General features: G+C 41.3%; 6 protein-coding genes across 7 annotated transcripts in view; 1 reads left to right on the top strand and 5 right to left on the bottom strand.

Moving 5' to 3' along the window:
• The first annotated feature begins 52,158 nt into the window (after positions 1–52,158).
• On the top strand, positions 52,159–96,424 carry tpk1 (thiamin pyrophosphokinase 1). The gene is made up of 9 exons (XM_030767261.1): positions 52,159–52,200; positions 56,332–56,399; positions 59,403–59,477; positions 66,816–66,885; positions 72,618–72,690; positions 73,978–74,073; positions 75,795–75,941; positions 80,342–80,453; positions 96,148–96,424. Exons 2-9 carry the CDS (start codon positions 56,357–56,359, stop codon positions 96,282–96,284), a joined length of 753 nt encoding a protein of 250 aa, XP_030623121.1. The 5' UTR covers positions 52,159–52,200; positions 56,332–56,356; the 3' UTR covers positions 96,285–96,424.
• Positions 96,356–97,930, bottom strand: sec61g (SEC61 translocon subunit gamma). Its single transcript, XM_030767262.1, has 4 exons — positions 97,844–97,930; positions 97,168–97,282; positions 96,800–96,902; positions 96,356–96,531 (listed from the first exon to the last, which is right to left on the bottom strand). The coding sequence occupies exons 2-4, from the start codon at positions 97,259–97,261 to the stop codon at positions 96,522–96,524; spliced, it is 207 nt and encodes a 68-aa protein (XP_030623122.1). The 5' UTR covers positions 97,262–97,282; positions 97,844–97,930; the 3' UTR covers positions 96,356–96,521.
• An 8,646-nt stretch (positions 97,931–106,576) lies between these two features.
• LOC115806517 (retinol dehydrogenase 12) lies at positions 106,577–110,969 on the bottom strand. The gene is made up of 7 exons (XM_030767259.1): positions 110,956–110,969; positions 110,225–110,340; positions 108,811–108,966; positions 108,471–108,575; positions 107,708–107,917; positions 107,171–107,363; positions 106,577–106,679 (listed from the first exon to the last, which is right to left on the bottom strand). Exons 1-7 carry the CDS (start codon positions 110,967–110,969, stop codon positions 106,577–106,579), a joined length of 897 nt encoding a protein of 298 aa, XP_030623119.1.
• A 759-nt stretch (positions 110,970–111,728) lies between these two features.
• LOC115806673 (retinol dehydrogenase 12) lies at positions 111,729–114,538 on the bottom strand. The gene is made up of 6 exons (XM_030767535.1): positions 114,385–114,538; positions 113,707–113,862; positions 113,433–113,537; positions 113,125–113,334; positions 112,082–112,268; positions 111,729–111,831 (listed from the first exon to the last, which is right to left on the bottom strand). Exons 1-6 carry the CDS (start codon positions 114,536–114,538, stop codon positions 111,729–111,731), a joined length of 915 nt encoding a protein of 304 aa, XP_030623395.1.
• A 2,968-nt stretch (positions 114,539–117,506) lies between these two features.
• On the bottom strand, positions 117,507–127,099 carry tnfrsf11a (tumor necrosis factor receptor superfamily, member 11a, NFKB activator). Its single transcript, XM_030767536.1, has 10 exons — positions 127,028–127,099; positions 123,390–123,468; positions 122,753–122,878; positions 122,378–122,524; positions 121,745–121,829; positions 121,246–121,322; positions 120,880–120,987; positions 120,721–120,770; positions 119,865–120,618; positions 117,507–117,772 (listed from the first exon to the last, which is right to left on the bottom strand). Exons 1-10 carry the CDS (start codon positions 127,097–127,099, stop codon positions 117,507–117,509), a joined length of 1,764 nt encoding a protein of 587 aa, XP_030623396.1.
• Positions 127,100–130,217: 3,118 nt separating this feature from the next.
• relch (RAB11 binding and LisH domain, coiled-coil and HEAT repeat containing) overlaps positions 130,218–144,179 on the bottom strand; it is a 30,693-nt gene continuing 16,731 nt past the window's right edge. For both annotated transcript variants that reach the window (XM_030768421.1, XM_030768422.1), the window contains 17 exons: positions 143,786–143,857; positions 141,479–141,619; positions 140,951–141,115; positions 140,386–140,533; positions 139,596–139,752; positions 138,745–138,868; positions 138,505–138,553; positions 137,929–138,008; positions 137,735–137,841; positions 137,252–137,351; positions 136,369–136,451; positions 135,107–135,170; positions 134,836–134,974; positions 134,073–134,189; positions 132,532–132,620; positions 132,014–132,084; positions 130,218–130,482 (listed from right to left, as the gene is read on the bottom strand). In XM_030768421.1, the coding sequence (XP_030624281.1) occupies positions 130,362–130,482; positions 132,014–132,084; positions 132,532–132,620; positions 134,073–134,189; positions 134,836–134,974; positions 135,107–135,170; positions 136,369–136,451; positions 137,252–137,351; positions 137,735–137,841; positions 137,929–138,008; positions 138,505–138,553; positions 138,745–138,868; positions 139,596–139,752; positions 140,386–140,533; positions 140,951–141,115; positions 141,479–141,619; positions 143,786–143,857 (1,827 nt within the window). In that variant the 3' untranslated portion in view covers positions 130,218–130,361. The remainder of the gene's footprint in view (positions 130,483–132,013; positions 132,085–132,531; positions 132,621–134,072; positions 134,190–134,835; positions 134,975–135,106; positions 135,171–136,368; positions 136,452–137,251; positions 137,352–137,734; positions 137,842–137,928; positions 138,009–138,504; positions 138,554–138,744; positions 138,869–139,595; positions 139,753–140,385; positions 140,534–140,950; positions 141,116–141,478; positions 141,620–143,785; positions 143,858–144,179) is intronic.

The following is a 144,179-nucleotide window of genomic DNA, read 5'->3' on the forward strand; positions in this document are numbered from 1 at the left end:
CCGATATTAAAATACATTATGTATTCAAACGGCAAAGCTTTGTGTCTAATATGCTGGAATTTCTGCTTCTGAGAGTTTTCCAAAAAGCATGTACCCCCGTCATTATTACAAATATAATAAAGCAATGTTTGAATCATAATCAATATAACAACAACAACAACAACAACAAACATGTTTATCATCCTTTGTTGTTGACAGTTAGATCACTGCTGACATATTGTACATCACAAATCATTCTTTCTAACCCAAACCGCAGATCCAGGGTAATGAGGTAAATCAGTGGTCCCCGGTCCTGGTCCTAGGGACCCATGTTTTAGATCTGTCCCTCCTCTAATACGTCTCACTCAGCGAATCAAGGGTTTGATCATGAGCTGATGATCAGAATCAGGTGTGACAGAACAGAGAGAGAGAGAGAGAGAGAGAGAGAGAGAAATTTACAGCGCTGTGGGTTCCCCAGGAACTGGACCAGGAATAACTGAACTAAATGCATTGATTCGAAAGACAGTTAACAGTCTGTCGGTAACCGTGGATACGCTTCAACGTTTATCCACCATATTTTTCAGATCTATCTAAAGGAGCACACTAGTTTAGCCATTGTTTTTTTTTAACACAGGTGGCCCAAACTGACAGGATTGCTGGGGTACATGCCTGCAGGCTAGGCTAAGTGGATTAACTTCTCCACAATGCTTTGAGAGTGCATCGTCAAACTGCAGTAATTAACCCAATCAAACAGTGTGGCGTAATTCACTAAAGCAGAGTGCTCCTAGTCAGGCACTTTCAAATTATAAACGAAGACTAATTGGTGTAAACAAGAACATAATGCACCGTGTTTGAAGCTCTACATTCGACCTGAGTTTAAGAAAGAATGAAGTGAAAGGTTTCTGAATAAGACATATAAATGTCATTTGTAATAACCATGGAATAGCTCTATCTTAAACCCTGTGCAGTTGTGCGGATGAAAAATCTAAAAATCAGAAGAAATAACTTCAGTTGAATGACCACCTAAAAGCCAGCACCAGGATACTGTCAAGCATTCAATAGTCAGAACATGATGCAAATATCAACAAATATCCACTAAGAAAACACATACAGGCACACACACAATATATATATACACACACATATACATATATGTGTGTGTGTGTGTCACGCTGGTGGTGTGGTGTAGGACCCAAGTGCAAAGACACGATGGTAGAAGGTGACAAACGGAAGACTTTACTTAAAATGAAGATCAAATAGAAGTGCAAACTGATAACAAAGGCCGATAACAAAAAGGTGCAACATGACAGTGTGCACAAAACACAAACAACGATAGACCAAGACAAGGCAAACACTAGGACTTAAATACAAGGGAGAACTAAACAGGGCAAAACAGGATTGGATAAAATTAACAAGGTAATAATTAGACAAACAGGTACAGGTGAGGGGCGGAGACAGACAGAGAACAGGAGCACAAAGACATGTCAAACCAAAAGTCCAAAATGGCGGTGCAGGTTGTGACAGTGTGTGTATATGTACATGTATGTATGTGTGTATATATGTATGTGTATATATATATATATATATATATATATATATATATATATATATATATACATACATACATACACACACACACACACATACACATACTGTATGTATATATAATCTCACACATATACACACACACACACACACATATAAATACATGTAGTTTGTTTGTTTAAAAGCATTGTTAAGAAGACACCAAATGCTATCTTAAATGTCTGTCTGAGGGACCTCATTAGCAAAAGAAACAGTGTATGCATACTGTTAAAAAAACAATTGTTTTCTATTCTCAGTACTCAGTTCTCTCCCCCCCCGCCCCTTCTCTCTCTTTATCTCTCTCTCCCTATTTCTCTCTCTCTCTCAATCTCGTTTTTTTTTCTCTCAGCATCAAACATTTGCAAAACTAGATCAAAACCTCCGGGCATCTTGTGATTTAAGAGTTCAGTCAAGGGAGCTGACATCAGGGTGAAACACTAATACAGACACTAATTGCGCAGAGAATATCAAATCAGAGAATATTAGATGATCTAATTCCTTCCGTCAAAATATGGAGCACACCTACCGCTACTAAGTCACCTTGAGAATATTTGAATTGTTTTTCAACAAGTTTCCCCAGGTGATTACAACAGTGTATACTGTCATATAAAATGACAGGGTTTTTTTTTTTCTCCTTATTTGGACAGACATAGAGCTGTGTAGCACCCATACTGCGACAAAACACGAGTCTTATACAAAACTCATAAAAACACCGTCGTGTCCGCTCTGACGGTGGCCTACTCATTGAAGTGAGCGTCATGCCACCGACGCTAAGTCTCTGAATGTCAGCGGCCGATTCTCCGGCAGACCGGAGACCCGGTCGGGATTTATTATCTCTGCCACAGAACGCAGGGAGCCAAACACCGACAGACAAAGGGAAAAGGCGGGAACCCTGGGTGTCGTTACTCCTCTAACGCGTGGGAAAACGAAGGGGGGGGGCATGACAGTTCCACAGAACATCTGAGCTAAGAGAACGTTCTTTTCCCTCTTGGGTTTAGTCCGGACGAAGACACGCACTGGCGACAGTGGCTTTCAGGATATTTGTGGGGGTTTTTTTTTTTTGGTTGGTTGGTTTTTTTTTCCCCCCCAAGAGTCCTGCAGACAAGGAAGATTACATCAGTTTACACCAGACGGAGAGTTTGTGTGTTGACCATTTTTAACTGATGAAATTCCAAGCACATTCTCCCGTATTTCAACAGTTGAATAACAAAGCTCTACATGCCGATGACTTCTAATAATGGATATAATGAAGTGAGATTGCTTTCTTCAAGTATGTTATTGGAAACACTTTACTCCCATTGTGCAACATTATCGCTCATTAAAAAAGATGACGTGACGTCCCGCTGTGGAAACTGTTGTATCTCTGCGTGTTTCCATTACTGATGGCTAATTTCAAAAGCAAAAGTATAGCATATATGTCTGCAATATTGATATCTCATTTTAATATCAGGCAGCATATATGTATGCGTGTAATATTGATGATGACTTTTTTTTTTTTTTTTCAAAGACAACATCAGTATTTTAATGCAAGACGCGCACACGACCACTCCAATGCAAAATAAGGACAAAGGGTCATGCCGGGAGGCAAACTGTGGTTTTTCACTTGCTTTATTATGAACGTTAAACAGAGACTGTGTGCCAGGGCTCTGTTGATGATATTGAGCCTGGAGATGAAAGAGGGAGAGGATCAGTCTGGCCGTGTGTCTGCGACAGTCGCCCTGAACGCCATTAACCCCACCAAGGTTCAGGCCTGATGCTTTTATCTACCTCTCATACACACAGACACACACTTTTGACTTTCAAGTGTATTTCATCGACTGCAAAACGCACATATGCACACGCCCGCACACACGCGCACACACAAACTCTTTGGAAGTTTGGAATAGCGCTCTTGACGTCTTAGAAAAACTCCAGCTGAAGTTGTAAATAAAGGTTCTACTAGATTAATAAATAAACAAAACAAAACCAAAAAAAATTACAGTGTGATAGAAGAGAAAGTCAAAACCCAAGCTGATCAAAATGAAGAAAGCCTTAGCAACAAAAGAAGCAGAAAAGAAACAAAATAAAAAACAAAAACAAAACAAAACCCCAACCTCCTGAGAGAGAGAGAGAGAGAGAGAGAGAGAGAGAGAGCGAGACCTACACAGCCCTTTGCAAAAAAACCCCAAATATCTGGGTACAGGTTTCACGCTAAGCTGACACAAAAACACTGGCTAAACAGCTAAACATAGCAATAATTGAGTATTTCATCTATAACTTTGTGCTGAGAATATGGAAGTATGCTCATACATCTTGAAAAGTCAATAAAAATGCGGTACCAGTTACTGAACTGAAGCCACAGATGAAATAAACAGTCGGGAAAAAGGAATGTTGTGTCTGACTTAGATGCCAGTTTTCCTAATGGCACAATTTCTTCCCTGTGTAATGAATGTGTCATCAAGTCTTAATGAGTGTAGCTACAGTAGAGGGGAAATATGGTCTCTCCTAATGCCTGATTTGTCACATATTTTCCAATGATATTTAGTACAAAGAGATTTTGTTTCAAGTATCAATCAATGAAACTTTTCTGAATGTAAATATATCTATCGCCGTGACAAATAAAAGGGGAAAAGTGAACACGTGTCCTGAACTGGTGTGTGTCATTGTCCACTGGATTCTTTCTCTCTCTCTCTCTCTCTCTGTGGACTTGGCAAGAGAACTTATGTCTGTTGTTGAGAATCCTACAAGCAAGATTCAGGTTTCATTTCATTCTTTTATCACAGAAACATATCCAACTCTGACTTTTTCAGGCTGTATTTTTGTGTATGCTTGGCTGCACTCTTTCATCTCAAAGGCTGATGCAAATCTCTCTGTCCCAAAAGAAAGAGGAGTAAAACGCATCCCCAAGACTCTAGGATATTATTTGTTTGAAAGCAAATTTAAAGCAGAAGGATGTTCATGGGGCAATAACGAACATATCCTGCAACATCATCGACCGGGGCCTCCGATCGCGTCGCAAGACTTAACAATGTATGATTCTGTGCCACTATATCAAAGATAATGTTGTTCAACGGTACCAAGCTACTCACTATCTGAAACAAAGTCATATCCTGGTATTAAAAAACATTATGTCTATTATAACATGATTGGTTCCATTTGAATTTGGAAAGTTTCTAAGCTCCATCAGCATCTAATTATGTAGGACGTTACAAGTGCCTTTGTAACTAATGGAATTTAAACCCCTTTGACCTAAAGCTTAAAACCTGCACTCAGCTCTCTCTCTCTCTCTCTCTCTCTCTTCCTAAAGCGAGAGAAAACATAGTTGAACGTCAAAGCAAAAGAACATGTAAATGTGGCAAAATATTCGCAACCCAAAACGTTATTTTTTTGTTGTTGTTGCTGTTGTTTATTTCATCTGGCAGAGAAAGCATTTGAATGGCTCCTTTGCTCCCACGGAGAAGGTCCCGTGTTTAGGTTTTCAAAAAGCCTTGTCTTTGCTCTCAGTGGGGTCTCTGACCACTCTTGTCCAAAGGACATGGCAGCCTAAAAATAAAAAAAAAAAAGATGGTATTTGTGGCACAGAAAGGAAAATAATAACCTGAAAGCATTTTAGCGCTGCTAGCATAAAGGGGGGGGGGGGAGAAAACTGCTTCTTTTTTTTTCCAAATCATAACTGAGTTATTTTGTTGGGAACACTTCATGGTCAGATAGTGAATGTAGCAAATGGACATAAAATTGTTCATTTGTGACGGATAAATGTCTGGAAGTAAATGAAGGTTATTCGGTTTTATATCTATCTATTGGGCTTGAGATAAGTTTGGTTTGCTCTGAAGATCCAAATAACATATAAACACCAATATCGTCTGAGACCTTTCATAAATATCAAAGGAAATAAATACATTTGGGTAAACGTGTTTGAAGAATTTAATGAAAATACCTGTGGGGTAAACTAGAAAAAGGTCAAATATTTGATTAAATTAACATTTACCTCTTTCCTTGTGCTGAGAACATCCTGGCATTTAACAAGATACAAGATCAGAGGTCAAGCACTGAATATCCTCTGAGAGGGACCAATGGATTAGAACACAAATGGAGCTCACACATAAAATAAAACCTTATATAAAATAGTCTCTTCTGTTAACATGCACCATGTTCGATTTTGATGAATTATATCGTAAGGTAATTAAATGATTCCCTGCACTCTTTAAATGATTAATCTTGATACACTTTGATAATAAGGACTCAGCATTGATTCTGGTGGTACTGTATCGAATCTATGCCAAAAAAAAAATGTAAAGCACAACTAAATGAGTAAGAAACTGAGAATAACAATGAAAAAAAAAAACCTCATTGAAACAACGAAATGTTTCCACGCTTGGCCATAGCACATACATTTCTAGACAAAGCCAGCTAAGTGCACTGCGACATTCAGGCTTTGAACACACTCTATCATTTGGAGGTAGCGGTTAGCAGCGTCAGCAGACTGCCCTACCTGAGTGATTCCCTCGGCTTGCCTCAGCGGATGAATGAAGAAGAAGGAGAAGAAGAAGAAGAAGAAGAAGAAGAAGGATAAGACGAAGAGGAGGAGGGGTGTGACTGCTGGTCATTCCGACATCTTTCCGGGTTTTTCTAACGCATGATCAATGAGCTGTGCGAGGGAGCGGCGAATTAAGGAGCAGAGCGCTCCTGAACGCGCAGCCTTCGCAGGGAGGCGTGAGGGAGTCTCTACCGGAGCGAGCTGGAGGTAATTCTGATTCAGACAGCCCTGGTTTTCTGGCTAGTGGTAACACCACATGCACTTTGCAACAGGCCATAACCCACATCATTAGGATCAATTTGTAATTACAGTCTATTACCTTTAACCAGTATCTCTGTCACCTTCCATTAGCCGACTATCAGATCTGCTTCTCTCACAGTATTTAGATGTATTGTGTTTCTAGGACACTAACGACAAACACTGGCCGTCGCCGCTAGCGTTCTCTGCCAGCCCAAGGTTGCCTGGACATTTCTTTATTTTCTTTCTCTTTTTCTTCTTTTAGATTCTTACAGAACAGAGCAAAGTTTAAGAAACGCGGCAACTCTCCGAGCACGCTCAGGATCGGGCTTGCGTTGTTTCCTCGCCGAATCGCCGTCAAAATGAAGTTTCCCTGAGTATGAGCGTGTGAGTATGAGCACAAAACCGTCAAACGCGCGCCAAGATTTTCACATCCCGAAGAAAGTTGCGTTTCACACATCACCGCCATATCAATGAGACGCTCGCAGTCAGAGGTGGGGAAACCTGCCAGCGGAAGGCTCCGGAAGAGGAATAAAATGTCTTGCGGGACCTCCGAGAGAAAGGTCAGGGGGGCTACGACACCCACCACACTAAGAGCTGAGTGACCTTAGACAGGAGCAGAAGGCATACTCATTTCCATACTCATAAATCATTCATTATTTCCCCCTCCAGCTTACTCATCACTCTCACACTGAGCTGGAGAGGTCGAAAAAAAAAAAAAAAAAAAAACCCTTCATTTTGAGGGCTTTGGTTTCTTACCACCCTTACCCCGAAAGAGCGTGAACCAAATGAGTCATTCAGAAAATGTATTTTAAACGTTAATGCATGCAGGCACTTAGTTTGAGAAAATACGAGACACGGCGGTACTTTTAAGGAGACTAGAGTCTTTTGGATAATAAGCAACACAGCCAGGAATTATATGAATGTCAATTTGTGAGATTAAGAAAGAAAAATTCAATACCTCCTCTACAGTTCAGTGCTTCGAACTCAGGAAGGCATAAACTTATGCTTGACTGACACAGTATGGTGTAACACTCAGGAGGAAGAGTGTGCATTGTTTGGGACAGCTGTCTAAGCTTTGGAGGCACAAGCGTGTTGTTACTGACAGTCCTATCTTTTGCTTATCAATTAAACATTGCAGTTTGACATCCTATTATTAAAATGCAGCTCTCCTGCAGAAAAAAAAAAAAAAAAACCGTTTCATGCTTGGTTCCAGAGCATTCTATCAGCCTGTACTGCTTGTATAACAAATTCCACAGAGACTCAAGCTCTCGGAGACAATGTCTACAGCTCAGAGCCTGATCAAAGCTTCACCCTGACCAACCGATAAGGATGTTGCAACTCCCCTGCTCACCCTGCTCCTCTCCGCAGACACACACTCGCTAATTCTGTCAAGAGAGAGAGAGAAAAGAAGGAGAGACGCCTTTCACTTTCACCGCTCGCTTACTTTGCGGCGCGGAAACTCATTTCCCAGCATCAACCGCCGAGTTTTGAGATCTTATCACGCCAGGACGAAGGGAGCATCCACGAGAGAAACAAATCGTTATTATTATTTTTAATATATTTTGTCGAAATAAATTCAAGGGTGTATAAGGGTGTGTAAGGAATACAAAAGGAGACAAACTAAATATAAAGGAGGCTATTCAGGTTAGTTATCAAAGCAGTAAAATAATTACAGTTCTGGGACACGAGTGAATGAAGGTGGAGGGTTTTTTGTTTGTTTTTTTTTTGCCTTGAGTGTGTTTGCGGTCTGGCTAATGCTAGGTTGACGAGTGATTAGCTCGCTCCAATTGAAAAATTAGCTCCTCTCCACTCCCTGTTCTCCCTCCTCCTCCTCCCCGTTTATCTTGTGTTTAGTGGAGTGCGGCACCGAATTTTGACTGTTTCATATCACTTCTGCCAGATAAAAGCTTATATACAAGATGTTTTCTTTCTTTTCTTTTTTTTTTCTCTCTTTTTCTTTTTTTGCCTTTCATCAAATCACTCACGCCGACTGTCAAACCGACACTTTAGATGTCCCATCACCTGTCTGTTATTTGTGCATGCAGTGATCAGTCATCTATCTCGGTCACAATACACAAACAGACCGAGAAGGGAACGACAGGGGAGATAAAGAACATTTGGATAGGGGCAGACACAGCTGTAGTCAGGGAGACTGTTTACAGTCAGAGACAGCAGGCTCAATAATGTTTCGGTAGTTAACCTGACTCTTCTCTGGATGAGCAGAGAGAGAGAGAGAGAGGGAGAGACTGTCTGGAATCTAGGCCAACAGCAGCACTGATAGATTATCCGCCCCCAACACTTCCTAACGAGGAAGAGACCAGGATGTTGATTAACTGATAAAGGTGGAGAGTGCTTTTAAACGCGTGTCCATTTATAACCAAGCGTTTCACCCTATGGAACCACTGCCTTTATAGACACATAGAGCAGTAATGCTTCAAACTTCAACGGATATGCCACAAATACAACCTTACATGACAAAGGCATGCTAACTAAAATCTAATAGCATTTACACACACCCATGGACATTGCCAGTAGTGGAAATGGCCCCAAGCCATCCCCCCCCCCAACCCCTTCCAAAAAAATCCCCCAATGGTATATGACATTCAAATGTTTCCCTTCGTATAATGTAGATGATTATCAGCAGACTGTATTGGGAGAGCGATAGGAGGCTCTCTTTTGTCTAAAGCTTGCCTGGTTTAGTTTTCATCTCCAGGTTTGATCATTTCAATAGATCCCCCCACACATTTCGCTTGCAGCTATAACGGTGACATTTCACATAATATTGTATCCTGGGCGTGTATTCCTTCGTGCATACCAATCACACACACACACACACACACACACCTTTTGTAGTGTGTTTCTGTACATGCTGTTATTTTCCCTCTTAGAGTCCTTGTACACGCTTGTCTAGCCCTCAATGCATAATCGTGATGCAGTGTTTACCTCCCACCTTCACACTTGGCCGTCTCGGTAGCACGTTGATGCTTGTAAAACACAAGTACCAAGCTGAGCGTGTAGACACACGTACACACACAAACACATGCATATCTACACACAGCCACCCCCACAGTGTATCTGAGCTTGGCTTTGCCCTGCTGTTGACACTGTCACCCAAACCGCCCCGCTCTCTCAGCAATGCAGTCAGCCGCGCTTTATTTTTAAATCAGTTTAAAACAGGTGGGAGTCAGAGAAACAGTGAGGCGTTTGGCCGTGTCAGGTTAAAGAGCTCGAGGTATGTGTGTGAGGGTGTGTGTGTGTGTAAGTGTGTGTGTGTGTGTGTCTGCGTGTGTGTGAGAGAGAGAGAGAGAGCGAGAGAGACAGGAAGACTGGTCGGTTTACTGATTATCCGCCAAGTTCGGTTCAAGGCCAAAGGGGTGACCTAAGAACACCCAGCTATCCAATTAGAGCATCTGCATGGGCCACAGCACTGAACAGCAGACTGTTAAAAGGGAGTTGGGTGCACTGGAGTCTGGCTAGGTTGACAAGGTAGGATCCCTGACCATATGCTAATGACCAGGCTCCAGTATCTCAGAAATCAATAGGGGGGGGGATGTACTATCTTCAGCTAAAATATGGCTCTTCATGGTCTCTCCATACTCAACATTCAGAGAGCTAACACACATTTTGACCTTTTTTTACAGGAAGACATAGATAGATAGATAACTAGACAGATACATTGATAGACAGATACATAGATAGATAGATGCATGGATACATAGATACACAGATAGACAGATACACAGACAGACAGATACAAAGATAGGCAGGCCTGTGTTAATTCACATGAAGCATATTTTATTGCATAGATGTTTTCTGTATCAAAATTTTTGTTTTGTTTGGTTAGTGTAAGCAATCAGGTTTTTTCTACCCATCAATAAATTCTGTGCATGATTGTGAGAAAGAAAGAAACCGTATGGCTGTGAACTGTGGTGTGTTTTAACTAGCTGTCTGCCACATTGCCTGAATACAGAGGCATTGATCTCCTGTGTATTGACCCGCATTCTGACCACTTCATCCGGACTCCCAGGAAGTTAAAAACACAAGGGAGGGTGTGAAAGAGAGACAGAGACAGAGAGAGAGAGAGAGAGAGAGAGAGAGAGAGAGAGAGAGATGGGGCATCAGAGACAGAGACAGAGACAGACAAGAAGAGAAAGCATTGGCCTCAAACTGTAACAGACAGTTCCCTCGGGTTCAGTGGACAGTGGATTTCATCAGGTCCGGTGTCCTATAAGAGAAGCTGACAACATGCTCTCTACCTCTGCTCAACGAGGCCCATCAGGGCTTCCTTTGACTGGTCTGCTAATTCAGTACCTGGGCCATGTCAGGCTCAGAGCAGCTCCCTACTCAACATCCTGCTATTTTCGGAGCTCGGGTCTGAATGCAGTCATACCGTCTTCAGTCCTAGTCTCCTCTGCCTGTATCTATAGCTCTCACATTATTCATGGTTCTCCACTGTAAATGGGCTTTGTCACTGATTTAGAATGTTCCAGAAAGTTCCATAGAACCGTGTTCCAATCAGTGTTCTTTCTGTTCCGTCTGTGTTACGAGACGGAATCAGTGGCCCTTTTTCTGTGTTTATTTGGTTTAATCTGTTGACAATGGAGAACTGCAGTTCTCTGCAGGCGAGAATGCTAAACACGAACGCGCGTGTTTTTAAAAGGTTGTATTCGTTCACGGAAAAATCCAGTCGTCTTGTCATCACCTATAAACACGCGAGACATTTATTTCCTCCATTGAACGGGTGGAATGGAGGGATGGAAACGCTGACTCATGTCCCATGTCTCCATGGGAGAGGGGGAAATGTGCCCATGACTTGTTGAGGTCAATACTGGATCTATAAAAGCCTTGTTGTGCGTTTTACAGCTAAGGTGCAAAAACGCCGGACAAGAACCAGGCTCCTGATTGGTTGCTGTGTATTTTGATCAACTTAAAATGACCTTTTGTGCCATGCAATACGGTATGTTAAACCAGGGGTTTTCAACCTTATTTCGACATGCGCTGCCCCACTTTGTGTAGGTTTGGACAACCCCCCCTCAACGGCCTCTTTCAGTGTTTGCGCCTAACAATCTCCTGATCTTGTGCCCCCCACTGACAGGTGCTCTTGCCCCCCACAGGTTGAAAACTCCTGTGTTAAATGACAGTCCACCTATAGAAGACTACATGCCTGATGGCAAACGAGTAAGATTTTCTTGTTTAAGGCTTTTTACACTAATGTATTCCACAGTTTAGTGGTTTCTGATGAAACAGCGCACGATGCCCTCCGTGTTAAACGTCCTCACCTAAGCTACAGTAATTGTCAACCACGCTCTGGAGCTGGAGTTATCGTGTGATGATTGATTAGTTCCTATTGGCTTTCTTCTGTAAACGTCAGAGCTGGTTTCTGTCAGCTACTGTTCACAGGCAAAAGTCAAATACAGAATTTACTTGGCCTCCGGCCAACAAGCAGAGAAATAAATAGACCGAAACCCTTTAAACGAAAACATTAGCGACATATTAAATGTAAAACAAGACCGATAGAAATAGGTTTGTCACAAACAGATGAAACCTGTCAGGGATGTGTTGCCCCGAGATGATTTATGTTGAAGGTGCTTCCTGGACAAGCTCTTGGGATCGACCAATGAGAGTGAGGCGCGGTTGAAAGATTAGAGGGTCCAACCGACATGACCGTACTCCCAAAAATACGTCCCCACACAGCCCAGGGGCCAAGGTCAAAGCCCCCCTGGGGCCCCTCTGTTTCAGGAAACCACTGCCCTATCCGCCCTGACCTCTGCCCCCACTGTTATGCCCTGTGTTCCCTGCCCGTACCCCAAATACATATGATCAACGTGTCTTAACCACAGAGGAGGGAAGGACAGGATAGATTTGTCACCCAAAAAAAATTAAAAAAAAGATCCCCCTTTCTCTGTTTCTCTGATGGATTGTACTGCGCTGCCATGGCTTGACCTGTAAGAATCTGCTTCCCAGTGTTCTCCCCTGGAAAAAAAAAAAGCCACACAAAGAAACACAACACTTTCACTGGGTTTGTGTGTTTCTGTGTCAGGGACCTCTAAGCTGCATTAAAAAAAAAAAAAAGGATGGAGGATGTGTGTGTGTGTGTGTGTGTTTGTGGTGAGGGGTGGGCTTTTCAGTAAGTAGAGGGATTATGGCCATGTCCATTATACTGCACTTAAACGCACTTTGCATGTCCAGTGCCCTCCCTCCGTCATCAGTTTACCAGAGACCACAGTGTGTGTGGGTGTGTGTGTGTGTGTGGGTGGGTGTGTGTGTGAATGGGTGGTCGGGTGTGGGTGTGGGTGTGGGTGTGGGTGTGTGTGTGGGTGTGTGTGTCGGGGGCGGGCACAGACAGCTGGCCCTGCTTAAAAAAATCAAATAAAGTCTATAATCTCTCTCTCCCTCTCTCCTTCTGTGTGTGCGTGTGTGTGTGTGTGTATATGTGTGTGTGTGTGTATGTGTGTGTGTGTGCGAGTACCAGAGGGATGGGGGTGGGGGGGGTTGCTGTTTTATTTAAAGGAAAACGTAATTCGAAAGGAAAAGAAAATGAAATTGAGTGTTTCCTGCCGTCCTTGGATAAGATTTCACAGCCCTGCTTTGGGAGAGAAAAAAAAAAAAAACATATAAGACAAAAACAATGTCACGTTACATGGCTGCTGGCGGCGCTGAGAAGGAAGTGGATGACATGCAGAAATGCAGCGGTATGTTTTCTGTCTCTTCCTCTCTGTCAGGATGAGGTAAGTGACGCACAGACAGGATACGTGTGTGAGCAGGAGAGACTAAAGCAACGCTTTTAGAGCACCCTAAGGTCGACAGAGAGGAAAAGCTCACAGTCAGTTTGGGCAAGGGACATTTCAACTAAAAATTGTAGCTTTGGGGTGAGAGTAGGCAAGGTTAAGAGTTGCTATGCCATCTGCTTGGTTTTTTATTTTTTTTTTTTTTTTGCTGGTGGAGTGTAGGATTAGTGCTAGCTGATTGCTTCTGCACTCACAGCCGCATTCAGCTTACGCCGTGTGCTTGGCTGTGACACACATATCCTGAAAATATAACAATTGAAGAAGCGAAGACTCGTAGAATCCACGATAAGCGCCATGGTAACCTCTGTGATCACTCTCTGTTCATTCATTCTGTTCTACCAAACAGACACACAAACACACACACACAAGTCCCTCTCTCCTTCATCCACATTTTTCTTCCTGTGCTCTTCTGACAGAGCCAACATAAAAAGAAAGGTAGGGAAGAAGGAAAGCCATGTCCACCCGGAATAGTCTGTACTCAAACTGACCCTGTAGCAAAGAGTGAAAACCGGTAGAAAAATGTGTTAACAGCTGGAATCCATTTAGGCTTGTTGCGTTGGTCACAATACAACAATGGCTCCTTCTATAGGGACCCCCTTTACCGTGTGTCGCACCAGTCGATTCTGTCAGCTTTTTGCATCTTGAAGTTTTCACTGTTCCTTTGAAACCAGCAAAACTATCAGACCACAGATGGACCCTTGAGGAACTGAGTGCATTGTCAAAAGAGCTGTACTTTTGTTCTCACAGATGGGAACAGAATCTAACTATACATACAGATTGACTGTATGCTGTGAAGGCCAGTTTTTAAGTAACTTTTTTCTCAGCCTCTCAAAGACTTACAATAAAATACATATGTAGTGTATTATATAGTCTGTGGGACCCATATAAGAAAACTGCCTGTAAGTTTGAATAAAAAAAAAAGAACAGGGGGAAAAAAAAGATGATGTTTATGATATGCAAATGTGTGGCACTTAAATAGCCATCCATCAGCACAACCACTCTGGAAACCGTTCAGTCAAATTACGCCATGTCAGAAGAGCTGGTAAAACCACTGTAGTTTGCGAGGCTGCCTGTAATAGGTGTCTTTAGCACGAACGACCAGGAGACCAAAAGAAAGAAAAAAAACAGACTGCTCGATGAATTGGTTCATTGTTGTGGAAATATAAAAGAGAATTGAATTTGAATTGCAAGGTAAATATGGCAAACAACTGCTGAGCTAAAAAAAAAAAAAAAAAGAAGAAAGAAAGAGAGAAGGAAAATTGTGGGTTGTATGAGTCCTTACCATCCATCAAAGCAAAGTCAGTGAAATAACAGCTTTACCTGGCTCCTCCATTTCTCAGCAATTAAGTTTTAAGGTGTTCAGAGACATTTCATAAAAGCTTGTTGCTTTCATTTTGTCAAGAACAAATAAGTGTAATTAGCTCTCCTCAACTATTACACACCCTCCTCATACTTTGAAGTTATGCAGTAATTATCTTCTCAGATAATGTATTACTTTGATGCTGATTAATTACACTGGTGTACACAGTGCCTATGAGGTCTGCTCCTTGTCTGAGATAAGAGAGACAGTGTGTGGTTTTTGAGATGAAATCTCTACTGACTGTATGATCTGAGAGACGGAGAGAATGGCTGTGGATTCTAATAACATCCAGCTTTTCTAGTGACAAACCTGAGAAAAATATCTTCAAGCTGTACCTAAAGGACTACGACAGAAACATCTTTATGAGGTCTTTGAATGAAATGATTTGCAAACTGGGAAATGCGTGTAGAAAAGCCTTTGAGAGAGAGAGAAAGAGAGAAAGAGAGAGACTGATTTTGGAATTCTGAGTAGCCAAAATTTGACTCCATATCTATGAGTCAGTATAACTAGTGAAACAGAATGAAGTTGACTTCATGTTTCAAACGCACCACGATCTTCATAAACTCTCCTTAATTTTGCACCACAATGTCACAGAGCAGAGTCACAGACATGCTAAGAGTAGATTCAGGAAAATAAAATATTTCTGTAATCACTAAAGCATGAGATATGGATCAATCAAGGACTGCTGATTTTGTATCCAATGCTTTTAAAGAGCTATTCATGAAAAATATAGGCACAGTTTCTTTACCATCAAAGCAGTTCTGGCAGTCTTTAATCCTTCTGTCACAACCTGCACCGCCATTTTGGACTTTTGGTTTGACATGTCTTTGTGCTCCTGTTCTGTCTGTCTCCGCCCCTCACCTGTACCTGTTTGTCTCATTATTAACCTTGTTTAGTTTCTACCAATCCTGTGTTGCCCTGTTTAGTTCTCCCTCTATTTAAGTCCTAGTGTTTGCCTTGTACTTTGTCTATCGTTGTTTGTGTATTTTGCGCACTGTTACGCTGCACCTTTTTGTTATCGGCTTTTGTTATTAGTTTGCACTGTATTTTGGTCTTTGTTTTAAGTAAAACCTTCCGTTGGTCACTTTCATCACAGTGTCTTTGCACTTGGGTCCTGCACCACACCACCAGCGTGACACCTTCAGGTATGGGTTTCACCAAAAACAGTTCAGCTTTGTTTTAACATAACTAATCGAACCACCACAACACTGTTCAAGTTCTTCGAGCGATGGCTTAAATAACCACTACATACTCAAACACACGCACACACAGAGAGAGAGAGAGAAACAGAGGGAGAGATGGTTAGCAAAGTTAGTCTATATAAAGACTTTTTGAAAGAGTTTAATGTAAGAGGAGTAATGTATGATTGCTGCTGGCCCCAAGCGATACAAGGAAATACAATTTAAAAAGAATGAGGCTCTCTGTAAATATTTATAATCTGAGATTTCATAACCTGCTAACATGACTGTAACACAATACACAGAGGTGAAACTTACAAACCGAGAAAGAAAGAACAACAACAACAACAACAAAAAAAATACACAGAAGACGTTCATTGAATTTTAATCTTTTGGGAAATGTATGCAGACACAGTAATGATGCTGATGTTGCCGGGTAACGTAAATACACAGGGGAGCACGCGAAAAACAGGTTCACAGAGCTGTCTTCAGTAAAACTACACCTAGGCGACAATATTCCATGTAACCGCTTGCTTTAAGATCACACTCCATCTCGGATGCCAAATTACCATTGTAATAATTCCGTCTGATGTGTGAACGAAACACAGGTTCTACGCTGATAAAAAAAAAGAACTCCACTTTGATGGTTCCTGACTTCTCCTTTTGTGTCTGAGGAAGAAGAATGGCGCCACATGCTAATGGTAGTTGAGTTTTGAAGACATCAGCGCACCAGTTGGAGTTGATCAAACCAAAAGCGGCATCTGTTGGGGTTTTCTGATGAATAATGCACTCAGCTGAAGAGGGAGCTTAAGGTCTAATCTGCATAAGGGTCCCACATGGAGGGAATTGGGGGGGGGGGGGGGGGGGTGGTCCAGAGGAAGAAGAGAAAAAGAGAAGTCATTAGACTGACCCTCTGATCATCTGCCACCTAGAGACTCCCTGTATACATAAGGAAATATTTCATAAATGCTCCGCGCTAAAATATTAAAATGTTTTGCTTTCACATCTCTACAGGGACAGGGGCATGACTGTTTTTTTTTATGTTTATCAGAAAACAATGAGATAAATAAATAAATAAATAAATAAATAAAACCCTGACAACAGTGAGAAAGTGCATAAGCTTTCAGAGGCAGTGATGGAAAAAAAAAAAAAGAAAAGAAGAAAAAAAAAAAAAAAGACACATGGTCAAGTAATTAAAAAAGCCAAGTGCCAAACATCAACAGGCAAATTAACATATCAACAAAAAGAAGATGAGCTTCAATTTACTACCGAGGAATAATTGCATTCCCTGCTCTTATGCACAATGGACCACTTGCAATATAGAGAAATCACATTGGGGAAGATAACAGGAACGTGATGTCGACTGTTCCGTGAGAACGTTACCAGAGAAGAGAAGAAAGGAGAAACCTCTCAAACACTCGCGCCGAGACACAGAAAACGGTCATGTTAACGCATTATGCGCACGTCATTGAAAAATGTGTGTAGTTAAATTTGTTCCTCTATAGACCAAGTTCATTAATGGAGGATATTAACTTTGAATTTTGAAAATTGAATTTCCATGAACATCCCTGCACTCTTCCGGCCAAAAGGAGATAACCTTCGACTATACCCACCTCGCCGCTTGGATTCAATTTGATTAGTCCTACCTGTAGCTATTATTGCCAAACATAATTAAGAAAAGAGCCCCAGGGCATGAAATAGATTGAAATGCCATAGATTCAAATCTAATTAGAATAACTGACTTGTTCATTTGTTTCAAAATCCATGTTGCTCTGAACTGGTGGGAGGAGGGTTGGGTGGAGACTTGCTTACATTCCAAATGAAGGTGTGTGTGTGTGTGTGTGTTGATTAATTGCAACACAACTTGGTTCATCAGCCTGTTTCAACCATCTATGGATTTGGTGGGTTTTTTTTTTTTTTTTTTTTTTTTCCTGAGTGAACATGTGTTGATCTCCCCTGCCTAATCCATATGGAGCATTTGAGCATTACAACCCTATTGTACATGCAATACATGTATAGGCTCAGCATAGGCATCTTTAAATGAAACAACATAACCTAAAGCGTTTTATTACCTGAGAGAAAACCACATTTCATTCCTTACATGTTATATTGTTTAGAATACCGTTTTAATACAGATTGCCTGAAGTCATTTCTTATCCATTTGTTTCACTTCAGTCTGTTCAAAATGTTCTCCTTCAGGTCATCTTGTGTAGAGGCTGAGACAAGGGTTTGATTGACAGACAGCCCAAGAGAGCACAACACATTCACAACGTCAGAAATTTTTATCTGAATCCACATAATATTCAAAAAACAGCACCTTAACCTAACAGTGTCTGAAACAAACGTTTGTCATTATAGGCATACATCAAATGTAATTATGCATACATTGTTGGTTTGTTTGTTCACCGTCTAATTTACCACCAATACATAAACTCTAATGAGGCATATGTGGGTCAAATGCTCACAGGGTGCTTCATACAATATGTTGCCTAAGTTTATTGATTGGTGTTAGCCAGAGAGACATGTCATAAACTGTCTCCATGGGTCTAGCATTAAAAACACAAAGTTGACTCTGTTTAATAATGCAGACAAATCCAGACGTGTTTCCGGGAGGGGAGTATCCTTGGACACAGTAACAGAGGCGCAAGGCCTCGGTTCCACATAAAAGGCTGAAAAAAGCTCAGAGGGTTGGCACAGTACAAATAGCACACGGGTCTGCCTAAAGACAAAGCAAAGCCAAAGAGATCATAGCTGGCTCAGGGCTCACACACGCGCGCACAGCAAGTCTTCGCTCTAACGGGAAAATGTTAGCATTCTGCATAAATCAACAGCTCTCAGCCAAGAGGCCAACCTCTCATAATGACAGAATATATTATGCTAATAATTATCAAACCACTCAATGGGCACTAAACAGCTTGTTGAATGCAAATTGCAACCCTTGTCATGATCTCAGGTGTCGCTGTCTGTGATCAGAATCTAACACAGCTTTGGATGGCGTTGCACCTGTAAACACACCAGGCAGACCAGGTTGTTGTATGTCTTCTCGCATGGATTGCCAGTCAAAAGCTGGGTGTCGATATTAAAGCCCTGTAGATTTAGGAGGGTAAGCCAAAAAGCGAGGGGCGCTAGCAGATTCGAAGCGCGTATTAGCAGTAGCATTACTGTTAGCAACGCAAGCGGCTTCAGCTTTCTCTTCCTGCCCCATCTGACAGCGAGGTGGATTCAGGCTGCTAAGAGCCTCTCTACTTCCCATTAACCTTAATGCATTTGCAAGAGTATACTATCACCATCTCACACATGTCTAAAAATACCGGTCCTCGGCCGACACTATGAGGGATGCGAAAACAGGTCAAGGAGTTCTCTTTGGATAGCACTCTCCCCAGAGGTGTTAAAAGGAGCACTGTTTACTTAGCAAATTAGTCAGCAAGCTAATGGACAGCTAGCCTGCCAGCCACCTGGGAAAGTGATATAGCGCCCTCTCAGAGGGGTCTCCATGGGACTCTACCGACAGGTTAAAATCTCTCAAATGCAGCGTTTGCTTATTGGGGGGGGTCACAACTTTACGCCTTAGAACGAGGAGATTTCAGTAGTGTGGTTTGTGCTGTAGTTTAAATACCAATCTGAAATCTTCTGTCCTAGAGGATACTTTTGGCTGTTTTCTCTTACTTCAGCACTGTCTGGTGACAATAGACCATGTTATTGTATCCTCAGTAAGCTGTCTGTTTGAATGCATAACTACAGATGCAAAAAAAACAACAACAACAAAAAAAAGGCCCTGTAGAAATATTTGGCCCTGGAAAAAAAAAAAAAAGACAAATGAAACCTTTCAAAGAAAACAACTTTTCCTTCTGGCAGTCGCCACTTCTAAGTTATTGCCTCCACTCCAAAAGAAAGTTCTACAATGCTCAGATCCGCTTGATGAATTGCACAGTCTGTTCTTTTGTCCGATCTCCGTTCGGCACCAGGATGTTAGTGATGGCGACTTGTCGTTTAACCGTGCGAGAAAAGAAAGCGGTGGGGTGGGTAAAAGAAGCCAGCGTCTCAAATAAGCGACAAGAGGCGATTTCTCACCGTCACCAGATGCCACCGTGTTGCACACTTTATATGTTATTACACAAGCTGAGAGGGAAGGGGAAGGGTGGGGTGGGGGGAGGAGGGGGGGTCCTGTCACTGCCAATCATTCATAAGCAAGCGTAGCCTCCAAACAAACAGAGAGTACCGTGTTTTTATTACCCTTAGACCTCTCTGATTTGTGGATGCCTGCCACTACCAACTGCCACCCGCGCAGTACCAACACCGACACCACCGCGTGAGAACGCTAGCATGATATTCTGTCATGAGCGGATATGCCTTGCTTTGATAAACCAGACGTTAACACATGCATGGTGAGAACAGAACAGATTAGAGGATGAGCAGCATCTAGGAGGTCTTCAACATGACATGAAAAATCTGAAGTGAAAATCTTGTCCTAAGCAGTAGCGTTAACAGACGAAACTCCAAGGGATAAGCGCGGGGAAATGAAACCTGATGCGAAAATCGTTTTTTCAGTTTTAGACTCCACTTCAGCAGAAAAGCCCTAGCATCTAAGAATACTTTCAGTCACCCATGACACCATAATACTCGCTTTTCTGCCATAATTCGTCTTTTCAAAAAGACTCGTTTGAACTGCAAGATCAGTAGACTGCCGGGTCATGCTTTTAGTGTAAACTATGTATGGAATGACATTCAATTGATTAGATTTGCCACAGAGATGAAAAACACACCTTTGATGAAATGTCAAAAGTGCTAACTGCAGTGATAAAAGGGAATTTGATTATAACTATGATTCAGTCGCAGCTGGAGATCTCTTTCAAACAGATCAGTTTAAAAAAAAAAGTGCTCAGATCAGCACTCATTTAAATCCACTCTATAAAAGACAATATATCAAATAGCAATAACTGGACATAAAGCAGAGGAAGACCCTCTCATAATATAATCGTTGGAGAAACTTTTGCAGAGCCAAAAATTAAGCCTTATTTTTTTTTTTTCCTCTGTGAGGGCAGCATCTTATTCTCTATTTTATTCATGTACTTCATTCAAAGGCTTCAGAAGGATTAGTGGATTTTCTTTCTCCCTTTTTTTTTTTTCCCCAGAACGCCTTGCCAAAGTAAGGAGGGGAAACTCCAAGAGTAATTTTATACTCCCTAAAAAATGGAGAGCACTTAAAATTGTCTGAGAACCAATTCATAGCCAGATGCACACATGACTGAAACGCATTCGAGATTTGTTTTCCTGGGGATGTTTGTTTAGGCACGTTTTTAATTTCTCTTTAACGGCTATGAGTTTTAAAGGAAGGGGAAAAAAAGGAAACAGCTGAAAATTGAAAATCTTGACTGTAGTTTAGTCTACTGTGTCTGTATGAAGGGCATCCCTCTATAGGAAGTGCAAAATATGTGCAGTGGTTTCAATGCCGTTGTTTTGGCGCGATTGTTTGTGTGTGTGGTTGGTTTCATTGTTTTTTTGAAGACTTGGCAGGACCGTCTTCCACAATGATACAGACAATCTCCCTCAACAGTCAGATTATCAGAGTGAAAATGAGCCCACATATTTCCCAGAAGGAAAAATGTGCTGCTTCGCTGAACACAGCTAAGGCATGACAAATTCCTCATCGAGAAAGCTACTGTCGAAAACACTGCCTGTGATACACACTCTCTCTCTCTCTCTCTCTCTCTCTCTCTCTCTCTCTCTCTCTCTGTCTTTCACCCTCACACACAAACACATACACACCACCCCTTACACAGACACACACACACACACACACACAGATGCCCCATTCCTCATGCATGAGTATGCGCACACACACACACACACACACACACGTTTTTTGTGTGAGGATACTTGTTTCAATCCCCATCAATAATTCCAACCATGCTGATCCAAGGTCATCACTGGACAGCAGACTGTAAAAAGGCTGTTCAGTGGACGTTAACTTCAGCAGTGAATAACCGTAAAGCAGGCAGCATGTACATATGACTGTAGGATACATAAATCACTCTTACTGGAATAACGGCGAAAACCAGGAGAGCACAGACCTAACCAACCCTGTCTTGCTCGACCACACCACTCTTCACCAATTTACAACCTAAAACCGTTTGAGATGGAGTTCAATGAGCGAAAGCATCCTCTCACAGTGAAATGATTGTCCTGAACTGCCCAGACTGAAGCCAGAGTAAAATACAAGTTTAGCTTCGCACATGCTACGGGTCAAATATGACTGTTTTTTAATCTGTTTTTACCATTTTTTTTTTAAGTTTCGCATTTTCAGCTGGGATTATGTCAGTCCGACAGTTAGCACTGATTTGTTCGTGTCCTAAATATTTGGTCATGTTTATCCTTTCACTTACTCTAGGCGGCTTTCCCAAAATACATAACTGACATCTCAATTAGGTTTATAGTTAATAAGTTTTAAAAGACTCTATTTGTTTGGCTCAGTCCTCAGGCACACTAAATGTAGGTCTCTAAGCCCGTCTTCATTAATCTATTTTTCATTCTGCAACTCCCTCTTTTGATACCCCCCCCCATACACACACACACACTTTTCAAAATTGAGGGTGTGTGTGTTTTTTTTTTGGGGGGGGGGGGGGGTGCCACCCTGGTGGTATGTGGTATGTTTTTTTTTTTCTCCAGATAGATTTTTTTCTTTCTTTTTAAACGCACATGACCGTGCCATCAGATGAGGATAAATCTGTAATGTGTTCCTTAATGGACAGACATGGGCGTAATTGCTCTGATTTCTGAGGCGCGGGACATGCTTGGTACGTAATGTCTGAAACATGTTTTCTGTATAAGACATCATTTATAAATTAACTGCTCAATTTAACCCAATCACTCCGCATGCACTGCACGCACTTTCAGCACGAACAGTTTGGTATAATATGTGTCCTGCACCATATATATATATATACACACATACACACACACACACACACACACACACATATATATATACACACATACACTACACACAGACACACACATACTGAAGGTATGGAGTTATTATTTTCTCGTAAATATCATGGGATAGATCTGTGGCTGTCAGGTATGCATGTCTGTAGATTATATAACCATATACTATAAGGCTGTATCAATACATGCTCTCTGTCGCTCTCCCTCTCTCTCCCTCTACCCCCTGTCTTTTTTTCTCTGTCTCCTCTGCCAGCCTCCTCCATTAGAAGTGCCACTGAGGCAGTCCACTGTAAGCAGCACTCCAGACGCACTGACCAGAGTCATTACAGCATCTCCCCAGCTCCACAGTGCCAGTGTGTGTATGTGCATGTGTGCGCGCATGTGTGTGTGTGTGTGTGTGAGTGTGTCTGAGAAAGAGAAAGAGAGAGAGAGAGAGAGAGAAAGGATGGCTAGTATTCTAAGTCAACTGCAAGCCAACTGCTTTGCATTCACTTGCATATAAATGTCGTACGAGCTTGTGCCTGGCCATTAAGCTTCTACTGCTGACAAATAAAGAATTAAGTTAATAACTAATGCATTTTGATGTCCATTAATCAACTACTGTCAAATCCAGTCTAGGCCTGTTAGCTTTCATCACTTATGCATGCAAATAATTTTGCAGAGGTACAGAGGGGGAGGACCATAAAGCTTTTAAGTAAGCTGTGAGGTGTTCGCTTTGCAACCAACAGTGCACATCTCAACGTTCAATAACGAGAGATAGAGAAACCCAAGGCATTAGAGAGCCTGAATAAACATTGGCTCTAAATATTGAGACAGATATCAAAAAAGTATTCTCTCTCTCTCTCTTTTATTAAACTGGGCTCTACATATGGGGCTGGACTATCAGTGCCTATAAATAAAGTCATACATCAGAAATTTCCAGCTAGACAATGGCTGGTGTGACATATGGGAAGGCTGCTTGATACTGAATAGAATTGTTATTGACTATGTACAAAAGCACCCATTTATAAAGATCAGCCTTTGATGACAGATGACATCACTCTGTCGATTTATGACAGGTGAAAGACCAGGAGCTATAAATATGACAATATGTTTTTGCCTATCTGGTAATCTCTGGCAAGTACCCTGTAGTCTATCTATCTGATTAACTGGATGAGAGTATAGCTGTACCTCAAGCATTAATTGATCTTTGCAACTGGCCAGTTGCCTTGTGTCTTGATCAGCACAGACCTTTCTTGATGTCAGAGTAATACATTTAAGAGCAGATCAATTTTACAATGCAGACCAAAAAAAAAGGGGGGGAGGGGGTCAGTTTGTCTCCTTAGCAAGATTGTCATTATTAAAACAGAACATCCTGTTTCTAACCAAAATTTGAACTTCCACTGGATCCAAATACAGACTTCTGTCTACAGTAAACAAGATCACACTGCATCCAAACTCAGACAGGTCTCACTGAGGTGATTCTTCTCATCTAATCACATTATGAATGAATGAATGAATGAATGAATGAATGAATGAGACTAATGCAATGATGTTGGTGTAACAGTTAGAAACTAAAGGCCATGACATGATTCACCCAAGAACAAATGATTGTGTTAATGCAGAGTGGAGCGATAAAACAAATTACTTTGCATCTTTCATTACATTACCGAAGAAGTAGAAATAAACAAAAAATGGTGTGATTTCAGCTGATACAGAACCCATCGCTGTTAAAACCACCATTAATCATGTTTATGATGATGATGATGACAATGATGATGGTGATGATGATGATGGTTAGGGCGAATGTAGTTCCCTTAAGCATCCTTCGACATGTGGTAACTTGAGAAAGCAACGGCTGCAGTATGTGTCTAACAGAGGCGACAGAGCAGCATCTGTACCGGTCCTAACTGGTTCCCATTTATAGCAGAGGGATGTGTCCTTTCTCTTAGCATACCAACAAATAACCCTGAAGAAACCTGACCGTCCCAGGAGGACTTGGCTTCATGTCCCAACCTGACTTAGATACAGTCCACTTGTCTGCAGTGAGCTGCGGACTGGTATGACTGCGGGCTAATGTTTTACAGTGACAGTTACCGGTCTCCGTGTTAAGTAAAATTCAATTCAGCCTTGGTTAAAATTCAAAACTTGCTTTTCACTTAGAAAAGAAAGATCATAGACAACAGACAACACTGTCTTCAATGGAACACTTAAAGATGGAACAGTATATATGTGTTAAGATTGTATCATATGTAAAACTGACATCTAGATATGTTCAAATCAACTTGATATGTAGATATGTAAAATACACCACTACAGAGGAATTCCTGCAAAGTCTAACATCTTTACTAACAATGCAATAAAAGCTCATTTCAAGTCCAGTGTTAGACTGCCTACATGTCAGTTGTAGACAGTGTCTGACTAGCGCAATTTTCACTGCTGTCCATCCCAATACGAATTTACTTCATGACAAATGTTAATGCTGTGACAGGCCTGGGGAGATATCCGCAATGAGAGAAATTCACTTTGGCACATTCACATTCTACTAAAATAACTGTGTGTCTGACCAAGTCGTTGAATTGTCAGTTTGTCTCTCGCCGCTTACTGATGAAGCTGTGAACAGACCCGAGTGAGAGGAAGAACAGTCATGCTGGGATATGACTGAACTTAAAGAAATTACACCACTGCCCCGCCCCGCCCCCCCTTTCTCTCTATCACACACACACACACACACACACACGCATGCACACACTCATTCTCTCTCTGTACAGCAATTCACACTAGAGCTACAGCTGTAACATCTCGCCCCCCTTTATATGATACACTTTTTGTTTCCATGACTGGTGCACCTGGTTATACAAGCCAATAACTGGTGACTAGCAGATCATTTGAATCAGGAGTGTCAGAGGCAAAGTGGGGGGGGTGGTCAGGGGTTAGGGTGAGAAAATAAATGGGTTAATAATCTCCGCATAGAGATTTCAGAACAATGCGGCACAGGTCATGTGCTCAGTGAACAGAAAGGTGTGGTAAATAACTAAAAACGGATAATTAGAGAAATGTATCTACCTTGGAGCAAATTGTACTTTGCTGGAATAGCACAGCCTGTGGACAGGAAATATCTATTTTGCTCCTGTTAAGTTTTCTTTTCTTTTGGTTCCCTGAGGAGGCCCTGGCCATTAGGAGTTTGTTTCAAACTCACAGCTAATTCAACTTAGAATAAAAAAAAAGAAAAAAAAAAGAATTCTTCCTCAAGTAGCACATGAAATATTTCTCTACTCATCTATGCGGAATGAATGTGTGGAAAAAATGAATAAATAAATAAATACACTTCAGAATTAAGATTTTTCTCACTTTGTGGATAACACATTCCACAGTTGTTACAGAAACGGCACAGTAAAAACAGGATATGCAGATTTAATGAGCTCCAGCAATTAACAGAGTTCACATCTGAAGCCGAATGCCAGCTATCCTCTGTTTGCTCACGTGAAGTAGTCTGGGCTATGTCTAAGTTTGGTCCACAAAACTATTCCTGGCAATTAATCTCATTAACACTCTCATGGACATTTGGAGGATTTGAGTGTCTACTGTAGTCACCTTAACAGCTAAGCATAGAGATAAAGTAACCACTGTTAGTTGGTTATGGGGAAATGAGTCATCGTTATTGTGGGAGATTATGAAACCTTCTTCCACTAGACTGCCTCAATATGAAGTCTGCAAAACCATCAAAACAAAACTAATACTAATGCATTAGTTACAACTATATTAAAATTTCAAGGGATTTATCTACTGTACACTAAACCTAATTCATTCACTACTGGATGTGGCACAGTCGTAAGCATTAGCCAGCAGTAGATAATGGATATAGATACACTTCGGTCTCCTAAGTCGATTTCCATTGGACTCCATAGATTTTGTATCCTCTCTTTTCTTCTTTTCAAGCAATTAAGCAAAGTAATGAAAAAAACGTGACAAATAGCTGACGGATGCCTTGGCCGAAGCAGCAACCTCCCACAATGATATTTCTGCTCAAAGGAGTCTTTGGGAGAGCAACGTACGGACTGACAAACACAAGACAGACGAGCCAAAGGCTGAGGCAGTTTCTGGATCCTTGCTGGTTAATAGATTTATCATCACTGATACCGCTTTAGATGGACATGTCAACGCAACTTAGTTTTTAAAAGTAAAGTTTCTTTATTTAAGCGGAACAGCGCCCATTCAACAAATTATGCATTTACTCGTCATTTCCTAAATAATCAATAATAAAGACACAGGCATACATAAGGAATTTATTGTAAAAATTAAGGAATAAACTAGCTACCTGAATTCACTTTACTACCTGGCGTCAGCTAATATAAAAGCATGAATGGCAAAATAAATGTTTTAGCTCTGAATCTGTCTAACTCAAATTTTCAGTCGATGCATAAATAAGTAACTCTTCAGTTCTATTCAAATAATTCGTTGAATGACAGCAGTGACTCCAGCACCGTTACAAAGGGGGGGGGGGGGGAAGCCGCCCTCACCTACCTCATCGTTTAAGTAACTACGTACTCAACATTTTAACAGACTCGGACTGTTAAAACCTACAGAGATTGTTTCTGTGCTTTTCACATATAAAAATAACCACCTGTTCTGGAACAGCGCAGCAAACTCATATTTTGGAAACTTGCTCGTCGGCGAGGGCAAATAAAGCCACGAAGGGCAGTTTAGCAGGAGAGCCCCTAAACTGTCTTTGCCGTCTGTCTCGGTCTATGATTAATGAGCCCGCATCCACACCACATCCACTCCAGACAGGTTCACTGCCAGCATGGACCGGAGGCGATTTTGGATACCCTGAAAACATTATTTTAGTCTTTCGTGGGAATGGGGGAAAAACCACAAGCGACAGCGTCGTAGTTTGGTCTAAGAGATTTTGTGGAAAGCGCAAATTCTGAACCAAGGAAAATTCAGTGTTCTATTGCTTGTTGATTTGTGAACTACATCTGCCAACCTTGCACATGTATCATGCAATCAAAGGAAATGGGTGGACAACAGATACAGTCATACACATTACCAACTAACGTAACAAACACAGGTCCGTATTTAGAAATACCACACTATGGCAGGATATGACAGCAAACATGTTGGAACATTACCAAAAGAGAGTGACTTTGGGCTGTAGTGTTCCGCCGTGCAGGATATTGCACGGCGGAATTACCAGTGCAAACCAGCGTGGTGCCACAAAGTGTAGCGGAATTCAGTGTCCTGCAATGCCTTGCCACTGTGAAAAAGCACTTAGCCAAAAAGCATAGAATCCGCTGTAACTTACGGGATGGTGGTAGAGCTGCATGAAAGGTGCTGAGACGGCTGAAAATCCACAGCAGTAGCGTTAACACTGTCCGGGGGAATCGCAACATCTTTTGCCTTTACACTGCTCGAAAACAAGCGGAAGAGAGCGCTTTTCTGCCCGTTACTTCGTTCTGTGTCAGAGCTTAAGAGTAGCCTACCGCACTGTCTGACAAGAGGTAAAGAGCAACGCAGAGTTTCTCTACTGGGTCGGCGTAATGCGCAGTGGATGAAGAAGACGTCGCTACTCCCTCTTCTCCTTACGGTCTAGCCAACGGCTCTTGGTAGTAGTGTTAGGCACAGTGAATCTTCCAGTGTTTCAAATGAATAGTCAGCCTTTAAATACAACGTCAGTTGGAGATTTAACACAGTATTTCAAGCCATATCCTCCCACCGCGAATCAGGAGAGCTATGCTCAGTGCATTGCTGTAACAACTCTCTAAAAGCCGTTTGTTCCGCGGAGGTCGCTGTCCAGGTGCTGAAGTTACAGCGCTCTCTGTCCCAGACCTCCGTCCATATAAACACTACACCCCCTTTTCCATGTATTGGTATGGTCCACGAAACAGACGAGCAATCCTCATGGGACAAGGGCCACTGCTTTGAGCGCCTTCTCTTGGGCAACAAGAAATGGATTTCAGCTGGAATAAATTACCGTCTATACATATATTAATTCAATTAATTCAGTTTTTTAAGCTTTACCAAAATCTGTGCGACGGTTTCAAGTTTTATTGCAATCAAAGTAAAATGTGGTGCATTCATGATGATAGCTATTACTGTTACTACTACTACAATTACAACTACTACTACTACTACTACTACTACAAAAATAAGAAGAGGAAGAAGAAGAATGATAATAATAATAATAACAACAATAATGAATAAATAAATCAATTAAAAAAACGGCAAAGAGAGCATAACATATCGCTATGATTTTGATTAGTTTTCTATGTTTGATACAACTTTTTCCTTTTATTATTATTATTATTATTATTATTATTATTATTATTATTATTATTGCTATTAACAAACTGAATCACTCCCTATGTAACACTTCACAGACTACACCCCCTCTGCTGCAGTGAACAGTGTTTACCAAGACTTCACTGGGATGTGGATCAGCCCATTAATCCAAAGCACACATTTAGTCATCCTTTCTCATACTTTCTCATGGATTTCACAGGCTAACCCCTGCCTCTGACATCTCTGCAATATCAGCTAAGAACAATCATTTCTCATAGTTTCTCACTGCTTCAAACAACTCCTGCCAACAGCCAGCCTCTGAGCAACAATAACACGTCTCCTCCCATGATCATCTAACCAAGGCTGTGTAGAAGGGTGTCGTGCTCTGTAACAGAGAACCATACAGCGTCCACCAAAGGTCTCTATGGGATCAAACCTAAAGATCTAACAGAATCACATATGTAATTCCATGAAGCAATCCAATGTAAATCAGGGTGTACAAGCCTTTGTTTTGGTACATTCAGGTTTTTTTTTTTTTTCATTCGGGTTTTTTTTTTTTCTTTTCAGCGCTTCAAGGAGAAAAAAAGGGTTTTAAGTGACTGTCATCAATGGTTTTGGAGACATTTTTATGAGCACCACTGATTTTTATATTGAGAGCTTCAGTGCTGCAGTTTTGTCACAGAGTTCGAATGCCAGTCGAACACGACCGCTACCTACATACAAATGTTTGACCTCTATGTACTCTGTATGACATGCCCACCCCCCATGTTCCCCCCATGTTCCCTTATGACCCAAATTAATAAGCATCATTGTCTATTGTCCTTTAACAATGTCTGCATCATATAATTCCTTTCTTTCTTTTAATGGATATTATCACCTTAAAATAAGTCTGCGGTTCATTATGTGCAAATTTCCATTGCAAAATCCAAGAGGAGTTGACAACAGGATCCAAAGCTGTAAGGCAGAAATGCTGAATAGGTTCATTTGAAGCATCTTACGAGTTGTACAAATTTGGTTTAAAAAAAAAAAAAAAGAAAAAGAAAAAAAAAAAGCAGAATGAATCCTATAGACGTGAATGGAGCAAAGCGGTTTAACAGCTTGAGAGAATAATTGGTTTCTGAAATAGCTGAAAGCCTTAATTAACTAGATGGACAAGAGAAAGTGGGCTTCGGAGTGCGAAAAAAAAAGAAGTGATGTAACTGATGGATATCAAAAAACTTAATCTAAAAGTTCAATAGCTTCTTACCGCATCAAAGTATCAGAATTTTAAGGTCAGCATGAATTTGGAATACTGGCCTGACTTTATTCAAATTAATCAATTTCACATTCGGCGGTTTTTATGTTTGCATGTGTGACTGTAAAAGTGAAACCAATCTGACGGAATTGTATTAAACTCAAGGGAATATCATGCAATTAACGCTAGCATAGCTCTCCAGAAACAAGATCCAATTTGATAATGAGATTCTATTAGTTCAGTCAAATAAGATTCAATTAGATATATACTTTTTCCTTGTATGTGAGGAAGCAAAAATTAACCTGAAGATTTACGTACACTGAGTGTGTCCCATTATGTTTCGGACAGGCCGTGCTTTTCTGCTCTTCAAACGTGGATTAATGACATCAGGATTCTCTGATGTTTGAGACGTATACCCCTTTGATATCCAGTCAGTGTTCACACCTCCATTCTCCATCCTGTCTGAAAGACATGTGAAGACCAAAAGGGCAACACATGAAAGATATTTTCCTCTCTTTAAGTCAACTTCTTGACCACTCTTTCTTACCTTTGTATGGTTCACACACCTAAGCTTAAAATAAAACTTTTTCCAGCCCCACAAGTCACTAAGTTCTGAAACTTCATGACACTGCATCTGCTCATGTGAAGAAGAACTGGAAGTCTGTAGTAATATGTCGCTAAAATACTGAATTTGATTCACTTCGATTTTATTTGTATACAGCACTTTCCATAGCAGTGCTTTGTCGCAAAGTAGCTCTACGGCATACCAGGCCTGAAACCCTCAGCGAGTAATCTTAAGACAGTAGCGGTATGGAGAAACTCCCTTTGGCTGCAGTAAGAGGAAACCTTGAGAAAAACCAGAACTCAGAAAGGAGAGTCCGTCCTCCTCTGGCTGGCAGAATTGTTAGCGTATAGCGATGGAGCAGCTTTCATGGTATGCGCATCGTTTTTTTTCGGCAGACTTGCATAACGTTTTTACGATAATCTGATGTTCTCTAAAAGTCCCTCTGGCTTCTCTGATCAGCAACATGAACAGATTCAGTAAAAAAAAAAATGTCATCGTTGAGTCATTGTTGTTTTTTTGCCTTTTTTTGTTTTTTTATTGCTGCCGGATCCGTGTGGCTGATGATACTGGGCTCATACTCCGTCATGCAAAGATTACATCTCCGATCTGGATGCCCTTCATTTTTCATCTGTCAAAATACGTCGCATCGAACGTGGACCGACATCATTACTCGTACAGTCAACTACCGAAGTCAGGTAGCTGTTTCACTGACTAAACCTAATCAAAAGTGAACAAATTTAGTGAAATCATAAGATGTCATTCATTTATTGTTTATTAATGGGTCATCTACTGGGTAATAACAAAGTTAACAACAAAGTTAAGCTTTTTAAAAAAATCCCTCCTGCCGGACCATTCCTTGTTTTCCTCGTTAATATCTTATTACACTGAGTTCAGATAAGAGGCCAAACATATTTGTCTTTGAAATAAGAGGTTTCAAAAAGCATCTGAGTGGAACGACATTTCCTCAAAGGCAGCATACTGATTGGACGGAATAGGCAATGGGCTTCTTTCCTGCCCTTTAAATATCAGCCCTGTGAATGTCTTGCTTGTTATTTCCCCGCGTTCTCTGATGCTAGTGAGGCATTCAAGGTCATTCCACAGGTGCTCTCAGGCCCACAGGAAACAGAATTGGATGTCTCTGATTCATTAGGCTGCGTTTGGGAAACCAGTTTCAGACTGACACAGTCTCCTCACACATGCCTGCCAAAAAAAAAAAAAAGATAGCGGCACGGTTGACTCTATTTCTACATGTACACTTGACCACTGTGTGGAGAATTAATGATTGTGTGGGCTTGCTTATTTTCAAATAATAATAATAATTATGACCAGGAGGACAAGGAGCTCATTCTAATTACTGCACGGTTAATTATCTTGTGTATCAACGTTGCCCATACTGAGAAGAAAAAAAAAAAAAAAAAAGAACATTCACACACGTTCTGTCACAAACAGTTTGTTTGGTAGTAGAAGGGACTGCTGGGAAATGAACAGGGACAGGTAAGACAGTTCTGTTAAAAAGGTTCTCTCATACATGAGCTTTCATATCGGGTCCATTCGGGAGGAGTGGTTCCTCATACCAGCGTTATGGATGCATATGTAACCCACCCCCAGGTGTCCGCCATACATAATAATAACACATGTCCTCATGGTTAGTACTGCATTTTGAGCTCTAGACCACCTCTGCGTCCCAGAGCGTTAAAAGATTCAGGAGATGCAGAGTTTTCCTCTATCAGACCCATTTTTCTACCGTGAACAGGTCATATTTCACTGAGATGGAAGGTCCCCAAGTTTTGTTGGGGTCTTTTTCTTTTTTCTTTTTCTTTTTCCTCCGCCCCCCCCCCCCCCCCCCCCCCCCCATTATGCCTTGCATAGCCCAGAGCGGCAGGAAATGCTGTGTTGGAACAGCGAAGCGAAAGGCATGTGAGGGTTGCCAAATGTTTGCTTGTATGTTTCCTCCTCAGGCACAATATTGCTGTCTGTTTCTGAGGTCCTCCAAGCACTCTCTGATGCTGCCACCAAAGCACTTTTGACTGTTTGCACAAGGCTTTTTTTTTTTTTTAATCTGGATTTATAGAAGCAAATCTGCATTCAGTTACTCTTTTGTGTGTCTATCCTCTGCATTGTGTGCAGTGTGTCTGTGTGTCTGTGTGTGTGTGTGTGTGTGTGTGTGTCTGTGTGTATGTACTCACTGATGGGCGTGTGTGTTTTGTGTACGTGTTAAAACCCTGGATTTTCCATCTCAATGGAGACTTGAAGATACAATGCCTAGCGAGATCCAAAATGGCTTACTCATAACTATGCCCCAAATATTTGAATTTGTCTTTTGTCATCTGTTCTTTTTGAATCTACCGCTCCAAATCTGAAAACATTAACATACATTACGCATCTAAAATATATGCAAAACACTGCAGGCAACAGAAATAAAAGAACCTGACACATTATCTGTGTCACTAAAAAAGGCCACTGCATTTTATGGATCCATATTTAGTTTGCTGATGGTAAATTTAAGCAGTAGTAGAGGGCAAAGGACACTTCTTCCCCTGTCTCTTCCCCTCCTCCACCAAACACAAAAGATATATTGTCTCAAAGTTATGTCTTAGATTGTGTTAATACTACCAGCAAATCAAAAAAGAATGTATTGTCTTTGAGTAAATTTCTTTTAAGTCTGCCCTGGGAAATAGTACCATCAGAAAAGACAATTTCAGTAGTTTCAGTTGACTGAGAAAAGCATCACACTTTCACAAAACACTCTACTCCATAACTCAAATAGTGTTTGTTTCCGGGGCTATGATACTGTAGATTGAAGCTGGGTTTAGAAGCACATCATTAGAAACAGAGCCATATTATATGAATCACACCATGTAAAATAAATGGCTTTAGTTCTACACAGATGAGTATGGTAATGAAACAAAAGCCTGAAACTACTGCTATTTAAAAAAAAAATGCATTTCATGACTGGACAGGGAGAAGGATTATTTAAATGTATCATATCTTATTTTGAAACAAACTAGGTTGTTGTGTTTGCAAGGCTACTCTATGCTAAGCAAGAAATGGATTTTTTTTTTCCATAATTAAAGGATAAAGTTTTGATATATGAACGCAGCAAGTGGAAATCTCATAGCTGTCTAAGAATGCAATATAATTATGCTGACCCTATGAAACACACACACACACACACACACACACACACACACACAGATTCAAAGAGAAAGAGAGAGAGTGAGAGACAGGGACTCTCGAGTTTTCACACAACAGAGTATGAGCTGGTTGCTGATCTTTTCAATTCTAAGAACAGGCATTGACGTAAGCCCCCAGAGGACTAATAAATGAGATGCAATGGTCAGTCTAACAAAGGACAGTCTCAGTTGCTTTTCACTCTTAAACAACCATAACAAAACAACCAGTGTCCACAGGACCGTGTAAGTAAAGCTCTCTGTTCTGTGACAGAGTTTCTCCTCTCTCACGTTTGTATTTCTATCTCACAGGTCTAGCTGTGTTTTCAAGAGGGATCTTAGAGATGAACGTGGAGCACCTCCGCATCTGGGGCACTGACAAAATGATCAACATTTGTCTCAGTAATAAACTAAAAGATTAATGACTTGAGACCACCTTAGTCTACCTGAATGGTATAATACCTCTGGCGGCATTGTCAGACTCAATTTAAAGTAATTACTGAATTATTACAAACATTTCAGATGTACTCGAGCTCCTCGGCTAGCGGGAACTAAGAATTACACTTGATTTGAGTGACCAATGAAATCCGTGGATTTCTCATAACTGGGATTAAGGTACAGTTAAGAGAAAAAAAACATAGAGTAAGGAATCAATGTTATGTCAGTTTTACTGTTTTGTCTGATATGTTAAATCTTAATGAATTTTAATCTTCCTAATCGCCAAAAAAGAAGTCCAGAGGTATTGTTACAGGCTTTTTTTTTTTTTTAACGGTCGTTTTTGCAGCTGTCGTTATTAATTGTCTGTGACAGCCCAGTGTGTTTGAGTATTCACTCCAATTGGACACATCTGTTCTCCTCCGACACTCAACACAAGGAAATCCGTCCCAATCCCAGCAGTCCTGCTGAGATCCAATTTGAAAGTTGGCAAAGAGTTCGGACAGATGTGTCAAAGAGAGAATGTTTACCCTTTTTTTTTTTTTGTCATTTCATCTCACGCAACGGCTTCTGTATCAAATCAGAAATCTCTTTAAGCTCCCAGCACGTCCAATCAGATTCGCTCGATTTAATTTGACTGACCTTTTCAAAGAACATCTCGCAAAATCAAAATGAATCCGTTGCAGTTTACTTATTATCATTCAGTTCAATTATAGTATCGCATGCCAAATTTGTACTAATGGCAAAGCAGATCAATTATGCCAAAATTAGAAAATATTTTTAAAGAAAGCTGGTATATGTCAGAAGCACAAAGTATTTTTAATCAAAAAGTAAGTTAAGACGGAGCACTTGTTGTTGTTGTTGTTGTTGTCATTGTTTGACCTGTTGATGAGGATTTGAAACCTCCCTGTATTGAAATATTATTGTTGCGTAGGTGACCAACTGTCACCTAGTTCGTAGAAAAATTCATTTGATCTGAGTAAAAAAAAATCAAATTGTAATGACTTGGTTTCATCAAGTTGGATAAATTAACCAACACACACGCCAGGAGCAAAGAACAAAAAGAAAAAAAAAACCAAGTCGTAGAGGTGCCCATGAGCCAGTGGCAAGCAAGCTGTTTGGATTGACTCAAAAATCAGAGCCCAAAATCCAGCTCCTGAACTTTGGATTAAGTGTAGGAAAGACACATTAATATATATATATATATTTATATGCTTTTGGGGGACTTAACACTCTGAGGAAGCATTGAGAGGGACAGTTCATCTTTGGAAAAAAAAAACAACTTTTTTTTTATAACAAATCCACCAGTGCTTTGTGCATAAGGTTATTAGGAATACGGTTATGGACATGTGCTCATCCAACCAAATCCTTTTTTTGTGGATTTGTTTCTACAACACAATGAAGAACTTCAAATGTAAAACAAAATAAAAGAAAACAACAACTGGAAAAAAAAAACCTCAATCCCTAAAATTTACATGAACGTGAAAACATAACAAGCTAGCTGGCAATTAGGTGTCCTTTTTACAATCACCCGTACAATAAAATTTTCATTTTATTTAAAATTTTTCTCTCTTTATTGGTTTGTTTGTCTGTTTACGGTTTTCTCCGCTGCAATCACACCAAACAAAACACACCTGTATGAGGTTTGGGGAAAGAGATTATAAAACAGTTTGAATTCAATTTACTATAGTGTTTGCTGAGTAAGAGGTTGGGTCCTCCTTTTAGAAAGCCATAAGATTTCATATACGATAGAAGCTAGCACAATTTCCCAACGAATCTAAGACTGAGGTCAGGGTAGAACAGCCTTCTTACAAGAACAGGAGGTAAGGATGCTGCTTTGTTCAGCAGTTAGCTATAAACAGAGCAGGCGGGAGCAATTAAACCCTCTTAAAATACCTTTGTGGAGTCACGAGACCAACTGTCTTTAATCGTCTTTCAACTGCAGAGAAAATTCATTAAGGGCAACAGAAGGATGCGCTGTATTCTTCACATAGCAGCTCTGTGAATTTCTTACTTTGTTGCTGATGCATGGTTTGCTTGTTCAAGAAACTGCAGTCCATTCGTTTTTCGCTTTGTTCTGTTGGGAGTAGCCATTTTTGCTCACTGGATGGTCTAACATTTGTTTCGCCTGATCCCTGTTATATCTGTATGAAGAGTTTTCACAGGGTCATATCTGAAAGGACTGGGCAAAGGGGGGGGGGGGGGGGGGGGGGGGTGGTCATTGCATTGGAATTAGATATCTTTGGTATGTTTTCCAGACAAGGACAGGGAAGGGTGTTTTGTCACTTTAAATGATTTAATTGAGTTATTTCTTTTTAGGATCCTCATTAGCTGACATTGCAGAAAGAACTAGCCTTTCAGAAGTCCAAATATGAAAAAAAAACCCACAGCACTTGCAAAATACAATACAAGACTAATATTTATCAGCAGAATAAAAAAACGATAAAAATATTTAGACACATATGAGGTACGAGGGCCAAGAGAAGTTTCATGTTGACATAGTGACTACCCAAAAAGATCTCAACTCTCTAATCGACTCTTAAATGTAACCTTGTGAAAAGAGAGAAAGAAACACCCTTCCGCCAGAGATCAGAATACCCACATTCTTTAATCCCATCTCGAATGCAAAAAAGAAATAATTCGCTAATCTTGTCTGAGGAGGAGGAGGAGGATGAGGAGGATGAAGAGGAGGACAGCTAGGACGAAAACTAGAACAAAACACAGCAGGAGGTCTGAACCCATGGAGCACCATTCCCCATACTCATTCTGAAGTTCGACTCAGAACAACTCAGACAGAATGTTGTCTCCCATAAGGCAATGCAAATGAACAATGGCAGGTGTTTACAAACAAGCAGACAAACAAAACAAACAAACAAAAAAACCCAGACTCCTCTCAGACGGAAGACAACGAAAGAGAAGATCTTCTGGGCATTCAAAACCATAAGTGCTTATTTATTTATCTTTCATCGGGGGTGACATAATATGGCACACTAAGTAACTCTCTTCACCTCAGATGTCTTGGTTACTCATTTGAAGGAGGCTGAATAGCTGCGGAGCGTCTCCAGACGGACCTTGAGGAACAGAATGAGAGAAATATGTCTGGAGAGAAGTGTAGCAGGAAGCTCTGCTCGCTAATCGCCCGGCAGTAATGAGCCAAGCTGGCAATCACCCAGAGACCCTCATTAAATTGGTCAGTGAGGAAGGTGTTTTATAAACGGCTGATACTCCCAATTCACTTTCACTATCTATATCCAACCGACCCCAAAAAAAAAACCAGTATATATATATATATATATATATATATATATATATATATATATATATATATTTTTTTTTTTTTTTTTTTTAAAGTTGAGTTAAGATGAGGTCATTCACATTCTCTGAAAATATCCATGACAAACAAAAGCAATTTTTCAGACTGAATTAAATCGATGATCGCTTGATGTTTTTTTTTTTTTCTCTCTCTCTCCCATTTTTGCTTCTCGCGAAGAAGATTCATCAACGTAGCTAAGCGGTGTATCGAGAAGATCTTAATTAGGTCGGGTTGGAGTGAAATCATCTAGCGATGGAAAACCCAGCGTGTTTTGAGTTATTTGTCTATCAAAAGCTCCAAACGGCCAGATGAGATCGAGGATTGATAGGTTGGTCCCATTACTGAACACAATCACTGCCCTGACAAACACCACAGGGCCAATTTGGCCCAAAATTGTCTGTTTAAAGCATCTGGAGCGAGGCAGAGAAGTTGAATTGCGAAGAAACTGTGACACTGAAAAATTACAGTACGATGAACCTATGTTATAGAGAGCTAAAAGGTCAATGGCACCACAAATCTGATAACAGTTTCCATAAAGGAAGCTCTTTTTTACCATCAAGCTGGTGAAACATTACTCTGTAGGCTTTGCTGAATTGGCTGAACTAACAGGGTTCAAAGGTCACATCCAGTAATCTCCACAGTACAGGACCCAGTGTAAGTGTCCTCTGTGTGTGGAGTTGAGCAGCGGGTAGAAACCACCACAATTTGTTTTAACAGAGCGCAGGGTAAATGCTGGTTCAGAGAGAATGCAGCCAGGTTGAATAACTATAATACCTGGACAGTCACTGACGTTAGAGGTGTATGTTGTAGTTACATTAACATGTAATCACATTAGAGTACAATTACACTAGAGTATAGCTATATTAGAGTATAGTCACATTAGGGGTATAGTCACATTACAGTCACATTAGAGTATAGTTACATTAGAGTATAGTCACATTAGGGGTATAGTCACATTACAGTCACATTAGAGTATAATTACATTAGCGTATAGTTACCTTGGAGTATCTTGATGACATTCAGTATTTCATCGGCGCAAATCAACAGAGGTCGAGCGAAAGCCAGCTTTAAGACGGGCGTATTCACGTTTTGGTGCATCCCTCCTCTCTGCAGCATGAGGTTTTAAAGATGAAAGTTTGTTAAAAAGTGGTGAAAGCTTCACATAAAAACTCAAAGTTTCCCTTAAACGATATTCAGAATTAAGCCCTTAAGTTGGAGATAAGGTACTTTTGTTGTCCAAGAATAATAAAATGAGAGGACTGGCAGCATTTGTGTGAATCTGAGGGAGAGTGATGACTCTCTGCACGGCGAAGCTCCATGACTGGGCTGTGGATTTATACACTCTCCTTAAGCCTTCTTTATTCTTGCTATTTCATCGATTTCTCGGCTTCTTTTGGTTTTGTTCTATTTTGTTTGTTCTACTGGGGTCCCCCCCCCCCCTTTTCTGTCTTTGCTTCAACTCAAAGAAAACGGCTGCATTGGGAGCATTTAAACTCACCGTCTTTGATATTCCAAAAACATTCTTCAACATTACAAACAAGAAAATATAAACAGGCAATTTGTCAAAATAACCAAAATGCTCACCTTCGAGCTCACTGTTGTTTACCATCTGGGTGTGCAGGTTAATAACTAGTCAGGTAGGTAGAAGGAACCCAATCATTTTGCCTTGGATTGATTTCTCCTTTCTGACTTCTTTATCACCGGCAGACGTGCAGCAGCAGAATTTGTATGTACACCAGTAAAGAGCATTGTGCTGCAGGATGCTGCTTACACTAAATTGATGATGGGACCAGGATGAAAGAGACTGTTGTGTTTATGCAAAGAGAGAGAAGAGAGATGGTTGGGTCCTGAGGTACAGAAGCAACAACAATATGCAACTCCTCAGTGAGTGAACCGTGAAACTCCTGAGAGTGAGACTGAGAGAGAGAGAGAGAGAGAGAGAGAGAGAGAGAGAGAGAGAGAGAGAGTCAAGGTGCCGGCCAAGGAGTGGAGATGAGACTCTGAAGGTGTCAACAAAAAGAACTAATCAATCTCTCTCCCTACTTACTCCTCTCTCTCTGTCTCCCCTCTCTCTCCTCACTCTTCTCTTCTCTCTTTCATTCTCACTCCCTCTCTCTTTCTTCTCCCTCTCCCTCTCTCGTCCCCTCTCTTCTTCTCTGCCTAGACTGATCAAATGTCACACTCATATTAGCAACCCTTAAGGAGAGAACTCATTCTCAGAAAAGGAGGCTCTTCTTGCCCTTAAAGGCAGCCTGAATAAGAACAGAGATAGAGCAGGTTATTCCACACAGTACCTCGCTATCAAACAGGCCCGTCGGATCTGACATGACACCATGCCCAGAGCCTGAATATGTAAGAGAACAAGGCTGTAGCTTTTACAACAATATTCTCATCCCTTAACAGCTTCTAGATTCCTCAGCAGGGAGCAGGGGATGGTTCAGTATCGATATTTGCCGTGTTTCACATGTTTACCTTGGGATTGGACACCAGCGCTGTCAAGGCTATGGGCAGTAACCCTTAGAAAAACCAAACAATTTCTTATTTTTTTTTTTTTTATAACTGGAGGTGATTCTAAACAAACTCAAAATGACACCTTAGATAACAAACCCACAGGCATTTACAAAAGTAGCTTTTTCAGAGGCCGGGCCACGACCTGCTTTGACACTATGTACGCAAACGCTGATGCACCTCAGCATCTCTAACCTGGGCGTTCGTTCGTATCCAATAGGAGTAGCCATAAAAAAAAACAAAAAAAAAAACCCACTGAGGTTAAGCTTAAGCTTGTAATGGCTTTACAACGACACACAAAAAAAAAGGACTCTACCATGTTGCCCAATACCTAAAAATCCCTCACCCTTGAGAAAAATACCATCGCTAAAGTGGTGGTAATGAAAAGGTTATTGTGTGTGTCTACTCGTGGCGATATATAACGCTGATCAGTCTGGTCCTGCAGCACTGGGATACTGGAGCCAAGATATGCCTTTTCCCATCCTTGAGAATGGGCCAAGTGACTGGCGTAACTTGATAAACTCGGGCCTGTGAAGGAGAGTTGTTCCAATGAGTAATGTCTCTCTGCTTTACTTTTAAAGGCTCCAATAACCAGACTTTATAGCATTGCCTCCTAATGGCACAATGAGTAAATCAAATGTACGAATGTAAAAGTCTAAGCAGTTAAAAGCTGTGAACTATTTGGCTTGAAACTTTAAGTCTGGGCTGGGTTAGCCAGCCCAGACTTATTTGACCGTAATTGATGAGATAATTAGAGAAACATCTTAAATCCAGTGTTTTGCTGGATGCACTGCACCAAGGTTCTTTCTTTCTCATTTCTGCTTGGTGGGAAAGTACGGTAGTAAATTAAACCTCTTGATGATTATGAATGCAAACAATCTGACAACAGTGGTGCTTCAACCCTAGACTTACAGAAATTTGGAAAATCATAACATGTTGGTTTTGTTGTTGTTGTCTTGTTTTGTTTTGTTTTTAACAACGTGGTGATAGATCACATCTGATGTTGAGAATTGAAACATTCCAAAGAAAAAGGTGCTCTAATTAATCAACCAATGAAAACACAACTCATAAAACACCCCCTACTAAAAGACGTCCATTTCACTGCAGCGCATCGTTAAAATAAATGCACAAACAAACTGATGACAAAGACTTAAAGTTGAAGTTCTTCTGTGTAGAGTTTCTGTGAGTTGTTTGGTCGAACATTTGCTGTATTAATGTAATACAATGCTTTTGCACCGTTACGCCAGCATGGTGTAGCAGTCACAGGCCTAAAGATATATTACTACATTTTGGTTTCCTGAGGGAACAAATCTTCACTGAATTATTCTGTTTGTTTCCTGACAGGATATATAAATCAGAAGGTAATGAAAAATCACAGATGACATGAGGAATATCAGATTATTTCAGGGGTGCTAACGCTGAATCGTTTCCGAGTGCCTCCTGTGTTTTTAATACTCCTTGTGATGCTTTCACTGTCTCAGCAAAAGTGGTATGGAGAAACTCCAGAATGGAGAGTGAGGTTCTGGGGCTGTGATTAAATCAATGCTGGTGAATATTTCATGGTAATTGCCTAATTATTTGCAACAAGGCAAGTTCAGACTTGTGCTTTTTTTTTTTCTTTTTTTTTTTTTTATTTGTGATTGCCTACATTAAAATTAGACGCACGCTTAATATGCTCAAAACGATCTCACACCCCGGCACAATATCTCATACCTGTTAAATAGAACATTAACCTAAACGTTGTTGATCAACCATTAGAAAGGGGTCCTGTGCTGAAGAACTACGTCCTGAAAAATGGGACAATAGCATTTTATGGCCCACTTTTATCGTTTACATGTTGTGTTTACATTTGTTTTCTCATCTTGGTCATTGCAACGCCCCCCCCCCTCGCCCCCAACATTTTAGCAAACATTTTATATTCATTATGTCACTTCAGTGATGGCAGCACTGTTAAATAAGGTCTCTACGAGAACAGTCGTTGCTGTTTTTTCCTTATTTCAGTCATACAGTATCTCTACAAGGACAGTTTTTACTTCAATAACACTGACAATCGAACTGTGAAATAGAGGCACTTGTGTGTTTTTTTCCAAGCAATGTAAAATTGCAAAATTAAAACACTTTATTCAAGATATTTCACTTCTAAGCTCAGGAAGGAAAAGGGAAAAGAAAAAAATTGTTCAGAACTTTGAACTGATCAGTCTTTGGGGGCTTTTCACCATTTAACTTAATGCCGGCAATCTCCATAGGACAAATGAGAATGGCACAGTATCTAATAAATAAAGTATTTGACCGCTTTGAGCAGTGAAGGGTTCTGATAACCTCTTATAATCCCAGAGTTCCTCCGCTCTGCCCTAGTGCCGTTTGGACTAAAATGAAAAACATTATTCTCTAGTCAATATCTAATTTTCTTGTTCCGCCAGGTAGAACAGACGAGAGAGCTCTTTGACTTCCTCCGTGTAATTTGTTATTGAAATTGCACTGCACCACTCACTGGTTCTCTTATGCAAATATTTGGTGATTTATTTGTGAGGGTTTTTTTTTTTTTTTCTTACAGTGTACTGTTTTGACGGTGGAGTTCCCCTGTCTCTTGGATGATAACTGACGGAGCTTCATTAGTTTGGATATACCTCGGCTTGTGTGGGCGTCTCTTTTCCGTGGCCTTGGCACATTTGTCAAGAAGAATGGTGGATTCAAATCCTAAAGATAAACATATTACATTAGCAGGCAAGGGGAAAAAAAACACACCGTCTGAAATAGTCTACAAGTCAGCATGTTATCACCCGTTTTTCACTCACTCATATGCAGTTTTGATTTGTTTGCTACCCTGTAGAACCCACGGTAGGGTATCAAAGCAAAATAGATTTTTCCAAACATCAAAAAGAACTTTTTACCCGGGAAAAAAAAATAAAGGGAAAAAAAAACCTGAGACTGTCTCTTTTTTTTTTTTCCATGTCTTAGGTTTTGTTGTGAACAGTGACTAAGCCTTTTCTAAAAAAAAAAAAAGAACTTCTCTCCTGCTCCTTATGAACATTGATTCCATTGAAGGACATTAGCGGATACAGACGTGTGAGGGTTATTCATAGTTTTATACTGAAACCTCAATCTGATGAAATTGGCAAGGTTGCAAAAAAAAAAAAAGTTTCTTCCAACAAAACCAACAAAAACCCATCCCTAAGTCCGTGCGACGTTCGCTTTTTTTGATGACCTCTATTTTCCACCGAAGGTGAAAAACAGGATCGACAGACAGAAAAGATTAGGGAAACAAGAAATTCAATCGGAGGAATTTGTGTCTAGACTCTCTCAGCAGGGCATTGGAGATTTAAAAAAAAAAAAAAAAAGATGATTGAGACTTGGACACAAACTTTAATTCCTAACAAAGTAACAACGGCATAAGCTATACGGAGAACAGAAATACGACTAATGCCCCACCAATCTCTATATTCCCGCTCTATCTATTAGATTCCCTTAGGAGGAAGGAGCTATCACACAGAGGGAATGGATTATAAGAGCTGCACTTACTATTTTACCGTCTGGGAGAGGAACTACCTTATGAGGGAAGATACCACTGCACCACACTCTTTGTATGTTACATATCATAAATTATTGAAAGATTGCCAGAGAGAGAGAGAGAGAGAGAGAGAGAGAGAGAGTGTTAGGTAGAATAAATCGGAAAGGTGAAACATTAGTATATCTGGCCTACTTTTCCTGCAGCTTGTTAAAAGCAATTGTCGAGCCAATTTGTCACGTTGCCCATAACGCCTCTTCTAGCCAAACACTGACAGGTAATGGTGGGAAGCAAAGTGAAGATGAATGCCCTACAAAACAACTTGCCTGAGATCTAACATTTCACTTAACAAATGATAAACAAAATAAAGCTGGACCTCAGTGTTGTGTGTTGAAGCGAATGACAAATTTCTGCCACATTAATGAAGAATGCCCCAACACCTGGTGTAGTGCTCTATGGTACTAAAGCTATTCGACAAACACCAAGTCAGCGGTTCCCACCTGAGAGGAATTTCTGAACAGAGCGTTTGGACACAGAGGTATAGTTTACACCATAACTCACTGTTAGTGCCACATATATCCCAAACATATTAACCATCGCACCCAAAAAATGAACTGCTTACATTCTATATCCAATATTTCTAACTTTGTAATAAGATAATACTCCATTCGCTCTGCCAACATCTTTTAATAATGTGCTTATATATTCAGACATACCTTGTCTCTAGCTGCTGATAAACAATATTACAGTGAGATCTCCAGTGAGATCTTTAGAAAGCCTTGTAAATGCTGATGAGAGCATGGTGAAGGTGAACCATACAATATATTAGGCGTTGCTTAATGAGGTCTCAAACCTGCCAGCCCGTAATTCACTGTTTTGGTGGATAGTCGGCTACTGAATTGACCTCTGCGACCCACTCGAAAACAACATCATCTTTTCATTTGTTATTTTGCACAGAATAATCATATTTAAAAAAAAAAATTGTGAAAAAGCAATTCTCAATGAAACAGAAGGGCGCAGTACTGTACGACGCATTCATTTCAGCTCATTCCGTCTCCTCAGACGTGCTTTATAAAACGTCAGACACAAACAGCGCTTCTATTCCTATCGCAGTTTTCTTATTTCTCCGCCACAGACACACGGTTTTCCACGTTAGCGATAAATCCAGCGAAAGAAGAGCGTAATGAGATTATTTAGCTGGAGGCTGTGAATGATTGGCTGATCAGTAGAGATCACCAAAAGCTGATGCATTACCGTGATTTCCTTTGATTTTCAGGCAATTTGATCACACAAGCACTATAAATCCTTGCCAAGGAGTGGAGAAGCCGCCAGGATTCTAATAACGCCCTTTCTCTCAGACCCACCGATGACTTCCCAGCTTTTACACTAATAGAGATGAATGTCCTACAGTTTGTGTGTATATACATTACCTGGTTGCCCACCCCACCTCAACCTTGTGTGTGTATGGAGGTTATTTTCAACAAAGCACGCTGTTTAGGCAGAACCAAGAAAAAAAAAATAATAAAACAAAAATAAAACAACAGTAATAACTGCTTTTGTGTGGGAGAAGGAAATGAAATGGCATACATCATAGTGAAAATGACTGTGTGAAGTGTCATGAAACCTTGGTGCATCATGTATTTCTCTGACTTCTCTTATTTATGAGACAAAAATAAAATTTAAATAAAGATATACATTTTTTAATTGGACTTTGTGATGGATATATGATGTAGACTGCGAGATTATACATGTAATGCACGCTAGTCAATATCCATGAAAGAGTAAAGTGAAACATATATTTTATCTACAGCATCTGAAGGTCATTATTATTTAAGCACATGATGAAACTTGTTATATTGTTTCCATTTTATGACAAAATTACTTTCAAAGTGACTTTGATCTTTTCTATGAGGGCAAAGATTTGTTCCGATTTAATCAAAATTCTAGAATTCTCAATAAATCTTTCCAAGTCATACCAACATGAAATGAGCTTTCACTAGGTTCAAGTGAGGCTGCCCTCTGTTCTCTTCATCCTCATAATCTCAGGCATTCAGTCCAAAATTAATTTCTAAGATAAACAGCGGACCAGAGGCCTAATTACAGAAAAGAGGACACACAGAGAAGTTAGGACCTGTATTTAATTTAAGAACCCAGTTTAACATTTCTGAATTTGCAAACAAACAGATGATGATGATGATGATCATGATGATGATGATGATGATGATGATGATGATGATGATGATGATGATGATGATGATGATGATGATGGTGGTGGTGGTGATGATGATGATTATTCCTGTTATTATTATTGTTGTTGTTGTTGTTGTTGTTGTTGCTGCTGTGTTGTTATTATTATCATAAGGTATAGACCTTAAGCAATTTGTGTTGACTGACACAGAGAGAGAGAGAGAAAAAAAATCTGTTTAGTTCGCTGTAATTACAAGGACAAAAATAACCCAGTCGTTAAAAGCCAAACTTTACTGTTAAGTGAGGTTTTAATGCAACAGATATGCGTTTCCAGAAACGAGGCTCAGTCAGGTTCTCACTACGGGGGGGCTCTTTGAGTAGTTCACCGGCTCACACTTCTGTCAACAACTGCTTGTAATTATAAGGCAGTCCAATTCAGGTTGTGACAAGTGTTCAGTGATTGAATGAGCTAGGCCTCAGTAGGGTTGCATACCTGCTGATTGCTGGCAATCTTCTCCAAGAGAAACCACGTAAGAGAGAGACTGCCACATATCACATCTCACTTGTTTTTCAAATTGACCTAAGGGAGAAACCATTTTTTTCTTGGTTTTTTTTTTTGTTTTTCTTTTTTTTCCCCCCAAATGATTTACCTTTGATATTAAAAAAAAACATGGCATTCATTACGCCTTTAAATCCAGTTTAGAGTGAGTTGGTGTCAGCATCTGTGTTGTGAAATCTGATTGATGGAGTAGTGAATGTCTGGATGTAGGATTCATTATTAGCATTGGGCTGTGGCTTGAATATGGATCTACTGCCGGTCAAGATATCTTAAGTCGATTTAGAGGACGGTTGTATAAAATTGGAAGCGTATTTCACATTCAGTTGTGCCAAAATTGTCATATTGGACTGTGGAATATACTTATATTAAATCTAAAAATCAGTTCATTCAGCGTCTCCACAAAATACATTTATACAAGAATAGACCCGGGAGAGTGCTGGCTCTATTAAGTTACTTGCAAGGTTCACTTAAAACATTGCTTTATAGTGTCAGTCAGACTACACAGGTGTGGAAGACAATGGAAAGACAATGTGTCTTTGGCAATCCAGTATAAAGACATCAGTTACATGTATAGGGAAGAGCTAGAGTGGAGCTTTTGTGAATGAACTTGCCTTGTAAGATGCCTGGCTAACTGTATATTTTACAAATAATAACATCATATGTTATCAAAACATTTGAGAAAATTTTATAATGTCACTTATCCACATACTGTGTTATCCCTTGATGAGAAAGAATCGAGGAAAGTTGACAATTGAGTTAAATCACCTCAAATTCCTAAGCTACTAAAATTCCCTAACCTTTAAAAAAAATAAATAAATAAAATCATGTTTTTTTTCCCCTTTGTTTTGTTTGTTTGTTTCTGAACCGCTTTCTCAATGGTACTTTTTGACTGAAGAGCTGGTGACCTCTTCATCAGCTTAGTTAAGGTTGCTTGTGTGACCCCTCTTATTGTTCTCTTCAAATGGAAAAAAAAACAAACAAAAAAAACATAATCCCCTCAGAAATGCAGCTTCACGCGTAATGCATTTCAATGAATTTCTTAACTACCTTTCCTCCATTCCTCTTTCTCCTGTGCGCAGATACCTTTTCCTTTTCAGATGGCAAAGCTCATGAAATGAAAGACATAATAGCGCTACCTCTCATTTCCCGGCCAAGTACGGCTGCAGAGCAGCGGGCTCTGTTCATTTTCAAAAAAGTAATTGTCCGACACCCAAATGCTAATTTGATGTCTTGGCTGCATGAGCGAGCAGCAAATCGGTTCCCAGGTGCCCATCTGCTAACACACACACACACACACACACACACACACACACACACATATATATATATATATTCGATGCCACACATTTACAAATACTTTATGATAATATCCAGCATTGCTCCACATATCCTCCTCTTGCCAATGCAAGAACCAGTAATGTGCAATGATGACCAACAGGGTGGAATTGAGTTGTGATGCAGAAGGTAACCAGTTTATTCAAATTTTAGTTTTGGCTCCCATCCATAAATATTATGTCGTTTAGTGGATTGAAAATTACCACACATCTCCTGGCTTGAAATACATTTCTATGAATCCCATGGATGTCAGAATCAATTTATGCATAAACCGAGGCCAGGTTATACATAACTGTCCCATTTTCAGTGGGATTGTTTGATTTAATGTGCAAACATATACATTGTTCTTTTCTCATAGAAAATCTCTGTGATAAGCATGTTTACTTTATGACACCTTTTGTAAGTCAACTGTGTCACATAGCTTTGAAAACAACCTGTTCCCATTCAAATTTGGCCGTGATTTTGTCCAGTCAGGGGCCAGAGAGGTCTTTGAAAACAAGCTCTCTTTCAGTGTACGGATAGCTGGGGAAAGCTGAAAGACATTATGGTAGTAAGCCATGAGGTCTTGTCAGCTCATTGGCAGTTGAAAGAGATTGCTGTTTGAAGCTGCACCAGCTTTGATGGAATTTTGGAGGCTGGTTGATGTTTGGAATGCTATATGCTCTTATACCCTCATAAACCCTTGTCCATGTTGTGTAAATATTTGTAGTTTTTGATATTTACTATCTGACATTTACTCCTGTTCCAGCTGGACTGCATAGGCTTGCTCTTCAAATGAAATAATCAGTGTAGTCCTGCTAAACAGGACTCGGATTAGCCCCGTTCACAGATACATACAGGGCTGAATGCTGATTTTTAGCACGGAAGGGCTTTTCAAAACAATTTTACCTCTTGTGAGAAAACTTATAGTGTTCACATGATTCAAACTGGTTTTCAAACTGAGCACATAGGACGTTTTCGACATATTTTGAAATGTAACTAAAAGCCAATAATTACTACCTGCAGACATGCACAGCTCTAGTTTTGTGAATATTTGCAATCATATCTCATTACGCAGTACAAATGATCACATAGCTACTTTCAGTAGTGTTGACCACTTTGCTGTTCTGATGGTGAGATTTTTCTAATCCAGTGATGGTGGTAGAATATGACAGACAGGATCCATTAAAAACACTGTCTTGGACGTGGGTACACTGTTCCAGTTCAGGAACTTGCAGTAATCTGTACTGACTTGATGTAAAGTTGGCAGCAAACACACCAGGTTCCAACATATAGCCAACTTTCTTTTTAATTGTCTGTGATAAGCCAGCGTTAAACAGAGTTGTGCAACATTTTATTAGACCACCCATTTTAAAACAAATATTCACTCAAGTATTTCATTGCAATTTCTGATGCAGATACACTTTACCACATACATAATTAATATTTGTGGTTTTGATATATACAGTAAACAATACAACAGCATCTCAAGGCAGCTATCATACACCACTTGATAAAACTGAGTTTTAAATGGACTACGGATCACTTTACGCATTGTAAACATGGAAACATCCACGTTAAGTCATGTTGTGCAGTCGGTAAGGCTTAATAATATCATTTTCGTGACTTCAACGATCATAGATAACATTCATGAAAAACATTGTCTGCAGATGAAACAAGCGTATGTTCTTTTAAATAATTACACAATATGGCCAGGAGGATTTCTCCCATGATTGTTTCAGATGAGTAAAACATGATACTTCCAACGTTATCAGCGTATGTTCAGTGTTTTTACAATCTGAAATCAGATCAACGTGATATCTATGTGACTATCATGATCTTCAGCATTTTTGCAATTTAGACAGCTTATGTAACAGGAAATATATTTTTCAAACCCATAAATGTACTAACTTTATTCTGGCCACAGTATGGGACAACAACAGTAAGCAGTTTATGGGATTAGACTCTGAGACTGAGACAGATTCGTTTGCTATTGCAGTGCATGCAGTTTGTTTTAGCGGTCAGTTCTGAATGCAAAACCGTTCTGGATGGTGGGAAAGGCCAGTCATAGTAACAAAGCTGTGCTTGCAGCTTTCATTCTAGAAAAATCCAAGAGCTGGAGTCTTTACTAAATCTGGCCCACGCTGTTTTTAAACTCAGATTTTCAACAGAAACACACAGCTAGTCAGGCAATTCTGAAAAGTAATGCAAGAAAGGAAGAGACCATTAATGGGACAGTCCAATGTACACAGCCATTAAAATAGCAAATTAAACTCACCCAGAAGGTCATTTATTATGAATTCTAAAGCACTAAAAGACCACTCTCTGAGGGTGTTAAAGACTATTTTGATGTATGGGTCTCATCCTAAAACTCAAATTGTCTAACACTTGATAATCAAATGAATTTAAGAGAGCTCCACCAGTCTGAAGCCTCATCACAGGCCCTGTTCAATTTAAATGAATGTGAGTGTCATGAAACAGCCAGTTTACTTGTTCATTACCACCCAGAGCCATTCATTTCAATGTGTCCAACTTTGACCGATGCATGTAAATAGCATGAAGCACTTAAAGCTGTCCACCGGTCAGTAGCCTACAGAGAAAAGTAGGCTTAAGCCCTGCAAGTGAAGACATGAATAAATAGGTTTAAACAACATTACATGGATGATGATGATGATGATGATGATGATGAAGATGTGGTTTTTCAGTTTGAGAAAATGTATATATCCTCCTCATGTTAGGTTTTACCTAACACCATTCAGCTGAGGGCTTCAACTTTCTGTAAATAGTTTTATGGAATGGTTTCCATAATAGTTTTTCATGAAATAAAGACTGTCAGAGATATGAAATTTAAAGACAGAAAGCCTTGTCAGTATATCTAATTACGTAACATTTTCAGGACACTGTAGGCCAGTCTACAAAACATACAGCACATCTATAAAATAATTTGACTGTATTCTCTCTTATGAAAAGGTGAAGGAATGACAAAGAACAACACGTCAAAAGAATGACACGGAGGACGTGTTTACCGAGTTGCCTTGTGATATCTGCAATGTGTGCCTCAGTAATGGTCACTTATCAGAAAATCTAGAGGGAAAAGCTTGTGTTTAAGAAAATACACGCTGTCGACCTCTCTGTCATTAACTTTATCTGAAACGCATGGCCCAGAGTAATGCATGGAAATTGAGGTCATGCGTTTAAGATAAAGGACTCGATGTTATCAGCGCTAGCATCCAAGTTCGGGTGTGGTAACGCTTAAAATGTTCCATCATGCCTCTACCAGAATCACCATGCTGTCATAACCACGAGATGGTTCCCTCTGGCTTTCTCACCACAGGACCAATGTATTTGCTGAAAATCCAGAGAATTGGACACTTGTACCACGGGTAAGTGGTGCATATTATCAAATATCCAATATAGGAATCATCAAAATTTCAGCAAATGAATTGTGCGTTCAAGAGGAACTTATTTATGGCTCACATATAAGCCCTCCGTAGACCAATCTTCCATGAATTTACCGCATCGCTGACTGGTTATCTGTATTGGTCTTTGACAAACGGTAATTGATTGGTATGTCTCAACAAGCGCACATAGTCAATGCACCTCGGACACAGTCAGAATCTAACAATAACACTGGTGCTGTCATAACTCATAATACGAAATGACATATTAACCAGAACTTGCAAATCAAACTGATGGGACTTTATTCCCCACTTACCAATAAATAAGGGAGGCGATTGGCTGTCCTTCGAAACTAATCAAAGTGAAGAATCTGCGAACGTGAAAGTGCCGTGACATGCTTTTATTTCAATTACTCGTCTTAATTGGTCAGATGGTAGGTATTAGTATCTTGACTTCTCTGGCTTGAGATAGTTAAATTAGCGTGGCCATGTACCTCTGTGTGTTATTGTGCAAAAAAAAAGAAAAAGAACAATTCAGATAGTCAGCTTTGCTGAAAGTGCAGTATTGCAGCATCAGTTAACAGCAAACTGAGCAATGTTCTGTACCCCTGAATCAAGATTCAACCTTGGTGTCCCGCACGACATTAAAACTCCCTTCTGTTTATTACTTCCCCGAATAAGAGCCATGTCAGTAAAGGACCTTGTTCTCATGAGGCATAGATTATCTCAGAGATTCTGATAAATAATATGAGACGTGTGGTCTATGTATTTGTGGCATGAGAAACACAGCTGGTGGCAGAGAAGAGATGAACAGGTTGAGGCGGGTCAAAAAAAAAAACCAGAAAGTGGAACGAGCAGGCGCCGTGTGGTTAATAAGATTATTAAAGGATTTGCATGATATTTACATAGATTTTTATTTTATTTTTTTTTTTGCAATTTCAGGACAGTTTTATGCACAACATGAAAAACAATTAATCACACTCATAGAATCCCGAATATCTCCTTGAAATAAGTATAATAAAATGCCCAAGAGGTATACACAGTCGACCTTTAGATGTCGCTATAATAAACTATACACAGTTTGTCAACTAGAGCGGCTGTCTTGGTTGTAGAATTTTTCGACTGTACACAGATTGATGTATGCTGTAGGAGCATCTAGCAGTGAGTATCGTGAATAGATATCACATGCGATGTGCATTAGGTGTACAAAATAAACAATTTCTTTTGCACTCGACACGCCTTTGGATGGCAGGGAAAAATATGACAGCGCGCTCTTCTTTGCGTCACTTTGGTTAGTTGCTTTCTTTTCAGTGAAGCTAACGATAACACAAAGAGCTGTTAGCCTGGCAGTAGCCTCACCACAAACTAAGACTATGGTTGATAGCTAGCTGCAGCTTCGGTGCTTCACTTTTGCATGGTACCTCACCGGTAGTTTTCTGACTGTAGCGGCCGTTTAACATCTTGCCTAAATGTCACTGTGTTTTGAGGCGGTGGTTTCTGTTAGCAGCTGTAGTCGAGTTATTAGCCCACACTAAAGTTATCCAAAGGAGAATAAACTATGGCTGTTACACACACGAGAGCAGTGTGCAGTATATTACTCTTTTAATCTCTGCAGGAACTGAAGTTAAGGTAGTGAACTTCAACCTCGGAGCAAACTTGGGTTCTAAGGAATTTTTCTGAGGAGCTGGATATCTTATCTTTAGAGAAAGGCAAACAGACCAGCTCAATTTATTCAGGTCAGCACTGGTGGAAATTGTAGTCAGTAGGCCTAATTAGGAGAGTTTTCAGGTGGGGATTGAAGTTTATAACGAAGGCCAAATTAATCGCTGAAGTGCAAGGAGAACCTTTATGCTTGTTCCAAAAGTTAATTTTCCCAAAACGGACAAGTTTGCAGTATAATAAATGAGTTGTTCCCTTTTTATCGACTAATGGTAGAACACTTTGGCAGCATTTTGATAGCTATTCCATTAAACAGGTTTGAAATTCTTCATTACTGTACAGTGCTCACTAATCACTAATGGACCAGGTGAATCTCTCACTCACAATGCAACACTTAACACCAATTTACTGATTTTTTACTCTTCCCTTTTCTCAAAGAACATATTCCCTCAATCTGATTATTGTAGTGTATGATAAAAGTATGGATTTGACTTCCCTCAAATGAATGTTGACACACGGTACAAAATCATTACTTTCATCTGCACCTGAACCAGTATTATACGTTTTAAAGAAAAATCGCCTTCAAGCACCTCTTAAAATCTTCTTTGTTAAATCTTTAATTTTTTTAAGCGAATGAGTCATGAATTTAAAACGTTCACAGGTTCTAAGACTATATGATTCTCTCCTGTGTTTGAACTCCGCACTGATCCCTCTGGACACATTGCAGAATCTTCTGGAATTTCAAACAAGAGAAAGATGTTCCAGAGTTTGTCAGTGGGGCTTTGAGCCAGTTCTTTCCTTCAGGGGAGAAAGAGAAATCATCCAAAGTGATTTTCCTCTCATGAAATAAAATAACACATGAAGTGTTGCATTTTAAGAAAAAGACTGTACGTTTTTTTTTTCAAAGTAGATAAATACCAAGATTGCAGTTAGCCTCTTACAAGCCGTTCTCTTTCAAAAGCCTGCTTTCACCTGTGGTTATTTTCCTCCATATCCACCCTTTGTGCTTGAAATCTGCATTAATAAAAAATGACCTGTTTTGACTTTTCGTACCAGGAGTAGGATTAATAGCCCTTAATGCCTCTTAATATTAAGGCAATTAAATCCCCTTCAAATCACCTAACATTTCTCTAGGCAAAGATGAGTGAACACGTGTTCTTTTTTTTTTCTCTCTCTCTCTCAAATCACTCAGATTGATCACACGCTGAATTGCTGATTGACCAGAGTTTGTCGTGGTTTTGAGCTAAACCAGTTTGAATCAACACGTCCACTACTTGAGGGGTTTTGTGTGTGTGCGTGCACGCGTATGCACGTATATGCGTGTGTTTGTGCCCACCAAAGCAGAACACACAGAGACTTACTTAGAGCAGAGGATGGTTGGAGAAAGAAAAGAGCTGCAGTGTGGTGCGCACATGCTTCTGCTGGAGGGTGGTGATGGTGGTGTGTGTGTGTGTGTGTGTGTGTGTGTGTGTGTGTGTGTGTGTGTGTGTGTGTGTAAGTGTGAGTTCTGATGGCAGATGGCTGGTTTATGGTGTGGGGAGGGAATGCTGCCTTTACAGTAGAAAGCGATTACTGTCACTGCTGTTTCTCTGGTTTTCTTTTTTTTCTTTCTTTTTTTTCTTTCCTCCTCTCAGCCTTCAGAGCTTTGCAAGAGCCTTTTCCACACTAGGCAGATGTATTCGTAATGTTTACCAGACTCTTATTTTAGGGTTCCAGTCCTCTTTTTTTTTTTTTTCCACAAGAACGAACGTCAAATGCCACCTGGCTTTGTGTGACTGAGTTATGAAGCAACTCAGGGTTAATCTGACTCCTTCCCTTTTTACAAGAGCCGCTGCTTCCGTCAATGCATTTCGCAGAGTAACAGAATGGATTTGCACCTCTCTTGTTATGGAGATCCATTTGGACGAGTGTTAAGGGCAAATCTTAGTCTGTTTATTGATCTGTTGCTTTCTGCTAGTTTGGTTTGAGTGCTGAAGGCCTGTCTTTAATGGTACATTGACTTCAATTCTAGCAATAACTGACAAGTCTGTCAATATCTCCTGTGAGGTGAGGGAGTTCTTTCATCACCTGCTCCTGAACTGTGACACGTTTTTCTTTTTTTCTAACTTGCTTTGTGCGCCACAAGCAATACTTTTGTCACATTCAGTTCATGCTTCAAAAAGAGATTTAGCACTAACCGTTTTATGAAAATTGACTGGCGGTGAAAGAGCACTCCGTAGAAACGGTCAGTGCGTCCATCTCCATTTAAATGGCTTCACTTTTTAGCCTTTAACACCCCTGTGGACCGCTTAATTACAGAGCTCGATTTTAGATAACTTTTATGGTGAATTTTCCCCCTATTTGCTTTTTATAACGGAGAAGTATATTTATGCGTTAGCCGCTGCAGGTAATGTCTTGACTTTTTTTTTTTTTGTCTGGTGTGGTTATGATTCTTTGTTCGTATTGACAAATCATTACTTTAACAAATTAAAGATCCATAAAGTGAATTATAATTGATTTCTCATAACTGACAATATCTGTTTCCAGTCAGATAATAGTGTATGTATGTATGTATCTGACATCCACCTTTTGCTTTTATACAAGTTGAGAGAGAGATTGCTGTCGAAACAATTTCCAGTAAATTATTCTGAAAAAGGAGCATACAGCAGCAATGTCATTTAGATTCTGAAATGTGTGCATAATTAAGCTACACGCTATAAATTAAACATTTATTTATATATATATATATTCCCGTTGCACCCAGAGCTGTTGCATCGCTGGGAGGGAGGTTGTGAGTTAACTTGGAGATCACATTTTTTTGGCGGTTGTTAGCCTGAAGGATAATAACTGACAAGTTTGAAAGTGGAGAGTCGTGAGTTTGTAAGCTATGAAAGGAGAGAAAAGTGAGCAGAGAGAGAGAGAGAGAGAGGGCAGAAAGTTCAAAACCCTCGTACGGAACTCAGAAAGGAGGGGTCACGGTGAAGGAACGGAAGATAAAGTTTGTGCGCAGAAACTAAAGGGTGAGAGAGAGAGAGAGGACAGCCTGTGCAGTTTGATGAGATTTGACATTAAGAAAAAAAAGTAAGTTCTCTGTTACCTCAAACGTAGTTTGTCTGTCGGTTTTCCTTTTTATTTTTTTTAAGAGTATGATCGGAAGTTTCCCTTTGTAATGATGCCCGCGGTTTACGTCTGTTTGCTTAGTTCTTTTTGTTTGTGGTTTACCTTGAGTGAGGTTGAATGGGGCTTTGGTTCATTCGCTAAAGTAGCTGTTTTGTTTGCACAGTTGATTGATTCTTTGTAGCACTGTCGGCCGTGCGGACGGTTGTGTGAGTTGCACGGTGCTGTCCGGGGGGTTGGGGATGCGGGGGGGGGGGGGGGGGGGGGGGGGGGGGGGGGGGGGGGTGTTGATGGCTTTTCGTAACCTTTGTGAAGATATTTGTTAATGGACTCTTTTCCCACCTGAAAATAATGCTTTAGTGTCGCCATAGATATCATCAGAGCCATTCTGCTTTGTGAACATTTCTCTCGTAATCACATTACAAGTTAAAAACTTGCCCCATTGATTTCCTATTACCTTTCAGGTTATTCAAAGGAAAAGTACTGTTCCAGAGAGAAGTCATTATAGTATTTTGTTTGTTGTTTTGTTGTTCACAGGTAAGAGGCGGAAACCTGACAGATCATGGAGGAAGAATTCACCCCTCTGGACTGTCTACTACCCACAGGTGTTGATGTGCTAGCTTTGCTACATTACCCCCCTCTTGAAATGTATCAACACACCCCTCAGCAGCTGTAAATTTGTCTCATTTGTAGAAAAGTTTTTATTTGTAAATAATCGAGACCCTTTGGTTCAAAGGTATTACTCAAAATTTTGTTGAGCAGAAAATAGCCCCAGAGGAATGCCTTGTCGGGAACCTTTGTTTCGATTCACGTTTCCCCGGCCGATTTGGTTTCAGGTCAATGATTCATGTCTTGGCAGAAATAGGTGTCCGTGGGAATTCTTTCTGCATTCACATTAATGTATACACAGTTATGTGAACAACGTCTATGTTGTCTGTTGTTGCCCTTCTAGTGAACCTAAAATGCATGTCAGAGAAGAGTGAGAGAGAGAGAGAGAGAGAGAGAGAGGACGAAGAGAGAGACTCTTCCTTGTTGCTTGTGTTAAGGGAATTAAGTCCCCACCATGTCATAAAAGTTTAATTTACTCATTGTGTGAATTGAAATACGTAACCGCTAGTACAAAATAGTTGTTGTTCAACACAGTTCACTTAATGAGACTCCAGCAATGCTTAAGGCAATACAGTTCAGATCAAATAGAGTCATTATACTGGCCTAAATTAACACTGACTTAACAGTTATTTATTCATCAATGGGAAGGCTGTTTAGTTGGGGTTTGTTTTTCTGTGGGGTTTTTTTTTTTTCAGTTTTGTTTTGTTGTATATCACAGGGTGGTAGAGCCAATTGGGCGTGGCAGATGGACTCTCTGGAGGTGCTTTAATACATCCAGAAATAAAGACCCCCCAATAAAGTGCCCAGCGAGCCAGTAGCCTTCTGTTTCTGTGGCTGGAAAAGCAATCTGCCATAAATTAGACGTATGTCCTCAGGTGCATGTGTGTAATAACATACATCACACTGTACTGTTATTCTGCATGTACCCCTCCACCCCTTCCTCTCGTACAGCCTTACATAAACCATGATTACAACATGAGGCTGTAAACAGCAATGCTTAGATGGGAATGCACTTTAAAAAGCCTCTCTCCGTGCTGTGCGTCTGGCTGTGCATTCGGAGGGTCGGAGAATGACTAGGTAACTCTCTGAGACCCCCCCCCCCCCAAAGGAATGACTCTGCCCTGTGTTTGTCCCTCACTCTAGCAGAAACAATGCACTCTCTCAGGACCCAAACCCCCGCTCTTGTGATATCATTAACTTTTCCCATTTTCCCATTGTGTGAAGAGAGAACGGGTGTGACATTCCCCCGACGAGAAGGGAGGAGAGGGAGGAGGGAGAGAGACAGACAGAGAGAGAGAGAGACAGAGAAGGAGCAGTGTAAGAGTTAGGGAGTCAGAACACATTTCTGGGCGAGAGAGAGATACAGTCAGTGGAAAGCGGTGGTGGAGATGGGGTTCTTGTACAGAATGTGTTTCATGCTTTTCACTGTAGGTGGGCAGATATTTGTGACCAAACATACCTAGTAAATCACCGTTATCTATTGTCAATGCAGCCTGTAAGGATTAAATGATTTTTTCCCAGAGGCAGAATGCTTGTGGTGTGTTCTGCTCCCAGTATTTCTCATCCTTAGCTTCTCATATAACCATGTCAGTGCAGACACGAGGTTGGTTGATTACTCGTGCACTGCCCACTACCCTGTGAAAAACTACTGAAAAACTACGTTGGTGTCATGAACTGTGTCAAGAACCCGTTTCTTTTTTTTTCTTTTTTTTCTTTTTTTACTTTGAAAATACAATTTTTTGATACAAAGCCTTGATGATCTTTTGAATGATGTTGATTTAGAGTATTGGAATTTGATTTTTGCTGCTCGTTCCATAAAATGCTGTTTTATACCGTTCATTTAAAAGCAGTTTTGGTCTTCTGCATTTGAGTTGGTGGAACATATAAAGCCATGGTTTTCCGTGATTTTCATGACCAAACCCCATTGTTTGTTTGTTTGTTGTATCTTAGTGAATATCCAACCTATAACTAATTTATGTTTTCTTAACTGATAATTTTCCGTTTTTGTCAGTGCGAAAAATACAGAAAAAACAACCGCCACCCATAAATAGACACACCTTTTTGTTTGTTTGTTTGTTTGTTTACTGTTTTGAAAAACATTCTGGATAAATTACCATGTGAAAGCAGGGACACATGGCAGGAGCTTTGTGTGATTCTGACAACAGATTTTAATTGAAAAGAAATCAAACACAGCAGAAATGTGTGACTAGGATACCAAAGGTAAAACCGTTTTCTTTTCTCTCTCCCTGTCTCTCTCTCTAAATGTAAACACAGATGTTTCTAATGCAGTTTCTGCCTAAGACACGTGCAGTGCTTAACGTCCAGGTTGCTTTTTAAAGCACTCAAACATTTTACAATCTCCATTCAGATCAAACTCAGGCAATATAATCAGTCAGCCTTGCTCAGTGGTCAGTGGGCAGTTCATTAAGTATCAGCACTAGAGGGTTCAGTATCTGGTTGTTCATTTAGGTGGAACTACAAACAGCTTATACGGTCAACATATAGCAGTTGCATGAGGGACACATACAGGTCTGAATTGCTTTTGTAATCAAGAGGCATATTGCTGAAGTTTGTTGCGATTACAAGCTGAATTTAGTTTGCTTTGGTTGCCGTAACAACCTGGCTACCGTTGCAATATGGTGAAGTTTTGTGGGGGTGTTTTTTTGTTTTTTGGTTTTTTTTGCTTTGTTTTTTTTTTTTCATTTAATGAATAATCCAAGCGGTGTATTTTTGCCGTTAACCATTACCATATTTATACCACGTTTTGAGAGAAAGTGAACAAAATAGAATGTTTGAATAATTTCAAAACAACTGTATTTGCATAGCACCTCATAAAAAGCAGTGGTTAAAAACATGTCCTTATTAATTGTATCACTTCTTCTTAAGCAGCTCATGTACAAACTATAATTGCAGTGTCATAGCTATAAAAAAAATAGATTTTTGCTGGGTTTAACAGTGTTACAATGGAATATTTTTCTTTTCTTCTCTTCCTCAAACAGGAAAGCAGCAGATTTGTTTGATCATCTTAAATCAGCCGCTGGACGAGAACTACCTCCACGTTCTGTGGAGTAAAGGTATTGATTTTCATCCTCACTGATTTGCAGCTGCTCTTTGAAAATGGGAACAACAAAACAAGGAGCGTCCAGATTTTTTTTTTTCCCCTCAAAAAGGTCAACAAGTCCTAATTGGTGATGAATGGGTATACCACACAACATTAAGATCCATTTCCCATTTACTTCACCTCAAAACTCCCCACCAGCATGTGAATTATTGTCTCTCAAGCCAGGAATTTTCCGGTAAACACAAAGGTTAAAAAAAGAAGAAAATGTTTTTGTCTAGTTCGCCTCTGCTCTCGGTGTTTACAGCATGGGGTTTACAGCTCGCAAACAACCACCGCAAACCCCTCCGGTTTGGCTCTCGCTCACTCGCATCAAAAAAAAAAAAAACTAGAGATGTCATGTCATGTGGGCGAAAAAAGAGGAACGCGATTCATTTTTCATGGATTGCCAAGACGAGCTTGGTGTCGGAGGTGTGCGGTTGGGAGCAGGGTGTGCGTCTCCAGATGGCTGAACTGGGGGGACCAGAGCTAGGAGCTCCTCCCCTTCTCCAGCAAGGCTCTGAAGAACGGCGGCCCTCTGGGGGAGCTCTGCTCTGGAGGTGTGCTCCTCGGCTGATCAAAGACTGTCCTCTCAGAAAGAGAAGTTCTGCTTTTGGATCTAGTCCACCTCCAACCCCCACCTCCACCTCTACCTCCACCCCACTTCACTGCATCTATTTCTGTTCCTCTCCACGTTTGACTAGCATCAGTTACGATGCCACAGCAGCTTAATTTTGAATGATATTCTATACATTTATGCACGTACAGTTCTGAGAAAGAAGCAGTGAGAATTTTAACTAGTCTGTGATTTTCAGTTTTACACATACATTTTGGCGTAGCTCCAAAATCGTTTCTAGCAAAAAAAAAAAAAAAATCAAAAGGTACAAGTTAGAGGACTGGTTATACATATATTTAAGGAATGGTTGAGAACAAGGCTTTTCCGACCCAGAATATCCTCATTTTAAATATAAAACTTGTTCATTTTACCTAAGCATTTGTTACACGATTAACAGCATGTAGAAAGCACCAGAACTGTCTCTTTACTAGCAATAACTAACCTTAAGTTTACTTTTTAGATCTACTGAGGCATTTGGATGTAGTTTTTCCTGCTTATAACACTGTCCAGTTACAAATCGACTGTTTGTTTGGCTGTAAAGGTGCTGGACTCGCTCTGTCATTTTGGATCAGACAGATGCAGGGATATCCCACTGTTCTGACGGCAGGTTCAGGTCCATTTCCCTAACACGATGTGACGGAGCATATGTTCAGTCAGAAGGGAGTTGACGATCACTGTAGACTTTTGTAAAAGTCTTTCCCGAGCAGACAAGATAAACCCTCTCAACTCCATAACAACTGCCTGAGGATCTGAGAGGATAACCTCTCTCTCTCTCTCTCTTTTTCTCTCCCCCACCCATCTCTCTCTCTCCCACACATCTCTCTCTCTCTCTTTTACTTTGCTCTTTGACTGTTTGGCCTGTCTGATTTACACAGGGCCACAGGCTTTGCGCTACCCTGTCTCCCATCACACATTAAATCAAGTGGAGGAAAAGCCTACAACATCAGCACTTCCCATACATAAAACACAGTCAGGGCAGCAAAGTTCTTGACAAGATGAAAAAAATTCCCTCAGGGGTATTATGAAGGTGTTTATTTATAAGGTTATCTGTCCTGAGATGTCCTCACTCCGGAGCTCCGCTTGGATGAGATTTAACTCCTCTCTTGTAACTTAGTACCAACTTACTTTTTTTTTTTTTTTTTGATCTCTGTTTTGAACTGGCCTGATATTGGACTCCTCGTATCCATCTCAAGGCAACGCAAGAGAAGCGAAAGAACGATTTACCGATCGTTTTTGAACCGCGGTGTCGGATGAAAACTCGCCGAGAGGGTAACTCGACACACGGAGAATGCGAATATTCGTCTACGCTACCCTCCTTGGGATGTGTGTACAGAAAAGGCAGGACAGTAAATGTTAACTGAGGGTGATCTTAACATCTAAGATGGTGTGACAGAATGCTTGAGGTTTGAGGAAGACGCGTGCTCAGTGGTCCCAGCAGCCTTTGAAAACGCTCTGTCCCAGAATTTACGCGGAGAAAAGTGAAAGGGAAGATCTAAGCAGAGTGTCATGGTGTTCATTAGAACGCATGGCGTCTTGGATTTGGCACTTCTGTGTGCTGCAGCTGTGTGCCGTGATTGGATCCCGGCGCGCCCATTTCTGGGTCTCTTCCTCTCTGCCGTGTTGCCATGGTGTGCTTTTAAACGCCGGTTGACAAGCGTCCACTCTCCACAGCACTGACTTCTTTCTTCTGCAGTAGACTGTCAGATGCACGGAGTTACGGATGCATAGAGTTACGAATGCATAGAGTTAGACTGTCAGATGCATAGAGTTACGGATGCATAGAGCTAGACTGTCAGATGCATAGAGTTACGGATGCATAGAGTTAGACTGTCAGATGCATAGAGTTACGGATGCATAGAGTTAGACTGTCAGATGTATAGAGTTACGGATGCACAGAGTTAGACTGTCAGATGCATAGAGTTGCAGACTGTCAGATGCATAGAGTTACGGATACATAGAGTTAGACTGTCAGATGCACAGAGTTACGGATGCATAGAGTTAGACTGTCAGATGCATAGAGTTGCAGACTGTCAGATGCATAGAGCTAGACTGTCAGATGCATAGAGTTAGACTGTCAGATGCATAGAGTTGCAGACTGTCAGATGCATAGAGTTAGACTGTCAGATGCATAGAGTTAGACTGTCAGATGCATAGAGTTGCAGACTGTCAGATGCCTAGAGTTAGACTGTCAGATGCATGGAATTAGACTGTCAGATGCATAGAGTTGCAGACTGTCAGATGCCTAGAGTTAGACTGTCAGATGCCTAGAGTTAGACTGTCAGATGCCTAGAGTTAGACTGCCAGATGCATAGAGTTAGACTGTCAGATGCATAGAGTTGCAGACTGTCAGATGCATAGAGTTAGACTGCCAGATGCATAGAGTTAGACTGTCAGATGCATAGAGTTGCAGACTGTCAGATGCCTAGAGTTAGACTGTCAGATGCATAGAGTTAGACTGTCAGATGCATAGAGTTAGACTGTCAGATGCCTAGAGTTCGACTGTCAGATGCATAGAGTTAAACTGTCAGATGCATAGAGTTGCAGACTGTCAGATGCATAGAGTTAGACTGTCAGATGCCTAGAGTTCGACTGTGGAGAGTCTTGAGAGTTCCAGGGCCCTGGCGTCACACCATCCTTAATTTCATAATTACACATTTTACGTGGTAAACTTTTTTTTTTTTTTTTTTGAGAAAGTCTTGCAGAAAAGCTTCAGCGAAATTATAGTCTAATTGCAGTCTAGCATTTTTATCTGAAATTGCGGGTGAAGAGATGTTATATACAACTGGCAGCGTTGACGAGCAGCTCTCCCGTTGCACAGACTCTCTGCAGAATAAAGACTCATGGGTCTGGAAGGGATGTTCAGCAGTAGAGATTTGCTTTGGACATCTGTTCAGTTCATCAGTTCAGAGTTTTTGAAGCAGACAGAAGACAGCAAAGCAGATCAAAACCCTGGGCCTTTGATTCTATACCTTTTCACTCTGCTAACTTCATTTTGGTTAGATATTGTCACATTAAACTGCGCTAGACTCCCATGTTGTATGTTGACAATGAATCGGTAATTAGACCTATATATATTATAAATGAATATTAGCACCCGATATCATCTTGGTAGATTTTCCTCTATGCTGCCCCTTTTGCAGTGTGTGGCACCAGAGCTGTTAAAGCAAAGACTTAATACAGCACTAGAGGTAATGGGAACTCTTAATATAAATTGTGAATCTTTTTTTTTTTTTTTTTTACAGATGTATCAAAAGAGACATAGTGCAGAGTACATCAAAACCGGTACCCCCTCCAAATAGACCCCTCACCATCGTGCATGACTAAGCATATTCAATAGCACCTCCTGCCAAATACAGCTTTTATTTTTCCAATTTTACCCATGCCGAAAGGCACACTTTTCACATCATTTGCGGAGTGTCAAAAATAATGAGTCATTTGCATTCAAATTACTCTCTCCGAGTTCTCCTGTCAGGAGGTGTTCCTTTTTTGTGAAGTGAACTCCGTATCATGCACTTTCACTCAGTCAGAGAACCGACTGAGGATCTCTAATATGATCTTTCCAGAAACAACAATCTTTGGAACAGGTTTCATCTCACCCTTGATATCAAAAGAAACAATTGCTTAAAAAAAAAGAAAAAAAAATCTGGACCCGATTCTTCCCTTTCATCATAGAAATAGTGGTTCAAAAATGCTTTATTTGCAAACAAGAATATATTTTGCATGTATTCTAAAAATATTGATTCCAGTGGTCTTTGCCTTTCATGTTTAGTTTACGCAATGGAAACCCAGAATTTTCCATCAGCTGTCAAAGTAAAGCAGCTAAAAAGACAGAAACGTAATAATTTAGAGAAATGTACTCTTTCAGCGTTCTCTTGGCGACGCTATTCTCAGTGTGTTTTGTTTGTTGCCTTCACTTTTGAATGAAAGTGCTGTCCTTTCTTATAAAAATGTCTCCCTTGTTTATAATGCGTGTCAGAACAGCCAGTAGTTGTTTTTTTTTGGTTGTTTTTTTTATATTATGTGCTGAATGTGGACATAAGCTTGAATAAAAAAAAAAAACCCCTCTGGAATCGAAGGGTATGATTGGCAGGCATCTTCACAAGCCCGTATTTAATTCCCGTTCTCATTGTGTTGCTTTCATGGGCCGCTTTGCCTCCTCACCACGCAGTTATCGTTAATGAGATTCTTAAAACAGTCTCCAAGGAAACAGTTCTCTCTGTGTGGTTATAGACGTACAGTGGAGTACTTTAAATGCAGGGTGTCCGTCCGTTCCCCCCCCCCCCCCCCTTTTTTTTTTCCCCACCCGCCTTATTTGGAATGCCAAATGGTACAGTAGCGGCCCCCCCTCTAAGAGGCTCGAACATATACTTTCTGCTGCTTATGAAGCCACATTAAGAATCCCAGGTACCGTCAGCAAGCATAGCGATTCTGGGATTCAAACCATCAACCCCAGATAAAGGACAGAATGCACTGCACTGGTAGACCACAGGCTGTGCAAGGCAGCCACTCAGGAGCTCCACAAAATACAGTTTTATGCCTGTATTCAGTATAAGAGTTTTGCACACGGACCATTGTGCAGTATCAGTTGTCACCTCAATGCACGTAATAGTCACGTCCGACCTTGAGTATAATATCATGAATAATCTATTTATTAATCCATCTAATGTCGGGACTTTAGACTCTATGAGTGGTAGAATCAGTTCACAATGCGTCATTGAAAAGAAAATCACTGAGACCATCAAAGTCTTTGGCACCAAAACAGCTAACGGAACATGATGACTGTATTTTATTGACTTTTCCATGGAGAGCATTTATATTCTATCACTTGTATGCCATTAGATCATCACTCTGAACGACACGCTCATATTGTTCACGCTATTGTTCCTGTCTAGAATTTCGTTCGACATGAGCGTTCGCTGCCCATTCGTCAAGTACGGCGCCCTTTTAAAAAGTCGTTCTGTTTACCGCGTGTGTGGTCCAGATGACGCGCTTTCTGTTTTGTTGATGGTGGCACTTTTAAATTAGCTACAGCACGTTACACGGAGATTTACAGTGGCATGTTTATTTTTTTCTCCACTCCTCAAGGGAGTTCATTTTTCTTTCTTTCTTTATTTACTTACTTACTTTTTTTTTTTTCCCTCCTCACGTTCTGACCAGAATCTCACCTTTTTGAAGCAGCGTGTTTGAATCAGGCAGGTGGAGATCTCCCACGTGGGTTTTGATGGGATTCTGTTTGAGTCCATCTCTAACGGTTCAAACGAGATTAGGTTTCTCTTGACGTTAGCATAATGAACATCTTTTCAGTATGTCAGACTGAAATGCCAGCATGCAGATAGACCCCCCCCCCCCCCCCCCAAAAAAAAGGAGTTCAGTCCCTGCAGTACTGTTCCTAGTTTTTATTTAAAAGCGTGATATCCTGTTTATACATGTGCTGCCACTGTGTGTGTGTGTGTGTGTTTGATTCAGACTGAAAAACAGGTTTAGAGATGTTTGTTTTCGATATCCATGTGATAAACGGGGGGGGGGATAAAGCAGAAAAAATACTTCAAAGGAAATTTCTCAGCTTGAAAGTACCTTGTTTTAACATAAGCAATGCATTCAGAAGAAACACTCTTGTTATTTCATATCTGTAACCACCTGTCGTTATCTTGGGAATGGATCCCTAGTCAGCTGAGTCTAGTTCAGTCCAAGGTTGAACTGAAGGGGAGGGGGGGAGAGAAAATAAACTTTCTTGTCTTGCAGTCTTCAAAGTTTTACATTAAACTCCAGCGTTTTACTTTTTAACCACAGGAGACTTTTTGAATTACACGTAGCATATTCTCCGCTGTGCATGGGAACTCTTCCCATGATATTTTTCTATGCCTTCCTTGTAGCCTTATGAGATGTTAAAATATGTAGAAGTAATCTGAGATAAAGGCAGTCTTTGGGCTTATTAGAGAGGTGTTAATGTATACCTGGTCCTTGAAAGACGAGAGAGTTCCCTAAGCGCGATTTCGCTTATTCCGCAGTTTTTCCCCACGAAATGCGCTTCGAAGCCTGAGTTTGTAGTTGTTTTTTTTTTGCTATTCCTGGGTCGTTCTTTAAAAAATTTTCTGAGCGAGGAACAGGGAGTTCTAGGATGGTACAGGTAGCCTCTGCCCTGAACTCTGGTGATCCCAAACATGCAGAGGGGAGGAAAAAAAAAAAAAAATCAAAACCTATGAGATGTGCAGAGACATGTAGACAGAGGCCCGAGTCATTTAATATGCAGTCGATTACTTTTCAAGTGTGGATAGCACTCTTAGTTTTACTCTCTGAACCCTCAAAATCAGTTTGTTTACCTTGGACAAGACAGGACTCGCCGTGTTTATCAGTGTAATGATAGAGAGCGGAGGACAAGCTGACCTTCACACAGGACTGATGAGTGTCTCAGCAAGCAGGCGTGAGGGAACCATTACTGTCACCCTGACCATGTTCTAGAATAATCTATTTGTTTTTCTTCCCCTGGTGCTTTAGACCTTCATGGTGTCATCTTAGCCCGAACTTCCCATCTCGGGTACATCGCTGCGGAGTTTTAATGAGCTGTATTAAGGCCAGTGCCAGTGGAATGGCTCTGTGTAGAAAGTAAAAAAAAAAAAAAAAAAGTTGATTAAGCCAAACTGACCTGGGAATGGAAAGTTAGCGTGACGTGACTTTTCTCTGTTGGTCCGTTCTTTCCAGCGGTGATCCGTGCTTGTGCCGACGGAGGGGCTAACCATCTGTACCACCTCACAGCCGGGCGACGAGAAAGGTGAGAACAGACTTTGTGTTTTTTTTGCCCCCCCCTCCCTTTCCTTATTGACTTGTCTGATAGAGGTAGCCCTGGGCGACCATCGCAGGGCAGAGATGGATCTTGCGACGTCCGGGCCCCGATGTTCCATCCAGGGATATAGAAGAACTCACTGGAGTATGGAGACTGACAGAGTGGTTTGAGCAGCCTGAACCCTCAATCTATCTCCAGCTGTCACTGTCTGACACACCAAATTCATCTCCAGGTTTCCTTTTAAGTTTTGCGGCATCTCCCGCTCACAAACTTGTAAAATGTTTTCTTCTTTTTGAAGCTGCCCCAAGGTTCCCTTCAACTAAAAATAACGGTGTCATGCTGAAATCCAGCGTGAAACATCTAACATGTTGGCATGTCAATTCACTCCAATGTGAGGGTCTCTCTTCTTCTCTCTCTTTTTTTTTTTTTTAAATCTCAAAGCCATTCAGGCAATTGCTGATCTACATTTTTGTCAAAATACCACAATTACCGCACTCATTTAGAAGTTAATTTTTTCTCGTTTAGCGAAATTAGAAGCTTTGACACTCTAAAGAGTTTGTATAGCAGTGATTACCATTTGATTTGATGGTGTCTTAAAACATGGAAATTCATTCCACCCTGTCAAAATACACGGTTAACCCAGAGACCTGGAGCTGAGAGACAGAGGCCACCAAAACGTGACGCTGACATGTTGTAAAATGCGCTACGTTATTCGAAGGGTTTTTTTTTTTAAAGTAATCTCGTCATCTGACATGGCTCTGACTGATGTTGAGAAACAGCTGCGTTATTGTAAGACTGCGTACACTATAGTGAATCAAAAAGGAGAAATATTACGTTTATCAAGCTCTTAATGATCTGTCCAATGTGTTCCCAGAAACATTAAATTTAAGTAAAACCGTTGGAAAGCTATTGTGCGACTGCCATCCAATGTGCGGCAATACTGTCAAACAAGTCTCAAAGGGCCTCCTAAAAGCAAATGAAATCCATTCTATTATACAGTATTCCACGTGTGGAAATGGGCTTATTTTATATCCTAAGGCAGCAACATTTGCTCTCGTCGTGGATATTTTTCCTGGGATGTGTCATTGTCTTCGGTATCTGTTCCTCAGAGCTGTCATAAAAGACAATGTTCTTCTGTCGTGATAGTTAACCATATGTGCCAGTCATAGACGTGAAAAGAAACACACAGAACAATCTCAGTTTGGAGATAAATGGGATGTGAGATAGAGATATGAGGGGGGGTTTTTTTGTTTGTTTTGTTTTTTCTTTGGTTTTGTTTTTTATCTTCACTCAAGGCAATGTTGTTGAAGGGAGGAGTAGTCAAAAATGGTTGTGCGATCACCTGACTACTGACAACGTTCTCCTCTCCAAACTGCAGCGTGAGACCGTTCATATTCACAGATGTCCCACAGTCGTTTAATGACCAGAGTAGTGGATTTGGGTTTTTTTTGTTTGTTTGTTTGTTTGTTTTTTGCGAGGTGGGGCTCCCGTGTTCCCGCGGTACTCCGTCGAGAGCGGGGGTAAACAGCTTTCATACGACTAACAGAGCTCCACCGATTACCGCCAGGCGCAGTAATTACGTCTTTTTAATCCCCTTTTTTGCACAAACGCGCTCTGACGGACAGGCAGATCTTCTGAGGAAGCCGACGCTGCGAACGCTCGGTATCCTGTCATTATCTCGCATTTTCTTAAAATGTAATTAATGCAGTGACCTTTTTGGGTTTGCACTTTGATTAGTTTAAAATGCTGGATTCCCTCAGCGTTAGCGATAAAAACCACAGTGGCCACGCTGTGCTCTCCCAACACGCACGGCCACCCGTGCGGCGTCATCCCCTCTCCGCTGGGTTTTTGGGGGCGGGGGGGGGGGGGGGGGGGGGGGGGGGTTGTCGTTTTGGGTTCAGTCATCTAGGTCCGGCGGATGTTTAATTCGCAAACGACCAATAGCATGCCTTGTATCAAATCCAGAACAGATAAAACGGGGAAATGACTGTAGTGCAGCCACTGTGGACATTTTTTTTTTACGTTTGTATTTTGAAATTTGCTTCTCTGGATCTGCGGTGCTGTGTTTAAAAGGCCTGTAAACCCAGCAGTGGGATATGAAGTTTTAATTGAATGGTGCTGCTTAACGGTGAAATATGATGGAAGAATGTCTTAACCAGAGGCACTGAAAAAGCCTTGTCAAATTCTTGCTCCTGCATTATTTTATTGGACATGGAAACAGTGATATACTAGCCCAGCCAGCTGACAAATAACTGCCTACCTGCGGTAAGAAGCATGAAATATACGCTTTACAAGAATTACACTAACCTTCTCATCTTTCTTTCTCTCTGTCTCTCTCTCTCTCTCTCTCTCTCTGTCTGTCTTGAGAAGCTGATGTGCTTTTCTGTTAGCTTTATAAGATGCTCTGTGCTTGTGATCATGCTGAAGAATCGTTTATGTGAGGATTCATGAAGATTCTATAATCCCATTGTAAATGACCGTGTGAAACCCACTGGTCATGTGAGGACCCCACAACATTGTGGGGACCGACTTGAGTAAACATTTCCCGGTCGCCTCACCCACCATTTTTCTTTTTTTTTTTTTTTCTTTTTTTTTTTTTTTTTTTGAGAGAGAGGCCAAATCTTGAAATCCATGTTAAAAAAAAAGAAAGAAAGAAAGAAAGAAAAGAAAAACGAAAGACAAAAAAAAAAGGATCACTTTGATTATTTACATTTTAAAATAGTGTTTTGTGTCAAGTGAAAAAGGATGCAATCAGCTACACACACGTAACATGATTGGGGTGACAGCGTAAAATACAAAAATATATTCAAATTGAGCGAGAGCACAGCCTGTTTGGATGTGTAGTGCAACATTGTTTTGACACATTATTTCAAACATGATTTTGGTCATAGAATGTTGTTGTTTTTGGGGGGGTTTTTTTTTGACCTTCTGCAGGACCTTTGCTGATTATGAAGGAGACTCGTGTGTAAGAGGTAATCAAGGCATGATTGTCTGCTCTGATGATCTTGTCAAACTGCAGAGAGTCTGGCGTGATTTTACAGGCCCGTTGACATACCCTGAAGTTTGCGCTCTCGGCGTTAGCGATTCAGACGGGAGATTTGCGCTCGTGGTGCAATTTCCATGACTGAATGGACATTATGAGGAAATATGAGGGGAGATAAAAGACATGAACGATTTTACAAACGACGTAAACTGAGCTTTTTGGATGCGTTTTTCAAATTTGCTTCAACCTGAAATTTCAGTGGCGTACCTGTTAAGACGGTCGCCATGGAGAGGGGATTCTGCACTTAACATACGCAATACAACACTAAATAAAATTACCACGTCAAACTCAAAAATTCCTCTGAGTTCTTAACAGGCTTTAATGAGAATACGCGCAGACTTGTTTGACGTTTTTTGCCAAAGCACTTTAATATTAGCCCCAATGTAAAAAGAGTGGAGGGTAGTCTCAGCTTAATAACATATGATTACACGTACCAACTGATGAATTACTTTGGAAAGAGGCAAAGCAGTTCACATTACAATTGAAGACTGATTGCACTTGTGCAAAACCATAATTAAACCGTTGGGAGGGAGAACATACAGCCCCGGCATACAAACAGAAAACCCATGTGACTCTCAGGCAGATGCTCGGTTGTCTTTTAGCAAAAGAAAAAAAATGGGGGTTTTTGTTTTTCGTTTGTTTGTTTAGTTCCCTGTAATTGGATCAATGATATCCAATGGGAAAACGGGTTTTTCCATCAGAATAAAACCGCATCATTTCATGTCGTAGAAAAACGTTGTTTTGTCATTTACGGAAAAGAAAAGAAAACAAGAAAGCCACAGCTGGTATCGTTAATCTCGTCTCTTCCGTCTCTCTGTGCTGTGACAAAATGGATCAACCATTAGATGCGACAGGAGAGCCCGTGTTTGTGTAGTGAACCTCGTTTTGTTTCAAGCTGCACCCGCCCCCGGAACGATTCCGCGGATTCTTATTGTGACACACAAGCCCTAAACCTCGTCAGCGTCCCGGCATCGACATCTTCACGTTGCCGGTAATATTAAGTGACACTTTCATTTGAACGCAAAAGGATTCCACCCCCCCCCCCCCCCCCCCCTTCGCCCCCTCTCTCGATCTGACCCGTTACCAAAGATGTCTCATGTGGCACGGCCTGTGAAATGTCAAGAGGAAAAGACTCATTTGGTTTCAGTTCAATGCGACCGCTGACCTGTCTAAGGAGGTGCTTATTTATGCTCCACGGTTTCGCCGAGGAGTCAATCGCGCGAAGCAGTATGCAGAGGGGAGGCCTTAAAAGTCTACCGCAGTCACCAAAGGAACACTCCCCTTGACTCCTACGTACTTAATCAGTGTCAGCTCAGCACGTAATGGAAGACGCGGATGGAAAAGGAGAGACACCAATTAGACGATCTTTCTTCTTAGGGTCTGCAGGCTCTCTAATTACCTTCATAAAACGTTGACCTCCAGGCCGGTCGCCTTTACGAGATATATACGCTTGCGCTTTTTAAGGCTGCAGCACAATGGGAACGGGATGTGTTTATGATCCATTGTTGAAGAGAGAATAGTCTCTTTGCCTTGACGCCATGACAACAGTACATATGCTGTGACTGCAACAAAGAGACTCTCTCTCTCTCAGAAATTCCAGCCTCTTTCGGTCTGAGACGGAGGAACATACCGTCATTCTGCCCCTTTGAGATTTCCAATGCCAGTCAGAAACGGGTTTTAAAAAAAAAAAAGAAGAAGAAGAATGCAGAAGTATAGTGTGTAACATAAAGTTGCCCTTAAGACTTTAAACGCAAAGCCACTAATATTTCACCGTGTGATGAAGAGAGAATGTGGACTGTGCCTTTTAAGGGGGGGGGGGAAAGGATTTTTTTTTTTTTTTTTATTATGTTTCTATTTTGAGACTTGTGCCTTTTCACACTTGGTATGTTGGTGAAACAGTGCGAGGTGACACCAGGTTTTCAGGGGGTCTGAACATGGTTTATTTGTTTGTGCTGTCGGTCCCTGAATGAGTCAGTGGAGCTAGAGCGGTGCTAGCGTAATCCCCGCTGTATCAGTGTTAGCAGGCCGCCTCCGCACCACTGCGCTTTCTCCAGCTACATACAATATCCACTCAAGCATGAAATCGCAACTTTGAGTCTTTAATACTTCCCAGATAGCAGCGCCGCCGCATCCGTATTCTGCTTCCCAAGCCCCCGCCCCCCCCCCCCCCCTCTCTCTTTTTCAAGGCAAAAAAAAAAAAAAGAAAAGACACAATGCGATCCGTCTTATAAAGGAATAAAAGGAATATTCGATTCACCAGAGCGAGGACAATCTTGTCATTGTATCCTCATATCTCAGATCTGTATAACGGCGTATTTGTGAGCATAGCGAATATTCAGAAGCGCGCTAGAGAAAGAGGTTTATAATGTGCACCATTACACTTGCTGTCAGCAGGTGCGTCTGGACTGTGTTTTTGTTATGGTAGAGGACAGGTAGCGCCGGAGACCGACAGGAGTCTTGAGTGGCTTTGGGGTGGGAGGGAAAAAATCTTTGACAGAGGGTTTTTACCATGGTCTGTGTCACAGACACTGTTGTATTTCACATGAATAACGGAATTTGGGCTGTCTAAACTGTACTTTTTTTTTCTTTTTTTTTTTTCTTTTTCTTTTTTTTACCTATTCCCTCGTGGGGGTTTTCTTCTTCTTTTTTTTCTTCACTCTTTTGTCACTCTGTGAAGTTTTCTCCCGGACTACATAAGCGGAGACTTTGATTCCATTACGCCAGAGGTCAAAGCTTTCTACTCTGAAAAGGTACGTTTGCACACTCTCTCTCTGTCTCTCTCTCTCTCTCTCTTCTTTCACAAGCAGCTATAATTTGTAATTCAAAGGTGAGGCATAGATTAACTGCTCTCCCTCTGACCCCCGCTATATGAGAAACAAGGGCCATTAGTTTGAAATGCAGATGGAAAAAAAAAACAAAAAAAAAAATAAGGTGATTCCTACACCACATGTTGCACATCAGATGAGATGAAGTCAATTTCACTTCATTTTCTCAGCACATGTGGGGAAAAAAAAAAGAGAAAGGAGTGTGTCAGCTATTTCATGTCCCTCACACTATACTAATGTTGCACAAATGCATTTCCCATTGAGACCTCCAGGAGAATTCATATCGTACCCAGACCTACGGGATAGAGTTCATTTTATACTGAAACCCAGGGGGAGAATGCTTTTTCTTTTTTTTTTTTTCGAATTGGATTGAATTGAATAGGGAGCTATTGGGAGAATTCCTTAGCTTTTATGGGAACGCGGGCGTGTTCTAGCGTGTCTCTCTGTGAATATGAATGAAAGAAACGGAGGGAAAGAGAGTTTTAGTCTGTGGGGGATAAAGCGGAGATCAAACTGAAAGATGAACGAGGGGTTTTTTGGGGGGTTTTTTTTGGCTGAGTCGCTTCAAGCGGGTTTTTTCGTGGTTCCCGCTGTGAAAGTGAAGTCACCTGAATCGGCCCGTGCACACAAACCTGTCCCGCCAAGAAGATTTAGCTAAAGGAGAAGAATAGCGCTCTCCTCACTCCTGACATGCCACATTTCCACGAGCTGTTCGAAAAAAGAGCTCCCCTAAAGTGACGATTTATTCAGAAATATCACAAAAAACCCCCCAGTAAGAACCAGTTTTGAGATTTTTTGATTTTTATATATTTATTATTTTATATGGGGGGGGGGCGGGGGTTAGACTTGTGGATATGGGCGCTATAGGATATGGGGGCTTTTTCAAACACTGTTCTTTTTACACCGAGAAATATAGACAAATATTGTGCTTTCATGTTTTTGTGAGGATTTTTTTTTTTTTTTTTCCGTTTTCTTTTTGAATTGTAGTGAAGTGTTTCCGCCTCACGCAGACTTTAAAATTGCACACTTGTGTTTTCCACTTTGATTGTCAAAAAACAAATATTAGTCAGAATTTCAAAGGAAAATGCCAGTGTTTTTGCAATTCCCAAGTGTTCTGCTGCTCTTCTGCTTCATTCTGTGTTGTTGTTGTTGTTGTTGTTGTTGTTGTCGTTTTTTGTCTTTAGATTGTGTTATTTATCTTTGTGCATGCAGAAATGCAGGCTGATAGAAACATCAGATCAGGATCTGACCGACTTCACCAAGTGCCTCGCCCTCATGCTGGAAGAAACGAAACAACGGCAAGTACAGGTGGGTCCCTCCCTTTTTCCAGAACCATCCGTTTCATCGTCTCACCTGCCTCGCGCCACGCTCACGAGCGAACTTCAGTAACCCCCCCCGGTACGTTCCAGCGTTGCCCGCTATCTCACCCGCGCGCTTCGCCGATGATGCCGCTGCGCTGCTTAAATATTTATACTTATGCTCGGATACGGCTCGGCTCTCGGATCCAGATCAATGCAGACAGTCTGTCAATGGCTCCAATCAAGACGCTATTCAGAGAAAATGGGCTACATCAATCAAGAGCCGGCCTGAAAGGAATTATGAAATATTGTGGGTTTTTCTTTTTGTTTTAATTTTTTTTTTTTTTTTTTTTTTTAAGAGGAGGGAGTTAAACTTGAAACCAGACATGGAGGACAGGGTTTTATTTGACGTAGTTATTTGTGTACTCGTTTACTTGTTGTTGTTTTCACCTTGGTGATGCTGGTAGACGGTTACCTACTGCTTCGCAGTACCTGTTTCTGTTCGGCACACTTCAGTGTCTATGTGTATTCACCTCATTCCTCAGCTGTCAGAGAGGATGTGAATGTGTGTGTGTGTGTGTGTCTGTGTGTGTCTCTCTGACAGTTTCTCTCACATGCCTCCCAACTGATTTCTCATTCTGACAGGCCGTCTGAAGGCCCCTCATCGTCCTGGCCATCACAGGGTGGTACCAACCCTTCACTAATACATGACCATCAACCACAACATAACCAAACACAACTCACACTTCTTATCCTCCAGAGAGAGGTAGAGAGGATTTTTTTGGGGGATTTTTTTTCTTAACACTTTTCTATTCTCGAGTCTAACGCCAGCTCTCGGTTTGCGTTTGTTTGTTTCTTTCCAGTTTTGCTCCTGTCTCACTTTCAGGGTGTCTGTTTCAGAGAGCATCAAAAAAAAAAGTTTGACGAGAAGCCCGACAGCCGAACCTTCGCGCTCCCGCGACCTCTGAGGGATTTCTATCGAGTTGTCGTCATAATTACTCCGATAATGTAATGCGACTGATTTATACTTCGTAGGTCTTATAATTATGGTCTATTAGGACTGAGCCAATGGAAAATGACACAGATATGCCAGTGACGCCGGCTGAATGTTAAAGAGTTTTATGTGGCGTTCACTCTCTCGCTGAGACAGGTTACACATCAGTCAAGTGTGTGGAGACTCATAATTGCACCGCTTTTGCACAGTCAACACTTTCCGTTCCTTTCCCCTGCACGTCTGTCTTTTCCCAAAGTATAAAGAGCTTTAAAGGTTTAATGTGCGTTGAGGGTCATAAAAAAAAACAAAAACAAAAAACAACAACAACAACACACACACAAAAAAAAAAACATACTGCCGGATTTTGGCGAAAAGTACTCATTTCAGTAATGGTACCTCAGAGGTTTCTGCGTTTGTATGAAACTATGAAGGACTTATACCACATCGTATGCGCCTGTTACGAGTAAATATTGTTAAGAGTCCAATATTCTCGGCAGTTATCGTGCAGTGATATTGTGCTGTCATTGAAAAAAAATACAATGTTGAACAAAATACCAATGGCAAATCATAGCACATCATTCATCTGGGTAATCGCGTACATGTATCTCCCAAACACTTAGGCTGTGCCTTTCAACCATCAGCTTTAAACACAGGCTGTTTATTAAACTTTCCCCCAAAAACAAACCTTTGTTAAAATCTCTCACATCCGTTCAGAACGACTTTCGTCCTGTTTGCAGGTGGACGTCATCGTCACCCTGGGTGGACTGGCCGGTCGTTTCGACCAGATCATGGCTACCGTGGAGACGCTGTACCATGCCCAGAAAATGACCAATCTTCCCGTGGTCGTCCTGCAGGGTGACTCGTTGGCCTGTCTGCTCCGAGAGGTAAACACTGATTTGCGCCTCGTTAATCAGCTCCCAGCCCACACACACACACACGCACACACACACACACACACACTCTGGTTAAAACACTGATTGCAGGACTTAGCGTTCCATCTTGATATTCAGCAATTATGTGGAAGAGAGACACTTGGGCTGGCTGTTCTGAGGCGTTACTGTAGGTATAAATTTATGTTATGAATGCTTTTCATCATTCAGTGTTCTACAGGGACCTCACAAGCCACTGAAATCGTACAATTACCTGCACTGCAGATTGAATTTGAGAATAAATTGAGGGAATTATTTTGTCATTTGTGTGAGTAATATTTGTTCCATAGCTGAAATAATACAAGATTGCACATTTGTAAATCACTCATATTTGCAGCTTCTTATTTGAAATGGATTTAATTTCATTGTTGTAAATGACATATTGTGGGAAGGTTTTTTTTTTTCTTTTTTTCTATTCTTCTCTAATACACGACTGCCTAGCTTCCTGCACCAAATTGCAAGCTGAATAGATTCAGTATATAATATAGCGCAAGTGAATTTCCTTTCCAACGTGTTTCTTTTATTCTTTTTTTGAACAAATGAATTAAAGAAATAATTGAATGTATATTTAGTTTTGACTCAGAAACAATTTATTTATTGCTGTCTGGGGTCAGCCACCTTTCATCTCATCACTGTTTTTCTTGAAGTTGGTTAAAACTTTCTCCCTTTAGTAGCCTCTCAGAAACGTACTAATTGGCAGAAGAGGAGGTTAGTCCTCTGGGAATGCGCTGCATCAGTGAGACGCATCCAAGAGCAGACAAACTGTTATGTGGATTTGCTAAATAAAGTGGTCAGAAAAAAAGATATGTATAAAGAAAAAAAAAATCACTGCTCAAATGGACCATGAATAAAACTAAGTGAGGTTCCAGAGGAACTGAGAAATGGAACTTACACCTTTTTTTTAATGGGCAAACAAACACGTTCACCCCCCCCCCCCCCCCCCCAAAAAAAAATCATACACAGGCCTTTGAACAAAGCAATCTAGTGGCTGTAGTTGGAACATATGGACCCAGTGTGTTTTGACCTAAGAGTCTACACAGGGAAAGTTCTGGAATACGCAGCGGCTTTGAATGATGTAGGAAGTAGAAACTAGCATCTGGTAGAACACATTTAAAAATTTACACAGAGGGGAAAAAAAAAAAAAAAAATTAGCCACAGGCTTGCAGGAAACAGATCCCGTTCATTGTTTATTCCACCGTGTCTTACTGAATTCAGCTGGTGCATGCCTCATGCTACAAAAAGAAATTTGTCATGACAGCCTCCAGAATTGCACCCAAACCCTCACTGCAGCCCAGAACTGTAGCTCCTCTATATTTGGTTGTGTGGTGCAAGAAAGCAAGGCACAGTGGCAATGTTGGGTCTTGTCTCCTAATGGAACTTTTGTGTTTTGAAATATGGGCGTGAATGTGGCTTTTGCTTTTCCTCACACACACACACACACACACACACACACACACACACACACACACACACACATCAGGGCACACACAGACATTAGATAGCACAAAGTGCCCTCTCTGTCACACCAGTGGTAGAGGACTGGAAAGTCATTCCTATGAGAGGGAGTGAAGGATAGACACTGTAGTGAACGACAGGCGACTTGCTGTCACTTCCTGTGTGCGCTACGTTGTTTCCTGTACTCATGTCGAGATATGTTTACGTACGTGGTAACAAGTAGTCTCTAAATACCGTCTGTTGTGCGTTGTGCCATATGATGTGTTGCGCCATATGATGTGTTTCACTACTGTTGCCACGGAGAAAACTCTATAATCAGAGCAGGTCCCCATATTCACAACAAAAGCAGCCACTGTGTTGCTCAGTTTTTCGGCCAAGGTCTATCATTTTGTGGGTGAAGTCAGCAAAAGTGCGATCATTTACTCTGGTCCCAGAAAAATGATGAAGTGATTTTTTTTTTCTTTTGCACTCCTGTACTTTCACACAGCGTGCGAAGGAGAGAGAGAGAGAGAGAGAGAGATAAGGAGGTGAAGAAAAGAGGAGAAGGAAGGGGGCCGTACGTCATGAGGAGCAGTCAGATACAGTGGTCAGAACTGACAGGGATTTCTGGGGGAGGGCTCTGGCGAAATACTCCCCCCTGTACTTTCACCGCTCCTTATGCGGCACCACATACTCCGCAGCCTGTGTGTGTGTGTGTGTGTGTGTGTGTGTGTGTGCACGTGTGTGTGTGTGCGTGTGGTGTGTGTGTGTGCGTGGAAACGAAGCAAAGTGAAGAGCCGCGTCCGCCGTTGGCGTTTTTAGATCACCGTTGGCGATTTAGATCAGATTAACAATCATCCGCGTTTCTTAGGATCAGCGTGGACGTCTGTGCTTCTCGCTCTTCTCTCTGACCCACGCGCGGCCTAAGATTAGCAGACAGCACGGCCAACATCTGTTCCAAAAGTCAGTCAGGCTGTCTGAGGCCCAAACTTCTGTTCCACTTCCCTTTGAGCTCGTGCCTTTTTGACATTGTTTGGCACAAACCACTGAAAAATGGCAGAAAAGCCAGAGAAGAGGTATGTGTGAGTCCATGGCCTCATTGGCAACAGCCCTCAATAATAAGGCAGCCTGGTGGAGGAGAGTGTTCACTCAAATGGAAAATGGGGACACAGAAAATGTATTAAAACAGACCAAAGAGAGAGAGAGAGACAGAGTGCGAGAGAGAGAGAGAGAGAGAGAGAGAGAGAGAGAGAGAACCAGAAGAATTGCCCCTGGGAAACTTTAAGCTTTGATGTAAAAAAGTAAATCCAAACTTTTCCCTCTTTTTTTTTTTTTTTTTTTTTTGTGTGTGTGCGCGCGTGTGCCTCTTCCCATTGACTCTTGTACTGTCGTTAGCACAAGTCTGTATAAGGTAGACTGTTTTTTCTTTCATGTGGAGCACAGTCACAGTCTTAGACATGGACTTTGTGATGAACAGGATATCTGAAACTCTAAAGACCGCGGGAGGAAAAAAGAAAAAAAAAAAGAAAAGAAAAGAAAAACAGAGGATGAATCACACAGCTGTGTTTCCTTTAACCTGTTTCCCTCACGCTCGCTTTCACAGGGCAGTCCAGCCAAACCAACAGTCCCAAACAGTTTATTAAAGCCTGTTCCAAATCCCAAACAGTCTCGTACAGTTACGCTTAGACCGTATTAGCTTACGTTGCATATCTACAATATTAGCCATTAGCGTTTAAAACTGGTAGTCCCTGAACATGGTCTTGAAGTCTACTACGTTGCAATGCAAGGTATTACTGTTCTATTGTCATGCGTATTGTGCATTGCACTCTATCACAACTTATTACAATCTTTAATGAGACTGCTGAAGTCTCTTACATTTGTAATGCGGTCCACTGGAGTGCTATAAAATTACCAGTCCATTAAACCATTAACATCATCAAATAAGGCCTGTAACACTCTACTCTGGTCTAACCAACTCCCCTAGACTGTAATACGGTGTATTGCCAGCATAACACACTATTAATGTTTTTTCACTACAATCAATAACAGACTAAAACATTGTGTTGAAGTCCAATGCATGGTCTAATGCAAACTGTTCTAGCAAATTCGGTCTAGTGGGCTATTGGCATAAAGCACAGTGGACCTTAGAAAAAAAAAAAAAGACTTCATTTCCGACGTCGCAAACCTACTTTTGATTTTTTTTTTTTTTTTCCCCATACCTCTCAGCTTGTGTCAGAATTCTGTAGTGGACCCAGTGCCATTTTGAGTTAAGTGTATATTGTGAGGGTATTTGATTGCCATTCTTCCCTCAGTGGAACAAATTTGATTAATGCAAAGAGCTATGGGCTGCTATTTTGCATTCATCTCTCTGTAAGGTCGATGAAAGGTGGTAATTGGATTGTACAGCTAAAGTTCTCAAACATGTCAGCACCTCCGGAGATCCATTGCTATTGGGAAGATTTCAGCATCTTTAGTCTTTATTTGTGTGTGTGTGCATGTGCGTGTGTGTGTGTGTGTATGTCTGATGCAACAGAGGCTCTGATTGAAATTAGTACCAGTCTGAACTTTTAATGTTTTTTTTCCAGGAAAGTCAAGAAAATAATTGTGAGGTGAGAGAGAGAGGGAGAGAGAGAGAGAGATTATTGAACCAGTAAAGGCAGATAACAGGTTTATTATTTCTGCTCTGCTTCACCTTTTGTTCTGATGTTAGATGTTAGATCCTTGTGTTATGCATCACAGTGTATCTGATTACACTAGCACCCAGCAGTAGTGTGGGGAAAAGGATCGTGCCGACTGATGTGAGACAATGTTTATGCAGGTGTGTGTGTGTGTGTGTGTGTGTGTGTGTGAGAGAGAGAGAGAGAGTGAGTGTGTAGAGGCCTGAAGGCCCACGCTGAACCTGCTTTGTGTCTTGTTTTCAGGGGAGACGCCATAGGCTGAATGTAAACACAGGTCTAGAAGGCAATTGGTGTGGCCTGATCCCAGTGGGCGGGCCTTGTCTCACACTCACCACAGGATTGAAGTGGAACCTAGGTGAGTGACACACCTGTTCAGCCACTGACAGCTCCTCTCTCTGGAGAGCTCCTCCGCAGCTACATATTCATCTCCAAGACCTATTTACATCGCCAGTGGCCTAGATAAAACCTTGAGACATGCAAATCTCTTTTTCTCACAAATCTCCAAGAAGTAGCAGCTGACACTATACATGAGACCTGTATTTCATTTTGCCAGTATTCAAGATAAAGTCTCCTTTTTTTTTTTTTTTTTTTTTTTTTGTGGTACTGAGGTGGCTTCACGCTTGAATGTGAATATGAAGCCGCAGGGTTCCACTGACCCAAACATGTCAGAAGCTGCCTTCCTGACAGCGTATAGTTTCATCCTTTTCATCCATCCCCCTCATCTTCGAAATGATAGGATGTGTTTTACATTCGCTCAAGGTTATACAACGAAATCTCAAAGCCAACATAAAGGATTTCACAGTGCAGGCTTTTAAAATCTCATTAACGCAGTATAATGTACTGCATTAGCAGAATAAAAACACGTTTTTGTTTTTTTTGGGGTCTTTTTTTTTTTTTCCTTAAACGAACATGAACAAAACCTAAAGAATCGAAAATCACGATGTATTACCCCATTCTGATCTGATAATTAAATTAGTTGGCGTAAGCTCCGTCGCTCTCCGGCACACTCCTTACCTGCATTAAACGGGAAAAAAAAAACCCGTTTGAGCAATGCCAGACTAGTCCTTGACAGAACAGACTAGACAGAATAGTAATGTTGCAGAAGTGATATGCTTTGATCCGCTAACACGCACTGTCACTGAAAATAATCTCCGGCAAAGGCGACGAGGCATCGCGGAGGCAAGCTCTTTGTGAAAAATACATGACTTTAACATAACCAAGCCAGCAGTGCCAGCCCCCCTGATCCTCCCTCCAAATCCTGCGAGGAGACGCCACGCCACGCCGCACCGCCCCTGAGGGGAAAGAGAGTATCGTTCCCGAGGAGAAGAAAGCGACTGTCATTCCCAATTAGCTTTCCGTGTTTTTGCACGTTTGCTTTTTGACTCTCCGCTGTGAAAGTTCCGGGATGCTCTTATTTCAGCCCAGCAGTGTAATCCTCAGGTTGGTGACTTTTTTTTTTTTTTTTTTTCCCCCGGGCTCCTCAGGTGCGCGTGTTTCGGCTTAGACGGCCGCTGAGAAAGCTTCCCCCCTCCGGGGGTCACGCCGGTCTTTGTGCTCCGCTTGTGTTTTCCCCTGAAAAAAACACAAAGGAAGAGCTTTGTTTACATGTCGAGCGAAGGGCTCACCTTTTTGCGAACAACAAACACTTGACAAACACAATAGAAAGCCTTTATCATCCCACGACGAAGTTGACAGAATGTTCTAAATGTCAAAGTAAAGCATACATCCTCTTTTGTTTAAATGAATGGTTTAAATATCAAGTGCCAGGTAATCGTCTCCTCATATAATGCATGCAAGCTGGAGTCCCAAATCCCAAACATATCTTTTGACAGGCAAAATCTGTAACATAGCAGGGGGTTTTAGCATCTTGTCTACATTGATTTTAAAACTAACTTGACTGATGACATGGCTTGAATGTTGAGGTTTTGACTTGTAACAATGGTTCATTGTATTTACACAATCTTTGATGGATTTCCCCCAAGAATTATAATAACACATGGTTATATGAAACCAGGTTCTGAAAATAAGGCTCTGATTGATAATTAGCTGCATAATGATTTAGCTGCATACTTTATGTAATTTCCTTTGGGGTCTTGACAGTAAAACATGACATTCTATACATCCGTTCATATAGACTGTTGCATTTTGTGTTGTGAAAGACACGTTGATGGCAAATATCTGTTTAGGAGGATGTAAAATGAATATTGATGATTTTGGTTAATTGGGGTTCACACTTGCAGGGAGGTTATGAAAAAGTAAATGTCAACATTTCTTAAAGTATTTCATTCATGTTAAGTGGAGAAATGTGCTGAAATTGAACACGATTCATTTTGAACTTCAAAGTGAAAAGAAGAGTCTGAATCAGCCAAAGTGGGTCCAAGGATTCGTAGATGTTCAACCAAACGCTAACCAAAATTTCGCCGCTTACTAGTAAGAATAAGCATCGCCGCTTTGGTTTGGCTGTTACGAGTTTGGATGCTAACAGCACGTTTCAGCCTTAGGCAAGAATGCTTTTTTTTAGCATACCATGAAAGCTTCTGTTTGTCCGACGCCATTACCTCATCCTTCACGTTCTCAAGAGACGTTTAGAGCTGGGGGAGAGTCTAGAAGCTTCCGACAAGATGTCATCTGTAGCCAGAGGAAAGATGATACTTAGAACACCCTTAAACATTCTCCTGCATTACACCCTTGCATGCAAAACAACTATAAAATTCAATCAAAACCTTGCACACATGCATAAGACACACACAGGGAGCTCTAGGAGTGTTGCATATGTATGACTGGGGCTCAGTGGCATCCCTGGGGGAAATGTTTTAATGAAGCCCTTGGGAAACCGCGAAAGCATTCTAGTCTAAGGAACAGCCAGGTAGACCGCATGTACCTGTCTTTCTTTTCTTTTCTTTTTTTTTTTTTTTTTTTTTTCTGCTAACGCTTAGCGCCGCAGGAATAAGATGCTCCGAGACTTTTAGATGCAACGTTCATTTTATACCTATGGCTCTGAATTGTAATAACAAGCCTACTAAAGGGGAAAAACTACATTTCTGTTTTTGTTTTTTTTTGTTTGTTTGTTTCTTTTTAGTGCTTAAATGAACTGAAACAGTCCTGGCGATCATGGCCCGTTCAGCTAAGTCACAACCTCAGATCATTTTAATGAAATCACAAGTACATATGAATGAAACCTTTTAATACATGCTCAGCCAGTCAGGGTTACCAGTGCGAGAACAACTGAAAACAGGGGGAGTTAGATTAGAAGCCTCTTACACAGTGTCTTCTTTTCAGTTAAGAATGTTCTGGAAACCCCAATGAAATCAGCCTTAGCACACACAGATGTTCTCTGTGATAGAAAAATCCATAAAAGTCATCAACCACTGTTACTTATTGATTTATAGACCACTGCTTACTGCACTTTATTTATTTATTTATTTATTTATTTATTCGGGGGGGGGGGGGGGGGCGCAAAAACTACTGTAATGGTGGATCAGTAGTTTTAATCTCACCTCTAGCTGTAAACAGAACCTAACACAAGGCCTTATTAATATATTCACACAATGGAGAGACTGAAAACGAATACAAAGCACTGAACAGCTTCAGGTATCGCAGATGTACTTTGAGATACACACATACGCACAGATGATTTCTCTGTCGCTGTGCCATGGCTTATCCAGACGTGATGACTCCCAGCAACCATAAACTCTCTAAATCAAATTGCTTCACATCCAGCGCGGACCAAACCGTACAGCTCTGAAACCTTACCCGGTCAAGGTCTTCCTGATGAGATTGCAGCGGTAGGCCGTTAACAGGTTAGCTTTTCACACGTGTGTATATATATCTCCGTCTATCTCCTCTGAGATGACACTGATGCTGAGTCTCACAGAGGTGGTGGATTACTCATTAATGGCACTTTAATAGAGTTTCAGAATGACCCTGTTTGATTCAGCACCTCGCTCTCCCATTCTTACTAATAGAAAGCGTTTATGGACCATTGCGGTTCTATTCCTGTGACACCGCCACTAGACATAACCCAAGGCCAAATATTAAAGGATGTCGTTAGGAATTGGAGGCGATGGCTCTCAGGAGTTTTCATCTCGGTGACATTTTGGAGTTTCCGTCTGAGGCTGTGGGAAGATACACACACAATACGTTTGAGGAAAAAGCCAGAGGAGACTTGAAAGGCTAATAAAAAAAAAAAAAAAAACAGACTCACGCTGTCATTTAATGTTCCTCTCTAAGAGCAAAGCCAAATGTAATAGATCTAATCAAACAACATTAGGATGGTCTTTGGAAAGTATCTTGACCAGATCTCCACAATCGTTAAATGACCCATTATGACACTAGTCCACTGACATTGATTCATCTCCGCTGTTACATTGAGAATACTGATTAACAGTGCCTAACCTTAACTGTTTTCGGTCGGTCATTGAGGTTTTCTGTGCGGGACTGAATGCTTGTAAACATGTGTTTTGTGTTTGTTTGGGGTTTCTTGTGGGGGGGGGGGTGCATCTTTTAAAACTGGAAACCCAGCAATTTGCATTTCTGCCAGCCCCCCCCCCCCCACCCCCCCGAAAAACTGCATACACTTCTTCTCAGCTCTCTTCCCTGGTGACCTTGTTAGTAAAGGCATGTGTGTATGTATTTCTCAGTGGCTGGGATCAAAGCTGCAGGCTGCACCCAGCTTCCCAGGCCCAGAAAATTGAAGGAAACAGAAGGGGCTCCACGCCTTCTCATTTCATTCATGTACAATTTAAGAGACCTCCTCCTGTTCCTCTCCATCTACCACATAGTGGGACCTCTTATGAGAGGGAATATCAGAAAGGAACAGGATTAGACTACTCTGATGCCCCCCCCACACACACACACACACGGGGTGTGAATATCCCAAAGCGTTGCCAACAGTTTTGGATGGGATGATGAGAAATGGAGAAGGGGCCGCAATCAGACCAAGTTCGCTCTCTTTGAGTGGAATACGTGTATCCCTTCTTACCTCCACAGGTCCATAGCAAATTTAAAAAAAAAAAAAAAAAAAAAAAAACCCCAGACATCTCACCTCCGCCTAAGTGCTAGGTAATGTTGTACCAGCTTGGCTCAGTTCTGGAATGTTATATATCACATTTATTTCACACATTGGTGTCTGCCCTGGCTTGTCCTGTCTTCTTTTACTGGGCTGATTTTTTTCTGTAAGGTGAAGGCTAGTATAATTTGTTTGGGGTTTATGAAGTATTCCAGTGATATAATGATAGAATGGCAGTCAAATACATCTAGAAAATGTTCCTCTCCTCTGAGTTACTTAAAGCATGTGCGTTATTCAGGATATTCTGAATTATTAAATAGATAAGCTGAACATTTGTGCTTGTGAATGAGCACGTTTATGGGAAAAAAAGGAGTTACTCTAGATTGATTTGTATGGTGTTGGATATTTATTTGGGAGTTGACCCGCTGGAAGTTACAAGCACACCCACTGATTTAAGTTATTATAAGCCTTCCAGCCAAGGGGATGAAGGCCAGCTGGTGGTGTGATTATTTTTTTTTTTTTTTTTCGTCTATTGAATTATTTCATAGCTTCAAATTGTTATATTTAGTGCGAGGCTTTGCTGACCGCAACATTTCACATCGTGAATCTTTGAAGGACAAAACGTACGCAATGTGTGTTATTATATTCCACTACATATTAGATTTATCCTGAATCTGAATCAATACACAGAGGTCATTCCGTTCTTTTTTTTTTTTTTTTTTTTTTTTCTTTTTTTTTCTGTCATCGTCGTTCTTAGTTTTTGTTCCGGAGGAGAAATGCTTGACCGAAGAAAAGGGCTTGAAGTTCATTTGAGACTAAAAAGAATTTCAAAGAACTTAATAAGAACTACAGTGTATGACCATGACAGAACTCCCAAGCCTCAGCTGCCTCTGTGGCCAGACTTATGCTCTGCACCTCGCCAGTGATAGCACACTGACGGCAAGCAACTTATTCATATGGAAGGCCTTGTCTCAATTACCAGAACAACAGCAAACCATTACTGTAGCCTCTGACAGCAAGCAATGGAAGACGAAAACGAAGCAAAACAAAGGCAGGTCTTCTGGAATGGATGCATGGCTAGATATATTTGTTTGGGAAATAAAAGGCCAATTGTAGCGAGAGACTGAAACATCGTGCACCTGTAGTTTAAGAGAATAGAGGTGAAAACAGTCACGACGAGTAGATGAATATGGTCCACGCAGATGAATGTAGGAACAGCCGTAGCCACGGCAACCTGCGTCAGCCTCGGACTTTCAGGAGCGGGCCTGAAAATAATGCTATCTGTGTAAATCTGTGATTGAAAAAAAAAAAGAGAGGGGCTGACCCTTTGGAACGGGGTCGTTGATGAGAAGAGATGCAGCATGATGAACTTGGGTGCTGGGGAAGCATCTCTATACTGGATGAGTTTTCTATGCAACAACAACAACAACAAAAAGTGTTGAAATGTCACCGGAAAATGTCAAATATCAAATGTCTCAATTAGCGCACCATCATGTCAGACACCCACGGTGAGTTTCCACTGATGGTTTTCAGGTGCTGACTAATATCATCACCTACACCCCACCCATCTCTTCAAGGTTTTTTTTTTTCTGGCATTCTCTCCAAAATCAGCACTTTGGGACAGTGCAAACTATAGCACTTTTCACTCTCACTCTCTCTCTCTCTCTCTCTCTCTCTCTCTCTCTCTATATATATATATATATATATATATATATATAATTTTTTCCCAGGTTGCTTAGAGTAAACAGAAGAAGAAAAAAATCATTGCACATATAAGCCAAACCACCCACAGTTTGTTTTTATGAACATGCATAGTGTAATTTAGAGGCTTTTTAAATATCTCAATCCAATCAGCGCTCTTCCCAAGAGTCAAATCAAGGTTTGCATTCCGTGTTCTCATTTCAGGTAGCAAATGATAATCTTTATTCCTCCATAACAGACCCAGCATGACAAATAACTTCAGCAGCTGTGACTCTCACAGCAATCTGTCCTCAGCACAACAGGACCAGGGATTATTTTTCCGGGATGGAGGATTTAATAAAGGATAAGTTTTATTTTAGATGATGCTGAAGGAAGGGTTACCGGGATTTAGAAAGTAGAGTGGGGTCGTCAAAAAGGATCTTCCAGAAGCCAGATTTGTCCTGTAATCAGTCCAGCAGCAAACACCAGAGTCTTTAAGAAAATTAAAAGAACAATAACTGTAGTCCTTGTGGGGAGAGTGAGTCAGCTATAATCACAACAAATATGAAAACTGTTGTGTAATTTCTTCTTTTATTATAGTTGCTGTGAAGAAATTATTTCCATAGCGTAGTTTTTTTCCCCCTCTCCAAAGTGCAACTCTAAAACAACTTGATTATATACTTGCGTGTTTGACGCACTGGAATGTGTACAGATGCACATGTAGTAAGCTGTCACACACACACCTTTTTGTTTACCGGAATATGTCATTTTTTCCTGTTTAACTTTGGTCCACTGGTATTGGAATGGACATTGATCAGAGTTTAGATGAGATAACCACAAGGGGCTTTGAACAATGAAGGCAATGGCTAAGTGGCTAAGGCTAATTAGCTACATGCTAAAGTCAAATTTTCGGCACACCGCTCGGTGAGCTCTAAGTGATGGAAGACTACACCGAATGGGTAAGAAATTTTATTTTGATATCACTGCCATACAAGAACGGAGGTAAGGTGAGGACAGACCGTTAGAATTAATTATGCAGATATGACGATGTAATAAATTAAACCGCTGGTATACGTCACCCTTTTTTTTTTTTTTTGAAGTGCATGAGTCTGAGAGATGGCAGGTACTTCGTCGTAAATCACAATTTCTCTCTGTAGGTTCTTTTTTTTTTTTTTTTTTCCCCCAAACCTTTTAGCAGTGTTGAAATAAGTCAAGTCTCTTAATGGAACAATATGTGACAAACCCTTTTACGCTCAGCGTCCATTTGCATATCAAAATGACTAGCAATAGAAAAGAACCTTCAGCTTCATCAGAAACAAGGATGACAGCTTTTGTTCGTTTTTTGTTTTTTTTTCCCTCTCTCTTCCCCCCCCCTATCCCCGGGAGCTGCACCACTGCACAGACAAACTGCTCGGTGCGAAGACAGCGGCTGAGACAGGACTAAATGCAATTTCATATTACGTTCAAAGTAAAGCAAAAGCGAGCATGACTCAGCAGAGTTCTCCTTTTTTTTCTGTTTTCCCCTCGTTTTTTTTTCTTTTCTTTTCTTTTCTTTTCTTTTTACACCACACCATTACTGATTGTTGGAATGGATGGGATGTGAGCACAGCATTTTCATATTAAGCTGTCAAACCGGAGGAAATGAATCACAAAAGAACGACTTCAGAGAGACTTGTGCTTGTAGCCGTCCCCAAAGTGTCTTTTCCCATTTTACTAATGTGCTCTTTAGCCCCTCTATAGCACTGCTCTCCTCTGCATCTTAATGAGATTCTGCAGTATGCAAAAAAAATGGGGGGGGAGAAAGAAAAAACAGCCCGCCGTTAATGTTTTTTTCTTGCTGCTGTTTATTTCTACTTCACTTCTTTTAAAAGGTTGACTGGTTGTTGTTCAGTAATTTTTGCCTTTGTAATTCGGTTAAGAAGCTCTTAGCAGATCACCAGCAACCAGGCCAACAGTTTTTCATTCTGTGTTCTGTCTTAAGCCATGAAAAAACTGATTCACTAAGGGAAAAAAAAAAGCCCTGTTTTGTTAGGGTGATCTGAGAATAGTAAGACTTTATGGACTGCAGTAAAATGAATTATTAGTTCTTTGCCGTTGTTTTTTTATTTTGTTTTTTTTTTTTTTTGGTTTGTTGATTGGTTTGTTGTGGCTTGTTTGTTTGTGTTTTGTTTTGTTTTTTTCCTCAGCCATTTACTAAATGAATAAGCGAAACCTTCATTTTAAAAAAATGAACCATCTTCTCCTCGGTCGGTTCAGATTGATAAAAGTTCCAGATGTACTGATACAATCCTGTCAGACTCTCCCATCGTTTTTTTTTTTTCCTCATTATTCTCTCCCGTCTGTCTTGGGGCGCTATGGTGTGTGGGAGCCGAGGATGAAAAGAATGATTACTGCAACCCTTTGTCACAAGTTCTTCCTCCTCCACCAACAGTGGTTTTAAAAAGCATCCCTCCCTCTCTCTCTAAGTGAAATAAGCTGCAGTGACACTGATAAAGATGCTGACGCAACACACGCACACACACACACACTCTTACTGACAGTGTAGAGCTGCACAGGCAGTGCTGTGTCTCCACTAGATTTGGGATAAATATGTAACTGAGTTTGCTTTACAGAGAGAAACTACTGTTTGAATTTTTCTTTTTTTTTTTTCTTCTTTTTTTTTTTTTTAAATGCCACTGGTCTTTTAAGTAAAATATTTGAACAAAGTAAGATTACTTAGTTTGGAACTATATAATAAAAACAGCTCTCTGAATAGAAAGCTTTGAAAATATTTTAATGTGAGCTAGTTATTGAAGGACGTGTATTTGAAGACGGGAGACTGCACAGGCACCGTTTGTCCCTGGTGTAGAACGATTGGATTAATGTTATTTTAAAAGGCTACACGTCGATCTCTGAGACTGGTGTTAGACAGAATGTGAAAGTAAATAATTGATTCTTTGTGTTTTTAAGCTAATGGTTTTTGTACTGAATTGTTTCTTTTAATGGTATATTAGCATTTTTTTTAGTCCTTTTTACCTAATCGTGCTTTGTCAGAACATGTATTCGGATTTTATTTTAATCCACATCTGTCCCCTGGTGGTACACCTGGTTCAGCCATAGAAAAGGGAAAATCCACTGTAATGTTTCAGTCTACCTGTATTCCAACTGATTACATGATTTTTCCTATTATTGTCAATTATTTTCTAAGTATCCAGTGATCATTGGTTGTTGGCCCAGTGGAATTGTCAAAACAATCACTTTCATTAAGAATGTCTGTATGATTCCTTAAACTGTTTGGAATTATTTAGTATTCTATGATACATTTTGAAATATAATCATTCTCATGTTTAAGTCAAGTTTCTACGCGCTTTATCTAAAGCATTGTAAATCAGATGCTTTCAAGACTTACATCAACCTTCACATCACAGTCTAAAACTATTAGCATACCGCCTGGATGTACCGCGTATCGGAGAAGGGTAGCCTGGCGTATCATTTTCTCTTTTCTGTTTCACCTGGCATGACATTTCAGGGATGAAATAAAAGATTTTAAAAGAAGCTGTAAACCCAAATTACCGTCGGAACAACAGCAGATGGATGTGGTCACCTTGACAGAGACACTGCCCAAATGACAAGGGCATCGTTGGCGCTGATAGAAAAGCCTCCGGCCTCTGAAAGCTTAAGACACAATTGGATATTTTGAAAAGAAAAATGGTTCAGGAACTTGTGCTGGTAAACAATTCATAAAACAGGCGTGTGTATGTTTCTGACATCGCTGAAACGATAATTGGGGTTTCAGTCTTTTTCAAACTGAATTTTAATACCATTTTTGTCGGAAGCGCAATTCTTATTTCACCTTGGAATTAGTCTCTTGTGCAAAAGGGATTCTCATACCCTTTCACACCAAGCTAAAAGCCAATATCATTTTTCATGTCTAGACACATTGTACTGGCTTGCTGAAAAAGGTCTAGTGTCCTTTTCCAAAGTACAACAGACAAACAACAGATTTTTCTTTGCTGTTTGGTCTATATTTTTCTCAGTGATGAAGAATTGCTTTGTTGAGTACTGCTCTGTCGAAGAGCAGGGCTTTTGATATGTTTACCCAATGATAGCTTTATATCCAGGAAAAGTATCATTGACTTGTAATCTCTTACTCTCAGACAATCTAATCTCTACTCTCTCTCTCTCTCTCTCTCTCTCTCTCTCTTTCTCTAGTCTGTCCAATTCATTTAGGAGTATTTACTAAGTTCTTTCTGTCTTTCTCTCTGTCTCTCTTCAAGTTTCTGCCCTTGACTGACTGTCTGGGAAACTACGGTTTTTAAAATGAAATATGGAAACATTTGCATTCCTCTGCAGCATCGATGTGAGGTGGGGGGTTTGAAATGGATGTTTTATTGTTTTATGTTTGGTTCTTTATAGCCACGGTGACTTTGCTGACAGTTTACCTTCTCAGAGTATCTCTCCATGTGAAGAAAGTAATTCCACTCCTACAATGCCTGTGGAAATGTTCTGCGCTCTGTGTACCTCCATTACAGTTTTTCTTTCCCTGCCAAGGCAATCACTCCTTCTCCTCACAGAAGAAGGTTGAGAGGGAAGCAGAAACTCCCTTATCTGAAGGTCGAATTAGCATCGCGTTGTTGCTCCAGTATTCTAACCTCCCGCCGATGAAGCTATAAACATTTAATGGAAGTGCTATCAATGTGCACCAGATGGCTAGTACAAACACACAGTACCTCAAACGATAAGTCACAGAGGAAGCAGGTTTCTTTCTTTTTTTTTTTTTTTTGAGGAGTGGACTACTACACGTCTACATCCAAATGATCAACTGTGAAGCGCTTAGGTGGACAACTTTTGCCCCCTACCCCCCACCACCTCTCTCCCTCTCTCTCTTTCTCCTCCCTCCTCTCTCTCTCTCTCTCGCTCTCCTACTGTCTCTCTCTCCCGGAAGAATAGCCAGTAATTTGTTGTGTCAATATTGGACACTTAAGTGAACATCCTCAGTGCTGAAAATGCAATTACGGCATGCAAACATCTTCATTGTTATCAATAGGAGTGGATCATTAATTTGTCCTCGTTCTCCGGTGTCAGATATTGATCAGAATCGGTGTGAAGAGGAGATTCTTAATGAAGCTTCACCGATGGCCAGAACCGTGCGTCTGAGACCACGCCACGGTACCTCTCTCTATTTGGAGTGGAGGAGACAGGTACACAACCCAGAGCAGGTTTCCAGCGCTTTTACGGGGAGGCCCGCGGCATGAATGGTGAAACGGGGCCGATCCGTGTCGTTCCAGTTAAACAATACTAGAAATTCCCCGTCACGTGTCTCTCTCTCTCTCTCTCTCTCTCTCTCTCTCTCGTCTTCCCTCTCGTTCTCTGCTCTGGGACGTGTATAGAAGGGGTCCGGGGAGAAAGCGACTGATGCTTTAATGTGATTTGGCACTAGTCTCTCACATTAGCGCATCCTCTGGAGCGTCTGCGGGCACTGCTTTGAGACCCATTTGTCGACTTCTCATCTGCCTGCGAGGCAACGGCGTTTTCATTTCTTTTTTTTTTTTTTTTAGGGCTTATCCGCGACCGTCTTTGCTAATCCTTCCCCGCTCGCCTCGTAGATCTACTATGAGAAGCTGCCCGTGAGACATCGAATAACGGAATTAAAATCTTAAACTCATTACCGTCAACTTTTTTGTAGACGTTAAGAGTGTACGTAGAGCTTGAAGATTATGTAGGATGGATGATGAAACCTTTTTTTTGTTTGTTTTTTTAATTTTCCTTAATGCCGTTTGTCATTTGTGCCGTTGGGATCATAGTTAATGGCATGCAACTGTCTGTCTGCGGTTCTGAAAAAGTGCGAGATGACTGAAAATAAGGAGAGAGAAAAAGAGATGTTTATACATTTATTTGTTTAGCTGATGTTCTTCTTCAGTGTTACCCTACAGGCAGACCTCCAGCCTCAGGGACTGAGCGTAATCCCGTGATTAAGTGCCTTGCTTGGCGGATGTATTAGTCGTAAACTGTGGATGGAGAATCCAATATATAATCAACATAAAGTGTCACGTTCAGTAATACAGTCATCAACAATCCAGTTGTAGGGGTCATTTCCATTACGTCACTCACCATCTCACCATTTATCATTTACTTATGTATCGTTATGTATGACTCAGAAAGAACCATTTGGGTAATTGGGAAAACCGTGTTCCAGCATGTTGACAGAAATGTTTCATGTTTATTTGGCTAATAAGTCACACAATAAAATGCACAAAAAGCAATTAAAAATAGATGAAAATCTGTCTTAATTTCTATCAAGGCCTACTAAAAAAACTTTACAGAAGGTAAAAGGTTGCAGTGTGAAGTGCAAATATTTCAGTCAGTCTGTCATGGTAACTCAACCACTGGCATCTTCACCTTTTAAAGTGTTCTACTGCCTCCTGTGGCCATTCCACAAAGTGCAGCTTTAATATTAAACTTGATGACAACTTCTCATTAAATATTCCATGTGTACTTTTAACGAGTATCTTCATTTTTTTTTTTTTCATAACAGTGTTCTTATGTGTTGGTCTAGACAAAGATGATATCCTTCTGCTAAAGCAGATCGTGGCAAATTCTTTAAATGCGTTCATTCGTTAAGACCACTGAGCGACACAGAATGGTTTGCCTTGAGTAACGGGAGATGCTGCTTCTTTTTCTTTCTTTCTTTCTTGCCCTCTGTCTTTTTTAAAGAATGGAACCCTGTCGATCAGTCCTCTTGTTGTCTCCGATTCGTCATAGCTGCCTTTGAAGTCCCCTGGCATTTGGGATGGTCTTTGAAGTCTCTTTAACAGCCAAGGAATACCTGAAGCTTTCACTTGAGCGTGTTTTCACACTTTGTTTCATGTCTGGCTTTGCTCTGTTTCACGGACTTGTTCTTCAGGAGAGCGTTCTATACATCCCTGATAATCAATCAGAATCAGCTAATTCTTTTGGTGGGTTTTTTTTTTCCACGTTGTTTTTCTGTCGTTTTGCCGGGTTCTGCTCGGAGAGTTTGGGGAGATGTCTAATTTTAGATGACAAAATGATGCAAAACTCAAGACCGTTGTCAGCATTATGTTTTTCTTTTCTTTCTCTCTCTCTCTCTTTTTTTTTTTTATCCTTAGCCCCAGAGTTTATCTTCTATGGCTTCTCTTGAGAAACAACATTCTGTCATAAATATTTTAACCCACTTATGAATCCAGGAAGCCCTTTGATGGGCCTTCTTCTTCTGTTCATTTATATCACACTGACTCCGTCATAACGCAAGATACTAGCCATGCATTATCTGTTGGTTCCCTGCAGATAGAGAACACCTACAGATAGGTTCCTTATATCTCCTACATAGACAGAACAAATCTGTTTAACCAGTTGTTGTATTAAGCCCTGGAGTACCAAGTCTTACCACACAGGGTCACTGTGGCCCTAAGTATGGCCTTTTGCTGTCAATACTCCAAACCAGTAGAAGTGTGTGTGTGTGTGTGTGTGTGTGTGTGTGTGTATATATATATAGATAGATAGACATACATATACACACACATACACAACATTAACATATTGTGGTGGTGAATAGACTCTGTCTGTCATACACAAAAAAAGGTTTTTATATAACACCACATGACAACCTATCGAAAGGCTTGATGCCACTATTCATTTCACATGTATTTTATGCTCCATCAGCCTGTGAAAGAAAAGGGAAAAAAACACCCTAGTGCCTTTTAATTGGAATCCTGTCTTTGGTCGATAAAATATGAGTTGTGTATAATTGGTCAAAAAAGTATTTAGCCATGCAACAGAGCCCCCCCCCCCCCATTCCTCTTTAAGAGCCCCACTCTTCCCGAGGTTCAGTGACCACAAACAAATTAGATTAGTCAACTGTCAGGTTTTTTTTGAGCTCTTAAAAAAAAAAAATGTATAAAGGAAACACTTCAAAGCATAAGACCACCAACCAGAGTCACATGGTGTCGGTCATCTGAGGTATGGATTTGTTTTGAGGGACAAAGTGGTTGGTCCCTCATGCTTTGTGATCAGGCAAAATGCCTGGTCTTGTCCCATTCAACCAAGGCCATTAGAGAAGAGGAAAAACTGGAGCTGAACTCTCTCTCTCTCTCTCTTGCACCCAGATGAACACTTTGCTAATTTTTTATTGTTTCCAGTGACCAGTCAAATAGAATGGGGGTGTTTCGGGTGGGGGTGGGGAGGGGGAAGAGGGGGTGGCAACAGAGGGAACATTGTTCAACTCAACAGACAGTGAGAAGACATCTGGTCTGAACTCACTCGCTCCGGCACAGAAACAGAACTGTTCGCCCCGCTTAAAATCTCTCGTTCATGCATCTCGGAGAAGGTGGTCGTAACTTCAGTTTGTTAAAGAGAGAGAAATAAATCCAGCTTTAAATGAGTTCCATATCGTGAAGGAACTTAATTCATATTGTCCAAAAAAAAGACTGGTTTTTTTTTTTTTTTTTGGTGCAATTTTGGCTTAAAGTAGGGGAGGAAATGAAGTAAAGAAAGAAACCGAGACGCAATTAAAATACTTTGGGGCCACCACTCTCTTGGCTTTTTTTTTTTCCATACAGTTTCAATAACCCAGTTATAATTTGCATTTTAAATTCAGTATTCAATCTAAGTACTTTTCAGACGCTCCGTTAAAAGAACCGCCCCATTGTACATACCCTCTGATTATTTCATTTCCAAGAATTATGAACCAAAAGCGCCTACGCGCTCCGTCACACGGTTGGCTCGCCTTGCCCGTCGAAATCCACAGGCAGTTGTGATGCAGTAGGAAATTATTTGAGGGATTGTTTTACATGTCGTGAAATGTCAGCGTGGTGTTGGATTTTTCCACGCGTACCGCGTTGAGACACCGTAGTTGTGTAAAAGTACATCTAATTCACGTGTGCGGAGTATATACGTTGAAAGACTGAAGCACCCTTCATCAAACATACAATCTTCCGCTACTCCCTTTTCTATGCCTGTTGATTGGAGTGTTTTTAAAGCAATCATTTACACAGAGAGTACTTGTATAATGTAATCAGACAGTTACGACACTTGTTTAAATGACTGAACACAGAGAGTCTGCACAGACTCATGATGGATGATGACAGTTGCAAGCGCAGATCGCAGGTCGAGGGGGAAAAAAAAAAAAAAAAACAGACATGTTAATCGCGACTGGATTAACTCAAACCCAGTTTAAGGCTTTTCCAAGTGCCTTTCTGACATCGTGCGTTTTGCGCGCCGATCACGATAAGGAGGTTTTTGTTCACTGCCACAGCGTAGTGTAACCAGACCGAAAGCGGGTTTGATTTGATAATCGCGTGATGTAATCACAGCGACAGCGTTTTTGAGTTTCCCCCGTAACGGGCGTTCTCTCTGATTTTTACAGATAACCAGGTGCTCCAGTTCGGGAAGCTCGTCAGCACATCGAACACGTATGAGACGCGCGATCCTGCAGAGGGGAGAAAACCTGTGACTGTTGAAACAGACAAGCCGCTGCTGTGGAGCATGGGGATTAGGCTCTAACAACCCAGGCCTGCAGTCTTTTTCCATGTGCCTTACTCGTATCTGATATTCCACTGATGAAGACAATTGGCAGTGTTTCACTGTTTTTATTAACGCAGCCAAATACAAATTATCGCAATGCAAAAAAAGAAAAAGGATAATTATACAAAGTCGTTCCCCCCTCCCCGCCCCGGTTCCTCTTGCCAACACTGTCTCTGGTTTCAAATGGCTTGAAGGGTTTATTACATTCCTAGGGATTTAACCGCCACTGCAAAAAAAAAAAAGGAAAAAAAGAGAAAAATCATTATATTGTTTTAATTTGTCAGTGTTAGTCTGTTGAGCTTTCCATTTGAAATGCCTCTGAGCCGAGTTAAATGTGATCATGGTCCGATTATTTTGGATGATTCTGTGTGTTGATCTAATGCACTTTTAATACACTTGTACAATGGCTTTTATATGCATAAAAAGATTGATAATAAATCACATGGAAACTGAATTACTTGACTTGTCTGGCATATAAAGGACTGGTTACTTACACAATGATATTGTTGATGGGGATGTGGATAAGTTTGACAAAGAATCCAATGAAGCCCATGATTGCAAATCCAATAGCTGTTGCCATAGCAATCTTCTGGAATTCTAGAATTGGAAAGTGTCAGCAACGTAATTAGTCTTTGAAACTCAACAGCGTGGATACTCTTCTGTATTCTAAAATGCACATATTAGTAGCCTTTGAATAATTTAAAGTTAGTTTTATGAAGGTGACAACAGACGCAGACGGCACTATCACTTAGTGATGACGTATACAGCTTAGAATTTACACTACAATGTAGAATAAAGATGCAATGTTGCCTTCACCAAACCAAAAAGCCTGTTTCAGCACTTCACACCAGCAATCACTAACCTTTCCTGTCGGGTTTGGTACATCTTTTGACAAGTCTTATTGAGTCTTTCACGAACTGCCGGCTAGGCTCGACGAACTGCATAACCTGATCCATGGTGACGGGCCGATATTTGGGCTGAAAACAGGAGAGGAGGTTCAGCGTTAGCAGATTCTCATTTCATGTAGCATTAAGTCCGGTGGTAAATTAAACATGCATGGTGATATAAACTTTCTCTTTGGCAACCGAAGCTTACACTAAATATAAACCATGGCGAAAAGCCACGTACACTAAAAAAACAAGAGTGCCTGCTAGTTTAGTGTTTCTCAACCCCGGTTCAGTGGAGCCGCTAGACCGAATCTTTAAAGCTAACGTCAAGCACCACTGCTACGTAGCTGAGACTTGTTACCCAGGGATTGGTATCTTCAGAACACATTCATTGACTACAGATGAACTCACACTTTTGTAACATACTCAAAAATTAAAATCTTTTCTCGAAGCTATCTAATAATATGTTACTGTTGTAACCAGTATGCACTCACTAGCTAGCGGGCTAGCTCTTAAAGCACGGTAAGTATGTCATTATCTAAGAATTTGCACATCATTGAAGATCAGCTAAAAAACAACAACTACAAAATACAATCCTGTTTTAAGTATATCAAATTATTTAAAACAAGTCCTTTAAAAACGTGAGTTTACCTGTGTAGGTAGTTAGGCAGCTTTACTTCTCTAACAAGCCACGTACTTCAAGGAGGCTGAAAATTTACGGAAAGGCTGACGTAGCCTTTGAGCGCGCATGCGTGTCGTTGTTTACAGCGAATTCTTCGCTTGTAGAAAAATGAGACATTTCCATAAAGTTATCGCCATCTAGTGGAATGAATGCTGAATCATGTGAACGGTAGGCCCACTGATTCTTCAGAATGGCTTTTGACTTAGAGTGAATCGGCTCTTGACCGTAATAAGCACTACACTCACGACCGGATTCTGTTGTAGGTGAAAACAGAGGGTGCAACTTAGTCACAAGTTCAGCAGCATATCGTACCTACTCAAATAAATAACTCAAAGGTAAAACGAAGGGACAGAGAGAGAGAAAGAGAAATGCACATTTCTATACCTGAAACGAACTAACCAATCTGTAATGTGGCTATAGCTTTCACTTTTTAAAACTTTGTTCCCCGTAAAATAAACAGAAATTTAAATTCTCCTTCGACAGTTAACTAACAACTGTGAGAAAAAGGTACCATCAGACTGGACAAAAGGTTTCATCCCACAAGGTTCAAATAAAAGAGCAAAAACCCATTTAAAATGATCGTTAAAGAACTTTTTTTGTCAACAACTACAACTACAATACTGCTACTACTGCTGCTTATTAATAATAATAATAATAATAATAATAATAATAATAATAATAATGACAACAACAACAAAAACAATACAATTAAAAAGAAAAAAACACTTTTATAAATTGAAAAGGAACTTTTGGAGTTTTACTCCGATATAGATAATAGAGAAAAGAGAAAAGGGAGGGAAGGATTAGGTTGTGCTATCAAGGTAAATAGTACTGAAGCAGGCAAAATCAATGAAAAGCAGGAACATTTTCTACAAAAGTTGGCTTTATGTGTGATTAGGTTGGGGAGAATTGCAGATGCCCTCAGAGGGACCAGTGTGATGTCATCAATTGTTACAGCCTATACTGATGATGTTCTCTGACATCATCAATGGTTGTGCCAACAAATTCCAAACACCTGTGCCCGCTCATTCTGCCATTCTGTGTAGTTCTGGACCCCCTGAAATGAATAGCTGAAAAGATGAAAGGCGTTTGTTTTTTTCTGTGCTGCATTCCACAGAAAAAGGTTTTGGATAAAGACGGCGATTTCTTTGATGAACTGAAACCAAGGAAGAAGCACACTGGAGGAAAGAGAAGAAAGGGAAAATGGAGACAAAAAATAATGAAAAAGATTAAAAAACAGCAAACTGACAGAGAAACACCAAAGACCACGTCAGATAAGGCCATGACCAGAGTGATTTTTGAGACAGAGGTAATGGAGAAGAAGGAGGAAATCATTACTGGAAGACATGGAGAGCAAGGAGAAGAGAGGATGGAGACAGAGGAGGAGAGAGGGAGAGACGAGGAGGTAACAGAGAGAGATGATAATTTGGAGAAAGAGGTGATGGACAAAGAGCAGGACCTTAAAGAGAGCCAGGAGGAGGACCTTAAAAGAACAGAGGATGGGGAGCAAGGTGTGGAGGAAAGACAGGAGGAGGTAACTGGGGGACAAGAGGATATGGAGAGAGAGGAGGTTGTCTCTGGCATAGAGGATGAGTTTCCTTCAATAGCAGAGGAGACGATACTGATTGAGAGAGATGAGCAGGAAGACAGAGAGGAAGTGATCTTGGAAAGAGAGGAGGAGGTTACTTCAGTGGAGGAGCAAGTGCTGATTGAGAGAGATGAGCAGGAGGACAGAGAGGAAGTGATCTCTGAGAGAGAGGAGGAGGTTACTTCAGTAGAGGAGCGAGCACTGATTGAGAGAGAGGATGAGGTTACTTCAGTAGAGGAGCAAGTGCTGATTGAGAGAGATGGGCAGGAGGGCAAAGAGGAAGTGATCTCTGAGAGAGAGGGGGAGGAGATTACTTCAGTAGAGGAGCAAGCACTGATTGGGAGAGAGGATGAGGTTACTTCAGTAGAGGAGGAAGCACTGATTGAGAGAGATGAGCAGGAGGACAGAGAGGAAGCGATCTCTGAGAGAGAGGAGGAGGTTACTTCAGTAGAGGAGCGAGCACTGATTGAGAGAGAGGATGAGGTTACTTCAGTAGAGGAGCAAGTGCTGATTGAGAGAGATGGGCAGGAGGGCAAAGAGGAAGTCATCTCTGAGAGAGAGGGGGAGGAGATTACTTCAGTAGAGGAGGAAGCACTGATTGGGAGAGATGAGCAGGAGGACAGAGAGGAAGTCATCTCTGAGACAGAGGGTGAGGAGGTTACTTCAGTAGAGGAGGAAGCACTGATTGAGAGAGAGGATGAGGTTACTTCAGTAGAGGAGCAAGTGCTGATTGAGAGAGATGAGCAGGAGGACAGAGAGGAAGTGATCTCTGAGAGAGAGGGGGAGGAGATTACTTCAGTAGAGGAGCAAGCACTGATTGAGAGAGAGGATGAGGTTACTTCAGTAGAAGAGGAAGCACTGATTGAGAGAGATGAGCAGGAGGACAGAGAGGAAGTCATCTCTGAGACAGAGGGTGAGGAGGTTACTTCAGTACAGGAGGAAGTGCTGATTGAGAGAGAGGATGAGGTTACTGCAGTAGAGGAGGAAGCACTGATTGAGAGAGATGAGCAGGAGGACAGAGAGGAAGTCATCTCTGAGAGAGAGGAGGATGAGGTTACTTCAGTAGAGGAGCAAGTGCTGATTGAGAGAGAGGATGAAGTTACTGCAGTAGAGGAGGAAGCACTGATTGAGAGAGATGAGCAGGAGGACAGAGAGGAAGCGATCTCTGAGAGAGAGGGGGAGGAGATTACTTCAGTAGAGGAGCAAGTGCTGATTGAGAGAGAGGATGAGGTTACTTCAGTAGAGGAGGAAGCACTGATTGAGAGAGATGAGCAGGAGGACAGAGAGGAAGTCATCTCTGAGAGAGAGGAGGATGAGGTTACTTCAGTAGAGGAGCAAGTGCTGATTGAGAGAGAGGATGAAGTTACTGCAGTAGAGGAGGAAGCACTGATTGAGAGAGATGAGCAGGAGGACAGAGAGGAAGTTATCTCTGAGAGAGAGCAGGAGATTACTTCAGTAGAGGAGCAATCACTGATTGGGAGAGATGAGCAGGAGGACAGAGAGGAAGTCATCTCTGAGACAGAGGGGGAGGAGGTTACTTCAGTACAGGAGGAAGTGCTGATTGAGAGAGAGGATGAGGTTACTTCAGTAGAGGAGCAAGTGCTGATTAAGAGAAGTGAGCAGGAGGACAGAGAGGAAGTTATCTCTGAGAGAGAGCAGGAGATTACTTCAGTAGAGGAGCAAGTGCTGATTGAGAGAGAGGATGAGGTTACTTCAGTAGAGGAGGAAGCACTGATTGGGAGAGATGAGCAGGAGGACAGAGAGGAAGTCATCTCTGAGACAGAGGGGGAGGAGGTTACTTCAGTAGAGGAGCAAGCACTGATTGAGAGAGAGGATGAGGTTACTTCAGTAGAGGAGCAAGCACTGATTGAGAGAGATGAGCAGGAGGACAGAGAGGAAGTGATCTTTGAGAGAGAGGAGGATGAGATTACTTCAGTAGAGGAGCAAGCACTGATTGAGAGAGATGAGCAGGAGGACAGAGAGGAAGTGATCTCTGAGAGAGAGGAGGGGGAGATTACTTCAGTAGAGGAGGAAGCACTGATTGAGAGAGAGGGGGAGGAGATTACTTCAGTAGAGGAGCAAGTGCTGATTGAGAGAGAGGATGAGGTTACTGCAGTAGAGGAGGAAGCACTGATTGAGAGAGATGAGCAGGAGGACAGAGAGGAAGTGATCTCTGAGAGAGAGGGGGAGGAGATTACTTCAGTAGAGGAGGAAGCACTGATTGAGAGAGAGGATGAGGTTACTTCAGTAGAGGAGGAAGTGCTGATTGAGAGAGATGAGCAGGAGGACAGAGAGGAAGTCATCTCTGAGACAGAGGGTGAGGAGGTTACTTCAGTACAGGAGGAAGTGCTGACTGAGAGAGAGGATGAGGTTACTTCAGTAGAGGAGCAAGCACTGATTAAGAGAAGTGAGCAGGAGGACAGAGAGGAAGTTATCTCTGAGAGAGAGCAGGAGATTACTTCAGTAGAGGAGGAAGCACTGATTGAGAGAGAGGATGAGGTTACTTCAGTAGAGGAGCAAGCACTGATTGGGAGAGATGAGCAGGAGGACAGAGAGGAAGTCATCTCTGAGACAGAGGGTGAGGAGGTTACTTCAGTACAGGAGGAAGTGCTGACTGAGAGAGAGGATGAGGTTACTTCAGTAGAGGAGCAAGTGCTGATTAAGAGAAGTGAGCAGGAGGACAGAGAGGAAGTTATCTCTGAGAGAGAGGAGGAGATTACTTCAGTACAGGAGGAAGTGCTGACTGAGAGAGAGGATGAGGTTACTTCAGTAGAGGAGCAAGCACTGATTAAGAGAAGTGAGCAGGAGGACAGAGAGGAAGTGATCTCTGAGAGAGAGGAGGAGATTACTTCAGTAGAGGAGCAAGCACTGATTGAGAGAGAGGATGAGGTTACTTCAGTAGAGGAGCAAGCGCTGATTGAGAGAGATGCGCAAGAAGACAGAGAGGAAGTTATTGACAGAATGGCCACAGAGCGAAGAGGTGGAGTGGAGACAATGGAGGAGGAGGAAAAAGGAGAGAGGGAGGTCTCTGCAAGAGAGGATGAGAGAAAGAGGGATGAGAAGATGACAGAGATAGACAAGACAGAGAAAGAGGACATGGAGAAAGACCAGGAGGTCACTGAGAGAGAAGAGCACATGGCCCTGGATAGACACTTGATTGAAACAGGGGAGGACGAGCGGAGAGATGAGGTTCTGACTGGAAAAGAAAAAGAAACAACTGTGGATGTGAGGAAAGAGGGTGAGAAACAAGTCTTTTGGGGAGATATCTGCATCGAAGAAGCTGAGAAGAAATTTGGCATTTTTGAATTATTCAAAAAATCTGCTACCAACATGGCTTCTCCAGGAGAAGACTCCCCGGCTAATAAAGACGAACAGAAACAGGACTGTGAGGAGCAGACGGATAAGGAGACAAATATTGAGGAACAAGTCCTTCAGAGGGAGGAGGACACTGAGAGACAAGAAATGATGGCTGGGAAAGATGAGGATATTACCAAAACAGCAGTGGAGGTAAAGATGAGTGGAAATGCTAACGCAGTGGAAAAAACGGAGACAAAGGAAAGAGGAGGTGGACAAAGAGCTCGTCTCCCGATGGACATCAAAAAGGAAGAAGAGCAGAGGGTGCGGAGAGATGGAAGGACAACTGAAAGAGGAAAAATAAAGGAGGATATCAGAACCCAAGTGAAGACAGAGAGAAGGAAGCCCCAGCACACAAACAGAATCGTGAGAGAGGAGAGAGATCTCCTGGTGTGCACTGTGGAGAACAACAGAAGACATGCCGAGAAAAAGAATTACGGACGAGAACGGACAAGAGGCGAAACGAAACAGCGAAGAGTCAGACTGGCGAGGAGAGGCCAGATAGTGTGCACGATAGAGAACGACCTGAGAGAGAGAAAAGTGCAGAGCGGACGTGAAGGCGAGGTGGCTGAGCACCAACCCCCGAAAAGAGAAAGACGCGGAGAGGGACGAACGAACGATCACGGCGGTAGAGAGAGAGTCGGGGAGAGAGAGGGCAAGCGGCGTTACGGAGCGGAGGAGAGGACTGATGTGGCATCGGAACTGGACGCTGCAGGGGAAGGTATTGCGACAAGAAGGAATGGGAACGTCACCTTGCTGGCCTTCATTGAGAAGGCGTTTACTGAGGCTGCCCAGAACAGTGACAGAGCTTCCTCCAGAAATAAGAAGAAAAACAGGAAACATAACTGAAAGAGACAGCATGACATTCGTCTCAGGCGCACACATGCTCACACATGTAAATACAACGATAATAAAGCAAAATAAAAAAAGGCAAAAAAAAAAAAAAATGTGTGTCAGACTTTTCCTTCACTAGATTGACCTGTAAGATTTTAAAAACCTTGGTATGTGAATTCATGCCCCCTGTGGCCGTTAAAAGAAACTGCAGGAAGAATTCCAAACCATCACAAACCAAACCCCACCGAATAATCAGTCACAGGCGGTTGGTCAGTGGAGTCACATATTTTATGTAAAGAAATAAAAGTTGTTTCCATGTTTCTGCAAATTCGGATAAGTTGCGCTAGGCTTGTGGTATTTCGATATTTACCTGACTTTAAGCGTTATCTATGAATTGAAGGTAACTGAAACAGAGGGGAAGATGCGGAGATTCCAGAGTCTCGTAATCAGGAACACAGACGGCATAATTTCAGGTTTGCCCATCATTAGGGAATGTAATATTTGCACTTACAATGGACCATGCTCTGCGGATATACACACAAGCACATTTCTTTTGTTTATTTACAGACAGATCAACAGAAAACTGAGTTGATTTGTTTTGCTTTTGTTATACACGAGTACCATTATTAAGTCTTTAAAGTGCTATTGAAAAGAGCCCCCCGTTAATGAGCTAAAGGATATTGTATTGTTTGTGATATTTGCGAACAGTTTTTCAGTCTGACTTGGTTAACGACATTGAATCCAGCCATCTACAGAAGTCTATAGATTACTTTGCGGCTCTGTAATTAAGCGATACGGTCAAAAGCTTTTTCTATGAATATTTTACACAAAATCCTGATGAGACGTACTTATGAGATTGGAACAGCGTCCCTTTGCTGTTTGTACAAGAGATGTGTTCCTTTTATCTCCGGCGCATGCATGAGACAGAAAGCTTATCTTCCCTGCTGTCGTCAGGACAGGATCCAGACTTAATGCTTGACGGGTGTTGTGATTGGACTCAGATTAGACTCTTTTAAAACCTCTCTCACAGAAATCGCTCTCTGCAGAACGACATCTCAAAAAAGAGAGGTGATAGCAAATTCCGTAGGAGTCAGTGAAAACTTCAACGTGCAGAAAATCAATGTCTCTGAATTTAAAAAAAAAAAAAGAACAAAAACTGTCAATTAAATAGCTCAAAGGAGAGAAAGACTGCATGATATTAAAGTCACCTGCTCATAAAAGTTGATGAGTTTGGAAGTTATTTAGACAGTGCTGAAGTTACTGAGTAATGGCAATGATTGGCCAGCCCATTATCTGCCAGTAACAGAGTTAAAATTCAAGGGACGCCTGCCATTAGCTGTTTGAGTTACCACAGTATCAAGATCATTAAGTTGAGGTCTTTTTGGAATATTACACTTATAATGAGTAATATCATCTGATGCTCCACCTGGGGGGTGTTCCAGAAAGCCGGTTTAATGAAAACTTGGAGTTAGTTAACTCAGAGCAAGTAGTAAACCTCCTAATAGAAGAGCCCCATGGCTTTATTTTGCTAGGAGAATGAAGCCACAGGGCTCTTCTATCAGGAGGTTTACTACTTACTCTGAGTTAACACTAAACCCGCTGTCTGGAACATCCCCCTGATGTCTGACCTATTTATTTATTTAAATAGCTATATGCCACACCAACAATTCTTCCACAGCGGGTAATGTCATCCAGTTGTCATTCAAACATACATTTACCCAACAATAGCACTAAGTTCTAGGTCACCCGAATCTATTTTTTTTTTTATGCAGTAAACATTAATGTTTGCCTATCTGTGCTTTGGGAATGTGGTAAATTATTTCTTAGTATACTGCATGTGATGATAAATTTTCTTTGAATTCAAATAGAATGATTGTGTTGGTTACTGTCATGCTATTAGTTCACATATGTTCAGGCTGATAAAAAAAAAAAAAAGCATTTTGAATAATTCAGTAAACCGAGAGCTCTGTTCAGTGCTCCGTGCTTGAAGCAGGGTTGTCTGAGGTAAAGATGTTTAGTCTGGATTCTGACAGTCTTACTGGACAATGCTCAGAACTGAGTGATGCCTTAGTCTTTAGCTTCATGTCCACCATGAAACAATAACTAAATCTTGTTTGAACCAATAACATGATGGTTAGAATATGTTATGTTACCCTCCACAAATCGGACAGATATTAAACAGTGTGCAGTGTGGTTAGTATTGAATGTGTCATCAGCAGGGTGTGTGACCTTTCACCCAGTCTCCGTGCTGGGTCATGTTCAATATCACTGGACTCTTTTGCTTGGTTTAACACATGGGGAAATGTATTTGACTGTTTTAAACATGGGGAAATGTATTTGATTGTTTTAACTTCCTGCTGAAATGCAGGCCTCTGTTGCTTGGTTTGACACATGGATAAACGCATTTGGTTGCTTTAATGTCCTGATGAAACAGAGCACTGCAAAAAAAAAAAAAAAAAAAAGGTGCCACGGTAGTGTCATTTTTTAGATCAAGTGTTGATTGGTTAACGATTATATTCAGTGTTAATGAATATCTGCATTGTGATGAAAAATCACATCTAACACTGGGGAAATGGGAATTATTTCTTTATTTTTGTTATGCAAAAATCCCTTTGGGCTGGAATATGGAAGGATGATAAAAAAAAAAAAAAAGAAGATAACTTTGTAAGAAAGGAATCTCACATTAAACACATACTTGTCACAGATTGTTTTAAATATTATAAATGATCACGTAGCTGGTTACATCCACATAAAATCATACGTGCAAGTTCTTAAAATGTCACCATTACCTAAAACAGGACATAAATTCTAAAGTTTGTATGGTCTCTGAAGTTAGTTGTTATGTTGTTATTTGTAAGTTTAGAAACGCATAAATGCAACATTTGATTAAAATGAGGTATGCTCTCTCTCTCTCTCTCTCTCTCTCTCAGTCCCATGTTATTCCAAGCATCTTACAGCTGAGTTCCCACAGCTTCTGAGCCATGTCATCGTCTCTCGCCGCTTGTGAACATCTGGCAGGAGCACAGTCACTGTTGACAACACATTCCCACATTCCAGTGAGTTCATGTACCGACACCAAATGATCAAATGATTACACTACAGTAGACAGCCAGACAGCCAGGCAGCCAGACTTACAGACGGAAAGACAGACAAACAGACAGACAAACAGATAGATAGATAGATAGATAGATAGATAGATAGATAGATAGATAGATAGATAGATAGATAGATAGATAGACAGACAGATGGACAGATAGATAGATAGATAGATAGATAGATAGATAGATAGATAGATAGATAGATAGATAGATAGACAGACAGATGGACAGATAGATAGATAGATAGATAGATAGATAGATAGATAGATAGATAGATAGGTAGATAGATAGGTAGATAGATAGATAGATAGATAGATAGATAGATAGATAGATAGATAGATAGATAGATAGATAGATAGACCTTACACCTTAAACCCAGTGTCTAGAGCTGCTGTGATGTCAGTACTTGGTTTTCTCAGTACCTGTAATAGCCTCCACTCTCTTTCTCCAGTTGGGGCTCCACAGCGCAGTAGATTGAGGTCTGGGCCCCTTGAACGGAGGTCTTAGTGAAGGGGCTGAACACCTTCACAGCCACCTGTATGGGTCTGCTCAGGTTTCTCCACAGCTCCGACTGTACCACACCAGGATGCAGGGAGTACACCGTCACCCCTGTGCCTGGAGCAGGAACACGGACTCACTGTTCATTACGCACCACCCACTGATTACTTACACCTCATCTCAAGTGACATGGTCTTCAGACGAAAAACAAAAGTTGGTCAAAAAATAGTTAACAATAATACGAAGCCTTTTCATTTTTTTTGGCGTTTACCTTTCATGTTAGGGGGAAAGCATAACTGTTTAAAATGTTTTTGGGTTTTTTTTTTTTTGTTTTCCTCCGTAAACACAGTGTCGCTAGTCACGGTTTCGAAATAAAACATGGTGAAAATAACTTTTCAAACTGGCAGTTTGTCAGAGATCTGAGTTTCTGTGTGGGGTGTCAACCGCTAAGGCCTACACACCCTGTAGTCTTCTGGCCAGGGAACGAGTCCAGAGGATGTTTGCTAGTTTGCTTTGTCCGTACGCTCTCCGGGGATGGTAACTCTTCTCGCTGTTGATGTCATCCAGACGGATGTCGCCCCAAGTGTGGGCGACGGAGGCCACGTTGACAATCCTGGCGGGAGCGGATTTCTTTATGAGGTCCAGCAGCAAATAAGTCAGCAGAAAGTGTCCTAGAAGACAGGGCCCACAAACAGAAGCACACCGAGTCTGAGTTTGGAGACGGTTCACTGTTTGACCTTGCTTGACCTTTAATTGTCTTTCATTTCCATGTTGTTCCCCTTGTGTTTTTCACGCAAGGTCAGCACACGGAAAAGGATGTATACAACGACATGTAAATGTTTGCATTGAAACTGGACTGGCAGATACCGTAGGGAGACGGTGCCATGCATTCTTTGAGCGGATGATGAAGTAAAACCTTTCTAGAAAATTCAGCGGTTGTCTCTCCAGTTAAGCCAATTACTTAATACAATTAAGAGCTGCAGGCTTTACATTAAAAATGAACTCATTCATGAAAAATCGAATATATTTCATTAAGCCCAGTTAAACTTGGCCAGTACACTTTGTGCGAGAGACCAAAGCATGCCATCATTCAGTTAATGTGATAATTCTAATAAAGCAGTCTGAAACCTACTCCTTGGTCAAAACACAAGCAGACTTCACTGGGCTTTGGTTTGAAGAAACACAGCCAGTTTTGTTTGCTTTATGTAGACTGTGAGCTCTTACCCAAATGGTTTACACCGAACTGCATCTCGAAGCCATCAGCAGTCTTGGAATATGGACACATCATGATGCCAGCATTATTAATAAGAATGTTGACTTGCCTCTCCTCTGAAACAGGACAAAACATAAAAAATAAAAGCAACAAACCAATATTTACAATGCCAGACAACATATACTGGTTAAAACATGTGATAACCTTCACGAAGCCATCATGTGCTTTCCCTTGTATTTCAGTAACCAGTTCTGTTTTTAATGACTGTTATACAATGAAGTTTCTGTATCACATAAAACAACAACTTGAATCAACCCCATCTTTTCTCAAAATAAATAAAAATTTCATTACCTCTGTTTATAAAATCTGCAAATTCCCTGACTGATTTGGTGTCTGACAAATCCAGTTTACTGACAACAACGTTTTGGTTTCCGGAATCTTCCAGAATTTCTCTTCGGGCCATTTCTGCTTTCTCCAGATCTCTGCAAGCCATGATGATTCGAGCTCCTGAGAATGTCAAACATTCACAAACACAGAAATGTCACTCTTAAAATAGAGTTCTCTCTCTCTCTCTCTCTCTCTCTCTCTCTCTCTCTTTCTCTCTCACCTTGGCAAGGATGAATTATGAGAGTTCTCACATACCCACAGTATGCATTCTCAGTGTGTCTTACATGGGTGGAATTTGCATTTAGGCTGTTAATTGCATGCATAACTAATTAATCCTTGTCTTTTGAGATGAAGGACCGAATGAAGCAGCAGAATTGCATTCCCTTTAATTATGGTGGAAAACATATTCCGTTCGGAGCAATTTGCCTGGTGTTGATCAAAAGACTTCTTTTTTTTTGGTTGTTGTTGTTGACTTCCCTCCAAACAACAGTGAAGAATTTATTGTTTTCAAACTCCCATGATGGGAACATTCAAATCTAATTTATTTTTACTGTTGTTGTTATTATTATTTAATGCGATCCAGATTTAAGCTGAAATTTTCCTAATAACGTATCAACACAATACATCATTCATGACTGGCAACTACTTTGTTTTACATGGTCACAGCTTTTAATGAATAATGTGCAAAATTAGTATTCACATGTTGTTCTTTCTTTTCTTTAAAGGTAATTCAATTTCCTATACCAAATCAGTTTTGTGCAATCAGTACCAAATACCCTAAATCTTTTCCATAGAAATGCATTCAAACAAAAACCAGACTAAAAATCTTGATATATGAAGTGCACCAAACTGTTTTTCCTGACTTTGAGCAGTTTTTAAGATTGCAGAGTTAAACAAAAACAATATGACACCAAATCTCTGAACAAAGCAATATTGAACCAGAACAGTTTTTTGTTTTGGGGGGAGGGGGGGAGGGGTGAAATTTCTCAGCCGTGACCCTGTTAAGGGAGAACAGCACACATTCATTGATACAATTTTTGACATTTTGCCCAATGCGATTTGCACAACAACAACACTAACGGCATTCTTGGTTTTTTTGTCGCATTACAGGAAGTTGGTTGATGACATCCCATGTCTTTTCATCTCCACACACCGGAACAAATAGGATCACGGATAGAGAGCTGTCTCCACCTTTCTCTTACTGTTGCATGTCTGAGAAAAAAAAAAAAATCTCCAGCAACTTCATGTTCAAGTTTCCCAGGAACACTACCGTTTTGTTAAATTACCGTTAAGTTTCAGTTTGCTTGTTTGTTTGTTTTTGAGGACTGTAGCCTGTCTGTAGAAGAGAAAGGACACCAGAAGATGATGGCTGATTTACCTCTCTTTGCCAGGTCTCTTGCTGTCTCTTTGCCTATACCCGTGTTGGCTCCAGTTATTATTACTGTTTTACCATCAAGTCTTACAGAAGATGACCATTGGCCACAGATGAAGTTTCTGTTGTAAATTACATAACAGTGAAAAGGAGAACAGAGAACAGAAGAAGAACAAACAGACAATGAAGAAAAAGAAGAGGAAGAAGAAGAAATGATGATGATAATAATAATAATAATAATAATAATAATAATAATAATAATAACAACAATAATTAAGGAATACCCAAATCCCTTCTCTCCACATGAACAGACAGCTGATCAAAACTGTCATTTTTGCCCACATTTACATGATGTAAGTCTTATGATTATATTCTCTGCTATTTTGGAATGATGAGAATAGTTCATCAATTACTGCTCAGTTACATTTTCGCAGCACACATAGACTATTAGAATCTCAAGCAAAGCGTAAAACCATTGTGGACAAGTGAACACAACGCTTCAACGAACTGTCTGACTACGATACAAGTATATGATAACAAAATCAAACTGCGATTTAATTTTATAAAATAGATTTACGCTAACCCTAGATCAGTATCTGTTATATCAACGCAGGCGCCATTACAGTACTCTTACTTCTCCTATACATCGAGTTCAGTGTATTGCGTAGACAATAAGCCTTCGTTATGAGAGAGTTCGCAGTTTAATAGAGAATACAGATGACAAATGGAGAACTGACCTCAAAGAGTGCATGGTCAACGACTTGTCACGGCTTGCCTTTACGCGAAACAACTCGTTCCTTACCCAACAACTTTATGAATGGACTGAACGTAGAAGCCTTTTAACCTCACTGAAACTGAGCATAGTCTGTCAACCAATGGTTGGCTACTGTGCCGCGCATATCCCCGTTCAACGGTACAAACAGTCCCGGACGTGTCAATCAGTGACTAACACGGACATGGCAAACGGCGAATGTTAATATGAATGTTAGTAAGTTAATAAGTGTTCATTTCTCCCCCACGGCAAGTTTCCCGGAGGGAAAGTGTTGCATTTATTGTGTATCACAGGATACATGACTTCAGCAGACCAGTAGAAATATTCATCGCTCCCTCTCTCTCTCGCTCTCCCTCTCTTTGTCTCTCTATCTCTGGAATTTCAGAAATTTGTGTGTAGCATAGTTTCTGTCTCCTTGGAGTGAGGGAATCAGAGAGTCAACCTTCAGGACATGCAAATAACTGTCAAATAGTGATTGAACTTCCAGTATTATAAACATGTGACCTTTTTTCCCTTTTTAAACAAATCAAATGTTAAGAAGCAAAGAACTGGTGAGCTGGTTTAAACCTTTTGTAAATGTGTCTTCCAAACAAGCACACAGACCTTTTTAACATTTTATTTTCATCAAAATCCAGTGAAATTCCCTCTTAAATCGCCAGGTTTTTTCCCCTCTCGTTTCACATTCCTTCTTTCTCTTTCTTTCTTTCTTTCTTTCTTTCTTTCTTTCTTTCTTTCTTTCTATCTCCAGCGTATCCCCAGCAGGCGGCAGCTGACAGCCCACAGTTTGTTGGCTGTGCAGTCATCGTTAGCAGCCCTGGAGCAGCTGGCCAGACCACAGTTCCTACAACAGAACATCAAACATATGTAAGAATGTCAGTCTCATCGAAAGGCACGAAACTTATTAGACTACCGCGGCGTTCCAAGCTTTGCACTTTCAAACTTTTTCACTATTGCAATGGAAACCTCACAGAAGTTTTATGGAATGTTGTAACTGTTTTTCACAGATTCTCAAACATGTTTTGCACAGCAAACATCTCTTTATTTTTCCCCCTACGTATGTGTCACGTACTGAACGCAGCTGCAAGTCTTACCTGTAGTAACCTCCTGTCTGCAGGTCGGGAGCAAGCGCGCAGTAGAGGACAGTGTAAGCTCCCTCTGCTGGAGTTTTCATGAGGAAACCACAGGTTTTCAGAAAGAGCTGCAAAGATTTCTTCATGTGTCTGGTCAGCTCCGTCTTAACAATTCCGGGATCCACCACGTAGGCTGTCACTCCCAGATCTGCCACAGTTACATTTCGTTACGTTGCATATACACAGTTACGTAAGATGCATTAAACACTCTGTTAACAGTTTATGAACTCTCAGGCAATTCCAGCAAAGGGAAGAATTCAAGCAATTTGACATGGTTAAACGCAAATGTAATGTACTCTCTGAAAATTCAGTAAGCGCGTGGAAACAGCGCAAATATTGTTTCATGTTTCATAATATGTATATATATGTTGTTGTTGTTTGTTTGGTTTTTTTTCATAATGGTGCTTTATTTTATTTTATTTTATTTATTTATTTTTTGCTGTGCTCTGGAAATTTGAGAGGACTGTTTGGAAAGCACCCAGACTGCTGTTTGATATGTCAACTCTACCTTTTTATTTGTTTATTTTTGTGTTTATTTTGTATTTATTTTATGGGTGTGATGTGCGACACAGTCCGTCTTTAGGTGTCAATTGTCATTTATTCACCGTTATCTTTGGCCCAGAGCGTTTTGGCGGTCAAAACATGAGACTCTCACGCTGGAATGTGGCCTAATTCATTTGTCATGCTGTTGCAAACAGCACAGCCGCCATGGGACAGGCTATTTTACGCCATTAATGAGAGGCATTTGGATTAAAACTCTCCTGCAGTGCCTTTCCTGGAAAAATATTTGCTATGGGTCTCTCAATATTATAACAGCCTCTCAGGAAAATGCCTCCATGGCAATACGAAAAAGCCCAAATTCACAACAGACCTCTCACTGAACATCTCTATTTGACGACGAGGTCAGTAACCCGGTTAATTTGAGACTCTAGTTACTATATAATATATTTAATCACTGATTAATTCTTGTTGAACTTTTTTTTTTTTTTTTCGAGAATCCTTACCCTCTACACGCCTGGCCAGCTCTCGCGTGAAGAGCACGTTGGCCAGTTTGCTTTGCACGAAGGCTTTGACCGGATGATAGCTCTTTTCACTGTTCAGATCTTCAAAGTGGATTTTGCCCATGGAGTGAGCCACAGACGAGACGTTGATCACTCTGGAGGGAGCTGAGTGCTTCAGGATATCCAGGAGAAGGTACGTGAGGAAGAAGTGACCTGAATGAAGAGTTTTAACGGTTTCTCTCAGTTTACCAGAATCACACATCTATATCACATAGTTCGTATCTTCGCAGAAATCAAACTGCTTTTCATACCAAGATGATTAACCCCAAACTGCATCTCAAAACCATCGGCGGTGGTGGAGTAGGGGCATATCGCCACCCCAGCGTTATTGATCAGAAGATGAAGGGATTTTTCAGCTGATAAACAGAAGAGATACTGCTTGAAATAAAAAAAAAAAACCTAAACATGTATTTGGGATATCCTGCTTGATCAATTATGCAGTGGTGTACATGCGCTGACTGCAGTATCATTATCAGTAATGAGGGGTTTTCATTTGAATGAATTTGACTGTGATTCAGGACTCACTGTTGTATATGAGCTCTGCAAATTCGCAGATGGACTTGGTGTCGGCGAGATCCAGCTTACGGGGCAGCACGGTCACATTGCCCGCCTCCCTGATGATGTCGTTGGCGGCCTCCTGTGCCCTCTCCATGTCTCGACAGGCTATGATCACTCGAGCCCCTGGGAAGGTGTAACACATGGATCTGAATGGACGAGAGCATGCCCTCCCATCATCACTGCTAACAGACCACCACCAATGGACTTGTGCTTTTGACTGCCACAATCTAAGACTGCCAAATGTGATCTTCTACTTATCTTTAAATCGATTTAATCAATTCATACAGCTCTTTTTTTTATTCTTTTTTCTGTGATACGATCACATGCGCCATACCAATTTGAAACGTCATCGATCCTCAGCATAGCTCTATGAACACAGATAGAGAATTTGCCACTTTTTGTTAGTTTACGTATTGTAAAGTATTTAAGTATTTTTAAGTCATATATTCAGTTTTTGGTCAGGTTGCTGGAACAATATCTAATATTGTTGTTGCCTTCTAAAGTTTTTTCATAGGTACCTCACTACCAGAACCAGCATAGGCACCTCACTACCAGAACCAGCCCTGGCTTAATGCTCCATACACTACACCAAACAGGCTCATACTGAGTAAATGGGGCAAATGTTCAGATCTCTGACATGCTTACCCCGCTTAGCAAGGTCCTTGGCAGTCTCTTTCCCGATGCCTGTGTTTGCCCCGGTCACGATCGCCGTCTTTCCATCAAGTCTAACGTCGGACGTCCAGTTTTTGACAACAAGACCCCTTAGTGACGGATAAGAAAATACATTACGTTTTTGCATGGAAGAAATGTCTAGATCCGCTTAGTGCATGAGATCTAAACAGTTCCACTGACAATATTTTGCAAAGTCAGAGCAAACATCCACGCACTCCGTCATCTGCCGACATCTACAGTAAATGCAGTGTTTAAGGTGACCTTTCTTGAAGTTAAAGAGAACCCTGTTAGAGTAGACGCTTTAAAAGCTTTATGGAGGAAAAAGAGAAGCTCCTTACCTAAGGACATTCATTTTTTCCCCCTTGAGTTTCTTTCCTGTGAGGAGAGCAGACACACAGCGTGCACACAATGCGCTCTCAGAAACTCCGCGGAGCCTTCTGGTGAATCTCCAGTCGCTTCTGAGCTTAATGAAAAATAGGGTTATCTTCAAAATCCCCCTTTTTATTTTCTCAAAGTCAGAACTAATCGATCGTTTGTGGTACCAAAAAAAAAAAAAAAAAAAGAAGAGCTTTTTTATTTTTGTTATCGCTGTGAAATGTACCGCCTGTGGGGAAAATAAAAATAGCTCTGAATATGTAACCTTAACTACAACCACTTGGATGGCAAATTAATGACAAGGACACAAGGCATATGGTCAAAACACGGGTAAATCAATTTTTTTTTTTTTAAATGTCATTTAAAATCCACTCTTCTCACCAAATTCTAGAACAAGCATCTACAGCCTGAATGGTCAACCAACTGACGTTTTTTTAAATCCGACACAGTATACGAGTCTTTTATTAAAGAAAAGTCCAAATCAATTCGTTTTAAATGGCAGGGAGGGAAACATTTCACGTTTTTTTTTCTGCTTGTCTTCAAAAAATCAGGTAGTTTCCAGCGCGGTCTGGTGAGCACCTGCGACCTGCAGCTTCTGCCTGTCGTATGATATTACCCAATCTGTCTGGACACGTAATTCACATAGGAGGGCCATTCAACTCACATTAATGACCCCACTGGAGTTAGCTGATCCATGCTAAAGAGCTCTCCCTATATCTTTTCCAAGGATCCTCAGGAGAACTGGATCCATTCCTTAGTACTTATGGATCTCACTCCTGCTACACTAACCATGTTTGTTATACTCCCTCTCCACAAAAACATGTTAGCTAGTTAAGTTAAAAGTTAAGTTAAAAGTTAAAAGTTAAGTTCAGTTAAAAATTAAGTTGGGGGAAATTTCTCCTCTGTATTTCACCCATCCTACTACTCAGGAGCAGCCAGTGTTCAGTGCATGGGTACGAAGTCCAGTCGTGAGACCAGTACCTCGGTCAGGGGCAAGGGCAGTAGCGTCTGATGTCTCACATCTCTAGCATGCCCGGTACAACTATGAATAAGTATTTCAGTTTAATCCAACACTCAGCTACACTGGAGTCTATGACACAGGGGTTATTAGTGCTTTGTAGCATCAGAGGACTTTTATCTGTCATAATGCACTCTCTTATTCTGTTACTCCTCACCGTTTTCTTCTGACCTTTCCTAACATCTGTAACCACTAGGTGGCAGGATATCACTGAACTTGATCAACGCTTCTTTTTATGTCTAGATATGACTAGCTTTATATGCAAACCATGTGCAGGCCAGTCATAGTTTCCTGTTTTTCCAGACGAAGTGACACTTTTCTGCATTGGTTTCTAATCCCCAAAGACCATCTGAGGGTCTTCCAAGCACTATTTTAATCAGGCCAAAAACAGTTTTGATTTTCAAACATTTTTTTGTCTGCCCTCTGTGATGTGCTGAAACACAACAGTTATGAGTAAACATATGCATTGACCTTAAGACAGATGGTAGCAATCTCCCGCTGTAATTAAAGGTTTCTGTCAGAGTTGGTCGAATGCTCAGTTTGAGGTTTTACTGCACATTCAATTAACAATACTTTCACAGTCAACAGAGTTAATCATAGGACAAACAACATTCTCTCACTCAAACAGAAAGAAGTTCAATCGTTTTTATCAATTTTTTTTTTTATTTACAAAAATGGGTGGCAAGTGTCAATTGTTGATATTAAAACAAAAACAAAACAACACACAACAACAAACAAAACAACATTCACCCACATTTAAGCCACTGAATTTGAATCATATACTCAAATAAGTTCATTGGCAGTCTTTTTTTTTTGTTTGTTTTAAATTCCAGTATTCAACTGAATTGTCAAGGCAGTGACTTAAGAGATGAAACCTTAAATAGTCAATGTAGATTAAAAAAAACAAAACACACACACACACACACACACACACACACATGGAGACACGCACACACAAACAAAAAATGCGTAAAAGAGAAGGCTTCTTAGTTTTAAAATCTCAAGAGTTCAGGAAGAGTCGAATGTTCAACATTCTGCAGATTCCCTGGTTGGCAAGAGTATGCCAATATCCCCAATCAGGCCGCAGAGAGCACAGCCTTGCTCACACAGTGAAACACAACAGCCCCGGTCCAAAACCACACAAGAGGACAAGACGAAAAAGAAAAAAAGAGAATTAGAGGCCAACAGGAACATAACAGTCTTTTTTTTTTCCTCTCTCTCTCTCTCTCTCTCTGATTACTGCAGTTTTGTTTTCATTGGGTGTATCATTATTTTGAGGTTTGAAAATGCTCAACATGGAGTTTGGCTTCTTTAAACCAAGTCTCTCTCTCTCTTTGTCTCTTTCTCTCTCTCTCTCTCTCTCTCTCCCTCTCCCTCTCCCTCTCTCTCTGCGTTTGGGGTTTTCTGAGAACAAGACAGCACAAGACACTTCCTTTTGAGATTCACTGTATTCCCAGCATGGGATTTCAAAATCAACATCAACATCTTCACCATGACAAGAACTCAGACCTTGTTAAAAACGACAACATACTGTATATATGTACAAGTATCAAGTAAACAAATGCATAGCATTTTTTTTTTAATTATTATACTTCAAACAGCACTCTGGATGCTTTGAGAACAAACAATATCCGAGTTAGAAGGCTGGGAGATGGGCTCCTGGCCCATGGTTGATGGTCTTCCTTAGTTAAAGGGAGACAGTTTAGTTCTTCAGAGGCCACTCGTCGCTGGCCTCCTGTACAGGCAGGCTGCGCTGGGGTGGCGTGGTGGAGATGCTGGGTTTGGGCGCGCTCTGGAAACTCTCCTCATTAGACTGCTCCTGAACCGGACAGCTGAAGGGCTCCTCGGTATCCGCGCTGCCGCCGCCTAGCGACGTTTGACTGACGTACACGACGATGACATCGCCGCTGAAGTTCATCACTTGTCCGTTGGAGATGAACGTAGTGTTGTTGTTTCCCGTCACCTGACCTGCACCAAACAATAAACGAACGTCAGCATACGTTACGGATCACGAAAACGTCCCCCCCCTATGAAATACCAGGATCTAATCTCCAATATCTGCAGCAAGCGGCGGCAGAAATACTACAGGGGGAAAAAAAACAAAAAAAAAAAACACTTTACGTTTCCTCGAGTCAAACCGTAACTCATCAGTCATCTCTCTGTGGTCTGTGGTGAACATATTTTGCATATTTTATCTATTATATCAGCAACAAAAAAGATCAGCCTGCATGTTATCCTATCAAGAAGACCATAAAAACAGTGTCTGTTGTGACAAAGACCTTCACAAATGTACTTTTCTGCCCTAAAAGCACTAAACTTTGAATACATCAAAACAGGTTTGTTTTTTTTTTTGGGTGGGGGGGGGGGGGGGGGGGGGGGGGCGGGTTTTTTCACTAGGCCCGTCTTTAATATTAAAATAAAAGGCTGGTACTACTATGTCAGCTCTTCGCTGGCAATAACTGTAGCTATTTATACCCTATACCTTCAGAAGGGTCCAAAAAAAAAAAAAAAAAAAAAAAAAGAAGCAAACGGCTTCCTTCTCTTTATGTTTCAACATCCGCAGTCTCTGAGCAGTTCCCATTTTAAACAGAGAATACTCACACCATCGCCTCTCCTCAGCAGACACACTTAACCGAGTCAGACCCTCCGTGAGTCATCCTTCACACATCCTTTAGTCAGCTAACCATGATTTATGACGTCTCAAACAGCTATCGACGCCAGCTTCTTTTTTTACGTCCTCTATTTTACCGGAAAATCAATTAACCGGAATGCAATTTTTTTTGTTGTTTGTTTTTTTTCTGGGTTTTTTTTTTTTTTTTTAATTTGTATTCCTCAACAATGAAAGCTTCATCAAAAAACCGACTCTTTGCATAAATACACTGAGGAATGTTGTCGACATGAAAAGAGGACAAGTAGTGAGAAATCCATCATTTTAATGCGACCGTATTAAGAAACAATCTAACGCTAATGTTACCCGTGCAACTGAAAAAAAAAGAAAAAGAAAAAAGAAACGTCGAAAGGAAATCAAAGAAGCAGGAACTTGGCCCGCATGTGCACGAACAGTAACCGGAAAATTCTGCCGCTGCAATTGCACAGATTATGGGAAATGATGTTTACCACTTTGTTAAAACATCTGTTATAAGATCAAGTCGCTTCGACCTGAGTGATTGCCTTGGTGAGCAGTTTCTTTTTTTCTCCTTTTTTCTTTTTTTTTTTTTTGAGGCAGTATTACTCAAGTTCTTGAGTTTACAGCACATGTTGTTTCAATTGAACCTGGGTCAGTCGACGCAGTGAGGAATGTGAGACAAACACACGAGCTGCTAGCTGGCATCTCTGTATTTAAACCCCCCTGGACACAGAACTGTTGTTCATTACTGTAGTTATTATGATAATAGCATGACCTTGAGATACTTCAGATACTGACTGGATGTATACATAGCCTTAATCTGAGTGCTAGAGCAGATTTTTGCAGGGTAGTAACTGTATTTGTCTTGGCCCTGATACGAGGTTTTAAGAACTGTGTATTAACACAAGATAAATTACTAGGTACTAAGCGAAGGTATGAACTGAATAAACTAAAACAAGCAATGACAAAGGACCTATAACAAATTGACCATTTACAAATGTTGTAAAGACACATCATTCAAACCTACACTATACTTCAGACCGTTGTCAAACACACATTTGAAGTGTCGAGAATGACTAAAGCTCTCTCTCTCTGTCACACTCTCCTCTCTTCAACTCTGCTCTCCTTCGCTGAGAACGTGCTCATTTCGCTAACGGGACAAATGACAGTTTTGGTAAAGATTGTTTAAGGCACTCGTGCGATATTTGTTTGGTATTGTATCAACACTAGAATTTTAAAAGAAAGAAAATCGGAAGGTGAAGGGAGACCTAGCCCGGTCATTTAAAAACTTTAACCAAAGAGCGCTGTAGTTACACAACCCTGGCGATGTTAGTACATAAATACAATACATTTGTATGAGCGTCATCAAGTGTAACTGCCAGTGGAATTGCATAGACTGCTAACCATTATGGAGACAGAGAGTAGTTCTCATACCTGATGTAAGGGCAGCTTCTGTGCATTGACCCTGGTACTCTGGGTCAGACTCAGACAGCTTCATGTCATTACTGTCAATCAAAGTGAGGCCCTGATTGTTGGCGCTGACTGATGACATCATCGCCATAGTAGTAGAGTCAATACTGCAGCAGCAGGGTTCGTTCTGCCTGTACAGCCCCTGAACCAGAGCCCCGTCGCCGCGGCAACCCCTCTCCCCGGGCACGGTTTGTTCTTTGGTGGCATGGTCGCACAGGTAGAGATCATGAGATTCTTGCAGCTGTGAACGCTCACCACAAACCCCAACGTTCTCTGGGCAGCAATTGTCACACAGAAACGCCTCCTGGAGGAGCGTCTGTCCCTCAGAACCTCCCTCCCCAGCTTCTGGGTCCACGCCCCCGCAGGAGCACGACCCGTCCACACCCGGAGCGACGACCTGGCTGCAGTCTTCATTTTCCCCCACCTCCACGGGCTCCTTCATAGAGAGCACGCAGCTACAGGAGCTGCCCGACAGAGGCGACGAGGGACCCCCCTCCGACATCTCACTGGGGGTGCTGGACGACCCGTCAGCCTGATCGCCGTCGCGCTCCTGGTCTGGTTTGTCGGACTCCTCTTTGGGGGAGGTGAGCCTGCTACTGGGACACATGCTGAAGGACTTGGCTGGGTCGTCGTCTTGGCGAATCAGGTGACAGGTGATCTCGTACAGGGTACAGGTCTGTTGGCCGTTACTGCTGCTGAAGGGAGGTGTAGAGGTCTCCTAACGAAAACAGATGGAAAGATAGAGTGACTAAGAGGTTTGGAAGAGCGGAGATATGTCATTTCAAATAGATTGTTGTTTTTTTTTTTTTTTTTGGCATACCTGTTGTATTCTGGTTCTTTTCAGGCTTTGGACACATGACCGTAAATTTACTGTAACGCAATAAAATGACCTATTAATGGTCAAGACACAGGGATTTTGGAACAAATTGTATAAGACGTGAAAAAACTTTTTTTTCTCCCCCTTTAGCACAACATTTACCTGTGAGGAGTGTCAATCTGTTCTTGTAACAGAACAAAAAGAGGATAATTAGTGACACCACCACGATAATGGACAGAACCATCTCCACCACTAACCACGGCTGAGGACCTGAGAGACAATCAAGAGAGTACATTTTAAAACGATAACAAGCGCCCCCGACTTATTTCCAAACTTTAATCGGTAAATTGCACACAGTCAACGTCGAATGTAAATGTCGTTTTTCAGCCGCTTCACGTTGAGCAAAGTCCTTCAGTTTCTCGGAGCTCTTGAGAGCCAAATGGCCACTTAAAAACCGAATGAATAAAACAGCATGCCTTCAAATTACAGCATCGGTCATAGGTTGAGCATGCACATGAGGTTGCATACCAGTGTGAGGAGGTCCACACGTCACATCTGCTGTAGCCGTCCCGGGCCTTTTTTCCGTTTTGCCGTTGGCTTTGCAGCTGGAGAGAAATTAAGACAACAAATCAATATATGATTTCTATACTTTTTTTTTTTTTTTTTTTTGCCCACATCTATTTCGATCAATCTTTCCCTCTCCCCGTGAACGTTCACCGCAAATACTACAGGCAATAGAAAATAACCTCTTTCCAGGGGAAGTGGTGAGGAAATTAGTCATATCGCCACAGTGTGGTAAGACTGCGGGGGCTTTTAAAACAGCGTTTTCAACTGCCATGGGAACGAGCGTAAGCCAACAGGCGACGCATGACGTCCCCGAGTCTGTAAACGTTGCGACCGTTTCTTTCGGCTGTTGAATTAATCAAGGTGTTTTTTGTTTTTTTGTTTTTTTTCCCTCGAATGCTGTTTGTGGTTTTGCAGCCCCCCCCCCCCCCCCCCCCCCCCCCAAAAAACACAGCATACTCACTCTGTCCATTTTTTACAGGGATCAATTGAGTCAGAGTCCGAGAAAAAGCCATACTTGCAGGCCTCGCAGGAGCCCTCACCGGAATCTGCGTTGGAACAAGACAACAAATCCATAATTGAAGCTGACAGGTTTTGTGCCTTCCAAGTTTTTGAGATATAATCCTCAAAAGAAATCCTCATGTATAAAAATAGATGAGGTTAAACATATAATTGCGCAAAATGATCTCTTTAGCTTTTTTAAGCTATTTCTTTAAATCTTAACTACAGCATGACTATGTCAGGGTACTGAAAATAACCAATAAACCATAGAGTCCAAAGATACATGTATATCTGCTCTGTTATAATTTCCTCTCTCATGTGGCACTACACCCAGTGAACACCCAGTACACCAAAAGTTCTCCGTGTCTTTTCCAGAGAAAACCACTCACTGAAAAACATGGGCTATACACTGGCCCATTCATCTGTATTTAAAAGAGTATTTGTAGGTAACTAGTATTCATGGTGCGCTCACACAGCCATCTGTATATGGACATATCTGTCCATCAGTTATATATACATATACATATACATATACATATATATACACACACACACACATGATAATACTGAGTGCATAAGTGGATAAGAGGTTTACCCTTCATGACGAATCCGTGTCCAGGACGACAGGGTGGGATCTTTACACAGAACTCACAGTTAATGACAGAACACTGGTAGCCCTGCTTACACTGACAGGGCACAGGAGCTGTGGCATTACTGGGCCGGGTGGGACTGAAGCCCTTGCCTGCATGTCGGGAGATGAGAGTATGGGGGTGAGAGACAGGCCTCATTCCTGTTTGAAGGCCGTTCAGGATTGAAAGACATGCTTGAATTGAGATTGAAATTTCAAAATATGTGAGTGAAAACCTGGGTTTTGGTGGAACTGATGTGTGTTCGGTGTGTAAAGTGCTCATAGTTGAACGCACACACACACACACACACACACACACACACAAGTGAAAAGATTACAAACCCGTGTCACAGTACTTCTGTTGGATACATTTAGTCTCCAGGTTCCAGTCTGGCTGGTATTCATTCGTTCCACAGGGCACACATACAGTGTCCTTGTTGCCTTCGCATTCTGCATACAAATACTTCCCTGCATTCAAGAGGAGAGAGGGTACTGTATCAACAAGAGCAAATTTCTGTCGCTTTACAGCCAAACATTAAAATGATTCCCACTGTCTAGCTTTTCATCATTAAGGATACTTGCAGGAGGCACCAGACTGAGAGACATAGGGTAAACCGTGTTCCCACTAATGCCCTCAGATGGGGTCTCTTCAGACCAAAAATTACTTTAGTTTGTGTAAGCTAGTTCCTCTTCTGCTTTTCACACTGGTAATGCTAAAAATAGGGATTTTCACAGTCCAGTATAATGTCTCAACCGTCACCCAAACAGGATTAGTTCATCTATAGCATTAGAGAGGGGCTCCATTTCCGGAGTGTTTCCACTCGTGCTCTGTACTGTTAAATATATATGTTCTGAGTGTGTTAAAAATACACTGATATACTAAACTAGGGGAGAGGGAGAGAGAGAGAGAGAGAGAGAGAGAGAGAGAGAGAGAGAGAGAGAGAGAGAAAGAGAAATGAATGTGAGTGTTATAACCAACCTGGTTCACACTTGCTACAACAAACATTGTCTTTCTTATACTGGTTCTGACCACAGCCACTTGGTTTAGCGAAAACCTCCTGCAAAAATAAATAAATAAACACATAAAATCAAACAATGAAATAACAAATCACTGTTACAACTGTTAATAACTATCTATTTATTGTCGGACATCTTTTTTTTTTTTTTTGTTTTATCACACAAAGTTCACAACATAGACTCTCTGCATTTTTACAGTCACACATTCAGTGAAAAAGCTTAGCTAACAGCACTACAATAACACCAAACGACAGTTTAATTACCTGCCCACAGACTTTAATAACCCTGTGAGTTATGTGTTAGAACACTGTGAGTCACGGCAGGCGATGGACTCATACTCAACTGTCAGTAAGATATGACAGAGGAGTTGTGCTTGCCCACAGTAAGTTTAGGAGTACATTGTGGCTACGTGCTGGAGTTATATAGCTGCAAGATGTCCGAACATTATTCATTGACATTGGAAAAAAAAAAAAAAAAAAAAGGCAAAAAAAAAAGGGCATTACTATTTGCAAAAAGGGCAAGTAGTAATGCCTGCCCAGTGTCTAAAATCTGATAAAGAGGGACAGAGAGAGAGAGAGAGAGAGAGAGAGAGAGAGAGAAATAGTTTTCCTTTTGGGTTTTGAAAATACCACAGAGTGATTTCCAGCGCTCTTAAGTCGCGAGGAAACTCAAATTTCATTTTTATTCCATACAGATTCGAAGATTGGACATTATTTGAATGAATAAAACTGAAACAGAAGTCATCCAGCAGGCCCAGAGAGAGACTGTGTTTGAAAGGAGGAAAGTGCCCATCTAAAAGACTTGGCATGACCAGCGCGGGTGTTCCACTGTGTAGACCACTAAAATGTGTTGTAAATAAGCTTTCAGCTCCGTTTTTCTCACACGGCAAATGAAACGTGCTTTGGCATCACAAACAACAATTTGTGCTAAGAGTGGAATAATACATATTAACTAGCGTATTCCTACGGAAAAAAAAAAAAAACAACCAAAAAACAGAATGACGACATGGCACCGTGACAGAACATGCCGTCTGCAAATTTCCCATAACAGTGACAAAGTAAAAAAAAAAGAAAAAAAAAAGAAAAACCTCGGAAATGCAAAAATGGCTGGGGCGGTATGTGGCCGTTTTTCCTTATTGTTTATTCAAATAGGAAAACAAGGGCTAAAGAGAGATCCAGGGCCAGATAGTGATGTGTACGGTTGGAATCTATTTTTCCCTATCTATGATGGAATACTGGTGCAGAGATCCAGCTGAACCAAAGGAGGAAATAAATAAATAAATAAATAAATAAATAAATAAAACAAAACACGAACCCTGGAAATTCTCTGTCAGGTTTCCCTCACAGGATCCTTTTTCCTTATGGAGCGCGCAAAGCCTGATCTTTGACATTAAAACAAAACGTAACCAAATGGACTATCAGTGCTAGGATGGAAATAACATTATTCAAATGAATCAGCTCGGGCTTTTTTTTTGTTCGGATTGGATTCATTCCATCAATAAGAGAGCATGTACACGTCATGCATGGAATTTGGATCTTTTACACGCAAGCCTGATCGCATTATTGATCATCTGCCTTTTTTTTTTTTTACCCTACTACACACCCAAAGAGTCAATGATATTTGACTGATTGATGTTCATGGTTTTTTTTTTTTTTTTTTACTTTACTTTACTTTACTAATTTAACATGAAAGACATAAGAAAGCTGAATGGCTGCTATTGATAAAAAAAAAAAAAAAAAAAAAAAAAAAATCTTGTTGGCTCTTCCTCAGTTGGGCATCAGCCTCATTTTATGCTGCCCAAAATATTTTCATGGACCAAACGCCCAAACGCACAGAACAAGAAAGAGCACCAGGAGTGATGCTAAGTTATTATATGCTTTCATACGCTGTTTGCTCAGGACCCAACCCACATCTTCTTTCATCTAGCCCTGACACTTTCACTGGTGACTTATCAATGATAAACTATGGAAAAGTGTGTGTGTGTGTGTGCAACTGTGTGTGTGTGTGTGAGAGAGAGAGAGAGAGAGAGAGAGAGAGGGTGTTGTGTGGGTGTAGCGACAGTTACGTTTTGTGTATTATTCTCATCCAAGCAGGAACACAGTTGCTGGAGGTAATAGTATGGTGTTGAAAGTGACGCTTTGAAACACCGTTCGGGACACATCCCAGACCGCATCATTTACCTAACTGCAATGATGGCATTTGTCACCTGCTCAGGTGAGTTTTTAAAGGGTCTGTGTAATATCTAGGTCTTTATATCCACTTCCGTTAGCGAGGCATCACAACAAGGCAATGACAGAACATCACACGAAGCGAATCAACAAACTAAACCACCAGAAAAGGACCAACTGTACAAATCATGCCACGGGAGCAGTGAGGTCACTGGTGAAAATACAGGGAGCCCTGGAAAATGTAAAAAAAAAAAAAAAATAGCGCTGAAACTTTAGCATGAAGGAGAGGCCTGGTTTTCCCTCTGATACCAAATGATAAACTCAAGTTCAGACGCGCAGCTATGATGCAACACACGACCTGATAACGTTACCTAACTTCATCCATGCATCCATCCAATAAAGGTAGTCATGGTAAATTCTGCCTGTCTGGTGATCACAGAGAGAGCGTATATTTACGTGAGCAAAGAAACTAACACATTAATGAGGATGAAACAGCAAAAGGGGTTTTATGTGTATTTTTACATTTAAGTGAATAAAGACATGTTTCATCAGAAGACACACATTGGGGTTACCTGGGGTGTTTTGTCTTTTTTTTTTTCTATGGATTTGACCTTCAGATAGAGAGACAGTATTACTTTTCATTGGGTCCATATTTGCAGAAATACTGGTCTGAAACTGTGGCGGCTAGGTTTATTTCATGGCCAACATACTTCATTTAGATTAATTATCTGGGTTTTCTGAGGATTTTTTTAAGTGAAATCGTTATAACCTCAAAACATTCAAAAGAAATCACATACATGTTTCTTATTAGAAAAAAAAAAGAAAGAAAGACAGAAAGAAAAGAAAAAAGAAAAGAAAGAAAGAACAACAATAATAATATATTAACATCTCTGAATGGGCAAAGGAGACAGAATGGCAAGTTTCCCTGAATTGTTCACAAAACCCACATAATATAGACTTCTAGTTTAGGAACATCCCAAAAACAACATGAGCAAAGCAATTCTTTTGTGCCAGAAAACCTCCTCCACATTAGAACTTCCCCTTCAAGCAGAAAACTGAGAGAGAGAGAGAGTGTAAGAGAGGAAAGAGAGCATGTCTACCCTGAGAAACTGCCGCTGCTCCATGGAACTGTGAGGAGACTGACAGAGATTGACTACTCATTCCCGCAAACCAGAAGTGCCGCGAAGCACCGGGGGGTCAAGACATTTCAAAAACACCTGGTATTTGGCTCAACTATCATGGGCACACACATCAAGCCCATTAGCATGTAGTCTTGAGAGTATTAACACACTGTCTACGTCTTGAAAGCCATTCTGTTATTACCTGTGCAACACAAACAAACTTGCAATGATATACATTTGTCTACTTTTATGAATGACGTTCGGTTGCCTCTGGTCTTCCTGTCTCTCACAGTGAAAACCTAAACACTTACCTGTATACATAAAGCGATGAAAAACACGATCCAACCCTGAAATATCCAGCTGGTGGTGAAATGTAGTCTCATAATTGTTCGTTATAAAACGTGTCAGTGAATCGATGCTCGAAAAAAAGCTGAACCGAGGAAATTAAAGAAAAGTTAATAGCTGTACTGGCCACTGTCGAACAAGAATCGGGGAAGATTTGTGTAGCTGCTTCGCAAAGATAGTAGGATATTGCATTCTCAGAGTTCAAACCCTGATGTATGCTCACCCCCGCAGTGAATACTTCACTTTGTGAGGACTGGTGAAGGAGGACTGGCGACTTATTTTGCATGCCCCTCCCAGCTTGATAGTTCATTGACGAAGTGGCACACAGTAAAGCAAGACCCTCACTTCAAATGCTGTTTAGTTAACGTTTACTACTGGACCGGCATGATTAAAAAGATAAAAAGGAGAAATACACCAATAAACTATGTAACAATCTCCCCGCCTGAACAACGCAAGGACGAGCTATATTCCATACCGCTATTGTTTTATAACAACAGCGTTTAATTTAGATACCCACCACTGTCAAGATATGTTTTACTCAGTCTTATGCTCGGCCAAGTGAAATAAATGTGTGGTTCGTTTCCTCATAAGAGGTGGGGTGTGTTTGAGAGTTGGGGAATGGACCCGATATGACGTGTGATTCATGTAACTAGAGGACATGTCACACGGATTAACTAAACATTATGTATAGAGAATCCGTACTTTTCTATTTTGTGGCAACTGCCTTACTTAAGCTTTACCTCTTTTTCTTCACCAACCATTTATTCGATAGACTCGTGTGGTAAACAGACTAAATACTTTAAAGAGCAGAGCAGAGCGGAGCAGGGAAAGCGAGTTCTGAACCATTTAAAACCTCTGTTCTCACTGCTGGAAGTACTTCAAGATATTCCTACCTACTTTGAATAACTGTCATTTAAGGAGTGGGAGTGACTTCAACCTCCCCCTCCCTCTCTTCCCCCTCTCCCTCTCCCACACAGACTGTGGAAGCAAACGCACGCACGCGCGCGCGCGCCCCCCCCCCCCCCCCCCCCCCCCCCAAAAAAAACCCACTAAAAGCAACACAGCCTCATATGCAAACAACTCCTGACATCTCCCAGAGGGCAGGAGGATATTTCCTGGAATTTTCCTAGACTATGGAACCAATCAAGTGCCATTATTTGGCTAATAGACGTGCTCAGCCAATCCTCTGTCAGTTTATGGTATCCAAATATGTTATCACAATATATCAGGAAAAGTCAAATAGAGAACTAATTTTGATATTCCATGATCAATGCATGACGTCACTTTTTTCCAAAGAATCTGGATTCCCAGAGACATCACATCTTATTTCATGTGCTTTTTTTCTTCTGAATTTGGAATAAATCCAATAAATTGTATTTCTACAGTGCAAGTTGACAGAATGTTACAAGAAAGCTGTAGCCAAATTATTCAGAGTCCATCAGTTCAACTTAAAGTGAATATATACATTACAAAATATGTAAAGTCAGGAGGAGTTTATTTCTAGGAAATAAGATTATTCTGTTTCCTGAGTTGACGGAAATGTATTACTTTTCGTCAACTTCATGACGAGTTGAAAACTGCTACGCCATGCCAAAGTGGTGAATAGTGTTTAGTGGTGAAATGGGTTTCTACCCACCTGTAATATGTTTTTTTAGGCATTTACATCACCAATGTATGTGTGTGTGTAAAACATTGGCCAAAGGTATGGATCTCTAAAAAGACACAAATCATTCGGCTTCCGATCCAAAGCGGCCACCCACTGGATGCCACTCAGACAGGCCTAATTACGTTACGAAATATCATTTGAAGAGAAGTAAAAACATGCAGAGGCATACTGCTCCTGTTTCCTGGGCAGACCCCCCCCGTCTTCTGCTTGCTTTGGACATGCCTCTGCACTCTGACTCAGATGACAGAGTGCTCTTCTCCTAACTAAAACACCCTACCGATGACATTTAAACGCACATGCCAAGAACCGCTTTTCAGATCTTCTGAAAGTAATATTTTCAGATCATTTTTACTCAGCCGTTTCGAAAATGCCCTACCTTCGCTGTTCATACATGGGGAAAAAATGTATACGGTTCAGATAATTATGCAAATATGTCCGTCACAGTACTATTGGAATCATGGATGAATTGTGAAAAAGAAATAAGTCATAAGTATAGCTGGAAGATTATCGAGCCTGAAAGTTAAAAATTAACATAATATGCAAATTTTGTTCTTTTTTTTTTTGTCCCTGAAGGGGTACTGAGTGCACCAATATTTGACCCTGTGGGAGTTTAACAAAAGACTCATTAGAATCACGTTCCAACATCTCAATGTTGCCTGAGACGTTGTTATCAAGCAGTAATCCATCACTTACTGAACTTTGAAACTGAATGAGAAAGGAAAAAAAAAAAAAAAAAAACCACAGACAAGGGACATCCTTTGAAGTTCTAACTGTAGTCTTGGTACTTTTTTTTTGTGTGCAGTTGTGTGCAGTTGCCAAGAACTTATTTTTATAGTCACGACACCTGCTGAAACCTTAGTGTCACTTTGCCAACATGTTGCACAAACTGTTCTGTCCTTCACGAGCTAAAGGAATTGTATGAAAAACCACTGTGAATGCTGCAATCTGATAAAGTCAATATAAAAAAAAAAAAGAAAGAAAAAAAAAAGGAAAAGTTGAAGCCTATCATAGATGTGGGATTTGGCACTTACAACCCGTTTTACAACTACAGTTTAACTTGAGACAGACAGAACTGCACTGAGAGCTAAAACAATGGAACCTGCTTAAAAAAAAATCAGGGTCAGTTGTATATAAGTACACAATTGTTCTTCATTTTTATTATCTTTTGACACCAATTTCAAATGTACATAATATGGGTACTGTTCTTTTTATTCAGTGTATTGTACAGTTATTTACTGTTTCAGCATATCCAAAAACAAACAAACAAAAATAACACACACTTATAGAAAATATTTTCCAGAAACACTGCAACACAGAGAGAGGACAAGACAGAGAAGGAATCGCGAGTCTTGCTTTTCTAAACCACCTTCACACACCCAAAAACAAAACAAAACAAAAATGTAGTGATGAAAATAAGAGTCTTGAAACACGTTAAAATAAAATAAAATTTAGGAAAACAAAAAAAAAAAGAAGTGCAAATTTCTTTGGAGGTTGGAATAGAGTCATAAGACATAAATAAGACATAAAATCAAGCCTGTCAAAAGAAAAGACAGACAAAATGAAGGCAGACAGTTTGACTTCAAGTAGGAGGTCCCAGACAGCAGAGAATCATGGGATACATCCCCGAGCGGTGCTCATTTCTTTCTCTGGAAAACGTTGGCCAGCATGGCCCCAGAGGTGGTCAGCTGACCCATCTTACTGAGGAACTTGGTCTTTGCATCTTCACCCACCAGGCTCGCTGCGATTGACATAGAGCTGCAACAGGAGGGAAAAATAAACAAAAACAACAACAACAATGTTTACCGATATTCAGTTGACAGACAGAAAAAAAAAACCAATGTCTGCTTTTTTTTTTTTAACTTAATATTTGTTGTATTGTGCTTTCTTTAACTTAACAATACATATACTGGTTATACAATGGCGAGTGCTTACTGTTTACGCCTCAATGTCTATGTTCTATTGTTTCCTGTTTGTTTTGCGATATATACATATCTAGGTTTTGTTGTATGTTATTTGGTATATGTTGTGTCTGTTATTTATTACACTATAGGCTACGGCTCAGATAAAAATAACACTTTTATGGTATCTGTGGTCGGATCTTCCAGCATCATAAACAGGGGCATAGCAATAAAAAAAAAAAAAAAAAAGACATGGAAAGCTAAAAGGAGTTACTTTCAAACACAGAGGAAAAACTGACTCTCACAGAATGGCCACGCAGAATCTAGCTAGTGAGTCTACGTCAACCAGTGAGATGTAATAATTATGGTTTTTGTTGTCAGTTCTGATAAAAAAAAATGATCCTTTAAATTCATATGAGGATATGTAACAGAGCCAAAAACAGCTGGGCTCTGTGAAAAGGTGTACTAATAGGCTCCTGATGTTTCACTGCAAAAATACAATTTATCAACTTTATAGGTCTGCGAGTGTGTGTGTGTGTGTGTGTGTTGAACTAATTCTCACAGAGGGAAAGCATAAGAATACCAAAATTCAGTCTACAGACATACCACACACCAAAATAAATTCAATCATTGCAATAAGCCAAACCGATGATAATTTTGGCTTGATGCGTCACACGACCCGTGTTGGTGTCTTTGGAGATTTGTTAAGAGTCCAGTACAAGCAATGGTAAAATTCCCTTCTGTCTTTCTACAACCAGTTTAACAGTGGAACAAATGAGGTCCGACAGCAGCGCACTATGTTTTAAACGGCCGTCTGGTGGAGCCCATACGCACTGACACAGGCGGACAGAGGCGGACGTGATCGCTACGCCGCCTGTCCTCTGCATGCTAAACGTTTAATATGAAACCCTTCTCTGGGCCGGTGGGCAGAACATGAATGGGTCTGGTTTTGCTCTAATTACATGCGGCGGGACTCAAAACGGCACATCCTGGTTGCAAAACACGATTTAAAGGATTTTTTTGCAAAAAGCAAAAAAAAAAAAAAAAAAAAGGATTTGATTTACTTCTGCCTCTTCTCTCGAGTTTACAGGGAGATTTGCGCGATCGCCTCTGAGAAAAACATTACGAGACTGAATCACAGGTGAATTCCAGTGCTTTCCTGGCAGAAGAGCGACGTTTGGTGGGAATACGACTGAGAGACTGGAGCAGAGTGTTGGAAACAAAATTCAGTCTGCAACAAAAAGGTCCCTCGATACTTAAGGGGAAATTTTATTTGGAATCTAAGGGCAGACGCGGAAGCCAAGAAGAACGAGTAAGATGCGCACTGGTCCGTACAGAGGTTGAGCTAAAATAATTGTTATAACAGGTTGTGAGAACAAATGCCTTACCCTTGAGCCTCTCCCATTCCCCTGTTTTCCACCTTCAGCTCGCACTCCTTAATCATGGAGCTCAGAATAACCTGCAGTGACGTGGGAAAAAAAAAGAGAGAGAGAAAGAGAGAGAGAGAGAGAGAGAGAGAGAGAGAGAGAGAGAGAGAGAGAGAGAGACGACACAGAGATTAAAATAAAACCAGAGTTGGGAAGTCTGTTGCTCTGAATTAGACATTGTTCCATACGAACCATGTGGTAAAAATGTGGTATATCAGCTGCTTATTAGTAGGCACGAGGAAAAAAAAATATATATATATACCTGACATTAAGCTGATACAATATGATACAAAGCGCTCGCTGTACAAGGACATGCGGCATATATTCATAAAATCAAACCAAAGCATGTGTATTCTGTATCTTAGCAACTGAGAGTACTTTCTTCTCCAGATTAAGAGAGGCATAAATATCACTGTTAAGGTGGAGCAGTCTGATGAGGACTTGGAAGCCCGGTTTGAGGTTTGTCATTATTTGTTCACCTCGTGTTCTGGGGATAGATGCTCCATGTCTGTCCTCAAGCACCTCAGACCAGGAAGGAAATGATTCACCATCCACTCCTCAGAAATAACTGAAAGGCTTTGAGTTAAGGAGGTTGGAGATGGACCAGAGTAAGGAGGGAGGAACAAAAAAAAAAAAAAAAAAACAGAAATCACAGCACATTCACAAAACTTGTCTTTTTTTTTTTGGTTGTTTTTTGAAATTTCACACTAAATATTTAAACATCTGGGCCTGAAAAAAAAAAAAAAAAAAAAAAAAACGACAAAAAAACCCCTCTTTGTCGTGTAACTTTTGTTTTATTGGTGGCTTCCGTTTCTCTGGCCTAAACAACCCACTCGCAAAAAAAAAAAAAAGACCACACAACGTCGCCGTGGTGACGTCACGGCTGTCGCTCATGCTATAGGAAGACGGTCTTCTGGTAATACTGCTTGTGAGGTACGCCACCGTTCTGGAGGAGGGCCCGAAGGTATAATGTTGCTTTTTTTTTAAAAAAAAAAAACAAAAAAAAAAAACCTTGCTGCTGTAAAACTCCCTGCAGCTGGCTGCCAGGGGTCAGGGAGAGTGCGTGGAGCTCAGAGAGCGCCCACACAGGCATGTGTGATGGGAACTGAGACCAGAGGAACCGGGCAAGGTTCTCCCTTTCCCAGCCACAACATCACAGAGCGGTTAACGACGCTTTTCTGCCATCCACCCTGCAATTTAGAGGACAGAAATGGCTGAGGTTTATTTTCTTTCTTTCTTTCTTTCTTTTTCTTTCTTTCTTTCTTTTTTTCTTTCTTTCTTTCCCCACCAGCAGAATATGCAAACATTTCGAAACGATGCAGCTCTAAGCGGAGTTGGGGGGGGGAACACAAAAATGTGCAGATGCCAGGAGGAACCAGGGAAATGTCAGATGCAGTGATTCCGGCTGAAATAGCTGAACGCAGTTTGACTGCCCAAAGACAGCATAAAAACAGGGCCGGGTAACATAAAAACATGCTGGGAGAACGCCACGGTCTGTGTACATGACAGACGGTGTCGTCTGACGCAAAACAGAAGTTGCGCTAACACACATGCTGTAGACTATACACCTGCAAAGGCTTAAAAAAGAAAAAAAACAAAAAAAAAACAACTGTGGGCAATGACTTTTGCCTCTGAACATCATTGCAGGAGGAGTACTGAATATTTTAGTAGTTACTGTTGTGTTGCTCAAACACTCCTCTTGTTGGAGTCACGAAAATGTTCTGTGTTTATGGGAGTATTTCTGCTCAGTTTTGATTTCATGGTGCGATTGTTTCTTTAATGTGGAATACAAGATAACGATCACTGCAGATGGGCTCGTGTATACACGTTAGTCAGCGAAACGACACATGACGCGGTTAGAGTAGCATGAGGAGAGACGGAGATCTTCTCACAGCGGTGAGAGACTGCGTGTGTTGCCGGGGCAGACGTTATGAGGTAACACGTTGAATGAATAAAGTGACTGAGGTTACTCCAGACTGTAAATGCCCTTAAACTCAACTCCCATGAGTCAGAAGGATACAGCAGCAGGACAGCGCGCTGTAGGCCTCGAAGAGCTGGGTGGCAATGTCAAGCCTTTTGTTGTCTGCTGTCTGCATGTTGTTCGCCAGAGCGAGCTTGTGCAAATGAGGGAGGACGACTGTGGGGGCAAAAACACAGACAGACAGACACACAGACACACAGATAGACACCCCGAAACACACATGCGCACACACACGCACGCACACGCACGCACGCACACGCACACAGACACACGCACAGACACACGCACAGACACACGCACACGCGCGCGCACACACACACACACACACACACACACAGACACAGACACAGACACAGACACACACAGTGTGTTAAAGAATTTGTAAATACAGTCTGTGACACAATTTTTGAAATATGTGATAAAACGAAACAATTAAACAAATAACTGGCAAAGTCTATTGAAACACGTTTCAATTTCTTCGGTAAGTTAGACATTTTCTGTAAACGTATCTGAGTCATTGCTCATCCTGTACGGGAAACTCCTGACCGTCTGATCGTTGCGTGATCTAATCATTAAACTCATTAACAAGCCATCTGTTTACTGGGCCTTGAACTCTGTGTGTGCGTGTGTGTGTGTGTGTACGTCCACGAATTACTATAGTCTTCGTAGTCACGCTATTATGACCACTGTAACTTGTCTTTCAAACTACCACAATACAGAGTCGCCCGACCCACGGAAATTCCCTTTAATCTTATCAGAGAACAAGCGAGTGCGAGGTGCCGATTGACCTGGGAAAACTTACACTCATCTCTGAACCGTGGCTCGGCGTTCGGCCCCACCCTCCCAAACGTCTTTATAATCTCCATGTGCAAGGAATGCTGGTCTTGATATTGGGGGTCTTCCAGAAAAGAGGCCAACTGCATTTTGACTCTCTCCAGAAGCTGAGAAAGCACACAAAGTGAAAGGTCACTTTTCTCTAGGTAAAGCCCCCTTTATAATTGATACTGGTGATCGATTTGCCACTGACAAAGGCGTGTTAGGTCATGGAGGTGTGTGGTACGAGAAAGGGGTACCTCTCTTTGCGTTACGGTCTCCATAATTGTTCCAAATGCAGGAATAGTGGATATTCTCACCGAACTGCAAGTAGAAACTGAGTCAGTGCGTGCGTTTCCCAGAGCCAGTACTTTTCCCTTATAATGTTGTATGACGCGAGAATCAAACACAACCCATGATGCACACTGATCACATCAATGGTAAATGTCGTAAGCGAGAATGGTTAATGGCGATCATTCCAATGACATTATGACCAAAAAAAAACCAAAAACACTGCTAGTAAACAAACAAATCAAGCAAACAAACAAATAAACAATAATTGTAAGGAAATAAAAAAAAAAAATCCAACCCAAGAGAATGCGGTAGGAAATAAGTTCGGTGTTAAAGATTTCACGTCTGCGTTAACTCACAATTCAGGACCACTGCACAAGGTTATAAGGGCCGGGGCTACTCGCTTGTCAATTAACGCTTCACTCATGCCTCGTAGAATCAGCTGCAAACCAGTCAAAATGCAAAAGAGAGACGGGTGGGTCAAACACAAAACAGCCCAGTAACCTAGCAGGGCGGGGGGGGGGCGGGGGAGGGGGGGTTAGAGACGAGAGCGAGGTTTATTGGGCCCTATGGGGAGAAAAAGGAAAAAGGAGTGGGGGGGAGGAAGGGTAGAAGGGGGAACTGCAGCCTTTAATGTGCTAAAAGCGGGATGGATGAATGGATGGATGGATGAATGGATGGATGGATGAATGGATGAATGAACGGTTGGACTAGATGGACCAACGGACGAACACATGCAGCGGCTCCAAGCACGTGATGTTAGTGGAAAAAAAAAAAAATGACGAAGGGTGTTAGTACGCTAATCATGTTAATCACACAAAAGGTACTGTCCCCCGGGCCTTGGTTTGAACAGGATTATCACCAGACAGATCCAACTAATCTGTTATGCATTAGAAATCCACTGCTAGACTAAGTGGCTTCATTAGAAGCACGGAAACCAGGCTTCAGATTCAACAGTTTGCCTTCAGTTTGAGCGTGACCTTTGATCTGAATTCTGCGTTTCTGTCGGAGCGAGTACGCTTCGAGGGTTAACACGAAAAAAAAAAAAAAGAATCATCGAAACGGATTCAGACTTGGCAACGCCAAAAAAACAGGGTAATGTTCAGATCTAGGAGTGCTCCGCTGCTTTGCATATTTCCTGAGAGAGAGACACGGAGCACTGATCTATGAGCTCCTGAGAAAGCAAGGCCAGGAGGAGCAGGCAGAATGGAGGAGGCAGGAGTACACTTACATTTCAGGATCACTGGAGAGAGTGATAAGTGCTGGCACAACTCTCTGAGCTACTAGAGTTTCATTCACCCCCTTCACCAACAGCTGATTGGTCAGAGGAGGGGTGATGTCACACAGGATGCATGGAAAGAGCGAGCAGAGTGTCATGGCACATTGCAAAGAGAGAGAGAGAGAGAGAAAGAGAGAGAGAGAGAGAAAAAGGACAAAAAAAACCAACAGTAACAAAATAAACACAGCGCAGACACACACACATATATATGTCACCCAGAACACAAAACAAAAAAGCTGAAAGAATAGCTGATACGCCAAACAAACAAACAAACAAGTAAATAAACAAAAACCAAAAAGCAAATATATCTATGCTAAAACTTGACATGTAGGGATGGGGTGTAGGTAGGAGGGGGAGGTGGTAATTTCAGATGGCTATCCACTCCTCCTTAATTTAGCTACATGGATTTACACTTGGGGGGGGGGGGGGGGGGGGGGGTGAGAATGAGAATTCGCTAAATCATTTTGATGAAAATTTGCAAGCGTGCTGCATGGCAAAGACATACGGATGTGTAAAGCTACAGAAACTTAATACACGGCTAAACAGTGAGTGGTTTACAGATACAGGGTAAGGGGACAGTGATAAGGGAGTTCTATGGGGGTTTATGAAGAGGCATTCCTAATACAAAATTCAAAAAACAACCACTAACTGACCAAGCATTGTTTACCTAATGTCTATGAATCATTCATATTCACTTCAGGTCATGAGTATAAAACAGGTTATAAATTCCTTGCTAAAATAGCTTAGAATCTACAGGTAACAGTACAGTCTGAATGCATAATCTTCACTGCATAGCACAAAGTCTGAGCTAGCATACGCTAAGGTGGGAACTTACCTCAAACATACGCGCGGAAGTGCAGCGCACTAGTGCAGATGTGTGGACCACGCCATACCAAAGCACTGTCAATAGCAGCTCATGATATGCTGGATTGGCCCTACAGAGAGCAGAAGACTATTACCGCCACCGTACACAGACACTCATTAGCCGTTTATGGCCGACCTGAGCTATCTGAGCCTTCACTTAGCATTTAAGAAAGCTAACTTAGCTTTCACTTAGCATTATAGAAAGCTAGCTTAGTTTTAAATTGGCATTATAGGGAGCTAGCTTAGCTTTAACTTAGCATTACAGAGATCTATCATGGCATTGGCCAGATGAATGGTTGGCTGTTTAGCGAGGAAAAAGAGGCAGGGCGGGTTGGGGTTGGGGTGGGGGTTGGGGGGGGGGGGGGGGGTGGTCCAGGGAAGCTAGCTCAAGTTGAAACACAAAGGCATCCAGGTCACAGCTAGTTTGATTTCAGGAGCATTGCTGAATTCTCACCCTAGCTCCACAAAAGAGGCTTTGAGGCTGTCCAGAGGAGCATGGGACAGGGACAAAGTGGTCATAACATCCTCTAAGAAGCCCACCAGTAGCTTACGGTCCTCCTCCTTCAACAAAAAAAAGGAACAGACCGGGTCAGAGAAGAGTTTCTCAGCTATGCACTCTTACAGACACGTATAAAGGTCAGCCCTTACCTGATTGTAGCATGTTAAAACGCCTGTTGCATATATAGGCACTGTGGCCTTTGTCAAAATGCCATTACCGGCTGTGGTGTCTGGAAGAAGAACAGATTTAAAAAAAAAAAAACAAAAAAAAAGAAAAGAAAAGAAAATCCCTTTAGGATAGTATCTGAGCCAATGCTTTTTGTATTGTTGAGCAGACACTCAGATTAATTATTTCAAAAATTATTTAACTGCCAGATAAATCACAAAAATAAATGTAACATCTTGTGGATATTAAGTTAATAATAACATTTGAGAAGGAATTTGGAATTTGCTCTCTGCCAGACGTAAACTATGTAAATGACACACTGTTTGATACCCAAAATGTCTCAGTCTCCTTGGTAGAGGATTAACCACAAGGTTTTTTTTTCTTCAACCCCGCAAACATTCAAAGAATGAAAACGGGACACACTCCCATTCCAAATCCCATGGAACACAGACACAGAATTTTAACGCGCAAAAACTGATGTTTATATGTGTGTTTTTCCTCTCGGGCCGGACTTTCTGACAGCCAGGCTGTTATTTTTGGTTCGATGAACTTTTTCTTACCCACATTCTCCTCGGAGAGACGCAAGATTTCTTGGAATTGAGGCTTTACCTTAAAATGTTCAGAGAGAGAGAGAGAAAAAAAAAAGATCGTAAATTTACTCATCAAACACAGAACCAAGAAAACAACAAAGTTCTAATTATTTGAAGCCAAAAGGTGCTGTTGTTATGCTACATTCTGCCAAACCAAGAAAAAACACAGATGTCTCACTAAAAAAGACTTCACCTTTTGACCTGCCTTACCTTGGTGTTTGTGAATATTTTCCCAAACGTTCGACAAAACCTCCAGAAAAATCGTGCAAATTCGTGGACACAGGTGGTTGAGGTAACATTGATCCGCCCAACTATTTCTATCAGCTGAGGAAGCCTGCGAGAGGGAGGTTCACAAAGTCTTTTACTGGCCACTCCAACAAAAATATGCGGTCAGGTTTTACACACACAACAACTTAACAAACCTATAGAATGACTCTGCTCATAACCCTCTGACCCCCGGCAATACCTCGTGACTATCTGAGACATGTGAACAGAATCTTTGAAAAAGACAGCTGGATTCAACACAAGTTGGTTATATAGACATTTTCTGATTGATCAGACATTTTCTAATCGATAAAAGTATAGTCGTTGAATGCACGTGTGTCTAAAACATTCCTTTCAAACCTGTAGTCAGCTGCAGATGCAGGGTGTGTGTGTGTGTGTGTGTGTGTGTGTGTGTGTGTGTGTAGAAAAAGGATGGTAACACAACACTGTGTAGTCAGCTGAGATGTGCACTTTGTGTGTGTGTGCGTGTGTGTGTGTGAGTGTGCATGTGTGCGCCTGTGTGTGTGTGCGCACGCATGTGAGTGTGTGTGAGTGTCAGCGTGAAAAGAGAAGGGATGGTAACACCACACTGTGTAGTCAGATGAGATGTGGAGTGTGTGTGCGTGTATGTGTGCGCACGTGTGTGTGTGTGTGGGAGTGTGTGTGAGTGTCAGTGTGAAAATAGAAGGGATGGTAAGACCACAGTGTAGTCAGTTGAAACGTGAAGTGTGTGTGTGTGTGTGTGTGTGTGTGTGTGTGTGCGTGCGTGCGTGTACGGGGAAGCGAGGGTAACTCACAGCTGGTTGACCACCCAGAGTAGGCTCTCCCAGCCTGTGGTGCCTTCATGCTGGAGCTGATGGTCGTAGAGCTGCAGCAGTACGGAGAGCTGCTCTCGACTGCCCACGATGGTGGCCACGTCCTGCAGCGGTGAGGCTGGCCGAGGAAACCGGGTCACTGCCGGGTCAACGAGGGCACACACACACACACACACACACACACACACACACACACAGATATTCACAGAAAGCCACAGATCTCCAGTCAGAGCCAGAAACACATCACATAAAGCAGTAGCGCACAAATCATCGGACAAAACCGCAAGGGGTGAATCAAAGAACACTTTGATAGTGTGCCCAAAACACCAAAACCCTCAGTATGGCAAGAGCCGTGTTCTTACAGTAAATCAGGCGCCAAGTCTGTGCTGTGAACGTGGAAGGAATCGTAACGGTCTACAGGCCGAGAGGGAACTGGTGTGCATTCACAGACTTGCATGTTTGTTTAAATCTCAGTGTACATAGAGGAGTATGTGAGGGGGTGTGTACATATATGTGTCTGTCTCACTCTCTCTGTGTGTGTGTGTGTGTGTGTGTGTGTGTGTGTGTGCAGGCAAGAGACATATGAGGAGCGAGAGATAAAATCTATGATAGAGAGAGAGAGAGCGAATCTCACTGATAATCTCATATAAAGAGAGAAAAAGACACTCAGTGTGTGTGTGCGTGTGTGTTTTTTGACAGTGTTGGTACACATGTGGGTATGGGAGAGTGAGAAAGTTGGATTGTGGGCACGGACGCTGCTCCCTGCTCTCACCCTCGATGGGGGGCACGTCTCCCTGCAGTTTGGCTCGGCTGGTGAAGGGGGCGTTCTGGAGTACCACGGCAAACAGAGGAGGAATGAGAGACTGGAGCGCAGACAGGAAAGTGTGGAGCTTATGCTCATCCAGACCATGTTCTCCCTGCTACAGAGAGAAAGAGAGAGAGAGAGAGAGAGAGAGAGAAAGGGAGAGAGGGAGAGAGAGAGAGAGAGGGAGGGAGGGAGGGAGAGAGAGAGCATGTGTTGGAAACACAGGTGGATCCCACAGGGCACATTTCAATCTACTATCAATTTGTCATTTAAATTTTAATCCTGAAGCGTATATACGTTCCAATCACTGCTGAGAAAATCTATAATAACTTCAGCTCCGAAGGCCAGCGTAACACCAAAGGAAACATCATTTCTACTATTACCCAGTTGTAATACAAACAACATTTCTCAGTTTTATATCGTTTTCGGTCCTTACTGAATAATTACATTAGCTGCTTTAGATCCACGTTCGTGCTCTACAATTAGCGGATGTGAGTGATTGTGTTTCTTTAAATGAGAGTCGGTTTCTTACTTTGAGCAGTTTTTCAATGCGTGCCAGTAGGGATGGGATGAGCTGGGACTGCAGGTTGCCCAGCTCCGTGCTCCAGGCGGCAAACGCAGGGATAAAGACCTGGTGAATAGCACTGACTACTCTCTCTGACGGATCACCCAGGGACAGCAGCATCAGTTCAAACCCCTGCACACACACACACACACACGCACACGCAAGCACACGCACATGCGCACGCACGAGCACGAGCGCACACATATAAACACACACAGAAATATTTATAACAGAAAACACCGCCGTTACCGCTATGACATCAACCAGTGCAACTAGGGACACATTCCAAAAACAATAACAACCGTCGCAAGGCACACTGTTATAACTGAGCTTACCACAGTGACTTGGTCAAGCATTACAAAACGAAGCCATAGCACATGGTTTTCGGCAGCTAGTCATTTTCACTGAACTTTGTCACTGTTATGGAGGGTACGGTACGTACAAATATGCGGGAAAATAAAGGAAGAGCGAAGACACACACATACACACACACACCTGTGAGTACTTATCGGGGTCGTCGATGTAGCCCATGATAATGCCCAGGCTTTTAACCACGGCCTCTCGTACCATGTCTGCCTTGTCCTCAGCCAGCATCTGCTGCAGCATGGACAAGACCAGAGAGCTGCGGATCTCCTTCTGCTCATACACACATACACACACACGCACGCACACACACACACGCATGCGCACACACACACACACACACAAGCACACGCGCACCCACACACACAAACACACGCATGCGCACACGCATGCACACACAAACACACGCGCGCACACACACACGCATGTGCACACGCACCCACACATGGACGTTTGCGCACACACACACGCACATGCATGCACACATACACACACATACACACACACAAACACACGCAAGCACACACACACACACACACACAAACACACGCACGCACACATACACGCACACACACCGAGACACACCAAGAAACACACACTTCAGTTAAGAGGGTGCGACTCCGCCCTGTGGGAAATGACTTTACAACATGCAGGTGTGTTTGACAATGTGTACATCATATTGATTCTGACACTGAAATGCAAGAAATACCAACAAAATATAACATCCCTATAGAAACAAGAAGTATAAATGCCTTTGTCTGTGTGGATATGTATGTTATACTGTACAAAAGTCTCAGGCACCTTTGGAAAGGTACTGTAAATTCAGAAAGGCTTTCAAAATAATCAAATGAATAGTTTCTAATTTATATATTAACCACATACAAAGTGCACAAAACAGAAAAATGAATAATTAAAATCAATATTTGGCATGACCGCCCTTTGCCTTCAGAACATCTCCAATTCGCTTGTACACAGTTTTGTAAGGTACTCGACAGGTAGGTTTTTCCAAGCATCTTGGAGAACTTGCCACGGTTCTTTTATGGATTTTGGCTGTTTCAATTCTGTCTGTCTCTTCATGTGATCCCAGACTGACTCGATGATGTTGAGATCAGGGCTTTGTGGGGGGGGGGGGGGGGGGGGGGGGGGGGGGGGGCACACCATCTGTTGCAGGACTCCTTGTTCCTCTTTTTGGCGAAGATAGTTTTTTATGACTCTGGCTGAACGTTTGGGGTCATTGTCAAGCCGCAGGTTGAATTTTCGGACCAATCAGACACCTCCCTGATGGTAGTGCATGATGGATAAGAATCTGCTTGTATTTCTCAGCATTGAGGAGACCACGAATTCTGACCAAATCCCCAACGCCACTTGCAGCAATGGAGCCCATAACCTGCAAGGAACCTCCACCATGCTTTACTGTAGCCTGCAGACACTCATCCATGTAACGTTCTCCAGCCCTTCGACGAACAAACTACCTTCCTCTGGAGCCAAATATTTCAAATTTGGACTCGTCAGTCCAGGGCACCTGCTGCCATTGCGCTGCATCCCGGGTCCTCTGAGCTGATGGCACTGCTTGACATCTTCCGACTGTGGGGAAACGTCCACTTGATGTGCCGACCACTGCGTTTCTGGTCCTCAACCTCGCCTGTTTTATTCGTGCTTCTTCAGAAGAGCTTGGATAGCACATCTGGAAACACCCGTCTGCCTTGAAATTTCAGCCTGTGATAGACCTCGCGGATGCAGGATGACCACCCTGTGTCTTGCGGCTATGCTCACCTTTGTCATGGTGTAAGATTAGCAATCTGTTCAGCAACCTCACCTATTTAAGTATGGTTGATCCTCACCCAGTTTTATTCCCTCTACACAGGTGTTCCTGTTTCAGTCAATAATTGTGGTTAAACCCGCTTGCGCTGATAATGATAACCACCTGTTCTGTTTAGTTGTTTGGTATAGCTATTTTATCATGCACTGGAGTACATGCCCAGGTTTGGAGGGCCTGGTAGGTTTTGTGTGTGCTTGCCATGTCCTTTCCTTTCCTATTTAATCTTAGTGGCACAATGCAGTATTTTCAAAAGAAATGTTTGGAAATCTAAAATACGATATTTGTTACTGACACGCTAACAGAGAAAATAGAAAAGAACTGTTTTAAGACAAATGTTTTGTGAACAACCTTACGTGCCTAAGACTTTTGCACAGTGCTGTATGTTACATATTAAGTGTATATATATTTGAGAAAACTAATCCCGTGTCCTTCAATCTTAAAGGTTCTTCTTTGTCTCTATTTATATCAACCACGACCACCGAGAAAATTCAGGTCCTAATGGCACTTTGTAAGCAATGTGCACACAGACAAAAACAACAAAAAAAAAAAAAAACCCCGTCCCGAATTCCCACATGACTGGGCTGATGTTTTTGTAGCTGTGTAGAAGCTGTGGTTCTTACAGGCAGGTAAGGGGCCAGGGCACCGCAGGACTCCGCCACCAGCAGTCTCCTCTCTGGATACTTGTGGTTAATCTGTGTGAGAACGCAGAGACACAACATGACACAAAAACCACAGGACTCTAACTCTCCAGTTGTTTACCGGCATCTTCAACGAGCCAAAGACTGCATAACAACTCCGGGCTACGCACACTTTCCATCTCAAAGGCTCCGCCATGCTTACGGAACACGTGTGCCGTGCAACCGCAATTAACAGGTACGCATATGCAAAAGATAAAAATAAAAAAAAAAAAACAAAAAAAAAAAAGAAAAGAAAAATTACGCCAAAGGTTCGTGGGCTGAGGGACACTTGTAAAGAAGGACTAGAAGGACAGCAGTAAACGGGAGATACAAAGCC

The sequence above is a fragment of the Chanos chanos genome, chromosome 3, assembly GCF_902362185.1.
Source record: "Chanos chanos chromosome 3, fChaCha1.1, whole genome shotgun sequence".
Classification (NCBI taxonomy): domain Eukaryota; kingdom Metazoa; phylum Chordata; class Actinopteri; order Gonorynchiformes; family Chanidae; genus Chanos; species Chanos chanos.

Excerpts from the sequence above, each read along its gene's own strand:
- tpk1 (XM_030767261.1), top strand. The coding sequence starts at position 56,357 with ATGGAGGAAGAATTCACCCCTCTGGACTGTCTACTACCCACAG. Across the intron at positions 59,478-66,815 it reads CCACGTTCTGTGGAGTAAAG|CGGTGATCCGTGCTTGTGCC; the intron begins GTATTGATTTTC and ends CGTTCTTTCCAG. Across the intron at positions 66,886-72,617 it reads ACAGCCGGGCGACGAGAAAG|TTTTCTCCCGGACTACATAA; the intron begins GTGAGAACAGAC and ends CACTCTGTGAAG.
- sec61g (XM_030767262.1), bottom strand. The coding sequence starts at position 97,261 with ATGGATCAGGTTATGCAGTTCGTCGAGCCTAGCCGGCAGTTCGTGAAA. Across the intron at positions 96,903-97,167 it reads TACCAAACCCGACAGGAAAG|AATTCCAGAAGATTGCTATG; the intron begins GTTAGTGATTGC and ends TTCCAATTCTAG.
- tnfrsf11a (XM_030767536.1), bottom strand. The coding sequence starts at position 127,099 with ATGAGACTACATTTCACCACCAGCTGGATATTTCAGGGTTGGATCGTG. Across the intron at positions 122,879-123,389 it reads TTGTAGCAAGTGTGAACCAG|GGAAGTATTTGTATGCAGAA; the intron begins GTTGGTTATAAC and ends TCTTGAATGCAG. Across the intron at positions 117,773-119,864 it reads AGAAGCTGCCCTTACATCAG|GTCAGGTGACGGGAAACAAC; the intron begins GTATGAGAACTA and ends TGTTTGGTGCAG.
- LOC115806673 (XM_030767535.1), bottom strand. The coding sequence starts at position 114,538 with ATGCAAAAACGTAATGTATTTTCTTATCCGTCACTAAGGGGTCTTGTT. Across the intron at positions 112,269-113,124 it reads GCTGGCCAGGCGTGTAGAGG|ATCTGGGAGTGACAGCCTAC; the intron begins GTAAGGATTCTC and ends TAACTGTGGCAG. Across the intron at positions 111,832-112,081 it reads CAGACAGGAGGTTACTACAG|GAACTGTGGTCTGGCCAGCT; the intron begins GTAAGACTTGCA and ends GTTCTGTTGTAG.
- LOC115806517 (XM_030767259.1), bottom strand. Across the intron at positions 108,967-110,224 it reads AAGAGACCTGGCAAAGAGAG|GAGCTCGAATCATCATGGCT; the intron begins GTAAATCAGCCA and ends TGACATTCTCAG. Across the intron at positions 108,576-108,810 it reads TGCAGATTTTATAAACAGAG|AGGAGAGGCAAGTCAACATT; the intron begins GTAATGAAATTT and ends GTCCTGTTTCAG.